This window comes from Symphodus melops (assembly GCF_947650265.1).
Source record: "Symphodus melops genome assembly, chromosome: 12".
NCBI classification, from domain to species: Eukaryota; Metazoa; Chordata; class Actinopteri; order Labriformes; family Labridae; genus Symphodus; species Symphodus melops.
Window position 1 is genome coordinate 4,089,477 of NC_136702.1, and position 129,137 is coordinate 4,218,613.

General features: G+C 40.4%; 1 protein-coding gene across 1 annotated transcript; it reads left to right on the plus strand.

Annotated features, from left to right (window-relative positions):
* The first annotated feature begins 45,385 nt into the window (after positions 1–45,385).
* klf7b (Kruppel like factor 7b) lies at positions 45,386–111,677 on the plus strand. The gene is made up of 4 exons (XM_079356738.1): positions 45,386–45,870; positions 85,639–86,284; positions 97,983–98,106; positions 104,296–111,677. Exons 1-4 carry the CDS (start codon positions 45,769–45,771, stop codon positions 104,345–104,347), a joined length of 924 nt encoding a protein of 307 aa, XP_079212864.1. The 5' UTR covers positions 45,386–45,768; the 3' UTR covers positions 104,348–111,677.
* The last annotated feature ends 17,460 nt before the right edge of the window (positions 111,678–129,137 follow it).

Consider the following 129,137-nt stretch of genomic DNA (forward strand, 5'->3'; position numbering starts at 1 on the left):
GCTAAAGTGTTCATGATTTGTATAATTAATGCATTGATTATGATTGTGATTAACTATTGTTGTTCATGAGAACCAGACTTTGTGTTAACTGACAAAGAAATTGAATTGGAGACAACAGAAAGTTGTCTTGTATTGTTGCTGCCACTCAGAGTTTCAACTGTGTGAATGTTGACTGCCAAACAGGAGAGCTCATGAAAAGGCACATTTTTTTTTCTTCTTCACAAAACGGTTGCAGAGTGACGTTTTTTTCTTCGACGCTTCCCCGCTGAAGAGCAATTTCATCTCCGATTAGTGTGGATAAACGTCCCAAACGCGAAAGATGTTATTTCAAATGTATTCACATTAGTGCGGACATGGCCTGAAAGACACTGAGTAGAGAGTAAATCAGACAGTGAAGTGCAGAAATCTCCCTGGAGACGGATCAAGAGAAAAAGAGACATTTTCTACTTATTCCCTCTCATCTGACCCTTTCTTCACCCCCCCTCCTCCTCCTCCTCCTCTTCATCTCCCCCCATCGCTTTCTTGCTGTGAGTGTCTGTCTGTCTGCCTCTCAGTGATCCACACACACAAATATTCAGTGTCCACACACAGCTCTGGCATGCAGTCACACGTAGCCTACAGCATGCTGGGTAAAATACATGACAGGCGCACACAATTTTGTACAGAACTGTTTGTGTTTGTCTGAATGCAGTTGTTGTGTTGCCAGCTGGTGTTGCTGGTTGCCAGGTTTCTGGCGGCGGGCCGGACTTGTTTACAGCTGCGACCCACTCCGGAGCTCCGCACCACATGCACCACCTCTGCTGGCCTTCATGGAGCTCAGTCAAAAGAATTACGAGTGTCATTGCAACAAATTACAGGGGGGTTATCAAAAACCACAAGAGTTGTCACATAAAGCCACATCCAGAGCCACATGATTTGTTTTTTTTTTTAGACATTTTCTTCCTTTCTTATGTTGTTTGATTTCTTTTGTTGACCGAGGCAGCATTAGGTCTCAAGCTGCCAGTGGTCAAAAGATCCACCTGATATCTGTTTGGGTCAGTGTACAGAAGCATGTCAGAGTGCAAGCTTTACAAGGCTCAACAAAATGTGTAAACATCTGCATCAAAAAAAATAAAAAAAATAAAAAGAGTTGATCAAACTCCAATGACTGGGTTTAGAAAGAAAAGAATGAATACACCCTTCGGCTTGAAAAACAAATCTACGGCTACCTCTATGGCTAGGTATAAATACGAAAAACTGCAGTTCCTGTAAATCGACACTACGCTGGCTCCATAAGCGAGAAAATCCACATCAGGCCCCGTACAGCTCTTTGGACCCCGTTGGCTATGAGCTATTGAACATGGGAATAATGACTAACTTGTCAATCACTCCGCAGTTAAAGTTCCAGCAAAGACTTAATTTTTTGGTGGGCTGCAAATGAGTGTTCATATCAAAAGTGAAGCGACACTCACCACTGAAAGAGTGTCTGTTCAGCTCTCTGGTGCTGCAGTGATGAGCGCCCCATGTATGGAGGCTGTAGTTCTCCAAGCGGGTAGCCCAGGTTCTGCACTGACCTGTGGCTCCTTTCCTGCACCTCCTTCTCCGTTCTCTCTCTCCACCAGATTTCCTACTCTGTCCCATAGACTGTCCTCCACTGTCCTATCTCTCCAGAAATGGGGAAAAAAAATAAAAAGAGTGTCTCAGTTTAAATGTTACAAAGAGGCTTCACTCTGGTTTATATCAGCACGATGAACCAGAATAGATTTGTGTTGTGATTGACACTCAATTAATATGTCTTTAGTTTGCAGGATTGACTGCATTTGATTCAAAATGCAGATTTGTAGAGATTTAAAATTACAAGCTTGGTCAGATGTGTCCCCAAGAACAGTAGTATAGAACTTTTAAAATGTGCTTGTTTGTTGAATCGACTTCAGATTGATCTTTTCTGAGGTGTAAAATATAGATCTAGTGAGACGGGTTTTTTAGGCAGTTCTTGTAATCAACATTAAATAAGCACACGATTCCCCTAGTTGTTCATTTAAAAACAGAAAAAAGATCTTTTGAGCTCTCTTTCAGCAGCAGCATGCTTTACAGAGAAAATCTTCACAAAGGAGGCTTCTTTGTAAAACCACAACCATGCAGTCAGTCAGTGTAGCGTCTCTGTTCCACCACAGTCCTGTAATGTGGTCTACATGAGCCCACTGAGGAGCTCTCTTCACCATCCTTTCTTCTTCTTCTTCTCCTCCTCCTCATTCTTTAATCCATTCACACCCCCGCCCACCTCCTCCTCCCCTCCCTACACTCTCCTTGGCCTTGATATCAAATAAAGATGAAGGTGTCGCTCTAATCGACATTGTAGCCAATGAATCATTTAACAGTGTTAGTCTAACATTCCAGATTCCAGGTCAGTGCGTCTCACTTCACATCCCCCTGCCAGCAGGGTTTAGCCTGCTCTGGCCTGCCTGCTGCAGACTGGCAGCGCCGTGTCTCTGCTGTTGTTGCCAACCAGCAAACGCTGTTTTCTGCCCCGATCGTCCCCCGGGCGCCCAGCTCTGATGTGCAGAAAAACGCTGAGCAGGAGGAATGTTTCAGATGAAAGCATTTATCCCTTAGCTTGGGTCAAATTAGTGCTGTTTTTTTCCACAAATCTGAGGCTGATTGATTTGGTTTCACACAAAGTTAGACTATTTTGTTCTGATTTCAGATTTTATTTAAGGACATTTTCAGCTGTGCTTAAGTCTTTGTATTACTTTACTCATGCAAATGTTTGCTCTTGGTTCAATAGCTAGATTAGAGTTCCTCTTTAAAACATGTTATTTCTGACGTTTCCTGCGGGGTCTGAAATTTATATTAAACATTTTAATCTTCATTTAAACTAAAAAAAAATGTTATCCCAAAAACTCATCAATACATTTTCAAACACGGTCGGCATAAGCTTGATTTACATGCATTCATTAATGGACACATTGAGGTTATCAGATACATCTAGTGTTGTTTGGCTAACCTGAAGACAACAAAGGGAAATGTTTGGTTAAAAAAAGAGGAACATTGTATGTGTCCTCAGTTTAGTTACGTTTTGTAATGTCATTCATATGAGCTCTGTTGTTTTGTTTTATAATGAGGAAGAGTTGACCTGCAGCGACAGGATCAGAGATTGACGTTTTATGAGGGTTCAGGACCTTTCTCATATTGCATAAGAGTGTGAAAGTTTTTGTGGATACACGAACAAGGTAAAAAGGTTTAAAGCCTGAGAGATTTGCACGTGATAAAGAATATTATAATTTCATTTATTGTTATCTACAGTATGTATTCATTTTATACTTGAATCTGTGTGTTTACTGTTTGGTTCTGTTACAGTCTCAGTCTGTGTGTGCGCGTATGTGTGTGTGTGTGTGTGTTTTCGTAAGTGCACTGCAGTGAAGCAGCCAGTAAAAGTAGGTCAGGAGAGAAGGGCTCCCTAGAAGACGACGTGAACTCGTCACCTTGAATTGCGTTGCAGGCTGCTGAGGGAAGAAAGAGGGAGAGACAGATGAGAGGAGGAGGGAGGACGGGAGGGGAGGTGAGGTCCAGAAAGGACAAGAAAAGAGAGAGAGCGAGGGAGAAACTGAGGACGAGAGTGAAGAGGAGCGAAGAGGACAATGAACGAGAAAAATGAATGGGAGGTGAGAAAAACAGTGAAAAAAAAAAAAACTACTAACGGTCACATGCACTTATGTCCCCAATACTCCTTAACATGTCTACTTTAACATATTATTACATACGGTTACTTTATTAAACACTTCTTAACTGTTTCTATAAGAACTTTGAAATCTGAAAAAATTCAATCATGAAGTCAAAAACGTGATTTGTGTCAGACTTTACACTACAAAAAAAAAACCAGGAGCAGATTTTTTATCAATATGAGATTGAAATCTATCATACCACCTTAAATGTTTCATTTACAATGTACAAATAAAACCAACAGTTCTTTACCCTTACATCGAGGTAGGCTCTGTAGAATATGACTCAGACCTAGTCCACACGTGGGAAGGTACCTTTGAAAACATTTAATCTTGGCCTTTCGTACACATGCAAACTGTTTTTTAGATGATTAAAAATGCACCTTTTGGAAAAATGTTGAGAAACTCTGTTTATCGTGTTTTCTTTTTATGGGGACCAAGGAAAGAAAGCTAAGCTCTTCATCTCTATGTATTACCTTTTTTTTTCACAACACTATTGCCTTTCTCTCATTCAATCCTTCCTTATCCTTCTTTCTAACGTTTCCTGTATGAGTGACATCTTTAAGACTTGATAAAGACCTGACGACAAAACGCTGGACACATCGACGATACCATAAGTGAGATGCCGATGGGAGTCATGTGATCTAAAACTCTAAAAAACTCACTGAGGGATTTGTTTGAACTTTTCACGGAGGGAATGTTCCGGGTAAACAGAGTCCCTCAGACTCTATGCATGGATGACTTGTTGTTGTTTTTCCCAGCAGAGAACACGGTAAGTCAATCAACATGAAGGTCACTCAGTAATGGACATGCTATGTTCAGAGAGAGAGAGAGAGTTTTTTTGTATGATTCAGCATGTAAACAACAGAGCCATGCCACCACTTCATTACTGTCTTTACTGAGTTACTTTAAAAACATAAACAACGTTAGCAGGAAACATTCAGACGAAAAGAAAAACACAAATTAACAGTTTATTTCCAACCACGGCAATTTCACACCTTTTAGAACAAAAAAAGATGTTCATATTAATTTACTCAGATAAAGGACACATGTACAAAGGCCCTCTAAAGTACCTATTATCCTCACTGTCACCATGTGTCAGACGATTGGTCGGCTCCCGTGGCAGGGACACCTGAGTGAGCTTCCGGGTGGGCGTGTCCTAAAACGCTCTCTTCGCTCTGATACGTCTGCTGAACCTGACTTCACTGCAGTACAGCAACACAAGTTTAAAATTGTGGTTCAGGATTCGGATGGTGTTGACCCAGGGTTGATGGTTAAATTCCTACCTTTTCATTACTGAATCAAAATGGCCTTGAGCAAAACACAGCTGCAAAGGTAAGGCCAGCATTGTTTGCCCTTGAGGCACAAAGTCAAACAAATTTGACAAATGACAACAATTTACAGCTCACACAATTTCAGGTGAACACAATGAAGCTCTAACCCTGTTAGTCCAAGCAGAGGAAACGTGATGCACCTAAATCAGCTGCAGATTGTTGCCTGTTACTATGGCGATTAGCTGCTGTTTGGATACAGCTGCTCATATGTGCATGAAAGCTGTCACAATTTTTAGTCCTTACTGAATTAAAAACACTTTGCATACAAGGACTGAGGAGGAGGGCTTCTTCCTTCTGGGTTTAGAAATCCTGGATTAGGGAGGCTAATGAAGAAAGGGCTAAACCCATTCAAATCCTTCAGTCGTGAAACATGATCAAGTCATATTTAGTGAAGTTAGAGAGAAAAGGGAAAAAAAAAGGGATAAAGGGAGAGAACGAGAGGGAGGGATGACTTATTTTTTCAAAAAAAAAAGGAAGGAGTGGTGAACAGTGAATTCTACTTTTGGTGTTGAAGGGTTTTTTTTTTTGTTTTGGTCAGACAAACACGTCACACACTCCTGTCACAAAGCATCTCAACTTCAAAACTTTACAAGTTGCAAACCTGAGCTACACGCCTTGAACTGTGGGAAATATAAAAGCACTGGGATGACTCATGAAGGAATTGTATCTGAATACTTTGCTTGTTCTGTTGAAGGTTTGGCAAGGCTGTTTTATCCATGTTTTCTGCAGTGAATGGCTTGATTAATAATTAACCCGATAGGTATGATTATGAGACATGCAGTTGTTGTAAATGGTCAGTGCTTTGTGTCTAATCCATGAAGAAATGATTCAATACTGTGATTAATCACAGTTATTACTAGCAGTTATAATCTTTTGACAGCCCTAATATTAAAAACTGCAGTTATAAAAGTGCAGTTTATACCCTTTAGTTATTGGTTACATAAAAGTGAATATGTGTTCAGGCATGAGAGCTGTCAACACTCACTGATCTGTAGTTCTGATTTGCGATGACATGTTGTGATGAAAACGTCGAAACCTCGAGATCCATTTCCACTTCAGAGAGGTTTCAACCGGCTAATGAAAACAAACTCTGATGCACATATTAAGAACTTGCAGCAGGTTTGTGATTAATGTCTGTATGCATAAGTAATAATGGTGTTTCATGTATCCGTGCTTGTTGTGTCTTTCACCGCTGAGATCACAAACAAAACACAAACAGAATAGCTCAGTAAATAAGAGTCACATGTACCCATGCATCCATCAGTGGAATCACAGAGATGAGCTCTCCTGCTGCTTTTGTCTCGCAGCCCTACATGCAATCACTGTGTTGTGGCACAGAGCAGAAAATGACAGTAATTCAGGTAATGAGAGTGAAATAGCGGTGATGGGAGGCAGAGGCTTCGCTGTTTGGAAACTCAGGCATGGAAAATAAGAGGAAGGCGAGAAAAGAAGAAGAAGAGGAAAGAAAAGAAAAGAGAAGATGTGTCCAGTGCTGTTGAGGAGTTGTCAAGCATGATCTGAAATGATTTTCTGTTTTCCTGACCAGGATGTTTCAAATGTGGCCGCTCTGAGCGGACATGAAAGATGGTGAAACTGCCGTCAGAAGCGCTTTTATCACATCATCTGACATGATCCGCTAACTCAAAGCCAGAGGAAAACCGACCAGGCAACTGAGAAGATCAAGCATGGAAACTTGGTCTGGAGGAAACGTCGTCTGTGAATCTTCACTTCCAATGTTTTCTAGCGAAGATGGATCCAGTGAGGAACCTGCATAATGACAGCCAATCTCATGTTGCTTCTCAAAATCCAAAGTGTGATTTGAATCTACAGATGAGAACACTCGAACAAGAAGCAGAGATTCAAATGTCTTACTGTCTGAAAAAAAAACACCTTAATGTCTATTAAAAATCTTTTTTTTTTCTTTTAAAGATACTGATTTCAGGATGGTTTCTAGAAAGGCTGGGCCACAATAAAGAAATGTAATGAAAAATATTTCTTGTAAATCGGATCCAAGGACTAATTGGAGCTTATATGGAGACTCCAATTGGGTTTCTATTCTCATTTTGGCTGCTTAAATCAAGAGTGTGCAATCACTTCCTGACAGCACTTAAGGGTGAGACGATGTGTCTGCATTTTCTCATGCTTTGGCACTGGAGAGCAACATCTGATTACTTGTAAACATATAATCAGTCAGTTTCATTGATGTGATTTGAGCCTGAAGCCTGAGTCACAAGGAACCTGAATGTGTCTTCCTTCAATCTGAGAACCCATCTGCTATCGTCTGATGACGTTATGGCCTCTGGGAGTGGGGGCCACATTTTCAGGGCTTCTGGTGCAGCCAGCAGTTCAGGACAAAGGACTTCTGGAAGTGACTTCCTTATTCATGAAATGCAAAAACAATATTGTCATCAGATCTTTGGGACCCAGGATTGCATAATGCTCAATCTGCCTCTTTTGCTCTCCACACAGTCTGTTTTCCTGCATACAATCAAAGCCAGCTGGTGGCAGGGGATCAGTGGAAGAGTCACCATCTTTTAACCTGAAGGTGGGAGTTCGAGCCCCTGCTCTTGAGGCCTAATATCCGATCTGTCCTTGGGAAAGACACTTAACGCCAAGTTGGTCCTGCTGCTGAATGTGTATGAATGGTTTGGTTAATACTGATGGACAGCTTCAACACTGTTGCAGCCTCTGCCATCAGGGTGTGAATGGGTTGGTGTGAACTGTGATGTAAAAACACTTCTAAGTAGTCTGAAGACTAGAAAAGTAGAATACAAGCTCTTGTCTGTTTACCATTTGAATAACGAGAGCAGTGATTCGCCTCGGGACCTTTCACCAACTTCTTCATGATATTTTTTATCAAATTCATTTAAAAAAGAAGTTGCAGTTCTGGGCTCAGATGATAGAAAAGATAAGAGCACAAAGAAATGTAACTAAATAAAGAACATCATAGAACAATGCCCTTGTGGACGTTTATACTTGGACTACAAACGGAAACCAGAAACCTTCCTACACCCATAAATTCCCTCTGCATTTTTATGCCTGGAAAAAGAATCAAAAACAACAAAAACTGGGAGTTCCACAAAAGGAGATTTAAGATATTTTTAAGTAACTCCAGTACTCAATGTGAAACTGACCTTTCTCTGTTATTGTTCATTTCCCCCCTAATATTAAAGGAAGGAAGAGAGAGCTGAACCTCAGGAGCAGATACTTTTTAGATAGCAAGAATACCAATGAAGGCAACTTTCTGCTTCTGTTTAAAACTCTGTTGTCCTCTAATGTGTCTTACAAAATGACTGCAGTCCTAAAAAACCTTGAAAGAAAATGTGTTGATGCTGTTTACTTGCCGAGAACATCCATGCATCCCGGTTCTTATTTGGATCAGAGACTTTCCCTCTGCTGACACGGTTTCAGCACTATTTTTTTTTGTTGTCGTCCTCCGATAAAGGAAGCACGGAGAGTCATGTGAATCAAGAGGACAGGTTCTGTTACTCCCCATTAACGATGCTGTGTATGTGTGAGCACTAATTAGCCTCCATTACCTTGGATAAGAGCTGCAGAGAGAGGAGAGCATCAAAATTTAATGAGCCTCTTGTAGCCGCTCTGAATATTTGCAGTGTTTTAAGTGCTGTATCTAACTCTTTCTCTCGCCCTCTCTCTTACTCACTCAGACTCTCCACTGGTGCATGCAGATAAATAGGCGAGATGGTCGATACAAGTGATATTAGGTCAAGGGAAAACATCATGTCCACTTAAGATGTGCTGTTTGTTTCTGGCTGAGGGCCACTTGTAAGATAGATTTACTTATATCAACACTGTCCATGAGTTTTGACGATGGTTGGCACACTCTGTCTGCATTGCCTTGCTCCCTTTGTGGGAATCTGTAAAGAGAAATGAACAATTCTGTGTATAAAAGTATGTCATCGAAGACAAAAAAAATCTTCTATTAACAATTCTTTTTATTCCCTGCTGCAGTGCGCTCATGGCCCTGAACTGTAATGGACTTTTATGAGCTTTTAAGTATGTACTCATTACTGTACAACAACACTGAAACAAAGATTTTTCTTTTTTTGTCTACTGAAATTCATTATGCAAGTTCCCAGCATCTCCTGCTCCATGTGGCACACTGTGAGAAAAGTCGGGTCTTTGGGTTAATCTTTGATCAGGTGAGAGACGTATGTGACACATGAAGTCTGTTAAAAAATAATTCAAGACCTTGTAGATCTAACCAATCAGCTATCATCTGACACATAGGCTTTGTTCAGACTGCTGCCCAAATACAATTTTCCCCCAAATAAGATCTGAATTTGATCTAACTGACTGAATTACAAAGTGACCAGATCTGATCTGCCCGTCCATATTGACATGGTCTGATCCACATTGATTCCAATAGTAACAGGTTACTCCCAGGAAATACAACAGCAAAATGGATGACAGAAAACAATCAGTCTGTCTATGGGTTGTTGTTTTGTTCCATATTTGTTTTTATTCTTGCTGTTTCTCTGTTTTCTTCCACTGACTGAAGTTAACTTCATGCTTGTCTGATCTACGTTGTTGTTGTTGTCGATGGTGTTCGATGTGAGCGACGCATAAGACACATTGAAGCGACCGAGACGTTCAGATTGAGTCGGATCTGTATAGAATCAGATTTGAATCACATTCGAAAACACCAACGCATGTGGTTTGAATCAGATTTGGAAACATCAGATCTCGTACGGCTTTTTGTGTTGAGACTGGCAAAAAAACCCAAATACAATCTGGACGTGCTAAAAATGTGGAGATTTGGAGGTGCAATGTGAACAAGGCTATAGACTCTGGGAGCGACACATTTTGAGGACTTCCAGTGTAGCCAGCAGTTAGTATGTAAGGACTCTCACTTAGAACATATCAAACTGTTTAAGAAGTTCAACAGCAGTGAAAAGTTTAAAGCAATATCTGGATATAATATGTTGGAATTACATCTTTAACTTTTTTTGCTGGATAATTATGAAGAGTACAATAGACCTTCAAACATGAAGAAGGATGATTTTTTTTGGATGGATGAAACACTGGTTAATGTAATTTGGACTTGAGTTAAATATTCACTGAATTAAAGGATGAAATGATATCGAGAGTCAATATCTCTGCTGATGGATTAAAGGTCAATGAAGTTTTCTTTTCTGATTAACTGTACCCTCCGCCGATTAGTTTTAGGGAAAGCATGATGGCAGAATTATTATTTTATTATATCCACATTGACTGATTACCTGCAAACAGCCAATAAAACAACTACCCCTCTTCCTTCATCCATCCCCAAACTCTGCTGGAACACCCCAAACTGTCAATCACAGCGTTGACATATAGTGACACTCACACCAGGGTCAACAATTAACGGAACAACTCTGAGTATGTCTTTGGACGACGGGAGGATGCCGGAGTACCTGGAGAGAACCCACACATGCACGGGGAGAACGTGCACACATAGAGAGACACTATGCAACAGGGATTCAAACCAGGAAACTTTAGGTTGTCTGTCATGATGTTTATGAAGATTTTTTTTCACATTATCCGATCATCGGAAGTTTGAAAAGATGCAGAATGAATCATCTCAGTCATGTTTTCTTAAATGAGTTGTTATTACACTTATGACACAGTACTGGCAACAACTCAAGCGGTTATCTAAAATTGCCTTTTAAAGGCTTTTTTTTGTTAATAATTGTGACATTTTCCAAAAGGAGGCCTCTGCTGTGGCAGAGTCTGCAGAGTTTGATGAGTATCTGATAAACCTTTATACAGACCCCCACACACTGTGGAGAGACAGAGCGTCTGCCTCCTGGGCCACTAATGGACACAGAGAGCAACAGAGATCAATACAAGCAGACACACACACAGCTCCCCATGAGAGAGAGAGAGGGAGAGAGAGGGAGAGAGAGAGAGGGAGAGAGAGAGAGAGAGAGAGAGGGGGGAGAGGAAGTGGTCTAACTGGAACAGATTAATGGACCTTGCTGGTCGCTATAGTTTGTGTTGCAAATTGCGTGCTAAATTACGGACGGAAATTAGGCGTGGGTGTGTGTCTACATATTTTCAATATCATTAATGTCATGTGTTTTTTTTCCCCCCCTTCCTTAATAGCGGAGAGAAAGAAATGGAGAGTTTATGTAGCTGCTGGTGATTCAGCGACAGACTGTGGTTCTATCTCACATGCTGTCTGTTTTTTTTTCACCGCTGATGGACGGGAGGGGGAAACACTCCGCTCTTATGCCAAAATCATGAGAGACATGCTGCTGAACTGAATGTGTATTTAAGCGCGTCGTCACATTTTAACCTAAAGTCCTCTGGCCTTGTGCTTGTTGCTCTCGCTGACAGGCGGAGGCAGCAGGGGAGAGAAGGAGTTGTCCATACGTGTCAGATAAAATCTTTGTAGCCAACTCTGAACAGACTGTAATCGGCTTGCAGTGCTGTTGAGAATGGCTCTCTAAAGGTTCGAGAGAGTGAACATAACAATGTCAAGAGGTAGGTCAAATAGCCCACAGGAAATCCCAGAGAGAGACATTAGAAAAAGTGTAGGACTTGGCAAAGAGGTAACAGAGTATACAGCACCGATAATGCAGGAACCAAAAATATTCTAAAATAGTAATAAATAATAAAAGTACATCAATGGGTGCAGAATTTTTCAACTTTTTTTCCCAATATCTCTGTCAAAGAAATGAAGACATTTAGTCAGTACTCATCCATTATTTACTGACAGTATTATTTTAAAAGTTGTATACCAGAGTTAGCGACATCCGTGACGAGAAATACTTTCCAAATTAAAACCCATCGTGTGCCTCCTTTGGTTTGTAGAAGCAACAAGTCTCTGTCTCACAGCAGTCGGTGAAGTCGTCACAAAATTGACACTTAAATTCACATTTTCCATTTATGTCAAGATAGTCAGCTCAACCACTTCACACTGAACATGTTAGTTTACTGTATAGATTGAATCACATGCAGCAGCCTTCAGATCAGGAGGCCGTGTCCAAAATGTGTTCAGACTGGTCGAGTCACTTGTCTCTCAACCGGAAGGTCGGGGGGGGGTTTGATCCCCAGTTGCTCCAACCAAACAGTATGTCGATGTGTCCGGCTGCTACATCAGCCATGTGCAACTCTGTTTGAATGGATTAGTTGATACTGATGGACACTTTACATGGCAGCCGTACAAGCTTTGCTCAATTTACTACTTTTACATCTCCCCATTTTACTTTATGTGTCCTTTGCAGGAACACTTATGTTGTACTTGCATTGCCTTGCACACCTATTAATTTTATGCATTTTATTGCCAACCTTTATGTGACAGAAACCTTGAATTGAATGATAGCTCCTTCACTTTCTCCAATGAGACTTCTGTTTGTGCCCTTTGTGAAACCAAACTCTTGGTTTTGGTGCCTAATCAAATTGTGACTGTTTCTTTGTTGTAATTAAACAGTGCACGCTGTCCTGCTGACCTGCTGACCTGCCTTAAAGTCCCTTTTTAAAAAAAAACATTGATCCATGATGGCCCCTCTAGATTTGAACTTTGAAGCTCTTTGTGTAACCTCATGTGAACTCTGAAAGGCCTTTGTGTGTCAGACAAATAAAACCTCCAGCTGGAAAACAGTACAGTAGTTTCAAAACCTGAAGGTCACAATATTTCATGTACCATGTACCAAGATTTTTTTGGGCCATTTTATTCATTGATAAGACAGTAGCGAGTGAATAGGACTGGATACTTATATCTAACCTGGGCAGCAAATGTCAGGTGTCAGACTCGAGCCTGAGATTGAAGCGAGGACTGTAGCCTCTGAACACGGAGCAGGAGGCACAGCTGAGACCAGGTTGAGTTAGCCTGGCTCAGCACAACGACTGGAAGCTAGGAAACTGTTTGCTTAGAAATTCTGAAAGTTCAACCTATAATTTTGAGCATTTAAACTTTATCTACAAGTGTCGTCGTTATGTAGTCTGACTGATTAAGGTGGCCATAAATGACTAGATCAAATTAATACTAATGTCAGGGGGACTGAAGCTCAATTCCTTTGGAACATTTTTTGGACGCATGTTTTAAATCTTTTAAAGAACTTGAAAAATCAAAGCTGGCACCACTCTTGCTGTATTGAGAATAAATATATTTTGGGTTTGCCTCTATGTAGATAGAAGAGTGGGAAATGAGGAGAGAGTGGAGAATAAAAGAGAGAAAGGAGCCTTAGGCCAAACTTTTCCCGAACAACCCGCTTGGAGGACCACAGCCTCTGCACGTGGGACGTGACCATAACCGCTAGGCCATTAGCGCCACTTACTGAAAATGATTTTACTGGCAAATTGTGGCCTGACGACTCCTCCTTTCATTCGGCGTGCAAAGTGAAGACGTTGTGCTCTTCTATAGAGCTGCAAAGGTCTCGTTTTGTTTCCAGTGAAACCTGCACAGCTCATGTCACACGTGTGCTTTCTGCTCATTTTGGACTTTACAGTCACGTTAACTTTACATCTCTGCTGAACTCTTTAGAGATCCAAAACTTGCTTTTCACTTCTACTTCATCAGTGTAAAAGAACAAGTCACAGATTGCCTTTTTAATAGCCTCCTAACTCCCTAATTTAACTTGTCTCCAACGTGGAGTCTGAAGCTTGTGGAGGCGTTGACATGTTCTGTTCAGCAGGAGTTTTTGACTGCTCCACTATTTTGTGCGGGGACATTAATTATCTTCATATGCCAGTGTCCCCTCCTGTTTGTCTTATCTATTTCTCTCTGAGAAATGGATAAAAGTCATTACACTGAATGATGAGTTTGTGTTCACCTAGTTTACACAGGAGTTCAATTACAGCGTATAGATCTACTTTCAGCTAATGTTTTCTGAAGACAAACAAACCTTCAACTTAATGAGCAGCTCGCTAGAACAAATTTGGACTAAATCGAATTAGACCTCATGCTGAGGCCGACCATGCTGAGGATTCTGCACACTTGGTCGTTTGTCAGTGCCATCGCAGTGATGATGTGATGATGTTAACGTGACTTAAAAAGCAAATCTGGCTGTGTATTGAGCTCAGGACCTTGTTATGAAATGTGTGATGTAATTACAAGTCATTCGAAGTCTCATAGCAGTTATTGTTAGTTATCATCAGGCACACAAAGCAGCAGCCACTTCACTGATGAACTGGAGGATGCTGCCATTTGTCACTGTCACACATTCTCACACACACACACACACACACACACACACACACACACACACACACACACACACACACACACCTACACACAAAGAAAAACATATAGTTATGAACAAAACATGCATACACACAACAACAACACAAAAAAGTAGTGTTGTAGCTAGTGTATTTTATAATAAGCAAGTCATTTTAAAACAATTATATTGTTATTATATTTTTAAAACAGTTTTAACAGCTACATGTTCCAAGTAGTTGCTTGTGTATTTATTTTTTTATTTTTTAAAAAGCCTGGAAATTTCCACAGTGATCTCCATCATTATGTAGGCTTTCCTTCAGACCCCCCGTGTATTCATTTTGTGTGTGTGTGTGTGTGTGTGTGTGTGTGTGTGTGTGTGTGTGTGGGTTGGGGGGTAAACTCACCTTCACCCATTTCCTTGACCCAATTTCAGTGCTGTGTCTTCGCTGCACCTTTTTAGGGCTGAAGGAGAAGGAATCCCATTTAAATCCCCCCAACATGTCTGACCTTCTCAGCTGCCCCTCCACACACGCACCTAACCCCCTGCCAATATACACACACACACACACACACACACACACACACACACACACACACACACACACACACACACACACACACACACACACACACGCTGCATGTTGTCCTCTTTCTGCCTGGCTTCACTACAGAATTTGGGCAGAACAGTTGAATTATTCAGTAACACTCCACCCACCCACCCAAACACACACAGACAGACACCCACACACGGTCTCTCTCCCCCCCCCCCCCATCCTTAGGTCATCTGCACGACTTGAGTAGATTAAAGTCGAGGTGGAAATTACAAATCACTTCACAGATTGAAAGATTTTAGTCTGATCATATCTTCACTTCCTTTGAAAATGTGCCGTTCTTTTTAACAAAGACCATTTTGTTCAGATCACACCAGCTGGCCTTTAGTTCAATGCGATTCTGGCGGGAAAGCCACATCATATGCACGACAATTTAAAGCAGCTTGTGCAGCCTTTGTATGAACTGCAGATTTGTTGTTGTTCTTTAGGGAACATTATGGCGAGAACGAACACCAGCTGCACATCATATTGTTGTGTTTGTGTCGCACATTCACTGTTAAAAATGTTTAAAAGGAAAGGTACAGCTATTTGTAATTTTTGTAGTTTGTAAAGGTTAAGGTCTATATGTTATAAGATAAGAAGCTTAAAAAGAAGATGCCAGTGGCGGACACTGAATACATGTTTTTGTCTGTGTGTGTGTGTGTGTGTGTGTGTGTGTGTGTGTGTGTGTGTGTGTGTGTGTGTGTGTGTGTGTGTGTGTGTGTGTGAGCCACTTTTAGAAAAAAGTGCAGTTTTTTTTTATAGCTAAATTTCGTATTGGATCAGTTCATCCACTATTCATAACCTTAAATTTGACCATATGAGAGACATTTGATAGACTCGTATCTGTACAGGAACAACACACATCTTGTGTCAGCCTTTTATTATGTGATGCAAAATTCTACCTTCTGTGTAGGCAGTTGCAAGAAAATACCCCAAGTTGCCACCACAGTTGCATTAGAAGCTGGCTGTCATTAACTTGAATGACTCCTCTTAATTTGTAGCCTAATTCAATTAGTGTGCTGTCATTTTCATCCTGATCTTGGTAATTCTCTCCTCCAATGTCCTCCAAAGAGACTGTGTCATATTTCAGCTGGAGTCTGCCGAAGGAAAACAACAGCATCAGTCATTTCAGTTAATGCCAACAAAGTGACAGAGGTGTCTAGCAGCTGTAAGAATTATACCCCATGTCTGTCTGAAGCGAAGGAGGACGTCAGGTGTGTTATAAAGAGTGTGCAGGACAGAAGGTACAGCTGATTTATCGGTCAAAAAACAACAGACTTTGAGATGGGAAAGCTTTTCCTCACCCTTTTTCTACTTTCAACAAACAAAACTGGCTCCCTTTTAACTCGAGCTCTTTGAACTTGAACCTTCAACTTAACTTGATCTTTGTAAGATAACAAAACTGATCATTTTAAGACTGGGATTTACAGTCTTCTGTAAGAGCATGAATGTTTTTTTTTTCAGTGCAGAGACAGAAAATGATCCAACGAGACTTCATAAGCTGTGTTCACATATGCAGTCTTAAAGATAACTGGACAATTTCAGAAGGACTGCCAGGGGGCCGTGGGGATCTCTTGAGGTTAGATGTAACGTGATAAAAGACGCGAAAGTAGTGTACGAAGCAACTGAGAATATTTGCCTTTATATCAGCTATGTGTAGAATTACTATCAACAAAAGAGCGGAGAGCAACATACTGAAGAACAGAAAATTTAATGCAACCGTTAAATTACTTGCATACACTCCACGCACCTTGCAGTACAGGATACTCCATTTCCTTGAAGTGAATTCTCCAGATTCTCCTGCTGCGTTCTTACTGTAGCGGAAAAAATGCTGAGAGTCTGACAAGGGAAACACAGGGTTAAGTCCAAGTGAAAGCGTTTTTTTTTTACCTTCATACATGCAACCCCTCCTGCAATCACAAGTTTTCTTCAAGTGTGAAAGCCCTACAAAAGATAAACAGAGCCATCATTTTTTTTTACTTTTAGTTGCCAATATGGATATTTTTTACGTGTGTGACAATAAATTAAAGGGATCAGCGCACTTTGCACCTAAATATACTTTCAGTGTTGTGCTGTCTTGTCATCTTTGTCCCTCGACATGCTTCTTCCCCCTGCAGCTCTCTCCGTCTCTGGGTTGTTATTTTGGTTTGGTTGCTCCCCTTAGGCCAGGCTTATCAGACAGACCCTGAAGTATTGACGCCGAAATACCCGTCTAGATTCTATGCACCGCTCAGCAGGTGGCTGCAGACACACAAACAGGCACACACACATACATACACAAACAGATTTTCCTGAGGGACAACAGCGGAGGAAAAGATGGGAAAAAAATAATACCACTTTTGCCTGGGCTCATATGGAATTAAAGAGGTTTCTGTCTTTTGTTTCAGATTCTTCTTTAACCTCCAGCCATCCTTCCAACAAGACAGATTTTGTAGCCTGTGGTTCATCACAGCAGGACACGCACACACACACACACACGCGCACACACACACACACACACACACACACACGCACACACGCACACTGATATCTAATAGATGAATCCTTGGCTACCAAACACTGCAGATGTCACCGCTGGGCTGATGAACACTCAATGTTCCAGCTTATAGCTGCTAACATTCAGGGCTGACATACAATCAAACGTACAACATAATAGCTTGAAAACAGCTAGATAACAGAGACGTGAAAGGTGGATTTGTAACTTTTTATTCTTAAAAATATTCAACTCGCATCCAAGGAGCTTCATCACTTCCATTGACTTGATGAAGTCCAAGACGTTCAATCGACGTCTTGAAAATAATTGTTGAAAAATTGAAACCAGCGCTGCCAGCACTGTACCTGTGAAGTTCCATGTGATGTACGCGTGTGATTTTTATCTGAGGAAGAGCACCAGATGGTCGTTTCGTGTCCCGATAGTGTCTACCTCAGAGTGTTCACACGTGATGATGAAATCCAAAAGACCTGTGGCGAGATATGAAAAATACAACATAACTACCTGTGGCATTTATTCAAATGAAGGGACAGATGGTGCAGAGCAGATAGAAGAGCGATGAGACGAGAAGGGAGAGGAGCGATAAGGAAAGTCCACGTGGACGGTGTTTGGTGTCCTAATCCCAGACCTTTTTGATGTTGGACGTGATTGATAGTTTTCATTTAAAACATACATAGAATTATGAATAATGAGAAACACAGACAGCATGATTGTTCATTTATTCTCAAGGTGATATAATTAGTTTTTTTTACATTTGATTTGTGGTGTTACATTTTTGCACGACAATTACCGACTTTGATAAAAGTATCCGGGCACTAAAACTTCAAATATGGTTGTGGTAGCTCTGAGCTCTCTTTTGGTCTGTCACACCACATTTTAACATATGACCCTGTCTGTGCTTGCAACCAATTATGTCGCCAACTTCTCTCCATGCATTCAAGCTAACGTTTAGTATGATTACTTCCACAAAAATACGTAGATATTTGTTAGTCCAGATTTGCACAACTATAGTATTCTTAGCCACACACTGTTTTAAGAGAGAGAGATAGAAGAAGAGGTCTTTCAGCAAGAGGAAGATGAGGAAGAGGAGAAAAAAAGAGAGCAACATCTTCAGCTTCAGTTCATGATGGAAAGGTAAAGGTTTTTTTTTATTTGTGTTCACGGTTTTGAACACAAATTTTAGTAGAATTTTAAGAGGAGTTTTTGTAATGTTTTTATTGTAGCACTTGCTTGAAATGAGATGTATGTTGTTTTGTATTTTGTGTATAGGTCACTTTTCTGTTTTTGTGTATTTGGAGTTTTGTCAAACAGGTCTCAAGTTTTATGAACGGTATTTATGCAACAGTGAAAAACTGTAAAGGCCTCTCGAACTGTAGGTTGAGAGTTCAGGAGGCATGAACAAATGTTTGAGACATGAAATATTGAATTCAACAGATGATACAGATACAAAAATGCAGTACTGTATGCAATGAATGAATAAATAAATACAAATGATTATGGATTTTTTTTTTACACTTTAAAGAACAACCAGGGCTCATGAGTTTTATATGAGAAACAGCAGCAATTTAACCATTTATGTGTTTTCATTTCTCATTTTTCAGTCCAACAAGGAATCGCATGCAAACAAGTCTGTTTCAGATGAGTGAAATGAGTATGCTGAATAAATCACAAATGCAGTGAATTACAGGTGCACATCTCTAATGAAGCTAATGCTAACATCAGTGATTAGCTCTCACTTCTTCTCAGCTCCTCCCACTGTCCCATTATGATACATTTTCAGTCAGACTGGGGAAAGAAATAGCATACCAATTTACACTCCAATTGCTGTGATTTACAACTGCACATTGCTAACGAAAATAGTGCTAGCATTAGCTAATAGTGCTCGCTTAGCCCTCGCTCGTCTCTAAATACGGCCTCTGTCAAATTATGGGCCTACTTGGCTCCTCAAATCAAAGATTTATACAGCAAAAAATACCAAACTCCACATCAATGGTTGTGTTGAGGGTGCCTTATGAACAGTCGTAGTGTTTAAATGAAGGGGTTCATGTGAAATATCCTACCAACTGTCAGGTGAACTGCTTTTAAATTTGGAAAATGTGTAAAAGATCTTCATGAATTGAACCTTTCACTTAAGCTTTTGTTTGTTTTGATTAGCTTATTTTTAGCCTCAAGAGGTCACTAGCTTTAGACTTTGGTCCGGTCTTTCATCTTAAACAGCGAATGTAATCTCCCAATCATTTTCACCATCCTCAAACTCCAGTAAAGCCTTTCTCTTTCCTCGTCTTTCCAACTTTACTTAACGCAGACAAACTTAAGGGACATGACGGAGCTTTCCACAAGTTTTTATTCCAAAATGAAGATCCAATGCCAGCACCTAACAAATTTGGAGAGGAGGTTTTGGAAAACGATGGGGACAGATGAGGGATGGGTGGATGGAAAGATAGATGGAAAGATGGAGGGATACACAGAGATGTAGTGGAGACAGGAGGTGAGGAGGCGGAAAGCAGTTTGAGAAGTTTCAGACTGCACAGCAGAGATTTTCAGAGGAGCAACAGTGCATGTGTGTTCACGTTGTGTCTATCCATGTGGAAAGCTGATAACTGGTGAGAATTTATGTGCGTAGGTGTGTGTGTGTGTTCATGTGTGTGTGAGTGTTTTTGGTGTGTGGGTGGATACAGAATGTGTGATAAGGTTTCTGGTTCACAGAAGTTTGGAGAAAATCACCAGAAGCACAAACGAGAAAACTGCAGTTTAGAGGATTTCAAGCTCAAATTTGGCTGTTTTTCACAAACTGCTCTCAGCCATGGTTTCTGCCTCACATGACCTTCATTGAGGAGGGAAGCAAAGTCTTCCAGTAACATGATGTCATCGCTGAATTAAACATGTCAGAGTAGAGCAGGACTTCTCTGTTGGAGGGATGATCTCATCGCTTCACAGGAAAAAACTCTTTTTCAGAGCATAAAATCATTTTTAAAGCCAGTGTCATCACACCATATCACATCAGATCTAAAAACGAACTGTGGCCTCATGTGAATGGAGGGGTTAGGCACATATACACAAACACCTGCACACACACACACACACACACACACAGGCATATAGAATGATTCAGAGGCCTTCATTAAATCTTAAAAAACAGGCTCAGATTGTGTCAGATTGTTTAATGTGCTCCTTTGCTGAAACAAATCCTTGAATATTGTTCTTCTGTTGGTGAAGATTCATAATCAGCGAGGCTAGCTGCATGAAAAAAAATAAATAATTTAAAGCCACCTTGCTCCAGATTTAAACTAATCAGACAAACCTTAAGCTGCATCAGTCACCTAAACTTACATCATAACAGCCTCACTCTCAAATGTTCAAGCACATCGGGTTGATCTCTTACAGAATGCATCAGAATATGACCTGAGGTAACCCCGCCAGATTTAGTGGAGTTGCAGTCACGAAGCAAAGTATGACAAACATGAAACGCCACTCAGGGGGCCAATCGGGGACGGAAGATGGGTTAAAATTACAACGTGGAGACATTTTTATGTAAGTGTTAAACTGTCTATTTGGTTTATTAAAGTTATTAAAGACGTTTCCCATGTTGACAAAAGACTCGTGTTGAACATCCATTTGTGTTGGGCTTGTAAAGAGATGGAGACAAACAAAGCAGCAACAACAACAACTAAAAGAACAGATTCATCGCTACAAAGCCAGTAATAATGTTCCGGGTGTGTAGTATTTAACTCTACTGTAGGGTTACCTCGAGTGTCATGAAAGGCGCACTAAAATCTGTTGTAATTATTTTTATTAGTATTAGAAGTAATAATAAAGTGTGATGTCATGGTCCCCCAGGTGTCTGAGCTTCTAGCAGCATAAGTTATTGCTTGTCCAAGCCTTAGCCAGTCCCATCTATCAGCTTTATCAAAGAGGAAAGAGTGAAATATAGTTTTAAAAGTACAGCATGTGTCTATTTCGCAGACCCTTACTTGTATGATTTCAAAGAGTGTGGTCTGTTAACTAAAGGCTCTACCTCCCATACTGCTTTCAACTGTAGGTTGACCGTAGGTTACCACACGCAGCCGTCAAATGCTTGACTGCTGCTTTTTTTTTGGAATTGTCTAAGCAGACAAAGTGTATTAATAATTGCTAATTGGAAACGTTTTCTGAAAACGCCTAAACCATATTTTCCACTTGCACTACAGCTTCCTGATGCTGCGTCAACTTTCCAACACTGTCTGAAAATATCATCAAGGAGCTCGGAGGAAATTTGGGGAATACGATCAGAGATTGTATGACATCTGAATTCTCATAATTTCACTTTGAAAAGGATTTTGTTATTTTGTTTGTTCAGTTACCACAGCAACACACACCATGCACACACAAACACACACACACACACACGCACGCACGCACGCACGCACGCACACACAAACATAATGAGCAGCCAGCTCAATCATTTCAGGTTGGCACAACAATAGCGCCATAAAATTACCCATGAGTGACACAAACTCGTGCTCAAAGCCAAACTTTGCAGGTGCAAACAAAAATTGAAATGAAAATACTACCTCATCAAAATAAACAAGGAAAGGAGAAAAAAAAAAGGATACTGAAAACATAGAAATAGCAGTGATCACACCAAAACACGAACATTCAAATGGGTTCAATCAACTTCACTGCTTATCATTTTAGTCGAGCAATCAAACTAATGAGAGCAAAGACGAGGAAGTGAACATGCAGTAATCACAGGAGAACGTCTCGACCTCCTGCTTACACACCAGGGGCACAGGAAGTGACACGTGAGAGCGGGTGCTGCTTAATTACTATTGACACCCCACTGACGTTCCACCTCAGCCGCTCCCTGTGCTAAAATAATTAATGCAGTCGTCGTCATCCCCGGTCCCTGTAGCCATGGCGATGAGAAGATTTTCCCCCGGGTCCCCCCCTGGTTGTCAAGCAGCAGTAAGCCAATGAGGAGAGTCACTGAGGAAGTGTGTGTGTGTGTGTCTGTACATTACAAAATCTTGACTTCAGGTTTAGAAGGCTGATGGAAATGGATGAAAATTTGGATATGGTGATAGTTTGTCCTGTCGTTAGGTTTTCATGTCTTTTTTAATTTTGTAATCATGGTGCTTTTGTTCAATGGAAACTTAAGCGCTCCTTTTCACCAGCTTTGTTTTCCTCAGGTTTTCATTTGCCTGATTCACTGTTTTTTGCCTGGGCTTTCCTCTGTATCTGAATTGTTATAGTAACACTCTGCAAAAGTGAATTAACCTGAAGCTCAAAGGTATGCATCACCACTGAAACACTGTTTCGGTCAGAACTGCATGGTGATGTAGAGAATCTTTATATTCATGATCTATACTTTTGCAGCTCTCTTTCTGCCTGTGATCTTTTTGCATCATTTCACGCCATGATTTTTGTCTTTGTCCTCCACAGGAACTTCTTAAACTCTCCACATGACTGTCTCCCTCTTCTGTCAGATCTTCTAACTTTGCCAGCGTTTATGGATGAGATTGCAATGGGAAAAGGGGGGCAAACAATTTGAGACAATGCACTTGAAAGGGATTATGGGATACTTGACATTATTGTGTGTGTATGTGTGGATCAGAAGGTGTCCTGGTGGTCCTCAGCTTTCTGTTGGACCCTCTAATCCTTTTAAATCAGCTTTGTTAATCCCACTTTCTCCTCACAGCTGCTGAGGCTTCATGCAGGCACACACAAGCTTTCTCACCACCGAGCGTGCAGGCAACATTTTCTGCCCGCTCCAAAGGAACACAGGCAGTTTTAAAATATGCTGGTTTGCTGGCTTCCTGAGATGGAAACAGATTAGGAGAGTGATATCAGGTTCCTCTCTGTATTTCCAGACAGGAACATTAAGTCCATTAACAATGATAACCCAAAGATCGATAAGGGAAACATATATGGATATGATGAACATGAGGGCCATAGATAAGCTTAGTCCTTTAAAGTTAGAAATGAAATTGCATTTAAGTTTGCTTCGTTTTTTCCGCTAAACTGTAAGATAATGTATGTCACCGTCTACATATAATTAGAAGACTTGAGGTTGTCTTTTCACCCCTGTTAAGATCATTTAAGTGATAGAAAGAATGGAAGGTAAAAAAAAATGTTGTTTGCCACTGAAATGGTTATCTCAGCAAAGGTTACATACCGGAAACTTAATGAACCCTATATCTGTCACACATCCTTGGTTTATCACCAGCTGAACAAAGGCTGCTAACCGAAAGCATTGGAGAGGAAATATTTGACTTTACTTAAACATTTTACACTTTATCTGTTCAATGTTGGAAGTTATCTCTATGTTTTATAGAAATCCCCCGCATCTTCCCCTTGATGCCAACGTGAAAATTGCAATGACATCAGTGTAACCTGCAAAAATCAATCAATCTTTACCAACATTGCTATCCACAACGCACAAATATATTACATTTTTTTACAATACAAAATCTGAGAAAACATGCTTTTTTTTTTCTCGAAAAAAAAAACAAAAACTAAATGAACATTTATGTGTCAATTGTTGTGACCTAGAAGAGAGAAGTAACCTTGAAAAGATGGCTGTTTACAGGATGTGCAGCAATGAGGTAACATTAACGGGGGAGGAGGCAAAATTCCTGTTTCATTTAAACCAGAATTAACATGGCTTTTTTTTTGCAAATCAGTTTTCTTGCTGTTGGTCTTTTCTGCTTTTTTAGGTCATACTGAGGCATTATAATTAAATGTGACTGTTTCATAATCAGTTAAAAACTCCTCACTATCGGTTTCGCTTGAGCGTGTACTTAAATATGCATGGCTTGTTCTGATCATTTAACTCGTTTAAAATGCTGTTGAACCAGGTTGTTTTGTGAGTGAGTATAATAAGAATCTTCAGCTTTAAAAACAAACAAACACTGAGCTAAACTGACGGAGAGGTAACAGAAGCAGAGAGAAAAAGGAAGGAGAAGATACAAAAGCAGAACAGCCTCCACCCCCTCCCCAGAGCTGCCACTGGGATTTCTTTTTTGTTTTGCAACTTTGCCCTTTTTCTCCTTCACCTAATCTCTCTCAAATATTCTCTCAACTCTCTCTCTCCCACCCTCCCACCCCCACTCCCCTTCCCAAAGATCTGTTTATGGAAGCAGAGCCTTTGAACCCCAGCAGTCTTTATAGTTCAGAGGCTGCAACGTGGCAGCTGCTAATGTCAATGCTAATGATGCTTCCCAAACCTGGTGGATGCTCAAAACACCTCCACACTGCCAGCTCCCACAGGCCAAGGTGCCAGTCCTAAATGCGTATTTTGGAGGAGTCAGCTGGGGTGAGGGTTTAGGGGAGCATTGCCTCAAAAAAGGAGTGTTCTTTTTTTCTGTATTCAAAGAAAAAAAACATAAATAAGACAAACAGCTCAGAGTTGCTGAGCTATTCGAGTTGCCACAGACAAAAGTAGAGAGGCTGCATTCTTTAGCTAGCATGTCAACGCTACATTAGCATCACAGCTGGAGGCCCCAGGGACTCAAACACTGGGAAGCCCCTTTTTTTCCCCTGCTTAAGAAATCCTGAAGAGTGACACATAGCTGCAGGGAGAGAGGCAGATCATAATAAGGAAAACATTTCTATTCAGAACGTCTGCAGCTGTGTCCTCTGTTAGGCTCCGCCCTCCTGCGAAGGATGCAGCCCGTCCTTAAGAGGGCTTGAAGGTCAGCATGTTAATTCTACATCGCCTCCAAAATTAAACAGCCTACAGAGGATTGATCATCTTTGTTACTTCATGCTTCAGGCCTTCTGGACATAATCAGAGGCACAGGCACTGCAAGATGGGGCACAGAGCACAGATCAGAGGCAGCAGGTTCATGTCAACAATGTGCTCCTGCAGCTGGAAAGCCTCCTTTGTTTACCATGTGCCTATTCACAGCTAGAAACCAACTGTGACAGATGACTGACATGGTTTAGTTCTCTGGAAAGGTCACATTCAGTGTCCATTCAAACGTTTAACTACAAATAAGAGATAATGTTAAGATGACTTAACTTTAAAAACAGCATGGAGTAATGTGTTGTTAGCCACAATGTTTAAAGTGGATCTGCTATGATAGTCTTGTCTCTGCATAGAAAACTATGGCTTTTTCTAGAAAAGACATTCTGGTTATGTCAATGGTTGGATGCTGCTGTCACTACCCATCTATATTATTTGTTGTTAGGTCAGGTGAACCAGTTTATAAGTCTGGGTTGATGCAGAATTTCTTACTCACCAGTGTCATGAAAAGGATGCAGGCCTTAACCACTTACAGTATAGTCAGCATCGTCTTCCTGGTTCTGCATCTTCCACAACTTGTGCATGGATACGAGCTTGGCCTTGGTTCCAAGGTCTTTGGCCTTGGTTTCAAGGTCATTTCTGTAAACATGCGATCACAAAAAAATAAACTAAATTCTGGAGGAGAATCTATCACCAACTTGACAAAATAAATAAATACATAAATCTTTACCTTGAGGTTATATCATTCAAATGGAGGGACGCCAAACTTTCAGGGTTTTTAAAAGTTAGTCATAAAGACTTCCTTTTCCAGGCATTGTCATTGTTTACAGTCTGTGGTATTGGATTTAAGAGACTCGGTCTTTAAACTCATTGTTAGCTATTCAGTGCTTCCATGTAGATATCAGTTTATACACATTAAGTTGAGCTTGATGGGTGGTTTGCACATGGACTTTTTTCCTTCAAAAAGCCAATTTCCACTGAAGTGCTCCTGGCACAGTAATCATCATAACAGCAACAGAATTCAGAACAGCTTTTAGATTCTGCATTTTTTATGCAGAATGTGTAAAAAAAAAAAAAAGATCACAAAATATCACTCTAGAGCTATAAGGAGCATCATAGTTTTTCTTGTCTTACCTCCAGCTTCCCCATGGCATGCTCATACTAGATCAGACCCGCCATGATAGTTGGCAAATAATAAACAGAACAACCTGTAACTTATTAATTGAAATCTTTGGTCACAAATCGTCATTTTCCGGACTGAAAATATCTGGGGAAAAAAATTCTAAAGGCTTAGATATATGAAAATTTGGACCTAAATTATGAATGTGTTGGAAAGGCAAACAGTTAAAGTTAAATCAACCAAAGTGGCACACGTCTAAAACAACAAAAATGCAGCCGATATAGAACTCTGAAGGTTAGCAAGAAGGTTAATCCAGTGGATCAAAGGCAATATTTATTTTAATATTTAAGAGGACATTTAAATAATATTGTAGCACCACTATGTAACCCATTTAAAACTCTTGACATTGCTGAGTGGCCAAAGTGGGCCTTACACTCTCTTCACTTTCACAATCAGTTTCTTCTTACATTAATGAACAAGTTCAGAAAAAGCTCTTAACCATGTCTCTTTTTCACTGACTGCTCCGTTGAGGTTTAATGAATCCCTCTTTCCAGATGACTCCCCATGCTCTATGTTCGACATACATCTTAAATGTCAATGAATGTTTCCATTCCAACATTTTCTTTTTGCTTAAATGCTACAGTGAAGTTCATGTCTTGTTGTGCGTATTTAAACTCAACCACCCTGTGTGAGTTTTCTGATTCTTATTTATCTCCAGTCAATTTATTCAGGGATTTAACCTAGTTTTCGATTCCCCTGTTAGCTCTGCTGTTCTTCACAATTAGCGTCCAACACTAACTGGCTGTTAGTTAGCAATTAGTGTCCTCTCCCACAATGAAACACTTCTGTAATAACTGCAGGTCTCTTCGCTCTCTCCCATCTGAAAAATACATAAACACATCAAAGCAATTCAATTAGATGCCCACAAAACACAAAACAGATATTATTATATTAAGCAAATGAGGACACATTGAACAACTGAGCCTCGATGGGTTAATTAGCAACAATCTCAATGTGCACAAAGATCTGCCAGAAGAGGGTGCTATTATGAATTGTAAGTTCAGTTAATATGCGTGACTATTAAATATTTGAATCATGACATGTTCGCTGTCAGTCTATTTTCTGTCCTTATGATACCACCGATTAGATAGATATTACCAAACCATCACTTTCTCTTAGCATGCATTATACAGACAAACATTGCTCCTTATAGCTCAACCAGTGGCTTAACCAGACAGCACCAAACACTGACATACCAACACAACACTGTTCAAGCTATGTTACTTTGGACTTGGGCCAAATTAGTATGTTTTCACATATTGGCTTCAGAGTGTCAGGTCATATTTCTAGATATCCAGTCAGTGCTCATATACATTTTGGGCTGCACTCACCCAGGTTTACAGGGGAAGAGAGTGTGCCAAAGGAAAATGTATGGGAACAACTCTGTGGAAGGAATATGTAACACTTTAAAAGTCACAGTTAAAACATTTATTTAGATGTTGGCTTGGAAATAATGAGGGAAAATCTCTTATTACTACAGTCTATTATTCCAAAACACCAAAAATCCCAATAATATCCCAATGGACTGGAAGCCAATTTGGCAGAAAAATGATCATCCCACAAAACAAAACGCAATATCCCAAACCCCAGAGGTTTGAAAATGTCCTGTCGGATTTGTTAGGCATCTTTGAAAACTACCCTCATTGAATGTCCTTGAAAATAAAAGTACAGGTGTCAAAGAGAGAAGCATGTCTGGAAATTGACCCCCAATTCAGCACCATGGACAGGGCCATCTAAACTAATGCAGCTTACAATACAGTATATAAAGTTCTTGTTCAGACAGTTGTGGTTTGTGATTGGTGGGTTTTGTTTTCGGGGTAATGGGCAGAGCAGGGATTTATTGGGAATATTGGGATTTGAGAATAATGGACAGAAACAATGGTGTTGCACCATTGATGAAGACATGGTAAAACCAAGGGCGAAATTCAGGACTTGGACTTTCAGACAGGCCATGATGACTGAAGGAGGGATTATAGTTTCCAAATAAGGATTTGATTCCAAGTTAATTTTTTTTCTAAATAAGGAACTGATTTTTTTTCCCTTCTTCAGACAGACACTCCCATTTGAAAGATTCCATTAAATGTCAAAAATACTCTTTCATAAATGCACTACTCAATCAACCCATAGGCCATGTTGTTTCCAGGCGACTTCATGTGGCACCACTCACTCAACAGGCCCGTTCAAAGAATAAAATGAACATGGAAAACGGAGTTATGGTTAATAAAGAGGTTTTAAAGGTTGGGTAACTAAAAGGGAAAATGTCAACACATTCAGAGCCTGGAGGCAGAAAACCCAAAATCAAGAGCCACCATCTTTTTATCCTCCAGTGCAAAAACTCAAACACTGAGGCAGTTAGCAGTTGCATAGCAATTAGAGCTTGGATAAATCAATACCTCCCAGGATGTGACTCAGTGAAAGGGCTTCCTTTCACACATGAAATGAAGTATTAAGGTTGGTTGAAAAAAATAAATAAATTAAGGGGAGATGGGGAAGAGTGCCTTTGTTTTGATCAGGCTCTTCAGGCAATCCAAGGCCAATGATGAGTGACAACACACCAGGCAGGGTCCTGGTTTATGTAGCGAGTGCTTTTATAAATATATACAGGTATCCTCTGTTTGAAGCGCCACACCTCTGAGCAATAATTATGTGTTGCTTTAAAAGACCATAACAACAGAAATTCACAGACCTTAAAGTTTTCTCAGTTGCTAAACCTAATTTTTACCACCAAAATAATTAGATGATTGATCATTTTATCACAGAGAAAATGTCCTGATGCACTGTGTGATTTTCCTCTGCTATCCTGCTTTGCTGCTTTAACACTGTAAATTTCTCCACTTGCGAGATGAATAAAGGATTATCTTATCTTATCATAATGTATGAAGTCTTGTGTCGAGTCTGAAATTTGCAGTCATTAGACCTTCACTTAAAATATTTTGTTGGCATCCTTTAAAAGGAAGATTTGAGTCTGACCAAAAAAAAAAGAAGTGCACAAAACATTGTGTTAGTGGTTAATCGTATCAAACAAGCATTCTCTGCTATTCTTCTTTTATTTTAATATAACTTTTTATCTGCATAAAGATGAAAAAGGCTGTAACTTCAGAGTTTGGTTGTTTGAAAAAGTTGCCTTATAGTGGCATTAGAGAAGTCATTCTGGTGGTTTTTGCTCTACGACAGATGAGGGAAGGATGTAAGGGCTTGCTCAGCATTTACAAACACTATTCATAAACAGGTGAGCCGAAGAGCAAAGGTCTGAAAATAATGATCACCGTCTCAATATAGGCCACATTAGCATCACATTAACCTTTGCGTGTGTGTGTGTGTGTGTGTGTGTGTGTGTGTGTGTGTGTGTGTGTGTGTGTGTGTGTGTGTGTGTGTGTGTGTGTGTGTGTGTGTGTGTGTGTGTGTGTGTGTGTGTGTGTGTGAGCCACGGTCAGAGGAGAAAAGGGTCAAATTCTCTCTCTCTGTACTCTCTCTCTCTTCAATCACATTTAAGCGTCAACACTCCCTCTCCTCCCCTCCTTCTTTTCCATCATGCTTTTAACATTTATTCATCTCCTCACTTAGAATACAACCAACAAAAACAATGTGACATTTTCTCTATTTTTTAATAGATGCACATAAACTCCTGCTCATTTTTTTTTTAAACTTTTCCTTCACTTCACTATTCTGTATTTTGCTGTTGTATGTGGGAGTCAACAAAACAGCAGAGTTGGTATGTGTGTTTGTGGTGACGGTCTTTTTACTCTTTTATAGTTTATGTTTATGTAAAACAGCCTGAGCTGCATGTGGTTGAATCCTCTAATGTTTTATAAGAGAAAATATTAATCAAATATCAAGAATGAACAGAAAACCACCATAGGAATGTTTTGGTTACAGATACCTTTTTACCTTCCCAACCTTTCGTTCCAGTTTGAAAACTGGATCGGGCATAAAGTCAAGGTAAACATGTTTTATGTTGATTTACTCTTTTTTTAGTTTTCCATTTGGAGTGTGGAGTTCTGTCAGCTCGAGGTAAAAGCCCACAGTAAGACATCAGGTTTTACGAACATGAGCTTTTGGGAAAAAATGCTGCTGTTTTGCTATTACTACTGAAAAAGGGACAGTTCAGGGATGTGTGTTTAAGAAACAACATTCTTGAAGGACATTATGACAGTAAAACTCTTGAAATCTTTTTTTTTTTTAAACCACCCTGAAAAAAGTTGTGACTCAATTTTTTAAGGAGGGCTGCATCTGTGGTTGTTTTTCTATTACACACAGCAACAATTGAACATTTCTTTAAAGGTTAAAAATGAAAGCATTATGAAAGGAAAATGAACTTCCATTCACTGTTAGACTATGAATAGACTATGAAACTGTTCACAGCAGTTTAAAAGCATCTCCTTTCCAAATCTCATATTCCAGCCAAAAAAAAGTGAAATATCACAACCCTAAAGATGTCCCTCTTCTACGTCTGTCTTTCCTCTTGAATTATCCAGAGAACGATTAAATTGCTCCTCTCTCCATCAAACTCAGCCTGTAGTCCCACCCCAGTCTCACACATGTCCACACATTCACAGACACACTCATCAGGGATGTCAGTGTGTCTCTAATGGTGTGATGAACTATCCTTGTGTGTCTGACAGCTTCCTCCCTGTCAGTAAATATGGGATTTATGTAGTCTGTTGCAGGCTGGGGGCACTGCGGTACACTATAGATATTTATGTGAGTGTATTACTCTGGCTGGTTGTAATGTGGACTGACTGGATAACAACAAAAAGTACAGAGAGACAGAGTTTGACAGTTAAAGTATTAAAAGGCATATGACGGTAAATTGGGGGAAAGAGTAGTAGTTACATATCTGGCTCATTAGTTTGTTTGTCGACAGAGGACCAGAAATCGTTTAGCCTAGCTTAGCATAAAGAGCAAAGAAGAAGATTTACTTTATTGATCCCCGAAGGGAAGTTAGGTGTTTACAGCCCCCGGCAGGCGCACCTGAGCTGGTTGGAGGGGGGGTTAAGTGTCTTGCCCAAGGACACATGTTGCTCGTCAGAGCTGGGGATCGAACCCTCGACCTCGAACCAATGTTAATTTGTCAATCATTTATGGAATTAGTCTTTAAGTCTAAGGACTTAATTCGTGTTAGTTGAAGTTACATTTTAGTCCTTTTTAAAATATTTTTCTAGTTTTAGTCAACAACAACTCAAAACATGTAGTGCAGATTTAGTCGATACAAATTAAATGTTGCTTTGTCATTATTTTAAGTCAGAGGTATCACAAATTGGTATCAAGATTTTATCAGCTATTGCTTTAAACTCATTAAAAACCTTAAACACCTAACAGCAAACATAAACATATACACCAATGCAGCTATAAAATTATTATAATTGTAAACACACGTGGAACAAATCACTGCACTGTCAATACTTAAAGTACTTAAAATCATACTGATAACAACAATATGTACGTTTAGTACCTCTGGCATACAGTTGAGCAAAGAGGAGCTCCAGATTTAACCGTTCAAACTGCTTTTAATGCATCTTTATAAAAGCCTTTACCTTATAAGATTACTCATATGATGAGACCATATACATAACTCACTCCCTGATGAGACAGGCTGTCATTAGCTCTTTAATGCTTGTTATCGTGTTGGCTTATGCTCTCTATCGCTCTGCTGCAAACACACACACACACACACACACACACACAAACCTGCTCTCTGCCTGGCAGCGCTCACAACTCGCCTCTCTCATGCTTATATTTTGATGGATGGATTAGACAGTCGGACCGCCATTTTTTTATACAAAATTGGAAACATTCATTGGAACTTGGGGAAAAGGTTGACATTCAAACTGTAATGAGTTGTTCGAATTCAAATGACTCAGTCTATCATCGTATCAGGCCATCTGAGGTAGTTAGCAGTCTGATCAGATCGAACGTTCTCTCAGCAAAACTTGACCATCGCATCTACTCTCGACCTCAGTAAATGAAGACAATAACCCACAATTTCCACATAGTCTGTAAACGCTATTTTCCAACAGTGCTGCGTACTATGGCGCCGTGTGTCCGTCTTTGGAGTGTGCCAGCTCTGATCCAATAGGCATTTACGTAGCCCACCATAACCAAGAAACGAACTGAGTGAAGCAGGGCGTGCCCTGTTGAATGGAGCGAAATTAGCTCTGGAAAGGTCCTCTCAATGGTTTTGAATCTAACCTTTGCCCTTTGCTGCATGTCATCCCCCCACTATCTCCTCCCAACATTTCTTGTCTCTCTTCAGCTCTTCTATCTCACAAAGGCAAAAAGGCCAAAAAGAAATTGTCAATGACCTGCTCAGAAAAGCTTTTCAATAATTGCAAAGCTCCACTGCAGTGAGGTCCAGTCATCCCAATGTCATTTTAAAGCTCCATCCAGTAGAATTCAAAGTGTGTATGTGTGTGTGTGTGTGTCTTCCCTCTTCTCTCCTCCCTCCCAGTTTTAAGCCCAGTACTGAGCCACTAATGGAGGACAAGCCTGTTAGAGCAACACGCCACGCTTTGCTAGAAGCCCACCAGGGACACACACACACACACACACACACACACACACACACACACACACACACACACACACACACACAAGACGGGGAAACTCACACACCAGCGCCAGACAGACAGAAATACTCAAACACATTCTTGCAAAAAGATAACACACAGAAATGCTCTAAAATGGGAACACACACGCACACAGCTGAATACACGGGGTAACAACAAGCATTCAGTTCAATAATAGGAGACTCACAAACACCAAACACACATCCCAGTGGAGTGCGACGCCATAGCAACAGCCTGCAAACAGCTAATCTATTCAGTGATGCAGCAGTCATCTCTCAGCGGGAGCACAGACTCCAATTATACCTTCATTTGTTTGTCAGTTTGTTTTTGAAGTCAACATGAAAACCAGCAGAATGACAGAGCTTCAGTTAGAAGTTTAGAACAGCTTCCCACCGCAGAAACACCTCTCAGACACAACCACACAGCATGGTTTTATTTCTTGGAGCAAAACGCCGCAGGCCCGAGGGGAAGTGTAAATACAGGTCCCAGTAAGTGTCAGAATATTCTCAAGAAACAAAGAAGTGTTGAAAAGTAAAGCCAATTTGGAAAACTGCCGTTCCTTCAATGTCCAGTTGAGACTGACTGCAAAAGCCAGCGAATGCCCTTAAAGTCGTCTGGTATCGTTTCCTCTTTGAAAGCAGAAATAAACATGTTACAATTACAAAAACAGTTTTCAGAAAATAATGTTTCAGAGTTGGAAGATGCACATAAACTCCTGCTCAAGTTGGAAACACATCTATGAAAGTCTGTGAGTAATTACACTCGCTGACTAAACGTCATAGGAGACAAAGGGGTGCAAAAAAAACAAAAAAAAAACTTGCCCTAAAGCCTCATTGATATAGAATACAATCACAGTGAAATGTAACATTGTAGAGTGGATTGTATGGCTACAAGGTACATCGGAGATAAATAAAAAACACCATCATCTACAGTCGATACTTTATTAAAAAAGTCCCCAAATGAACTCACTTTAGCTGCAGCTTTGGCACATTTTTTTTCTTTTTTAATTCAATAACAGCTTTCATATAGTCACTTCCATTAGTGTTTTTCTGTTATTTCCTGTCATATTTTAGTTGGTTAGTTATGTCGGACATGGGTCACAGTAGAAGTCACATTGTGAGAGATTAGTCCAAAATTTCTGCCAATTCAGCCAAAACTCCAAATCAGCCATCTGTGAACTTGTCTCACAGTGCGATCAGAGACCACTGTTGTTGGGTTGTTAACCAAATCTCACCACCTGTCCCTCTATAACTTTACTGGGATATTCAAAATTACACTTTCTCTCTTCCCAAACTTGAAAGCAATTATTTGAGTTTTTTTATTTTTACTGGAGCCTGTTATTTTGGCAGAAACTGAACGGACTAAGTTTGGTTTGAACTCTACATTCTTCGACCCCCTAACCGACGGCCTGGATGACGATCAATCTGGCTGCTGTTTGAATCGATGGTTTAAAAACTTTGGTCAGTTGGTTTTTTTTTCACTTTTGAGCAACTTAGCAATTCTGTCGCTGTCAATCTTACACTGATATGTTGTATAAAATCTGTTCCTGATATTATACAAATCATTTTTTACACAATATCTATGTTTTGTTGTGACTGCACAAACAAGCTAAGTCTGCAAGGACTGGGGTTGGGAACCGGAGGGTCGCCGGTTCAAGTCCAGTTAAGAAGATGATTGGGTAGCTGGATAAATGCCAGATCACTTCCTGAGCACTGCCGAAGTGCTCTTGAGCAAGGCACTGAACCCTCCCCCAATTAGCTAAGAAGCCTTCACACTCTGACTCTTCTGTAGTTTAAATGCCAACATTAGGGATGATAAATTACGACACATGTTCTTTTTTGTGCAGAGTTTGGATGTAATACAGTTTTAAGATAAAGAAGTTCTTCCACATCTGCCCACTATAATTAAGAACAATCATTACAAGATATTGTTGGATAGTTTGGATAGTCTGCTTTCTGTGTGGAACTTAATGACGGCTTCATGGAGGGAAATGTTGGCTGTCATTCAAGAGAGAAACTAAAAAAGCACTTCTCTCCATTTTGCCCCAAAGCTTTGCCAAAGTTTTATTCTGCATGTCGCACTATTTTGGACTCCAGGGTGACGCCAAACTTTCCTGCATCTCTCTGATTTTGGATCTATCTGGTGACAGAGACAGAGGAGCGAGCAGAGAGGAGGGAGAAGGGAGCAGGATGAGAGGAAGTGGGGAGTGTTTCAGAGACACAGCAGTGTGTTAACGGGAGCCAAGCATGGCAAATTGGACTGAATTTTCCGCCTGTGCGATTTCAATACACAAACGCAAGCGTACATAACCATGCTTAATAAGTGTCGGGCTAATGCATTGTATAATCTCCTCTAAATTAATATGTTAGACACAATTGCCTGGTAATTAATTCTTGTCACAGCATATCCAAATTAACAGATTTATTCGCTTCTGTCAATCATAAAACCCCGGAGCCCGAGGCGGATTATTGCCCGGCGTGAGGATGATGGTGTGGTTATGTGCCCGGGTTTATGTCCGCCATGTATAAACATCCATTACCCGGGTCTTTAAAGAGCCAATGACGAGGGCCGGTCATCAAACGAAGGTCACCGTGATGAAGGGAAACGCAGCAGCCTTTTGTTTTACGGCTTCATAAAGAACATAACGTCTCCATGGGCTCCTCAAGCCCCCGACATCCACCCACCGCTCACTTTCATGGCTTTTCCTTTCCCACACTCGCTCCCTCATTGTTTATCAGGATTCCCTTTTAGTGAAACTGCAGCTACATTTCTACAATCCATACAAAGAATAGCCTGAAGGCTCTCAGTATTTTTTTCTTGTAATTTAAGTCTAAAATGACTCGTACCCTGCAGCAGCAGCAGCAGCAGCAGGAACTGCAAACAAATGAATGATGACTGGGGATGAATGGAGCTTACACATCCAATGAGTTTGTTGGATTTTTTAAGCTTACAAACCCTGCTAGCTTCTGAATATAAAATCTTCACATTACATTTGTTTTTGTGTAATTTCTTCATGGTCCATTTTATTGAAAGATTCCTATATGGACTTTGTTGGATGGCACTAAATTTGGTGTTGGAAGCTTTCTGGTCTCTGTTTGGAGTCACAGTGGTTTCTTAACACTTCATAACAATTTGTTCGGAAATCTAAGTAGGCCGAATGCATCATCCTTAACGCAGTATGAACCCCATCATGAGTGGTGGAGACCTGTGCATCGGTTATGAAAAAGTTTAAATTATGACAAGAATGATCTGGCCTAAGTAATCCACTTTATTGTTCTCCAAAAGATCCTGTTATTCAGCTCACTCCGTTCCCTTTTTTCATGAAATAAAAAACTAGATCTGATCAACCTGGTCCAGAAACAGACTTTTAAGGGTGACCAACTTTGAATTACCAGTTGCCTAAAGGGGACTTGACAACACACACTTTGTCCACAGGGGGCGCCAAAAACCCAGACAAGCTCAAAGATCCTCATGTTTCTCTAAATCAAATATGTCATGTTTGATATTATTGCAAGATACATTTTATTTTTTTATCAACAACCTTTTACAAATGTTATATTTGTTGACCAATTTACCAGTTTTCTTGAATTTAGTTCCTGGAATCCAGTTTTCTGCTAGGATCAGGATAATTCAGATTTTTTTAGGATTTTAGTCTTCATAATCCCATTGAAGAGTTCTGAACAATACAAACTGGAGATTTAATCCAGATAAAAAAACAGGACATGATCTTATCCTTGCTTCTATCCCATAGCTTTGACCCTGCTGGATTTCTTGTGAACAAATTAGCTCTTAAAACCAATTTGCTTAAGCTCTATAAACAGAGATCTTTATCCAAGTGAAGTTAACAATTTGTTCTGAGACGTCTTATCCTAACTCCAACTCCATTCTGGTTTCTCAATTTGCCACTCAAACTGTAAACAAAGGCAATGGAAAAGGGAGTCTTGGCTGGAAGTCTGTTTTTCACTAACTGCTGGCTACACCGAAGACACTGAACAGTTTCCAAAGGCTTTTTCGTCATCAGCTTAAAGCCGAGATCGTCCTTCTAAATCATTCTGCTTATACATCAGATACTTCGGACTTCTTACTGCAGAATCCTTAACCTGCCTTTTCTTCAGCCATCAGCAACGTGTGTCAAAGATACAGGAATAGTCAGCAGTTACAAACAAGAAAACGGATTTGTCTCCTTCATGCCTGAGCAAATTCACATATTTTCATTTTTATTTCTCTGATTTATTGGACTAAACCACTGATCCATACACTGTCGTGCTGTGAGGATTTCTCACATAGAAACTGATACGATCATACACAACAAACATACACACAGACAGAGCCAAATGGTATTAGACTTCTCAACTATTTGCTCATGCCTGAGGTTAGTTTAAGCACACACACACACACTCACACACACACACACACACACACACACACACACACACACACACACACAAAGGCCTGTAGGCGTGTAGTTTTTCTTTATTAAAAACCAGAAAGCGCAATTAGCTGCAGAATCTGCTTAACCCTGTATGGCTCCCTCAGCTCAAGGATATATTGCTTCTTCTTGTTCATTATTAAAAATATCACAGACATGAGAGGAGGAGGGAGCAGACAGGAAATATCACAGCTTCATATTTAGAGAGCGGAGGTGAGGAAAAGTGGTGCGTTTAACGGCAGGAAGGCAGGTGTTTGCATCTTTGTCTTTACTGTGTAAGAGTGTTTAAGATGTTCTTAGTGTTGTGGATGAAGTGTTAATTATCACTGACCAAGTCTGTATTTTAGTCAGACTAAAAAAGAAATATATCTATAAATTGCCTTTTAACAGGCAGAAACCTCGAGCAGAACCCGACTCATGTTGAACAGCCATCTGATGCCACTGTGTTGGGCTCCTAAAGTGGGACAGAGAAGCAGACAGAAGGGAGAGAGACAAAAACGCAACAACAACGACGAAGAAGAAGTTGATTTATGGCTGTCATTATGGTAAAAGGTATCTGTAAGTATAGACGGATCAATCTATTATTTACATTTTCCACTACTAAATAAAATATGGAGAACTGATAATATTTAATACTGTAAGATGGAGACAAGATTTTATTTTACAGATCTTTATTTTTCTCAGGTTGAGATGATTCACGTTATTTGATTCAATGCAAACTTCATTTATATTTACATGTTATACTTTGCATACAATTTTAAGAGTAAATGTTTGATGCACTTTGTCTTTAAGGTTGCTCATGGTTACGCTAAACCAAGGGATATTGCTTCAAGAAAAGTGATGTATCACTGCAAGTGTGCAGCAATAGTGGTCCCCGATGCTTTTTCTTACCCACCCCTGAAGGTAACCAAGGCTTAAACTAGTGATCAACATTACCCCAAGAAGTGCTGTTTCAACATTTAATGCATAAATAGTTTGAAAAGTCTGGAAAGGATGTCACCAGCTTAACATCTAAGCACTCATCTTTGGGTACTTTAGCTTCAATTTTGTACAACTGAAGGGGATGGAGACACATTGTCCAGATAGTCAGAACACAAAGAGAAGGTTTATTCTATCTATTTTAACAGGCTATCCTTCTGTTGTTTTTAGTTGATATGCTAAGTTGCTCCTGTGTTACTCGGAGGCCTCTGATCCAGCATGTTTCTCGTGGTTCACAGCTCCTGGTTTCACCTCTGGTTCTCTGCACATGTCCGGTTCAGTGATCCAGCTGTGACTTTCACAGCAGAGCATGGTGTCGCTGTCGCCTCCTTCTGTCACAGCCACATGTGCATTGTCTCTGTGTGTTGTCAACCTTTACTCAGGATATGTGCACGTCTGCAGATAGGAGGACTATGGTTTTGTAACATTGAGGTTTAAATAATCTGCAGGTCCGTTTCCTGCACTGTTAGTCAAATAAAGCTTGAAGATGTCTTTCATTCTCACTTCCTGATTGCAAATGCCTCTGATCTTTTCTGGCAGCCTCTCCCATATTCTAAACAAAACCCAAACCCCTCCAACTGTTAGTTTTCTCCAAATAGAAATACATATTAAAATAGAGTGTAAATGAAACACTCACAAAGCCTGAGGCTCTGCAGCAAGAGAGGCTGAGGAAAGCTCGCAGAAGTGGAGCGATGCATCTTGAAGATTCAAAAAAACGGATAGTTTCTGCACCTGCAAAAGCTGCAGTGATCAGGAACAAGGATAAGATGTTTATGAACACACAGTGTCCTTGTTTGTTTCCATGTAACCGAGATGAAGTAGTCCCTCAAAGCTAGGATAAGGATTTCAGACATCGTGAAAGATAACAATCACATTTAAACATGAACAGTATTCTCATAAATCTTTGTCAGAAATCAGGGCAGGTTTCAGTATGTATGGGACTCACAGCATGTGTTTCTCTATCTGTCCTTTTGATCTTCATGTATATCGATGTTTATTTTACATTTGTTAGGTCTTATCATTTTGTGTTGACTATAAGGCTGATAGAGCATGTAAAAGTTTTAACCAGCTGTTGGTGTTGTTTTGAAATTGCACAGAAGAGAAAACTTTGCACAGCATTTAGTTTTTCATCTGACTTTATATCAAACCTTTAAAATCTAATTTTCAACAGCCTATCACTGTAGCATTTATGGTTTGAGTCATAACAGTCGGCAGATTTAATTATTTTGATTTTTTTCAATTGATCATTTAAACATACCCCAAAACTTAATAAATGAATTGCCTGATTTTATTTGATCCTGTCTTTATTTGGGACAGGCCGCAACACACAAAGGAAACAGCTAAGATGTGTCCTGCACACTGGCATTATTCTTTCTTTTCTCAGCAGATGGTAAAGTTCATTTTTATTATTTGTTTTCTCCAGGATCAACTCCAACACCACTGAGACTCAAGCTTCTGCTTCCTCTTCTGATTTCAACTTTCTGATAAAACTTAACCAAACGTTCGCACAATGCTTAATGTCACATCCAGCCCAGCATGTTAAAAAGATGTTTACAACGCCTCAAAAACATTTTCACAGATAACTTGAAGACATTGAACGTTAACGTTTAGACTGTGATTCACCGTGATGCTATAACCATCCTAGCTTGTTAATTTTTTCAGAAGTCGTGGATTGACCGTTAAATTGATTTCCTCCCTTTTCTACTTTCAATGTTGCAATCAGGGTTAGTGCTCTTTGGGACTGGGACTGGGCGGAGTCAGACAGATGTCAAAAAAAGTGTGAAAAGCCATGCACATATAGTTTCTAGGGATCAACAGAAAAGTTTGTTTTAGTTGGCATTATATTAACATTTATTCTCACTCATGTTTTTGCTTAATGACACTTAATTTGAATATGATGCTTTTTTTTTTTTTACTATTCACAGCATAATTCCTGCAGGCTTTAAGTTTCACTCTTGACTAGATGATGGAAGAAAAGTGATAAAATCCTTTCTTCCTCTCCTCCTCTCCATCCAATTCTTCCTGGTGCCAGAACAACACAACACAATAATAAGATTACAACATGAGTGTGTGTGGAGCTGGGTGGTGAAGCCTGCCTTTAAAAGGTTGTGTAGACACACACACACACACACACACACTCCCACACTCCCACACATGCATTTCAACACACAGAGAGCTTTTATGTTGGTCTGTGGTTTTAGCCAGAAAGTGAAAACATGGAATTACACTGATGATCCATTTAACTGTGAAATTCTTTTTTTCTCCTTCACTCGTTTCTCCCCTTTTCTTCTTCTTCTTCTCTCTTAATCCTCTTTGTGTCTTTTTAATAATTTCTCTCATTTTCTCTTTCACTCTAAAATCGTTTGCAACAACAAGAGGAGACTAAAAAAAAGAAACAGTGGAAGCTATCAGAATAAAGAATAAAGAGGAAAATTACTTTTAATAGAAAAGTATGGAGGGAAAAAAAGAGACAAAAGCAGTTGTGAGAGGAAGACGAAAACTACCCATTAGAGAAGGCAAGGAGCAAACTGATAGGATGGAGGCTGAGAGAGGATGTGTAGGAGAAGCTGTACTAAGAGGCACATTTGTAGGAGAAAAGGAGGACAAGGAGGACTCTCTTGTAGGCGAGGGGAGGATTTGAAGTAGGCAGTAATTTTTTAGAGGAGTGGTAGAAGGAGGAGAATTCAGGAATTATTTTAGTTGTTAGGGAGGAGGTGGAAAAGTCGCATTAGCATATTGCTGGTTAAGAAGGAGAGGAGTACTTTTAATTGTAGGAGGAGAACTAGAAGAGGAGAAGGAGGAGTAGTTGAAGAGGGAGCAGGAGGAGGAGCTGGACTAGGCTTATAGTAGTAGAAGTTAAGAGGAAGAGAATGAGGAGTAGTAGGAGTTGGAGTAATATAATGGATAGTTAGACTACAGACAACAATAAAGGCAGAGAGGACTACAAGAGGAGGAAGAGAAAAAGAAAGGAGGGGGAGGAGAAGTAGGATGAGTAAGAAGGCAGTTTCATCTTGATTTAACAGCCAGCTGTTAGGTCGGTATATACAAGTGGAGGTGTAATGTTTGGAGTATTAGTGGAAATAGGTATTGGTAGTTGTAGTGTTCAGTGCTGGTTCTGACTGACTGACCTGTTTTTTTATTTGTTCAAGATGTTAATGATTGTAGATTCAGTATTGAATCTCACTCAGATGCTGCATGTGGATCTGATAAGGGCCTCTTATAGGCTGTCAGTAGTAGTATTGATCCATTTTTCTCCACCCCCACCACACACACACACACACACACACACACACAGACTTGCAGCATCTCCTTCCTGCCTCCCTCCTCCTTCCTCTTCTCCTTCCTTCCTCTGATCCTCGAGTGGCAGACTGAGCTGTAAAAATCAATGTGGAAAATGTCCTGAAACAGGCAATCTAGAAGCCATCTGGCCCTGCACGTCCTCAGAGGCCTGCAGCGTGTCTCCCGGGGGACGAGAGACACTGAGGAGAAGCAGAGAGAGAGAGAGAGAGGCCCAGGCACGCAACAACACAAAGAAAGCGTTAACTCCATATGAGTAAATTCACGGTACATATCATGTGGCTGTTACATAATGCCGGGACAAGACTACAAGATTTTTTAAAATGTGAGAGACAACAAATGATGACATAAAAAATCATAGATTAAAGTGTGTGGAGAGCACAAAGATGTGACGATAACAGCACACACTAACGGATTCTATTTTCACTGTCAGTCATGGCAAACAACTCAATGATTTTTGACAGACTACTTTTAACTGAATATTAAGGCAGAAAAAAAGATAGGCTGTACATGTCACACTGTTCTTCAGTCAACTGGCTTCCCAATTGGCTGTAGTTTTGTTCCAGGGGATAATCCAAGGTGTGTGTGTGTGTGTGTGTGTGTGTTCTGCTATACCCTCGGGTCTCAACCCACACAGGAGATCAGACCGTATATATTTAAGTTGTCCTTTGGACCAGATCAGAAAACTGAACGGAAAACCAGGCAAGAACATCTTTGGAACACCTTTTTATAATCAAGATTTTGCTCAGGATTGTCAGAATGGGAGAATTGGGACCAAAATCAGCCCAGTTATCTTGTAGCATCTTCCCCACTTAAGAGACAGATAAATAGAGGCTGATACAGACTACTTTTGTAATACAAAGAAATATTATCCAACCCTCTGAAGTAAAAAATAATGCCAGACAAGGTAACTTGTTTACCAGTTGCTTAAATTCTAGTCGAAGGCTTTGCCTACTTCATTGTTGCTATGGTTACTCATGTAGTGACAGGTGAATTAAATCAAAAGCCTGGAGTGAATGGGCACCCTTCAGCCAATCAAACTCAAGTATTAACCCTGATCATTGTGAATATACAGCATAGTGTATAGACATGGTGTAGGATGTTATGTGTTCTCATCTCAACTTTGATCAAACTGGCAGTGTTGGAGCACTTTAAACGCGTCTCAGATTAAGTTTTGACCTTTAGGAAAACCTCCTCCAGCAGTAGCCGAGCTCTCTGTTACTTACATACTTAAACAAAGTGCCAGGATACATCACCCTGAAGGTTTTTAGTCAAAATTAGACTGGTGTTGTCTGAGACGTCGCATTTGAGTTTCAAATTTTGACCTTTAATTGTTGCATCCTCATTAATCCAATTAATGTGGTTTGTAGAGAGAGAGAGCTGGATGTGTGATGGGGTTAGTGTCAGTCAGGCTAACGGTGTCAGAGGTTGAGGTAAGTTGGAGGTGTGATTATAACATGGATGCATTTTCAAGATCTGGATCCAGGCGCTTCTTGGTTTTGCTTTGTTTGCTTGATGGACATTCACGGTTTTATAAAGCCCAACGTCCCTGCAGCAAGTGTTTTCCCCTCATAGACCCCGCGAAAAGAGTCATTTGTAAGTGCTGACAGTAAACTTAAACCTGCAGACAAGATGTCTCTCAATAGCCCGATTAGACTACTATGGACTACGCCTCTGCAATACTCAGAGGCGTAGTGGGAGGATGAAGTGATACCCTCCTCCATACAGGTAGTATCAGAGGTGTTACAGGGCTGAGAAGGTATCAGCAGAACTGGGGGAGCCATCTGTGTGTGTGTATGTGTAGCTCCTGCTGTGCCGTGCTAACACGACGAAATGCAGTGTGAATTCACAGACTGGGGCAAGAATATTACGCTGTCGGAGAATCAATGTGAATGTAGAAAGATGAGCTTCGTCACAGCAGAAAAAAACAGTCTGAAAAGGGCCATAGGTCATACATGAAACAGCTGTAATTACAGCTGTTCATTAATCTGCACTGTCCCTAATGAATAAATCAATTAACTGTTTTGTCAATTTTGTCAAGAGGAAAAAATATCACTTTTCATATTCAACAGGCCTTGGAAATGAACCCAGAAGCTTGAATTTCTTTAAGGGTAAAGAATGGGAGCCCAAGAAGGATGTGAAGAAGGTGAAGACTTGTCTTTGACAGATGAGCTGCAGACTTGCTCATCGTGTAGTTCCCATCACTGATTCAAAAATCATCGTCAGTTACTTGAGAGTTTGTTTAAGGTAAGATAATAAGGTAATCTAAAAGAGTTATAGACCTTTTTAAACTAATATATTTAGTCCTAAAAATCCCCAAACTCTTCATTTTGTTTGATATGAAAGCCTATTGTATTACAACTTCATCATAACCAAATGTATATGTCAAAATAAGTGTAATCACGTTGGAGACTTTCTGCACGTAGATAAGTATTGTTAAAACAACCTAAATAAGCAGTTAAGCACATAATAACGCTGAGGTTCAGGTTTGACTTAATGCACAAAGGAGGAATTCATGTTTCAATAGCTTCTGATGTCACTTCATCTGTAATGTTGGATTATCATAAACGTCAGAGCAGTGACACGTATCGGGTAAGACAGTCAAGCATTTGGAGCATCGTCACCCAGATGTGTCTGTAACAGCACTGGCAGGAAACCTGTCCTGTTTGAACATAAACTGCAGCCACTCAACAACTGAAGGTCGGAGCTTCAGTTGTATTTAGGAGGGTAGAGGCATTAATACCGTAGGAGCTTTTCTGACATACTGACACAATTTTCCAGGATTTATGACAAAAGAGCCAACAGTTCAACAGTTACATATGTTGTAAAGAAAAAGCAAAAATGCTACCTTCTGCATGTGTCCTTGCTGCGCCTCAGATGTGTGTTTAACTGTCAAATTGAGTATATAAAAACTACATATCTACTTGTGCATTCAACTGCAATACATTTCCTCATATTCAAAAAATGTACAGGTCCCTGTTAAAAACATTTTTGTAATTTCTCATTTCCAAATTTGGATTTTCTTATCTTGCATGATTACGTCGCAGTGACAAATAAAACTTTGAGTAAATGATTAAAGAAGTTCTCTCTGATCGTTGCTCTGTTAGAAAGAACATCATTGCATTCATGTGTGTGCCAACAAAGATTTTTTTGATGAATCTGATTTCATATTTAAGTATTTCAGCAGGTTTCTGGGCTCATTTTGCAGAAGTAACATCAACATTTATAAACAGTAAGAGTTGTTGTCAGATTAAGGACACTTGGAAGTCCATGCCTGCCTGGTGTGTTTTTATTTAACGTTTTGCAACAAAAAAATGCTAATGCAATTGGATTTACTCCAGAAATGAACAAAAGGGGGATAAACTGTTGAAAAGTGAACAGGTGGGAGGATCGTGCTGAGCTCTGCTCTCCTCTCCCTCCCTGCTCTCTGCAGATTCACCACATGGAAACCACATGGCGGAGTCTCTGCGGTGAAGCTGTAAAACCTCGGAAAAACAACAGGCATCTTATCTCCAACACCACTGCTGTTTCTTCTGATTTGCAGTTGATTCTTTCTCAACATTTATTCAAATATTTCATCTTTTTTTGCGGCTGTTTCTTCACGTCAGCAGAAGAAGACGCGTTCGGTTTTGTCTCCTCTCCGCTTGTGCAGCTTGTAATGACTGAGAGAGGAATGCTGCTGCTTTTATATAGGCCTCTAAAAATAACTCACCCCTCACTGCCATCTACAGACGGACTGACAGCCTTCTGCAGCCAATAGCATCTCGGCATTCTCAAAAGCTCCGCCCCCTCCTCCAGTCTCAGCGCCTCCTTAATTGGACGCCAGTGACATCATCAACCCTATTTACCTTATTAGGTCACGCATGAAAGTGACTGACAGCTGGCTCCTCCCCTCGCTCCCTCCCCTCGCGCGCCGGTCGCCTGGATTGCAGCGGGGTCCAGTCTGCTGCTGCAAGCGGAGCAAACCTGGCAACCTGGCAGCATTTACGGGAGACCGATTGGCAATCTGGCAATGCGGAAATAGATCTGGCACCCCCGATCCAGGACTGAGTAGAGAGGCGTGACACAGCGAGCACAGAAGAGAGGGGATTGCATTGACAAAGATATAATAATCAACTCTTTTCCTCCTGTTTTTCCTTTTTTTAAATTAAAGTGCTCAGGTGCGCTCCATCTGCACCGGCTGGGATTTTCCAGCGTTTGTTTCTTTTAATTTGACAAGTCTGAGAAGAGGGAAAAAAGGAGAAGTGCGTTTTTTATTGCGCGGATTCCGGACTTCTTTACTGACTTTTCCTTTTTTTGCATCAAGCATGGATCTGTTGGCGAATTACAGTATTTTCCAGGAACTTCAACTCGTTCATGACACTGGTTATTTCTCTGCGATGCCTTCCCTGGAGGAGAACTGGCAGCAGGTTAGAGATGCGTTTTATTATCTTTTCCGGGAAAGTAAAGGGGGTTTAGAAACTGGGACGAAATGTCACATGTGCGCTGGTTGGTGTTTTCTGAGTGTGTTTTTACTGTTTTGCATCAGTCGAGCGCTCCAGAGCGGCTGCAGAAGCTCCGTGTAGTTGCGTCTTTTTTTTTTTTTTTCCTCGCTCACATGGAGCACGGCGAGGTCCGCTGACAGGAGAAAACATACACACACACACACACACACACACACGCGCGCGCGTAGAGGGGGAGTGGGTGAGAAGGGGGCGGAAAGGGGGGGGGGGGGGGATAGGCTACAGTCAGAGGTTTACGCACCGATGGATGGACTGCGTTTAAAAAAGCGTAAAATCCACGCACCTCCTCACTTTACGCGTAAAATCCCTTAACTGTGGACTGCCTGAAACATTCAGGGTTAATTCAACCTCTGCAGATATGATCGAGCAGGAGCACGTTGTCTTGTGTCACGATCTTGTTCATACTGTTTTAAAAAAGACTTTACACGCCACGTCAAACAGAGGATCCAGGTTAAAATGCTGATTTTTTTTTTTCTTAAAAAGTGTCGATTTTGTCCTCACATTCCCCTCTTATCATTGGTAATTATAAATAATATTGGCTCTAACCATAAATTATAGTTGCATGCTCAATCAGAAAATGCCTTTTTTCTTGTAGAAAATGTTTCAGGATCCAGTGAGGAGGAACATGAACTGTTATTGCCCCTTTAAGTCAATTACCTGCTGCATTTTGACCATAATGGGAACATAACAAGTTTAAGGGGATTTCTTCCTAAAAAGAAAAAAGTTTCCTTAGCATTCTTACAATGTCTGGAGTCTTTGTCTCCTTTTATATTTGTTTGACTTATTGCTGTATTTCATACTGTGAGTGAGAGCAGATTAAAGCTGAAAGTGTAGTGATTTTGTTGTGCAGTCTGAGCTGATGCTGAAGGAGAGAGGGCTGTTTTCAGAGTGACAGATCTGATCGATTGACCACTCTGTCAGCCTGATATGTTTGGATTATCACACACACGCGCACACACACGCACGCTCTCAGACACAGATGCCACAGAAGATGGACACATGCCTAACAGCTAGTGACTTGTTCTTAAATAATATATCCGCATCTGCCACTGTTTGTTTGCAGATAATCCTGCTGAATAATACATTTTCAGCCACTATAGAATATTTACCAGAGTCTGTGTGTGGGTTATTACTTTATTAATATGTAAAGAGAACAGCAGAGTTATGGGTGTTATCTGTATTCCACATGCGAATAAATCATCAGTGTGGTTGGGAGGAGAATCATGGAAAATGTCTCTTTTCGCAAATCTGGAAAGGCATCGTAGACACTCAAATATTCTCTACACCATTTGACTATTATAAGCAGAAAAAGAAAATCAATATTAGAGATGATACAAATCTTTTCCCTGAAGTTTACTCCTTTGAACTGGAGAAGTGAAATCTGTTAATGGTGGCCATCTTCAGCCCCCGTTTGAGAGTTTGCTCTGCCAACTCTTTAAACCAAAGTTGCCCATTAGGTCCCTGTATGGTAAAAAAAACATCTACTCCCATCATGCTATTTGGTAAGTCCAAGGGGTGTATTTAAAATCGGTGGACCACGTGTACCTTTTATACAAATAATCTTGAATGAAGCCCAACCGTCATCCCTCCTCTCTGTCTTACTGACACAAATTCTTACTGCCTCACTCTATTTTTAGTCCAAACAGCTCGGAGTTTCGTCCCCTGTAACCTATTTTTTCTGTCTGTAAGCATGTTGTTAATTGATTGAGAGGTTTTATGGAGTTTCGGGTTTTGATGTCATGTCTCATTTTATGGAGAATGGCTGGAAAAGCTGTTTAAATTGTTGCCTAGAGACAGAAAAGCAGTCCTTGGAAAAAGCAATTCTACTCAGTTTATCCACACTTACATTTGCAGAAAAAACGATTTTACATATTTCAGCCTCGTACAAACACTGAGTTTGAAATTTAACAGCAATACCTGAAGGAGGCAAAAGTTTTGGTATGGTTAAACCAGAAGTGAATGCAGCACCTGTTTTTTTGTTTGTTTAAACTGGCACAGATTGTTGATTTGGATCCCCATTGGCAACAAATAGTGACAACTGAGGTAATGGAGAAAATTGTTCTCTTTGTGAAGTATTAATCGATATTTAATTGTCTGCATGTCAAATACAGACTGGTCTGAGATTCATTTAGCCTAGCTTGGCACAAAAAATAAAACAGAGTAAACTATTTGGCAAACAGTTTTTAAAAAGGGACAATACAACAACATTAAGACTTTCTTATGTCCACACAAACTGTAAAGCTCCTTCATTATTGACTGGTGGTGAAAAACCCAAATGGAATTATTAATACCGCTGAACCCTTAGCCCCTTTTAGCTTGTTGTTTTTGGTTATAAAGGAGCAGTAATTACATCTTTTGGTTTCAGTGTTGCATTTTACTCTACTTGTGGGAGACCTCAACAGAAAAGTTCGACAGTATATTTGGGATGGTAAGTATCGGCTTAGACAGATTCAGACAGATTGAAAAACGTTTTTGCATTTGTGTTAGAAGGTTAATTTAATGAGCAAATAGTTAAACTAAAAGTAAACAGCCCTCACGATGTTGTGCTCAGTAGCTAGCTAAAGATGCAACAAGTTAAGAAACAATTCAAGCTCATGGTGGACTAATTTCCCCCTGTTTCTTAAGCTAGTAATTCGTCTCTAATGGAAGTTTGTGTTTAATTAACTAACTTTAATTAGCTAACAACATCTTGGACCTGAAATGAAGCTGATATGTGACTCTACTGCCTTTAGTTTGAGTCCCATATGGGGAGTTGTTTTTATTTTCTCCAAAGATAGATATTAGGATGCAGGCGCAGAGTGGACAGTTCTGTTTTATTGGTGTATGGAAGAACACAGACAGAAACATGTATTATCAACAGTGGGGACACACTATCAGGGAGAACACACATTAGCTTACATGCTTGGCCTATAATATGTTGCTGGATGTTTAGGCTTAGATGGAAACCATGTATGTCGGCATGAATTTGAAGTTGCATGTCTTTCTGCTTACATTGTAATTCCTCTGCCCTAAAGACCAGCGACACAGTAAAATCTATGATTTACATGGTTTAATGGGCAAAGAGCTAACAGAAAACAAATCCCCAAGTGCGGTGGATATTTTTTCTGCTAGCTAGCTAGCAAAAGATCCAGAAAGTCATGCAGTTTTTTTTAAGTTGTCCAGGGATTGTGCTAGGCTATAGGATCTAGCCTGAACTGACCAAACAGGAAGCTAGAATGAACTGAGAAAATAAGCTGATATACGTTTTCTCATTTATGCAAATGCTTTGAGGGTCTATTCCGTCATGTATTTAGCTTAGAAAATGCATCCATTTCATTAATACAAAATACTGTCTCCATAACAGAGAAAAAAGACAAGTTTTCTCAAATTGACCTGCACTCAAAAAAACGAGACGAAGACACACACACACACACACACACACACACACACACACACACACACACACACACACACACACACACACACACACACACACACACACACACACACACACAGTGCGAACAGACGCACCCACATATTTTCCACTCTTGTTCCCTCTGTCTCCCTCCATCCCCTCATTCACTACATCACACACACACACACACACACACACACACACACACACACACACACACACACACACACACACACACTGACACACACACACACCACACACACATGCTCGGCTGGCATGCACTAATGGAAAGCTATGGTCTGGCAGGACTCATCCCGCCACTTTCGACAGTAATTGGCCGTTTGCTGTCAGACTGACCGAGCAACACACACACACACAAACACACACACACAAATACACACACACACGCATACACACAAACAAACAAACAACAAGATTTGTGTGTGTCATTTATCTTCCATGTCTGTCGCTATCATGCTCCTGGTCTTTGTTTCCTCTTACAGGCTTCTTTTATCAGCTGCTTTGCATCATGGCTAAACATGTGGAAAACACACACACACACACACACACACACACACACACACACACACACACACACACACACACATACATACACACACACACACTCTCTCTCTCTCTCTCCTCTCTCTCTCTCTCTCTCTCTCTCTCTCTCTCTCTCTCTCTCTCTGCTGTCTATCAGCCTTGTTGCCTCTGACAGCACTAGCCCATGTTCTGCATATAATTGCTGCATCTTTGTAGGTTGGGAATGATGTGACGGGCTTTAGGGATTTGTGTGTGTTTGTGTGAAGTGTCCAAGGATAAAATGGCGAACCCAGGCTTCCCAATTAGACATAATCCATTTATTTCAAAGCGGAGCCACGCCAAAGTCCGTTGAGTTAGTGTGGAAAATAGATAGAATGAAAGCTAAGGCTATGTGGAGGTGAAAACTGATGCAGAGGTTCAGGTGTTTACTGGGTTGTTGTTGCCTAAAGATCTCTGTTTAAATATTCAAATGCTGCATGCAGGTATCCAGCCTATAGCAGTGCTTTACACAGTCTGATTCTCTCACCATCTCTCTCTCATCTTGTCTCTTAATTTGTGTGCTCGGTGTGTCTGTAGATCTTCTCAAGCTGATTGATTTATTTGCTGCGGGGGTCGTTACAGCACGAAGCCTCCAACCAGCTCCGTGTTACTGATACACACAGTCTCCATTATGCCCTGCAAGCCTGCAGCCTGCATCTCTCAGGAGTGCATTCTGTCAGTGTTGTACATACAGCATTTTATGAACCCAGTACTCATTGTAGCTCTCAGCATAGTATGTCCAGTCCCTAGCTCTGCATTACAAAAAGGTAGCTCATTTCACTAATACATTTTTTTTAGTAATTATAATCCGATTGGAGAGGTGTACAACACTGCCTTACAAGTTAAATCCAGACAAAAAGAATGTCCTTAATGTACCTAAATTTGACAAAACATTGCATTAGTTTAAGTCAGGGAGTTTCATTGTCATTTTAATTTATTATATGTGAAATCTTTATTTACTTTTCTAACGACTAACAGGATACATATCGCCATATTGTTGTTGCAAAGCCAAGAGTATCATCATATATTTCTGAAAATGCTTTTTTCAAAATACACCACCAAAATCAATTGAGCTCACACCTTGTATGGAAATCGCTCTCTGGACATACTGTTTTTTGGAATCTGTACTGTAGAAGTTTAGATTTTTTTTGAATTTGTGTTAAGTTGAGGCCTCTCCAAAAATGACCCAAGATCTTTATCAAAACAATCACGACAAACCGAGCTTTGCAGCTTCTTACGTGCGTGTGTCCATTGTTTTCATTTCCCCTCGTGTCTTGCTAACCTGTTAACCTACTGAAGGACCTCCGCAAGAGCTGTGCTTTCTCTATGTCAGACCCTCTCTCTCTCTCTCTTACTTTCTCTCTCTTCTCCCTGTGGCTTCAGGCTGGCCCTGGGAAGTTTGACAAGATAATGAATTGCCATGCATGCTGCAGTTTTTCACATTTCACAGCCCAGTAACTCTGTATGTAGGGACCGGGGGAGGATGGATGAAGGGGATGAGGGGTGATGGTTAGAGAAAGTGGAGGATGAGAAGCAAACAAAACACCAGCAGAGGTAAGAGGAATAAATGCAGGTGGAAGTTAGTCAGGGAAGAGGACACCCCCCCCCCCCACCCCCACACACACACACACTATTAAAACCCTGTCTTCATTGTGTCTCTTTTGCCATTCTTCCTGTGTTACCACAGACTTGCACACACACACACACACACACACACACACACACACACACACACACACATGCAGTTATGTAATTGTCTGTGGTGCGCAGCTGCTTCCTCATAGCAGACAAAAAAAAGACAAGTGAGAAAAAACAATGGAAAAAACGGAGAGAAGAGACAACAGGAAGGTGGAAGAGCAACAGAGGAAGACATAAAACAGAGAGATGAAGACAGGAAGAAACAGAGAAAGGCCTCATTGAAGTATCAGGGAATATGCTTATAAGGGCAAATTAAATGGAATGTATCCTGTAACTCCTGGGACTCATTGTGCTGGTTTAAAAACTGAATTATAACATTGGTACAACATAATTCTAGTGCTGGAATGATCCAGAAGTTTTCTTGAGTTTGCTAATCTGTCTGCAATTTTTAAACAGTTAGGGAAAAAACCTGAGACCCACTGGCTATTTTCCAATTGGCTGTTATTTCATTTGAACATAACCCAGCAGAACCATCTGTCTTAATGTGTCAGCTAAGATTGACTGGCAACCTGTGCAGGGTGACCTCCCTCCACCAATTGCATGCTGGGAATGATTACATCCCACTGTGACTCTTGACAAGCTTTATGAGAAGTGGATGGATCAAAGTATGATTTATAAGCACCTAGTTATGAAGCATTTTGATGTCACCCTATTATTGGTCATAATTTATTTAACCTTTATTTATCCTATTGAGGTTAAAAACATCTTTTCAAGGGAGTCCTGAAGGTGTGAAATGGACATTTGCATTCATGACTTCAGAAAAATGGCAGAAAAACAAAAGAAGCTATAAAAAAAGTCAGATGTTTAAAAACAGAAGCCTTCAGTGACAGACCTGTGTCTTCACTTTTTACAGTGTGGAAACTGGTGCCAATATTTTCCTCCTTATGAGCCGCTCTAATCACTGCATTCATTCACTTTCTTTTTTATCGTTCTCCCAAACACACACACAGTTATTGTTCTTTCCTCATAATTTGAAATCACTCAAGTCGAACACACACACACACACACACACACACATACACTCCCGCCCTAGAGCCCATAATTCAGTAAGTGAATAAGGCGTTCAGTCTACGGTGGCAGAGATTAGATAAGAAAGTGAGCAGTCAGGCTGCTGCGGCAGGAAAGCAGAACAAATGAACTGCACTGGTGATGGAGAGGGAGCTTTTACTGTGAAAACCATCGGCCTGATCTTTCAAGATGAGTGCTTCTCTATGGAGGGCAGCTCTCCAGCACTATTCACCACAGAGGCTGATTACTACAGTTTACAAGATTTACCCATTCATCTCTCCATGCCTGCAGAACACTGTGGATATCAGCTATTGTGAAGTGAATCATCCTACTGCGTGCGTCATGAATGGCTTATATATGTATTGATTTTCCCGTATTTATTATAGTGCAACATTGGAGGAAATGTGCTTGTTTGCTATGTGATCTGCTGTCAGATGAGAACATGTACATCAGTGTCTTCTCTTTAGTTAGCAGAAGTGTTTGGACTAGCTTAGCGAGAGAGTAAAGACACGGCTTTAAGGAAAGTGACGCTTCTACTAACTGTACAGCTTGAATCTACATCTCCTCTGTTTCGAGGATGCCAAAGTATATGAGAAGAAGGTGCCTGGTTGTAAGTCAAAGCTTGATCCTTTGTTACGTATTCTCTTTGCACTTAGTCTATAAGATAGTTTAAGAGCTCTGAGATGGAACTTCTGGGTATCATCTGCATAAAACGTTAATTTAGCTACTAGATCTATTGGTCGTAATCATTGCATCATCAATAAAAGTTTCAATAGAAACATTGTAATCAGTGTATCAGAAGAAAGGAAGTAAATCTTTGTTAAAACTATTTCAACTTGGCGGGGAACTAAAGAATTGCATTGATTACATGAGTGGCAAAGTTGACAGTTTTCTTGGTAGATTAATTAATTATCTCTTCTTAAATGTTTTTTGACACATTAAAGTATGCTCCTGACTCACCACAAGCTGCTCTTATACGATAACAAAAATGTAACAGTAAAAGAAAGGAAAGTCCAAAATGTTAATCAGTTTTTGTTTTTGCTTTTCATTTTATGTTGCATTTCCTGAGGTCAGTTTTTAAACAGTTAAAAGTACAAATACATTCAATAATTGTAATTCCATTTCAAGTCCTTTTTTTTTAATTTTAACTAAACCAAGAACATTTTAAATTCACTGAAGATTGTCCGTAACATCTGTGGATTAGGTATTACATTTTAACTTTGAAAATGACCCAAACATGTAGTTCTGCATGTTTCATAAAGCTGTATCTCCAAATTATGGATCCATTGTATAATGAACCTCTCAGGAGGTATTGTACTGATCTAATTTCTGTTATAAAACTGGATTTTTTTTTTGGCTCAAACACAAATACCCTCTTGGTGATCGCAGGCAGATTTGTGTTGACACACACACACACACACACACACAGGTGTGTTGTGTTTTGTGTGTCTGTGTCTCTACATCCTGCTGAGCCAGTGTTTGCAGACTGATTGGCTCAGGGATAAAGCCTTATGACCTGGAATTCATCCAACCCTCTCTCTCTCTCTCTCTCTCTCTCTCTCTCTCTCTCTCTCTCTCTCATTTCATGTCTGTCCGTCTTTTCTTCTCCCTCCCTCCCCCCCTCCCTCCCTGTCAGCCCCCCCCTTCCCCAAACATCCTTTTGTTTATGTACATTTTGATTTTGCACGCCTTAAAAACTTTGAATGAATAGAAAAAAGCCTAAATATAGCTGATTTTTTCTTTCTTGTGGTCTGAGTCGGCAGAGAGAAGAAGAAATAAAGGCTGATTGAACACATTTTCCAAATAAACAATGACTGTGTAGGACTTACTTCCTCTTCTTTTCTGTCTTCCTTTTCTTCTCAAAGTTTGTAAAGGAGTGTAAAGGAGACACACTTGTAATTAAAACAACGTAAAAAGCAGCCGTTGCACTTATTATAATGTACAAAAGGGGTTACTGCTGCTCTTTTTAAAGTGGTTTTAGTTAGAATCTAACCATCGCTCCGTTTAATTAACAAACACATTCAAATTTCACTCTGCTGAATTATTTTGCCCGTTTGTTTTAATATCAGCACATCTGGACGGAAACACGCCCTCTTCCTGCCTCTTTAGTTCTCAGCTCCTGTGAAAACCAACATCCACCAGAGTACACACACACACACGCACACACACACACACACACACACGCACACACACACACACACACACACACACACACACACAGGCAGTACATGTGACTCCTGTGTGTGTGTGTGTGTGCGTGTGTGTGTTTGGATAATGACATCATTCATAGTGTGCAGAGGATGTTGACAGTGGCAGAGGAAGCGAGTGTCTCTGTGTGTGCTACCCTGACCAGGCTTACAGTTGGCAGTGAACCTCCCAGCATACACACAAACAAACACACTTGCTGCTGGTTTTCATAAAGGGCTGGTAGACTTCAGTAGGAAATTAGATCCTGGTCCCTTTTAAAGCGATAGTCTTTAAAGCGAGTCATAGAATTTGTTGTAGACCAACGCTACAAACAGATGAAAACATTGCTCCATGTACTTTGTTAAGAAGAAACTATAGACTCCAGCAATAGTAATGTGAATTTGTAGTGTTTCCCTCATCATTATATAATCCCAGGAAGTCAAACCATGAACAGTTTTAATCGTGATTATTCACAAAATAATTATTTCACAATTTGAAATTTAAAATAGCTGGGCTGTACTTCACTTTACTTGCTGTTTGAATTAAACCGTGCTTTTATTTTGAAATGAAGTAAGGACTTTCTCGTGGATCAAAGGTTAGGACAATAACTAAGCAAGGAAAAAGGAACTTCTACGGATCAAAAACTAAATGAAAAGCTGAACCATTTAGTAAATCTGGATGACTGAAAGTGTGAAACCCTTGTGCATGCTGGAGGATGTAAATATCATGAGATTTCCAGTTTGCAAAGCCACAAGCGGTGCCCACATGTGCCAGTATTTGCCACTGTAATCCTTAGAATTGAAAACAATACAAACATATTCAATTCAATTGTAATGTTTTTTTATGCTAAATTATGTCTCATTATTGTTTAAATTCATGTGGACTTTGCTCTATTTGATTAACATATCGATAAAGATGATCGTAAACATAAGAGAAAAACTAATTCTGATGTTTGTTCTGATATTGAGTAAAACCTGCAGGGGATTATTATTCCTAGTGTAAACTGATGGCACAGTTATTATCTTGTCATCAGAGCAAAGAGCTTAAATGTCAATATGCAATAATGTTGAACTGTTGCCTCAGAGCTTTAATGAAGTGTGTCTGCATGAAACCAGCACTTGTGCAAGACTTTCATTAGGGATGTCAAATCGTCTCAGGGCATTTGAGCTTAATATACTGTGTGTGTCTGTGTGTGTGTGTGTCTGTGTGTGTGTGTGTGTGTGTGTGTGTGTCTGTGTGTGTGTCTGTGTGTGTGTGTGTGTGCATGTTTGTCTGTGTGTGTAAAATGTCAGTGTTGAGATACAACAAAAGACAGAGTTGCAAAGATGGAGCGTGCTAGCGTTCCGGTGCGCCTTTCTGCCTGAATGCATAGTGTGTGTGTGTGTGTGTGTGTGCGTGTGTGTGTGTGTGTGTCTGCAGATTGGGACACAGTAAATGGGTCAGATGCAGCGGAGGAGGATGACCTTGGGAATTTGTCCTGTTTTTCTTCCCGAGTTGCTGCAGACACAGTTCTTTGTCTCGGAGATGGAGAGAGATAGAAACACAGTGACAGCAGAAACAAGAGTCTGCTTCAACTGTTCTATTGTCTTAAGTTGGAAGCACTCAATTGAGGATTTAAATATGATGTTGCCCCTCAGATCATCCTGTCCACGTGTTTAATTTTTGAGCTGTGTTTTGTTTCTCTTGTGCGTGATACCCAGTCCTCCCAAAGATGTCACTCACGGGTCAACAGGTGCTCAAATATGCTCTGAGGCAAAGAAGAAGACCCTCCATCTATTGTAAACAGACGTTATTAGGGCTAAATTATAAACATTTTACAAAAATTCCTCATTAAAAACATTATTCTAACGAGGGAGTCGCACTGATATTTAAACTATAAATGTGACCTGGCTGAGTGGACTCTAAAGCTCCACCCTGCAAACATCAGAACAACTCCATTCAGTCACATGGCCTTCGGCTGTGATTGGAGCATAATCATCATAGTTCACTAGTTCATAGTTTTCTTTCCAAATCTTTCTCACTCATTTATTTTGAGTATAATGCAAAGTCTGTACAGTATGTGTAATGTGCATTATTATCTTCACTCTTCAGTCCCGAGACAAATTCCCTATGGAGACATAGAAGTTTACCGTATTGTATCGTCATGTGTTGTATAAGAGGTAATGCACAGTACACTGGGTTGTCCAGGTTCCATCTCATTTGATCACATCTCCTTTGGCCAGCTGTCTTTGATGTCACTGCATTAGTATGTTCGAAATGTTGAACATCAGCCGCACACTGGTTTTGCCTTCAAACCATAACTCCTCACCATCTCGGTTTCAAAGCAAACTGTGAGTGCATGAGATGTAACTTCTTCGGCTCTGCTTCATTAGCTGCTCATCCCACGTTTGCTTTTATGTTTCCTGACGCTGTGGTTGGCTGAATCCACCTGATCTGATCTGTGGATATCAAACAGAGGTGAAAACAGCTGCAGGGCCACGAAATGTTTAATGTCTGACTCACTAACTGAATCCACATTATGTCATTACCTCTGATGTGTTTCCTGCTGCGGTCTGACTCAAAGTTTTTACAGGAGAGGAAAGTTTGAAACTCAAATAAACCCGATTGGATCATTAATATTTACGCATGAAGTTAAAAAAGGAACTACGCATTTCCAAAAAACACATTAACAAGGAAGCGTTTTTCTTTTCCAATCCTTTATCCTGACCTTTTTGTTCCCTTGTATCCACTATGATATGAATCATATGAATCTACAAAATAAAAGAACTTGATATTAATCTTCAGGTTTTCTCTCATCAGGTTGCAATCTTTCACGAGATGTCATTTTTGGCAAGTGTTGGCATTTTATGCAAGTATGTCTAAATGATTCTGCCAGTGTGTTGCTGCTGCATGTGGACAAATGGTTGGTGGTGTCTGGCCCAGCAGAGCCATCCATGGCTGCTGTATGTGTGATATGTGGGTCGTCTTCTATTTTCATCCACGATGTTGCCCAGCAATACCTGAGGGAATAGACAAGTGCTGCAGTGTGTGTGTGTGTGTGTGTGTGTGTGTGTGTGTGTGTGTGTGTGTGTGTGTGTGTGTGTATACTTGTGCTTGCAGACCACAACAACATCGTAGAAAATATGAACAGAGAAGAAGGCAGGGAATTAGGAGGTGTGTCCACATTAAATGAAGGTTGATTGAAAGTGGTGTTTATGTGTCAAAGTGGGTGGTGAATTTTGTTTTAAGTGTATCGAATCAAACGGTCTCCTTCTGTTATTTTTGTTTCAATATAAGTGTACAGAAAATAATCTGACCTTCAGTCAATCAGACAACTCCTGTTTACATCTGTTTCATATTTAATGCAGCAGCAGAACATCGCTTGGATTTTGTTGTCGAGGCTGCGACCTCATCGCTCCTCACAGTTTTAGTTTACAAGCAGGAATTTGAGGAGTGAGAATCAGACGATGTCTTAACTGTCTGAGCCTCCAGGTGGATGCTGGGGGGGCGAAAGCAGGTCCGAGACGGCAGTGAAATCTGTCAGCCTGCCCTCCTGCAGACTGAAGGGAGGTGTCGTGGGGCTGATTGTGGATGATGTTGCATGTCAAGTGAGAAATCAGTGCAGCTCAGGTTGTCTTGCCTAAACAAGCTTTTTTCATTGAATCGATAATCAATACAGTAAGTAGTCGTTGGAACTGTCATAAGAACCATCCAGTTAGTTTTACTGGTTTGTAGCTGGTCCACATTACAACATGAGACCAGGGAGTCCTCAGAGAGTTCAGCTGTGTGCTCAGGGCAAAGGCAACGAGACGCATTTTCAGATTTATGCACATTAGTGTGGACATGACCTCCGCTTCTAGCCGGATGAAAAGCAAACTTCACTTTGATGCCAATTGTAGACACGAGCTGTGTGTGTGTGTGTCTGTGTGAGCATGTTTGTGTGTGTGTGTGTGTGTGTGTCTGGGGAAGAGGGCGGGAGCCATCTGAATTATTTAGGGATGAACTGCAGGACATAGCAAAGTGGAGAATTGGAGGGTGTTTCTCTTTTCCCCCCAAGACAACTTCCAAATGCAGAGAGGCTGTCATCATCAGGCCAGTGTGGAAAGCACACACTCACACACACACACACACACACACCAAAACACACACAGAGGCAGGCATGAGTCATGTGTCCACCCGCTCTGCTTTCCAGCAAGGCCATGAGATCAGTGGCTTCCTCAAAACAAAAACAGAGCTGTGGAGGTAAAGGGGAGCGGGAGAGATAGAGAGCTGGTGTTTAAAAAAAAAGGTGTGATGACAGTAGAAACATCCCTCGAGTCATGCACACACACACACACACACACACACACACACACAGTCTTGCACATCCATCCTTGTGTGCGCTCTCCATTGACTGCAACAAACACAAAAATTAATTTAAACCAACAGTGATTCCAACTTTTATCATTTTCGATACGCTGTCGTTGAAGTTTCCTTCAACTTTTTGGTTTCAGAGGACATTTGTGCGAGAACAGGGATTTTCCTTTTTATTTATTTTTCTTCATTTTAGCAACCTCTTTAAGAGTTACCCTGAATAAGTGATTATGTCAGGAGATTTTGGAGGGGATTGTAAGAAAGTTCTCTCCTCCAAACGGGAAAAAATGTTTTGTGCGATCTGATCTTCATGCGATGCATTCTTTGATGAGATGCGTGAACGCCACAGACATCTTGGGATCTGTTTGTTCAGATTACATTGACAACACTGAAGGTTTTCTACTTCGCTGTCTTCACGTGCGTCACTTACTCAGAGGCAACATGTTAAAGCATAAAACAAGACGACACCAATTTGCAAGATGGATTCCTGTTGATGGGTTCACATGTCATACCAGATGTCCAAATAAATAGTCTCCAGATTTTATACTCTCATTCAGAGTGGGAAATAAAGGTTACCTTTATGTATCCATTACAGCCTGAACAAATCCCCAAACTTCACTGAATAATACAAAATCATACAAGCAGGCAAAGTGGCTGCAACTCAAACCACCCATAATACTTAAAACGATGAATGTTTCCATTAAGACCGTCTTCAGTTTCCTCCGTTCAGTCCCAGCACCGGGGACTGACAGCTTTTCTGTATGTGTGACAAAGCATTTTAGGGATCAAATGAACACAAACAAATGTGTAGTTTCTTAATATGTTCGGGACTTGTGAGCTTCTTGAAGTCTTAAAAAAAATATTTCATCGTGATTGAGACGTTCTTGTAGCTCTGTGGTGTTTTTGAGTCTTTAAAGTCTTTGAATTTTAAAGTGTAGGCAGATCAGTTCAGCTCATTTGGGTCCTGAACAAAACAAATAAGATCACACACACACACACACACACACACACACACACACACACACACACACACACACACACACACACACACACACACACACACACAGAGTTTCTGAAACTGTCTTATATTGTGATACTGATTACATGTTACTGTGCTGTGAATATAATGAGACTATTAATAATCCTGATATGATTTGTCTCTCTTTGATAAATTTTCATCGCTCTATTAGAGACGATGCCATGAATTAATTTAAACGATGGAACATAAAGGGAGGGATCAGCTGCTGCTGTGTCTTAATGGATTGACCCTTTCTGTATATGAGGGTGTGTGTGTGTGTGTGTGTGGTGGGGGGGAGGCTGATGTGAGGGATGAGGTCATTGTGTAGTGTGAGCATGCGTGACTCTTTGTGTGTGTGTGAAACAAAGACATTTTGGAGTGTGTCTTTGTGTGTGAGTGTGTGTATAAGTGATGACTTCATTCGTTATGCATTTATTTATGATCAGTGTTATGCCTCAGGCAGAGTGTGTGTGTGTGTGTGACAGAGAGAGAGAGTGTGTGTGTGTGTGTGTGTGTGTGTGTGTGTGTGTGTTTCTCACCTTAAAAGGAAAAGACAGATGAGAGAGTTTCATGCTTTGCTTTATGGCAGTGATTTTAGACGGTAAAGTCAGTGTGTGTTAGTGTACGTATGTTTGGGTTGTGTTTTTAGTCAGCGATAGTAAAGGGAAAAGTCAAACATTTAAAAGAGCTTAGGAGTAACTTCAGAATGGGATCATTTGCTGACAGATGACACTGTGTCCACATGTGGTTAGTCGAGACATCACAAATCTGGTGCTCTTAAACGATTTCTCTGCTGGTTAGATTCTCCGCTTTACCATGTTGTGAATCCTCATGTTCGTGACATGACACATGTGACGTGAATGAGGATAGGGTGATGTTAATTGGCTAAAGAAGCAGTTGACAGCAGGGTGATGAGAGGGAGAAGAAGAAGAAGAAGAAGAAGAAGACCATGCTTGGGATAATGGCAAACAGCTGTGGAAAGAAGTCAAGAGACGAAGCATGTTAAGAGGGGAAGACTAAGAGTAAAGTCTGTTTTTCTCTGTTGTTGGGCATCCAGCAGCAGCATGTGTGGAGCAGGTGATGTTGTGTGCTGAACCTCTGGTCTGAGTCAGGACACAGATGTGCCTCGCTGAGCATAAATCAGGGATAGCTTTGCATAAACTTTGCACAAGTTGAAATAAGACTTAAGTGTTTTGAGATGTCATTTCTTTCATGAGGTGACGCATCGCTCTGAGATCATCAGCGTGGCTCCTGATGGAAAAAAAAGTTCTGAGTTTGAAATTGGATCCAGCTGAGCTGTAAAGTCAGTCTACTTGGCTCAAGTGTTGATTTAAAGCTTCTCTTTGGTGTTAGCTGTCCACTAAATAGCCTCTTCACCAGCCGGTCAGGGCTGCTGTTTTCTCTGTGATACACATCATCAGATCCTCTCACACGCTCTCCATGTAAGCCTTGATTTATTTTTTAAGGGAATGAAGCATCATCAAGAAATCCCTGCAAAAAAAAAAAAAAAAAAAGACTTTTTGGCCCTCTTTGCTTTCTAATGGAGCTTTGCTTTGGATGTTTGAGAGGTGCCGCACTGTTTACTGCTCTCAGGTAAAAGGGTCTCAGGATCATCAAAAGTGTCAACCAGCTGGTGGTCATACATGACGACATTCTGTCTTTAACAATAGCTTGCTTGGTGAGTATAATGTTTCATCCTGCTTCTCAATAGGCATCTGCTGAGACATGAATATGAATGCTGGATATATGTTATGTTCTATCTCAATGATGCTGTTTATAAATGCATCAGTGTCTCGGTTATGATTGAAGTTTTGAAGTGTTGTGCATGTAAATATATCATCCTTGTTTCCGATATCTGGAGAAGCCGTGAACATTTTCCTTTTTTTTACGTGACACGCTTCTAACCAAACAGAAACAAGAACAAATACAGCAAGTAAACACATTTGACTGATTTATGAATATAGTTGTAGATACAGAGAAAAGTGAGAGAATTGGTGAGAAATGAAGACATGAATGATAAGAAAGCTGGATGACTATGGGGATATGAATCACCAGGTGTCTTGTGTTTCATATTCGCGTCTTGTTTTAACCAAGATAGGACGACAAACTGGGATTCTAATGAGAATAAAGAAAGCACTCGTTTCTCCATAGTCAGATATCTGTATGTATCAGGTGATGTGATCTTTAACTTTTGATTTTATATGTTGTGAAAGAGACTGCATGCACCAGTGAGCACGCACACACACACACACACACACACACACACACACACACACTGTGGTGGAGTTGTTGATGTGACTCCACACAGGGGAAAGGTGACTATATTCTTCTTCTACTCTATTATAGCTGGGTGACTGCCTCCTACTCTGTCATTTTCTCTCTGAGTGTGTGTGTGTGTGTGTGTGTGTGTGTGTGTGTGTTTTTTTGTTTTTCTTTTGTTCTCCTCCCATCTCTCATCGTGTCTTTGTCTCTCTGCTGTTCTCTTGCTTTTCTTTGGCCCCCTCATTGCTGGGACCAACGGAGATTAGCTTGGCACGTATGTTTCACAAACACACACAGCACACTCACACGCACAAAGGTCCGTGCACACACAGTTTTACTCACACTCACACACACACACACACACACACACACACACACACACAATCCAGCATCTTATAACAAGCTGTTAACCCCCGTTTATAAGTGTGGCCTCTGAATCAGCTCGGTGAAAGGGAGTGTAATCCCTGCCGGACGATTTAATGGTAATCTCCATATCCTGATTAGATTACACACACACACACACACACACACACTTAGACACACACACATACACACTGCAACACTTACAAAGGACTAAATAGAAACCAGATTTGTACCTAAATGAGACATATTGTCCTGATTTTACCCAACTGTTCTGTGTTTCTCTGGTTTGGTCTCCGTTTTATCTCTCGCAGTGTTTCTGGGTTGCTCTGAGTTTTAACAGAATTTTATTGATCTTTGTGATCACACACATCAACAAACATCTGCAAAGATTCCCACTGATGAGGCCTTTTTATAGCACTTTTTGCTTTTATGTTTGTCTCACTGTCAGTAAAGTGACAAGAAACATGCAGAGAGTCTTTGTGGTCGGCGGACGTGTTGAGAGCAGTAGTCCTTTTTTTCTATTTAATGTGTTTTTGAGATTTATTTTTAACAACTAAATATTCACCAACTGCTAAACTATTTTTAGCTTGACACATTTTAGATGGACTCTCTGAACTTGGACTTCAAGCTGAATTCAAGTTTGAACAGAAGATTATTTTGTAGCTTTTTCCATGTAGGCTGCATTCAAACTCTCAATGTTATGAGTCATATTTATGGTTTAGATATGAAGGGATCGAAACTATTAATAGTTTTAACCATGATTAATTGCTTTATTCACATAATTAATCCCGATTAGTCACATTTGTAATTGTATGTTTTAAATATTATTGTTCCGCATTTAAATAGAAACATTTTATTTTGAAATAAAGTAAGAAATGTTTCAAAGGTTACAACCTTTACTTAACCACAGAAAAAGGAGCTTGTTACAGATCAAAAACTGAATGAAAACTGCTCAAAGGAAAGGTAAAAATGACTCGTCAGCTAAGCTGTAGGGGTTTTTTAAAAGTGAGATGAGACATTCAGAGACGCAGAGTCTTTGTTTTACGTCACTATGACTACAGGGAGACACTGTAGGCTCCTCTACTGTGCGCCTAAAGGGACAAAATAACATGGGAATAATTGTAGTTAAAAAAAAAAGAATACATTCATTTCATACCTAACAGAAGTCTAAACCTCTTACACAGAAAACTAGAGTTCATGTCTCGTGGGAGACAAACGTGAAGTTGAGTAATTTTAAATGATGGAACATTGGCAGACATAATGACTGTATGTGTCATGTCCAGACCTACAGTCAGAGCTCCAAAAAAGACTTTATTGTCATTGTGACATTTTGACCTAATATGGTCCAGCAACTTTCCGCCTGTCACAGAGAACATTTGGATTTTTTTGAAACGTTGTTTCTGGTTTGATTTTTTTATCAAGACATTTGCAGAAATATTTAGCAAAGCTGCTACAAGAGAAGTTGAAAAACAGGAGTCTCACTTCCACAGCATTAAACTTGCTGAGAGTGCTCCATCGCCAACATCCAGATTTTTCATTGTCAGGTCAAGTCTGTCGTCGAAGGTTAACAGATGTGTTTTTTATTATTTTAATGAATTTATCTGCTCTGTTTATTAAATTTAATTCACTCCATCTGTTCTCCATTAAAATGCACAACCACAAAAGTGAGTAACATTTTTGTGTTATGACCTCCACCATGCACAACTGACTCTACTGAGGAGCAAAGATACTTTTGTTTGCACACTTGCCAGCTGCTCATACACACACACGCATGCACGCACACGCACACGCACACGCACACACACACACAGCCATCATTAAATGAATGTATTCTTCAGACTGCAGACTGTCAGCAATACACCAGGAAAACATCAGGGGGTAAAAGTCAGCATGTGTGCTGTAGCACGCAGTCTGTCCTTACACACACACACACACAAACACACACACACACACACACACACACACACACACACACACACACACACACACACACACACACACATAGAGCACCACTCTGCTGACATCATATATAAACACTGTCATCATGCCGAACATCATTTAACAGCTTGTGGTGTCTGTTTGTGTTCAGACTGATGTGCTGGTGATAAAATCCAGCGTGTTGTTCGGAGAAGAAGCCATTTAAACTAAACGATCGTCCCCAACAATAACCTCATTTAACTGCATGAGGAATGGCCGATGAGCGACAGTTCGCCCAATAACTGCTGGGAGAGTTAATGAGCTCTGCCAGCAGTGGATGAATACAGGAAGTTGGAGCTACAACTAGAGGAAGGCTTACAAATGTTTCTGCTTTATCTACTCAATAATAAAGTATATATATATATATAAACTACAGATTGAAACCCGTTTTTGTAATCGTGCTTTGTTGCATTAGTGAGAAACAGACAATGCTTTCCTAAAGATTTTGGCAGCAACATTTTGAAATCTGGAAGCTGCAGCTAATGTTCATGGCTATTAGGATAATTCCCTGATGATTGGATGACCGACTAACTTATGCCGTCATGGAAACTAAATCATCTGACTTGCAAGATGTTTTATGTACAGTTTTAAAAAAGTGAACATACAGTAGCATTATGTAGAAGAGTCAATCTTAGCCCAGATGTTGGAGTAGAATTATCTGTATATACTGTGAAGTCAAAGTCCTACAGACCGTCCCTCTGAATCCTGCAGGTTCTTGCTCAAACAGTCCCTCTGAAGGGTAGAGATTCAGTGGGCACCAGTGACATAAATAGCTTATGTTCCCGAAACCCAGCATGCACAAAGTCAGCAGCTCCGGGAGCAGCAGCGTGGGTCAGTCAGAGAATTACGGTAACAATGTTAGCCTTCGTTATATACAGCGGTGGTTCTGCCCTCTGACAGACTCTGCAGGCCTCAGGTGCTAAAGCCTGATCCTCTCACTTCTTCTCTCTGACACCGACACGACAGAAAAAAATGTCCGTGAACTCGGTCAGACCCCCCTCCAGGACCCTCCACAGGGGGGGGGGGGCTATAAAGGCCATGCTCAACACAGCTTGACTGACCTTAAACAGGCTTGTACTCCGTCACACACACGCAGAGTCTCACACACGCACACAGAGTTATAGATGGGTTGTCATATTGTCACACGCTGTAGAAAATGCAGCAGGAATATCAGCATTTTGCAAAGCAGGATTCAAAGCGCTGCTACCTGCTGACAGCTGCTAATACTGAAGTCAAACTCACCTCACTTCACAAAGCGCCAGTATAAAAGTAATCACATGTGAATTTGCATACTTATCATGATTGGACCAGCTGCCGCACACACGCCGCGGTATGTCTTTCATATACCTAAATAAAGCCAGAAGCCCCCTGCGGATTTGGATGTAGGATATAAAATATGTGTGAGAGTGTGAAGAGTGTGTGTTTGTGTGCGCGTGCTGTCTCCTCTATGGCTAGTTGGCAGGAATTCAGTCTGTTATCTCAGCATTTACATTATGTTCTACTTCAGTGGGTTCAGTGGGTTCAGTGCAGTGTGTTAAGTAAGGCTGTTGGATACAGGAATTAACTCTCTGAGACGCTATATTATCTCTATGTTAATGTTGGAAATGTGTTTATTGGATGTGCATACAGAATGTACTTTCATAATGAGAATTTCCTTTGAAAATGTCATTACTGCATGCATATATATTTGCAGGTTATAAGAGGCGACTTTCCTTATCGCAGCAGCAGCTTTAATGTTTTTAAAGTTAACTTTTTTTTATGAGCAGAGATTTTCACAAAGCACATTTATGAGCAATTCAGTGATGCAGCTTTAATGAAGTACAATATGAAATCCTGAAATGATCCTACAGATTTCTCTGTGGTTTACTTCAACTATATTCTAGTTTTTGTTTGTTGTATACCGGTGATATTAAAACATGAGGGTTAAATCTTGAAGATTGTTGTTAAAATTAGAGCCTGACTGATTAATCCACCAGCAAATGATAGCACATCAAGTGGCTGTCGGTATTGACTAATTTTATCGCAGATATGTGCCGATGTTCCTAAATTTATTGACCATCAGACTGTGCTGTGATCAGTCTCCATCGTGTTAAGCGGTGATCCACGTACATGCTCCGCTACTTTCCAGTTGAGTGAGCATCTTGTCTTCATTACACTGTCTATCTTTTCCACAAGTGTTTGGTAACTGCAAATAATGTGTCTATCTTTATCTTTATCTACCAATCTCTAAAGGTTGAAGACAGATCTAAGAAAGATATCGGCTGATATATAATTTGGGATTTTTCCGCTTCCAAAGATCAATGTCGGTATCATCCCCAAAACTCCCACAGCAATCGGGCCCTATACTTTTGATATTGATTCTTATAAAGGCACCCGTTTGATTTCTGTGTTTTTGTCAGTTTTTTAAATGACAAAAGTGTTTGGGTGACTTTAAAAGTAGACGTTTAAAACTGTTGGATAATTTGCACCTAAGGTCAATAAGTAGTATGCACTCTTGTAATACATAGATCAGTGCAAAAAACAGACTACTACAAAAAAGAGAGGCCTGGTTTGTGATTTTTCTTTGCCTGACAAATATTCAGCATCTAGACATTTCCCGCAGCGATATTGTTGAACCTGTAAGCGAACGGCCAAACAGCCCGGCTTGATCGAGACCAAAGCAGAGCCAGAGGGCAGATTTCAGACCTGGTCCCAGAGAGTCTGGGCTCGGACAGACAGTGGAGGGGACAAATGAGACAATGTCAATATTGAAACAGGCTAATGGGCTAATGAATGTGGAGAGTTCTGCCTAATGTTCCCCACAGAGCTCCTAGCAAAACCATTAAAGCACTTTTATATGACGAGACAGGCACAATGCAGTAACTCGATTTATGGGGTACTTTCATGGTCAATTAGGAAGGGAGAGCGAGGAGAGAGAGAGGCCTGATAGGAGAGGTTAGAGAGTGTGTGTGGCGTGTATGTGTGTGATATGAGCTTATTAGCTTTAGACAGGGTTACGCCTGCTTTTGTCAATATTGTCCCGAGCCACCCTACTTTTGATTGTGTCATTTAGACCAGTATGTAGACAGAATGAACAACTGCTCGATCAATGTTCAGTCAGTCAAACCTCGTCAGATCCGTGTTGCTTGAAGTGGACATGTGTGCGAACGGACATTTTGATTAGAAGACTAATATCACTTTAAAGAGTCGCCTGAGAATTACCACCACCTCATATTTCAGACGGAATAATAAAGTTTGATATCATTTTTATGAAAGGGTTTTTTTCCCCTGCAGATCCATCCTATCACTGTCTTTATCACCTTTTATTCTGTCCCAATGTCTTCAAATATTTCCAAATGATTTTGCCCTTGAAGCTTTTAGTGTCGGATCTCAAGATCAGATTTTCACACGTTCGCTTCCATCTTAACACAAGTTTTAGTTCCGCTTTAGCCTTCAAGTCTTTTGGATCCTGAGTCTTGCATATTGTGGGTGTTTTTGTTATGTTACATCGAGTTGCACTGAGCTGTCATGTCCTTTTGCACACTCGCCCTATACAAATTCCCCCCGGCTCTGGGTACATCCAAGGTTGGCCATCGCCCTTCTTGAAATCTGTTTGGCCGCCCCAGTGGCCAACCCAAAATGCTTAACAATGATTGGCTATTTGTCTTGTCAGAATCAGGGCATATGTAAAAAATGTCAACCATCTGGGTTGTGTCAGAGGCTGTTTGTGGTTCTCTTAACATTTCAATGTAGGACTTTTTTTCTTTTCTTTTTTTTTAAATACTTTATTAGTCCCTGAGGGAAATTCGGGTTTACACTCAGCCCGTATCACACACAAACAGGATGCATTGGTGGAGAAATGTCAGAGTGCGGCTGCTTTGCTCTACCAGAGCAGTGTTGGGGTTTGGTGCTTTGCTTGAGGGCACCTCGGCAGAGCTGAAAAAGTACCCTGGCGTTGCAGAGGGCAACAGAGTGTTGCTGTTGCATTTTGATCTGCGTAAATTCTTCCAGCCAATCGTCCGTCATGTGTGTTAACTCTCGCATTTGACTCGTGAGTCGCCATGTCCAGTTTTAAGAGTCTCGTTGGTTAACAGAATGTGTTTGTGTGTTTGGTGCAATTATCGTTATTTTGTTGATCTCCACACACAATGGTTACAAAACGATTTGATGTAAGATTACTTGTTGTCATCATGTGTGGAGTCTGTTACATTTTTAAGATTTTAAAACCTTTTTCGTACAGGCCAGGCTTTAGATGTCTACCCCCCCCCTTGAAGGTCAGTGCCATTAAACTGAAGACGGGGTTCAGACTTTAACGTGACAGATAAAATGAAATGCCAAGACTCCCCAAAGAAAACACTTCAAAGAATCCCTTTTACCCTCAATTGTGACATTTGTGAATGAATTGTACAAACTCTTGTCTTTTGAGATTTGGGTCTGGACTGTTTTATTACATACAGAGATCAAATATTGAAATCATTCAAGCTTCTTCTCTTCAGTCTATACAGCCATACATTTCTGTTACATGATACCTGATCTGTTTACTGTTGCAGATGGAACTAACCAGAAGAAGCTCCCAATGATAACTTCAGTGAAAGAATGCTGTATTCATTACATCTGCACTCACAACAACTCAGAGTCAACCTGAAGTCATACCAGCTTTGTTTTTTCACATTCAGAAACACTCCACCTCCCCGCTCTCTCTCTGTAGCATTGCTGTAGTTTCCCCCAGAGAGTTGTCAGAGAGGCAGCATCAGCCGAGGGTATTTTTAGTTTTAAAAAAAACGTCTCCGGTAGTGAAGTTTCTCTCCTCTCTTTCAGGGAAAAAAACAGGTTTCAATGAAATGCTTCCGAGCTTTGAGCAGAAAGTCAGTGTGTATCCCTGACTCAGTGAGCCACATGGTGTTAATCATGACGTCAAATCATTTAATGCCAGCCAGTTAGCATCATTTGAGCTTGTACCCTTAATAGCAGCATCCTTTTTACAGTTAAAGCAGCATGGTTTTGGTTCATGAGCCGAGGCTGTGCAGCGATGTCGAGGTTGTTGATTCTGCTGGCAACATTTTCACTTATCCTGATGTCATTTGATTCATTATTAATGAGGAAAAAATATTGTTAAATGGATCTTTAACTAAACAAGTCTTGCAGCAGACGCACATTTGTCAAATCTTTTTATTTTCAATTCTTAAAACAAGTCTCATCTGAAAGCAAGTTTCTATGATCCATAAATAATGAAACATTAAGTATTTACGATACCAAACTGCAAGTTGTTAAAGCTGAAAATAAGAGCAGACGTCCCCAAAGAGGCGAAGTCTTAACACGCAAATTCTCCTACTGGCGTGTTGGTGATGTGAAACTGACAATGCTTAACTTGTTTACAAGATGATATTCTGTGTTCAGACTTTGTTGTTGATTTGTTTGCTTTATGTGTGCAGAGTTTTTCATATGTGTTGCCGATATTAGACGTGAACCAGATGTGATTCAACATCAACAACTGTCAGCTGTTATTTATTACAGACCATGGCACATTTTAAACCAAAGTCTCAGGTAAAAACAGGGTCTCATAAAACAGAGTCACTGTTCCCCGCTGAATGATGTAACGGATCGTGTTGACTCCACTTGAAACATTTATTGGCTCTTAGATTGAGTTCGGAAAAAGGAGTTCTGTCTACTCCTGTTCATAGAACTATAAGAACTAAAGTGATAAGAAGAACAAGAACGGTTATTTGACGGGTGGCAGTAGCTCAGTCTGGAGGGACTTGGGTTGGGAACCAGAGGGTCAACGGTTGAAGAAAATTACGGAAGTCGTTCTGGTTTCTGGAGAGGTGCCAGGGCACCAGGAAATTACTCTGATTGGCTGTTCAGCTAATCGAATCAGTGCACAAGGAGAAAAATGGAAGTGACGAAAGCAAGTAAATGAGTTCAACCTTTTATCAGACATTACTCTTGATTAGAAGTATGAACACGTGGTGAGCGACAGCAGTGTGAAAATCGTCTTCTTGTATCATATAAACGATTTATTTATCCCGTTCTTCTTGGTCCTCGTCCTCTTCCGGTTTGCCCTTTTTGGAATGGCGATTGAAGTCTACCACCGCCTGCTGACATGGAGGGTTATTTCTTCTCACACATGTGCAGATCGACGTGGTGGTTGGCCGTCTGCTTGGTGTGTCAGGGTCATATAAAGAGACAGTTGCCTACAAGCTTTGTTTTGGTCTGAGAAATACGCAGCATCTACTGGACATGACTTGCATATTATACTTTGAAGGTTCCTGGAAGATTTTAAAAACTGCAACTACGTCTACATTTGCATGTGTGGACATAGTTGCTACTTTAACAACAACTTTACCTGCTGGTGTGTCAGGTGAGCATGTTGCATGTCCCACAGAGACAGAAAGTTTTTCTCTTTCTGGGAAATCCACAATCTGCAAAATATGAACGAGTGAGTCGGTGAATTACAAATTGATCCGAATGTCACTGTGTCATGTATGTCGATGTGATTTTTTTTGTCCTCTACCTGCTCTCCTGCAAAGCTTTTTTGATCAGAGCACTTTGCAGAAGTGTCTTTACCTCTCACATTTACTCCTCTTTAAGTTTCAGAGTCAAGGGTTTTTGTAAAGTCAAGAGTTTTGCGTTCACTGCTGGTCTGTGGCTCTCACACTGTGGTGTGAATTAAAGTGAACAAAGGCACTCAGAGTGAAAAACCCTCAGAGCTTCAAGTATTCAGCTTCACTTAGGCCGGTGCAAACTGTATTTACATGAGTGTGAAAACATAGATGAGATTTATTACCGCTCTATTCTGAGATAACAGTAATATTGAAATATTGAGCTCTTCAGGGTAATGCAATAAATAACAGAGCCTTTTTTGCTGAAGAAACAATAACCACAATATCAACGCAGCAAGTTATCAATGTCAAACTAAAGACAGGAGGTATTCATATCAAGATAGTCGAGCCAAATATTAGATTTTGATGAAAAGAAAATGAATCCTTACTCAAAGAAAACAATGAGAAACACTTACTATTTACTGTTTCTCTTTATAGTGCTTTTTTTAATATACAATCACAGTAAGACTTCAAGATGTAATCACACACACATTTGCTTTTTTTTTATCTAGATGACTTCTATTTAAATGATTTAAATAATCAAATAAAAGACAGATTTTAATCACAACAGTCAGTCAGGAGCATTACCTGCAGGCACTGATTCAACAGGCCTCCAAAACAACCACCATTTAACTTTCGTTTAGATTGTAATCATCAGTTTCTCTTCAGCATTAAGAGAAGATACGCTGCCAGACAAGGTGCAGAAAAACACTTGGAGAAGATATTTAGGGATTACAAATTCTCTGCAGTAGACTCTCCAAATAAGTGCAACATTTCTGAATGAATGCTGCTGGGTTTTTGTTGTTGTTGTTGTTGTAAAATCGTATCCCAGCAGACTGTGTCTCGCTTGACAATAATGACACAAGAGTGTCTAAAACACTGTCAGTTAGTAATAAAAGATAAGCCCTATTTGTGCACAGGAGGACTTAAAGGGTATCATGTCTATGTATGAGCGTGTGTGTATATAATCTCTGTATATGGACAATTAGCTCAGCTTTATTCAGCTCTGGACAAATGGTGAAAGACCGTCCGACAAGCATGATAAATGATCTACAGAGAAGGAGAGGGAGAGAGAGAGAGAGAGAGAGAGAGGGAGGGAGAGAGGGAGATGAAAGAACGAGAACGATATAGAGAGACACTGCAGGCAGAGATAGAGACGGACAAAGAGAGAGAGACAGACAGACAGAGAGGGAGAGAGACAGGGAGAGATAGAGACATACATGAAGAGAGAGAGAGAGAGAGAGAGACAGAGAGAGTGAAAGTAGCTCCATTAACAGAAAGCACAACAGACAGAGGAACAGATGATTGTTCCACAGATTTCAATCCCGAAATCTCAGCCAATTACTGAAATAGCCAGGACACACACACAAACACACACACACACACACACACACACACACACACACACACACACACACGCACACACAAACACAGCTAGAGGGACAAAGAGAGCAGCCATAAGCCTGGTTAAGTAGTATTAAATTATTCCTCAAATTAAAAGGCCGTACCTGCCCTGTCCTCACAGAGCTCAGTGTATGTGTGTTTGTGTGAGTGATTAAGCTGTTAATTAAATTTATGTCCTTGTATTTAATAACCGTGGACAGTGAAAATGAAGTGCGTGTGCATGAGTGTGTGTTTGAGAGAGAGAGAGAGAGAGAGAGAGAGAGAGAGAGAGCGTTCTGGATAATGTCTCTGATGTGACCGTTTCATGTGAGAGGGAGAAAGAAAGAGCAGAAGAAAACAGACAAAACTCTTTTTCCAGAAGGTTCTTGTTCACTTGCCTCACATAAGATCACTTTCTCCACACTGACATCAGAGCCCGAGGATCATTAATAACGATAAATAACATTGATAACTACTAAGTGTATTTTTTATATAACCATCAAATATGGTGTCAAATATGACATCTGGACCCACTGCACCGTCCTCAGTCTGAGGAAATGTTAGTTCTTTGTAATAGAATAAATGTGCTTTAAGTGATTTGTTTGTCTCAGTACTTGTTTTTAGATCCTTCCTGAGAGAAAGAGTCCACTGAAATATTTTTTCTTGAGGTCCTTCTCTGAGAACTGCAAACTGTGGTGAGGATGAAGTGTAAGCGTTTCCTTCTAACGAGCATGATGGTATATAATGCTTGGATAGGGACGATTGTTGAAATGCATTGTGGGATACAATAAATAGGTTATGATAATACGACATACAAATTTGGACGGCACGACGACAGAGCACTACACACTGTATGTGTGTGATTTGAGACAGAGCCGGGTTGTTTTTAAACTTCAGGGAATCAGAAAGCTGCTGTTTTTTGTTTTGTTTTTGTAGAAAGCTGGAAAGGCTGTTTATGTTGTTGTTTTTTTTCTTTTACTTCTTTCAATTTCTTTTAACTTCAAATTGATCGGGGCGAGGGGGTGGGGGGGGCGCAGGTATGAGGGGAGAAGAGAATAGAAGTAAAGCAAAATAAGGAGAGCGAGAGGGAAAGAAGCAAACAAAGGTAGAAGAGCTGAGAGAAAAAGAGGGGTAGAAGGCGACCTTTGCTTTGTGAATGGGGAAGGAGGAAGTGAAATGTGAGCGATGGAAAGAAAGAGGAGGAGGGGTGGTGCTTATAAAGGTGAGAGTGAGACGGAGGGAGACGTACTCACAGGCTTGAAAAGACTGAGAGAATAGAGAAGATGGAGAGAGAGAGAGAGAGAGAGAGCCGTCACACAGCAGGAGAGTCTGAGTGCTCTGCTCCATCAGAGACTGTTGATTAAAATTTCATTGGCTGAGGCTGGAGGTCGGGGGTGATGCTCTGTGTGTGTGTGTGTGTGTGTGTGTGTGTGTGTGTGTGTGTGTGTGTGTGTGTGTGTGTGTGTGTGTGTGTGTGTGTGTGTGTGTGTGTGTGTGTGTGTGTGTGTGTGTGTGTGTGTGTGTGTGTGTGTGTTCGTGCATGCGTGTGTACAATAAAAGCTCACAGCCTCCTTTCTCTTGGTGCACTCACTCACTCCTGTTCTCTCTCTCTCTCTCTCTCATTGGCTAATTATCTCTCTTTGTCTCTCGTCCTCCTGAGTTCACTGCTCGTTAATATTTCTCTGAACTATTAAACCGGTCGCTCTTTTTGTCTCACCATCAGTTCAGCATAGGTGTGTAAGAGCCTCATTTAAAGAGGGTTTTCAGACTGTTGTAAAATAATGACTTATTAACATTCACATCAAATTAGTCAATAGTCAAGTCGGTGTCCTGTTTGTTTTACATTCAATATAAAAGACCTGAGGTGTATCATTCATAATGATAGAGAAAATAAATATACTACCAGTATGTGGAAAGAGAAAGAACACAACTCAAGCAACCAGACTCATTTCCATATTGGTCAATATCTGGACTTGAACCAGTGACCCTCTGGTTCCAAACTCAAGACCCTACACACAGCCTGTTTTAGTTTGTTTATCCAGTAAAACAAAACATGTTTCAGATCGAAATTTAAAACAATTTACTGTTTTTGTTGTTGTTGTTTGTTTCATTCAAATCAGCTATTCATGATTATATCACCATCCTAAAATAGAGAAATCAATCAAGTAAAACTCAGCACATACTGATCAGACAAAGAAGCTGGTCAGAGACGTTCCTTGGGGCTTTGGTCTCTTGTATTTGTCACTTTAAAAAGGGAAAAAAAAGGTTAATTAATTAATCGAAATAAATCCCTGATATATTCAGTGTTGATGTAATTCGCTTTAGGCCCAGACTGAGCCTTGTTATTTCCAGATTTATCGTCTCTCAGATGAAAGTCTGAGTGATTCCAGCGATGTTGCCTCCTTTCTCTGCCAGGTCTCATCTCCATTAACCTCTCTTATTAAAGCCCCCCCACCCCCTTTTCAAATCAGAGCCCACAGGACTCGACTCTGTTTGTGCTGCTGCTTTTTCAATTACAGCGGAGTGAGAGGCTACCTGAGCACGCCGACAGCAGACGCACCAGGTGTTCACACAAACAGTGTGGGCTCAGTCGCTTTGGAAACATTGTGTCTTGTCAGCGTCTTTATCACTGCTGCTGAGAGTGTCATACAGAACAGATTGATTGTGTGTGTGTGTACACAGTGAGGAAAGCCAGGACCACATTCTGACCTCCTACTATTCACTTGTGTGTCTGATGATGTTATGAGAGAGTGAGGCTTTTATATTTGGGTTGATTACAAAAGTCTGCATTAATTGTGAGAAAATGTATGATGCCCATCTTTCTTTGACAACATTATATTGCACAAGATGTTTTGCTGGAATTGGAATTGAGTCTGAAACTACATTTGGCAACATGGCTGACAGAATATTCAATCATTTCTTTAATATCCTGAATAAGATGAATTGGGCACTTGCTTGGACAAAGCAGATGTCTATCGAGGCCCGAAATCCAACCTACTGCTTGTTTGTTAGCTGGATCAGCCCATGCACCTCCCTTCCACCAATTTGTATAAAAATGGAGCCTCCTAAAGGAATGACATGACCCCATTAATTTGATGTTAGGCTTTAAAACCTGTGACCAAAATGAAAATGTATTCCAATCTACTCAACGGAGAGTAGTTAGGAAGCGTATCCAGGTTTTGTTTTTTTTTTTCTTTTATATCATTGACAAGCTTCTTTCCAAAGCTTCTGCAGCTAAAGAGATTTTCTTTGCACACGAGTAGTTTTGGAGTCAGACTCACTGTAAAGATGAAACACTGATGCATCAAAGCTCAGTTGCGTTGGTACGATGAACTGTGAATCCACTGGTCCGCAAACTGTGCATCCGATGAAATAAGCTGTTGTAGTGCGTCTAAACAGTGGGTTAGAAATGAGACAACTTTACCAGGCTGAGGAAAGAATATCATTCAAGTATCAACAGCTTTAGTTTTACATTTCAGCTGCCTGCTATTCATCTGTAGAAAAGACAACATTTTAGTTTAATTCAGACCTGCTTAAGGATCCCAGATGTTCTAAAGTGTTTTAATTCCAGTACGGCTTGGGAGATAAAAACTCTAGTTGTGGCATGTCAGAGACAGAAGCACAGAATGCAGTGAAACCGCTATCATACTGTGCTTCTGACTGTGATAGAGAGAGGTTTGACTGGTACTTGAAGCTGTTTCATTGGCAGTATTGGAAGCAGAGGAAGGTCGAAATGGTCACAATCCAGCAGAATGATGTTGGCTCATTATTGAAGCTGGCTCTGGATCCGGTGCTGTGCAGGCATGAGGAAACTGGTATCTCCAAAATGGCAGCTATCCATAAGAGAGAAAAGGGTTCAGGCTGAACGAGAGGAGAGAATAATATGTACTTTATGCTGCTGTGCAAAAACACTTGGCTGAACATATTTTGACATCTTTTCATTGATATGCCTGTACACACTTAGTTTGGACTGTTTCTTTTAATTGTTGGGTTAACAGCGAGATATTTTATTTTAGACTTTGCTATTTGCCGAATACATGCCATCAGAATGTAACCACAAAGAAAGAAACAATCGTTTTCCCATTTTGTGTGAAGGCCTTGACAGACATTTGATATCAACACCTTTGGGATGAACTTAAACACCAACTGTAAATCATATCTTATCACACCACATGAGTGTTTGACCACATGAAGGCTTGTGTGACTGAACAGAAACAATCCCTGAGTCCCTGCAGCCAGGGTCCAGAAGCATGAATCCAGAAGAGTGAGGGCTGATTTGACAAATGTTTTATGTCAATGATGAAATAGTTAGGTTTCAGGTTTGAGATATGGGACGCTCCTGTTTAAATTAGATTGTCATCTATTTGGAAATTACAGATATATTTTCTATTAACTGTATTAATAAGTATTAACTGACCGGACGTGCAGCTGTAAAACATAATAACAGCATTTTTAGCTCAGCACCTTCACATGATGTCTTAGGAAAATGGACACCATTTGAATGTTATAAATGTGCCTAATTAAGAGAATTCAATCTCCTAAGTTGGAGTTTAATATGATTGGGTGAATTTGACACCATGTGAGGAAGGAGAAAATTATGTTATTACCTCTCAGTGTTCTGTAGACAAGTATTAATGTATCCTGTTTGGTGCAGTTTGGATCAGATTGCAGGATATGCAAGTCTAAGTCTATTCGACTCCCTGCTGAAGCTGCTGTAGTAACTCTTAACAGCTCCGGCAACTTCACACACAAACCACACTTTGTTCTCTAACAAAACACCAAATGCTCTCTGCAGCGCTGATTCTTGCTCAGACATAAAGGAGGCAGCTCGCTTCCAACGGCCCCAGTTTAATGTTGTTCACACTGAGGAGCATGAGACATTACATATTCACACACATCAGTTAAAAGTCATTATGCTCTTCTCTCTCTCTCTCACACAAACATACACACATCCGCCGTGTACACAGCCGCATCAGCAAATTAGCTGAATAAAGAGCCTCTTTTTGCCTTTTGCTTTTGAGTGGCTAATTAGCCATCAGAGCCTGCTGTGTGGAGAGAGGGAGATCCATCAAGAGGTAGAGCTTCAAAGAGCAGTTTATAGAAGCCAAAGCACTTTAATTAGGACCTATTTGTACGAGAAAGTGGAGAGAAAAACATAATTTGAAGCCAAAAGCTGTAGACTGTGGGGGGAAATAAACACACTCTAATGTGCACAAAGATAAAGAGAGACAGGAACAAACTGAAAGGATTAGACTGAAGGAGAGGAAACTGACTCCATATACTGGAACATCAGTTTTCTGTGGTGTCATAGTCAGTGCTGAATAAAAATTATGACACGTCTGTAGTTGCTGGTTAAAAAAATACATCACCCTGTTTTAGTTATGTTTTAGGACTTTTACTTTGGGCTGTAGGGGTACAAAATGAATCAACCAGTCCAAACTTAACACTAAAACATTTATTAATAAATTATTCCATGACTCCAAACTCTGTTTTGTCGCTACAAAACTTAACGTAACCACTTTGTACGTCCACCATACTGGTTTTTGATCAATGATTCAGATGTGTGTCCAATAAAGATTAAAGGAAGTCTGGGTCCCAGTAAAACCTTAGGGTCCGTCTATAATGTTGAAATCGTCATTCCTTAAGAACCTGAACTCTACTACACCTTTATTACAAATCAACCAGACATGCCAAGACCCGAGTATAGAACAAGTCAGAATTGTCTATCTAAATTAGAAAACTACCTCACCTCCTTAATATATATCGGTGTATGTCCACTGGATTTCATTGAACTACGTTTAAAGGGGCTGTGAGGTGGTCGGTCGTTTCTCAGCTGGAAGGTTGGGGGTTCGATCCTCAGCTCCTGCAGCAACATGTCCGATGTGTCCTTGGGCAAGACACTTAGCCCTGACTTGCTCCCACTGTTTCAGCGCTGGCGTATGCATGTGAATGTCAAATGGCTTGACAGATGGATTAACCATCCTCTTTTCGTCACACCATTTTTTACTCAATGCCTTGACTAACTTGACCTTTTTCTTTGCTTTTGGCCGTTATAATGGAGACTAAAACTGTCAAACAATACATTTAAACAGAAGTCGTTCTCAGCTGCTTGCACAATTGACCTATGGTTGTATTTGGTGAAACCGGATAGACTTAAATGTGGATGGATTGATTTCACTGCTGTAGCCAAGTTCAACTGGGGATTTGTTAAAAATCCTGTTCCTGGTTGTAAATGTTCCCGTGCCTGCTGGTGTCAGCATGGATCTCAGGTTTTGTGCACAAAAAAAGGAGACAAGCTCCGGGAGGCTTTGTTGAATCCATCAAACATGTCTGCAGTGCTGGAGATGGTCAGGCGTGGGGATGTACGGTTATCACTGTTCAGCTCGTCGAGCAGTCTGTGTGCACCTGACATTTACATCACATGATTCCCAACATGAATCCCCTGCTGGCTGAGCTGCTGCTGCTTTATCTGTCTAACGACACACACGTCTTAATCTCAAAAGTGGGATAGAAAAAAAAAAAAAAAATCTCTCTCATCTCATGTAGAAAGTCTTGAATAATCATGAGCAATGAATTACTTTAGATCACGGTAGGCACGGCAAGCTGATAGTGCTGTGAGTGAGACAACTCAGCTTAGAATATACTGTATATATAAATCATTACTGTCTCCATAAACATGTTTTGTCCATAATCAAACCAATAAAAAGAATAAGATGAGTCTGTGCATAAGCAGCAACCACCTGTCTTAAAAGATGGAACCAATGCACAAGTAACAATAAGTGGTTGCAAAAGCTAAGAATCACCAGCAGACCCCATATAAAAACGCCTTTCTATAGCAGACAAATGTTTACAACCTGGTCCAAAAAAAGTATTTATTTATTAAAACTATTTTGAAGTTGCTTTTTAAAATGAAATACATAATCCATTTTGATTATATTAAGGCTATGAGTTGTTCATATATTTGCATAATCAAGGGGGTAAATGAGCTGACTGAGAGGAGAACATGTTGTAATGTAACAAGCTGCAGTCTAGACGTTACCTTTCAAGGTTGATTGATGAACATTGGTTGATAACAGGAGGATAAAAGAATGCTTCCACTCTGCCTCTTTGACTGTATTTACACTGATTGAAAGTTACGTTGAATTCCAACGACCATTGTTGAGCTTCAAAAACGCTTCTTCAGAAACCAATCGGCCCTTTTTTACACTGCCCATTCAAGGTGTGATTTTTACACCCCTGTGAATTCTCTCCCTCGATATGATTGTCACCGAGGCGTAATGGACGGACAAAGTAATCCCATCTCTGTGCCACAACTGGAGCGAGTAACAAAGGCTTTACAGGGAGAGATGGGATTGGTAGAGAAGATCACTATGGGTGTGTGTGTGTGTGTGTGTTTGTGTGTGTCTGAAGCTCCTGCTGTAAAGCAATACCATAACGCAAAGTGAATTTGCAGATTTGGACACCAATGTCATTGCTGTGGAATTCATCTGAATACACAAAGACGTAATGGTGGAAGAGCTTCATTACGCGGCTGTTTTGGAATCATCAAAGGGCGACTGAGACCTCAGCAATGTTTGATAGACTTTATGGTTTTATTTTATGAGGGCAAAGCTGTTCCTTGTGTTTTTCATAGCTCTGAATTTAACAAAAATCAACTTTGAAAAGTGCCTCTTCTGATTTTTATAGAAAAATATACTACCAGTTTGTCTAGGAAATACTTGAATGGGCTGAGTCAATTCCCTCAATGATTGTTTCTACATTTTGTAAATTCTGAATGCTTTTCCAAAGAGAGCTCTTGATGTTCCTCATGTAGTTCAGTCGGTGGTTTATGTGGCAATAACCACATGTGAAGTAGATCATTATAGGAAGTGTCACTTCACTGAATCACGTAAATTGCTTAATTTCACTGTTGTCCTAATGGAAATGTGGGTAATGGTGGCATAACTGTGTGTGCATACAAACACAGACGGAGCATCTCCTGCTGAAACCACTTCAGTGTGTTTGCTGAGCTCCGTCCTCGATGATCTTTTGTCTGTCAAAAGCTCTTAGCGCTTCCATCCAGAGCCCTCTGCTCCGTGCATTCATTATTAATGGACCTCAGCAGGCCGAGAACACACACACAGACACACACTCGCACAAACACATACACACACACACACACGTCACACACAAAGAGAAACAGGACCTGCACATCACTGGAAGCTTTTTTAGACCAGATATTAAATCAAACGCTCTAAAAATAGAGGGGAAACCATTATGGGCAGAACAGAGGGGAGGCAGGAGGACAAGATGGACGTTTTAGATAGTTTTTTTGTGAAGTATTTACATGATATGTGTCTACCAACTGATGTCCAGCATTTGTAGTTGGTTTGACAACCCCTAAACGAACAGTAAGAGCATTCAAAGTAAAGCCGTATATGCCGATGTTGAACACAGCAAACAATCATAACCCTGATGACCTTTTTTGACCTTGACCTTCAATACAGAAACAAAATTAATGCAAGCAGCGTTGAACATCTTGCAAAAAAACACCACAGCCATGAAAAATGTGTGAGAGAGTGCAGTGTATGGAAATGCAGAAAGTTTGTTTGCCACTATATGACAGGTCAGAGTTATTATTGCCAGTGTTTATTGACTTCCTCAGGCCTTAGTACCGATTCAGTGCAAGAACCCTGTTGGAATGCAAATGTATTATTATGTCTCCTGGGACTTAAATCGCATTTTTGAAGGCTTGAACACGCCACGAGAACTCACCAAAGATGCCATGTGAGTTAGTTCTGGGGGAAAAACGTGATATCTCTATGGTTTGGTGTTTAACGTTTAAGAAATAGCTATTCTAATATTAATGTCTCTTTGTGGGGAGGGAGAGTTAGCAAAGAATTATAAATCAGAGTGAATGAGTTTTTGTCTGTATAATTAAAAAAAAATTGTTATCTATCTTACACAATCTCAAAGCAAACTGATATAAACTGATTTTGTTCATAAATGCTTCAGAGCATCCCCTGCTACCCTCAGCCCCTCATTAACTGCCAGAATCAGACTATCAAGCTCTGTGATTGGTTAATCTCTTTCTGCAGCAGACTCTTGGACTCTGTTTGACCCCTGTCCTGAAGCAGTTGTGTTCCCTCCGTCTCGTAGCGTGGACTTTTTTTTTTTTGTCAGCCCAGCAGATTTTTTTTCTTTCCAGTTCAGTGCTTCATTGTTTGAGACAACCGAAGGGATTTGTGTCCATCAGGGATTCAAGTGTTGAAACGCTCCAAGAGTCGATAGAATAACATGATTTTATAGGAAAAATTAGAAGGAGTGTGACCGGCTACCCTTGTTTGTGTCAGTGTGTGTTTGTGTGTGTGTGTGTGTGTGTGTGTGTGTGTGTGTGTGTGTGTGTGTGTGTGTGCTTCGATATGACCTTTCTCCATATGGTGTGGGACTGAGCAGAGGGACAGGAGGTGAGCCCTGCACATGCTATCAGTCTGAGTTGTTAGCCAGCAGCCACACTTACACACACACACACACACGCACACACACGCACACAAACACACACACTCACATGCACGCACAGTCACAGTCACTCACACACACACACATGCACATGCACACACACGCTGCGGGCCCAACATGTCATTGTTACCTGATATTCATGGTGTGTAGGAGAAACAGACCAAGGAGAAGGTCATACGTGTGATGTCAGAGGCGGTGTGTTCGCTGCCAGCCGTGGGTTTGATAGCCGCTCAGCCTCGGGCTCTCTCTACCCTCTGTCCCCCCTCGCCCACCACCCACAATCCTCAGCATCAGTCCAGCCCCCGCCAGGAGACACACAGACCTTTCTATTTTGGATTTCTAGTCCAAGTGGAAACAATGCTTCAGTATGCTGCCAGAAATCACAAACAGAGACTACTTACTGTATCAAAGAGAGCTGATATTCATGGTGCTGTGATTATGAATAATGTATATAAGATATGCAGCACGGTGGCAGAATTGTAATTTTAAGGGAGTCCTGAAACCGCCTAAATCCTTCAGGAGGAAAACCTCATTTCTGGTGACATTAATGAAACAGAAAAACTGCATTAATTATATCAGTCCTCTGTATAACCTTTACATCCTTGTGCTTGTTTGAATCTGAAGCTATATGAATTAAAATGCAAATCTGCAATTAAAAAAGACTCCATAGACAACAAGGTGCATTTAAAGAACAACACAACAAGTCAGTTTGTGTTATTGTGGTTTTAATCATGATTTCAATTATCTGAGATGAATTTACAAACACCAGCTTATCTGATAATTAATGTGACTAATAAATGTAACAAATCACGAGATTAATGTCAATACATGACGAGATTATCTTCCGCCACAGGAAAACAGAGAAGATATCTGTCTCTACCACGTCAAGACTGTTATACTTTGGTGTAGATTTTTCCACATCATCCACAGGCTTCCTTCAGTGAACAGCATCATCATTAGACATCAACTTTGGTTCCTTGACATAAAATGTTTCAACTTGAGGATGTATGGACTAGTGGGAACCAATATTTAAAGATTAAAAAAAAAAAAAAAAGCCCTCAAAATATCATCATTGGTGATTATGAATCATTTAATGTGACCTGGTAACATGTGTTGGTTTTAAATAATGATTGATATAAAGGCTCTCACTCGTTAAAGATCCATTTCAAATATTGTATTTGTATTTCAGAAATTCCAGTATTCGTTTTTTTGGTCTAATTTAACTTTAAAGTCTCTTTGGCAATGCTTAAATTAATATTGTACATGTAGTAACCATTTAAAGGAATATCAATCCTTATAGATCCCAGCAACAATCTGGACTAAAGGCTAACGGGACGGTTGTTGTCACAGCGCTCATATCAGCCGCGCAGAAGACGCTGTAACTTGTCGACAACACTGCTTTTGTGTGTGCTTGAGTTTCCTTTTCAAGTTTCCCTATAAAGCAGTGTAACCCCCGAAGAAATAACTTTGATTTATGTTCATATGCAAATGAGCATCCTTAGGAAAAAAGACATTATTTTAAACAGAAGAAGAAAGGGTGAGAATAAGAGCGAGAGTGTATTGGGGGGGGGGGGGGGGGGCGGCTTCAGCTTATCATCACTCAACAGATGTTCAGACTAAATGTGTTGGTTTGTCTGTCTCGTCACTGAGGCTAAGCAGAGCAAAGCTCTAGCGCTGGCCTGTCTGAATGAACCAAGTCAACCAGCTGCAGCGAAGAAAAACATTTCTATAGTGGATGTCATTTGCTCCGATGGCAGAGGTGGAAAGAGAGCCAGGGGATCAGGATGAGAACCATCAGCTGCCAGAGGTCTTTGGCCTTTTTTTCTGAGTAGATGCAGTACAGGCTGTGCGCTGCAGGACAGAGCTGGAGCCAGGTAGATTGTAAAGTGAAGCTGTGGTCCTTCCCCCTCTCCAAATACAAAAACAAACATCACAGAAACAAAATCACAGCCGACCAGTATAGGTTTGAAGGACTAGTTTTTCAATCTGTAACTCTTCAAAGCAACAACAGCTACTTTTGTCTTGTTTTCCCTGTTGGACAAGGAACAGAAATTCAATGAAACAAGTGTTTCAGGTGTTTGAGATCAAAGCAGGAGCCAGATCGAATAAACGGTGCCATGTCGACCTCAGAAGTGCAGTTTGTAGTTCAAGCAAGAGGATTCAGGCATCACAAGAAACATAAAGTGGAGGTATAGCCTTTGAGGAAAGAGAAGTAGGTTATTGACCTTAAGGATTCTGGTTAAATCCCTTGAGGTAATGTGACCAATGCCCTTGACAAACAGAGTCGAGCAATCCAAAAACTGTGGTGATTGGGATCTACTATGTTCCTGAAAGCAGATGTCTAAGTAATGTCTGCATAAAGGTTGAATAAACACTTCCAGAAATACCCGTTTTTCTCCCCTATTTCTCTCCTTATCTCCTTTCCTTTACCTTTTTTTCTTTGCTCGACTATCCCTTCATCGTCTTGCACTCCTTCCTTCCTCTACCGTGTGATATGACTTCCATGGCTGGTTGATTTGGGTGAGCAGAGGGAAACAGGCAAGGCTTCCACAGTTCAGGGCTCCAGAGAGCTCGTCCAGGCAGCAGCAATCAATCACAGACTAAATCCTTCTTCTCTCAGGACTTCCGTGTGCCAGGTGACATGGTCAACAGCTGCAGAGAAATATAAAGCCTGCCGTGGGTATCTGGACTTAAATACACAGTTACGGAGAGTATGTAAAAGTAGAGAGATCAGGGTAAAACACTGAATAGCCTAACAATAAAAGAACTGCAAGAGCATTGACTTTCCTTTCTTGAACAGACAATTGCACTTTTTTTCTCCATCAGCTGACAGTCAACCCTTTCCACTTGAAGAAATGGCGGATAACTGTGCTTACAAGCTGTTCAACTTTGATATTGGGGATTATTTTTCTTGTTCCAATTCCGACAAATTGGTTTCTTTTAACCATAGCCGTGATCATTCTCTCTCCAAAAAGATTCCCTGTTGCGTTTTTACCTGTATATGGCCAGCTAAGGAGCTTGTTGAGTAGTTGCTTCTTCTGTGTTATGTCGCTCCAATCCACAAGTAACAGCTGCTGCTGGCAAAGATACATAGAAGTGCAACAACAAAGAAATGAAAGAGGACTGCTTGAAAGTAGTGAGAGAAGATGAAGGGTTCGTGGCATTATTGGTTTTTTGGTACACACTCTACCAGGGATGATGGGCTCATGTGTATCACATAAACAAAAAATCAGCACTGAATGTGGGAATTGTTTTGAAATCTTTGATTGAGCCTTTTAAACCTTATGGTGACAAAACATCTGTCTGTGTGGAAACTGTTACTGGAGTATTTTTACAATAAATTCAACATGTATTTGTCTCTGACTCTTGGTTCTATTTGCTTCTGTTTCTTGCAGACATGCCTAGAGTTGGAGCGCTATCTACAAACGGAGCCCAAGCGACTCTCCGAACTCTTTGACGAGGAGCTCGACTGTCTCTTAACGCCAGCTTTCATGCAGGGCGGTGACAGTGACGAGGACCTGATGGATCCTCTCCTCCCCAGCCTCCCTGATCAACCCAGCCCGCCTCCGCTACTGGTGACTCTTCCCAAAGTTCAGGCAAAAGTTCTCCATGTACCCAACTCCAGCAAGTCCGAAGCAGGGACTGAAACCCTAACAACAAAAGACCATGTCCTCGCAGGAGTTAGCGCTGCACAGCTGAGTGCAGCTGTCACATCCCTAACGCCACCATCGTCACCAGAGCTTGGCCGTCACCTCATTAAACCAACACAAACACTGACGGCAACGGCAGACGGTACTCTCACACTCAAACTTGTGGCAAAGAAGGTTGGATTAGGAGCGGCTAAATTGGTGGCAGCACGAGCATTACCGTCGCCGCCAAGCCGAGGAGGAGCCCTCAGCGATGGCGAGCATGGTGGCGGAGGAAGCCTTGGAGGAGACGTACCAGAGAACAAAAAGAGAGTCCACCGGTGTCAGTTCAACGGCTGTAGGAAGGTTTACACCAAGAGCTCTCATCTGAAGGCACATCAGAGGACTCACACAGGTAAGACATTCATTATATAATGACAGTTGCTTACACTACAATCAGTGATTACAAATGAATAGTTGTAATCATTAAATGAATGCCATGTTAAAGCAAACACAAACACGAAAGCAGTCCAACCTTTAAATGTAACTATTTGTGTAACGATCATTTGTAAAACATGACAAGCCAACATTTTTTTTTAATAGCCATAGTTTTCCCAGCAGCTGAAGAAAATACCAACATGGCAACCAAGCACTTTAATGGCCAAATATTGCGCCAATCTTGGTTGTTCAGTTGAGTCACGTAACCTTAATCCAACTGATTGTGTTACGTTGCCAAAGACCAGACTGCTGCAAATGAGCAGCCTTGGAATTAAAGCAACGCTGGCTGCAATGCAGGCCTGGCAGAGCATCAACGGGGAAGATACCAATTGTCTGAAGATGTCTGTGAGATCTGGCATCAAGTATTTAAAATTAGGACCGCGTTCAAGTTTATACAGCTTGTCCTGTCGCTTTCTGTCCACTAGAGTTAGATGGAAAAAACCCAATTGTTAACACATTTAAATTATAGCTGATCTATTTGAAGTTCGATATGATTGGGGTTTGAGCCAACTAGTTAATAATGTCAATGTCATCCCTGTTTTTCCAAAATGTATGCACTTCAGTTTTGTTCTTAAATCTAAGCACAAAATGTGTAAATGTAGATTAAAAAAAAAACCTTTAAGGTTCGGTTGACTTGGTTGAGTTTAAGGGGACATTTGCATAGACAACATCTGAACTTCATTTTTTAACGCATTAGGACCTTTCCCCTCCCTCTCCTGCTTCTCCGTTGATCCTCCAGCTTTTATTAATTTCCTTGTGAGCCTTGATTCCAGCTCAGTGCCAAAAAACCTTGCCTCAGTAATTGCCTGATGATTGATAGAGTGGTAGTAAATGACATTGCGAAGTCAGCCATGTCCAACCGCCTCTGACACGCAGCTTTGCCTGCTAACTACAGCTGCCCTCTCACTGACCCTCCGACAGAACACACACCAGGCTAATGTGTCCAGGGGCTATTTGCTGTGAGCTTTCCAAAGTGTCACTGTGTAGAGACTGAGGTTGATGAAGAAGACACAGAAGTGAAAATTGATTCGACTGATGTAGATTATGATGAAGTCATGATTCTCTGATGGCTTCACTTAAAAGGGCAATAGCTTAAGATTTATTGCTCATAACACATTCTTGCTTGAAAGGAAAATACACACTTTAGGAAGAGCTGCTGTCCGGTATTCTGTGATCTTGTTTCTTCATAGTGAAACCAAAGATTGCATTTACTGCAAAGTAAAATCACATTATATAGCTAAGAGAAACTGAAAATGACTTTTAGTCTGAACATATATTAGGCAATCATTCACACTGGAGGTTGTTTAGGTTCACGGTTGTCGCCTTTTAAAAATGACAGAAACCTGTTTGCCACAGATTGTGGTGTCCGGTATTAACTGAGGCTGAATCCATCACTAATCTACAGCGTGAGGCCCATGCAGAGTTGTTCCACCTGAAGCTAGCATTATTCATCTTTAGCTTCAGCCACAGCATCATTTGCAGTATCTGTAGTGGTTCATGGCCTCCAGTTGTCATCATCTAGCGTTAGCAGTTTCCTTGACGTTCACTTGGATTACACGACATAGCCTACAGATCTTCTTCTGTGTTAATGCTGGCAACCTTGGCATCATTAATCCGGCGTGTTACAGGCTTATATGATCCCAGGGACCATACCATGGCTTTAAGTACAGCATTACATCCCAGGGCAGCATCTAGCATCGCCTGAGGTCCTGCAGCTTTATTATAGTTGCTAGCTTTCTGTTAGCCTGGCCGCTAGCTGCAGTATCTTTAATCTTCTTGTGATTCGACAGTCGAGTCATGCCAACCAACGATGATCTTTTAGAGGCTGGATCATTCACTGAGAAAAGAAAGACACCCTGAAGCGATGCAGCCTCTTTAGTGTGTGTGTATGTGTGCATGTGAATGTGTGTGTTATAAATGTGGGGGCGGCGTATTCCCTCCCTATGTGTTCACTACAAGCGCAGCACTGTGGTTTAATTAGCTTAATCCTCTTTTTGGGTTATTATGACCATAAATCATTGAACATACATGTAGGGAGGGATTAACGTAGCAGAGACTGCAGGGAGGAGCAACTGCAGAAAGCCTGCACAACATCAATGCACTTACTGTCACAGAGAGCACACCAGAGGCCATTAGAAACATCATTACGGTGAGGTCTGTCAGGAGGATACAGTGCATGTGCTGCAATTCCACATAATGTTGGTAATAATATTCCTCTGTTTGGATCCAAATCTACTTCCCTGAGCTGCAGCTATAATGTGAATTCAGGTTTTATATCCTGATACTATATGAGAATTCTCAATTAGGGATGAGCTGCTCCATTATTAAATGCACAAATTAATTCAGTAAATCTTTAAAGTATCCTGTAAGAGATGTTCTGAGTCAGAGCCAGGGTTTTGTGGTGTACTGGTTGTCCCTCTCTTGGATCTGGTTGGATCTCTAGAAACAGTAGATGGCTTATAATTGTATCATCCGTGTTATTGAAGCATGCAGTCCAAAAACAATTCACTTAACAACATACTTGGCATCCAAGATAGCAGAATAGACGAGCAGTTTTGGACGGAGTGTCTTTCAAATGTCCTAGCTGTACTTAATGAAATTTTTTGACGGGAGCATTTACTCAGAGTGTGGGCGTCTTTTCCTACAACTGCAAAACATACCGAATGAGCACACTGCAGCAATCATGAACACACATTCTGGATAGTAGACCCAGTGCTGTCAGATGACTATACGCCTTTACCATAGAAATAAAACTGACAAATTAAGCCGAAAAGAAAGACTGGAGAAAGGGAAAACTGCGTGTTTAATTCTCTTTGACAGCTCTGTCATTCCTCTAGTCTACAAGGGTTTAAGTTTAATGGTAGCTCTCATGTCCTTATTTACATGTGAAGAAGTAACCTATTGTTGTATGCTACAGGTTAAGTGGCTCAGTGCAATCCCAGATATTCACCTTAAGAATCCCAATTAAGTGTACATCTGTCAAGACGTGTACATTACCAAAAAAGAAACTCCCTTAAATGAAACAATACTAGCAGATCATATTTACACGACTCTACACCAAACACTTAGAAAGATTAGATTCCTCATAAGCTTGCAGACCAAATGTTTGATTTCCAATGGAATAACCTTCACAAAAACCTGAGTTGGCTAAATATCCGAATGGAAGCCATCCTCTGATTTCAGATTTTCGTGGTGAGACATTTCTTAAGGCCATCAGTCTGTCAACATGTTTAAGCAGCATTTGAAATGTCTGACAGTTCAATGTTGTTTGACATTTAAATGCTCCCTCTGACATTTAAGGTTTGAAAACTGATTTTCTTACCTTTTGAAAGTCATGACTGATGTATACAGTGATCCTTTTCATTCTATCCTTCTTTGAAGAGTCGCTAGATCCTTAGCTTTTCTGACATTTTCTTTACCTCTTATGCTCCAAATCAGAATCAGTTTTTATTAGGTACATTAACACATCCAAGGAATGTGTCTTAGTTAACAGTTAACATGGGAAATAAAGCCAAACCCAGTACACTTTATGTTTCAAAATACACTGCATTCTTTTAAAAAAGCCATTGTCTTCCATTTGTCACTGGATGGTTAAAAAATAAATCAACGCATCACTAAATCTTATGAGTTTATACAGTAATTCATTAATAATGGTGTTGTCCAATGGTCCGATAGAGTTTTCACAGCATTAAAAGTTTGCATCAATGCATGTGTGAGCAGTTCCTTTATTTGTATAAACAATAATATAATATTAATGTATTATGAATGTAACAGCCATGCATTCTCCCTCCTTACCATCCTGAGGGGGAGAATCCATTAAATCATTTGCATGAGGAAACCTCCAAACGATAACTTGAATTTCCCTCGGGGTCAATAAAGTATCTATCTATCTCTATCTATCTATCTATCTATCTTGGGAATTATTCATAATCTTTAGAAACTTGAAAGAAATTCAAATGTATACAAAACAATTTCAAAATATATACATGTGATGTTATGGCTATAATACAATAGAAATCATTATGTGCAGCTCATGAGGTTTAAAACGTGTAAAAAACCTCTGGCATGGATACTCCAACTTCAGTTTGACTTCTTAGAGACCGCAACCTTCACTCCAACCCTCAGCACGCACCACCATAACTTCATGTGGATTTAGGAAACCCCCTGCTGTAACCTCAGACCTCCACACACATACTCCATACTCCATTCTCCTCTATACACCCGAATCCAATCTCCAACCAGCTCTCTCTCTCTTTCTCTCTTCTTGCTCATTCAGTTTGGGTTGCCAAGCAACTGCATCACACTCTTCCATAATTGGTTGGTGGCTGCTTGATTGTCCATGCCTGTTAATCTCTCACCCTCTCTCTCTCTCTCACTCACTCTCTCTCTCTCTCTCTCTCTCTCTCTCTCTCTCTCTCTCTCTCTCTCTCTCTCTCTCTCTCTCTCTCTCTCTCTCTCTCTCTCTCTCTCTCTCTCTCTCTCTCTCTCTTCTTTCAGTTGCTAGGTGACTTTATCACGCATCCTTGCCTTGCTGTGCTATAATTGGCTGGCGTCATGGTTGCTGTGGCGTCAGGCCCGAGCTGGCCTTGCTTCATTCCTCCGACAGTGTGTGTGAGTGTGTGTTATAGCATCTATACTGTATGTGTGTGTGTGTGTGTGTGTGTGTGTGTATATGTGTTTGAGGGGGGTCCTATTGAAGAAAGAGTGGGTGCTCTGGCCAATTACAGAAGACGGGTGTGAAACGGCCGCCTGTCTGGCACCTGCGGCCCCCTCTCATACCCCATATCACACAAACTTACACAGACACACACACACACACACACACACACACACACACACACACACACACACACACACACACACACACACACACACACACAAGGACAGCAACATGCAGGTTGAGTGTAGCATTTCTCCAACAGGATAAGCTGCCAAGTGGTTTGCTATTGTATGTAGAAAATATTGGTCCTGTATTCACTCCTGAGAGAGGCAGACTCTAAAGAGTGAGGAGGAGGATTTACACTTCCAGACATCACTGCTGAAGATTCAACACGGAGGATGTTTTTTTTTTGTAACAGCAATAGAAAAAAGGTGTTGAAGAATGAAGCCCTCGGAATATGTTGAGAATTTTCTTTACCTAGAAAGTTCAGTTAACATTTGGATCTTTATATTCTTTTTAAACAAATTTGATTGCCAAGTAGTTATTGACAAATGTCCTTCGCAATGTGAAGTTTTCCCTTTCAGAAAGGGGTGGGGGGCAGGATGTAAAAAAAAAAAAAAAAAAAGGTGCTGCGGTTGTAATGTTTAAGAGATGCTACGTCTTATTGGCTGTATCCAGTATCAATCGAAGAATAAAGAAGAACATGCTGGAGAGCTGAAATGAGTATAAAGACGCTACATGCATGATTACATGCATGACAATCACGCCAGTCACTCGCTGGTCTCGTGATATCCCGCTGGCCCACGATCTATTATCCTAACTTAAACCATGCTGTGTTCACATGTAGGTCACCCTGACTTTTACTACGAAATGTTACAAAGCTGCTGACAGGAAAAAGACAAATGTTTGACCTTCATGTTTGCACACCCTGAAAATGTAAGGACATTTTAAGGTTCTGTGATGTTTTACCAGTATAATGTGCTCTGTGGTAGGTGACACATGCACAGCGTCCATTCAACACTTTGATTGGCCTGCAGCAGAAGGAGACCGAGAGGGGCTTTCCATTTTCATTTAGAAATATCGACGGTCAGAACATAATCGCTTCAGACATGATTGCAGGTGTCCTAACACAGACTTACAAACAGGATTATATGTGTAATATGGAGTTTGAACTACCTCAGATGGTTCTCCTAAATGTGAATAAACACATAAATCTTCCTGAACAAAACATGCTGACTATTGGCTTAGAAACAGCCAATATCATTTTTATCCATCTTCTCTTGCTTTTTGGTCATCACCCAAACCTGGAGGCCATTTTATGACTGTATTATTATGACACAAAGATTTCATAACTGCAGCTGATGCCTCAAATTGCCAATCTAGCTCACAGGCCTTTGCACAGGCCATTATACTTTTATAGCTCTTAAAACTTTCCGATCACTGAAAGAGTATCTCATCAGTTTTGCATTGTGCCTTCCAACATTGTCGGACTCGTGATGGAAAGTTTTTTTGTTTTTTTTAATTCATTATAGATATTAAGGCAATAAAACCCACAGCAGCCACTTTTTATTGATCTTCTCTCATAACCTGGATTCTACATTACCTAAAATGCAACTCAAGCACCAAGAGCTGACAGAGTTTTAGGTTTTTTTAGTGGTGTTTAAAGTAGCCTCAAGCTGTTAGCCTAAAGGGAGAGATGGAACTTTTAGTCTTCAGCTTCGACTGATGTTGAGACTAAAACTTTTCTTCTCATGAGCCGTTATACTCCCCGAGACTTGTACACAAACTCTGATGTTTGATGATGATTAAAGTTGGTAGAGTTTTATTTCTACCACTTGGAGCATGTTTTTATTGATGGGAAAATAAGTGATTGTTGTGGTTTTCTTTCATCCCACCGTGTAGTTGCTCAAGTGTCTACAGTAGCAGCATTTTTGCTAAACCTTTTCCTTGAAAAAATTCCCTTGAGCATGATTCAACTTTTATTAAAGAGTGATAAGAGTAACCCTTCATGTAAAAAAAAAACCAACTACATCATATACACAACAGTGAAACAGAAGATGCATGAACTCTGATTTAGACCATTAACTAATCCAAAACAGCAGATGAGCAGAGGGAGGCCGACCTCCAAAAAAAAAACGCACAATAGTGAGGCAGCAACAAAAGCCAGATCCCTGTGGTGCAAATCAGCAAACGACTGCAAGAGATTTGACTGAAGAATTTGAATATGCAAATCCAGCTGAGCTCATGATGTGGAATTCATTTAGTCTGAGAACAAGTACGTCACCTTGCAGTCACGTTGTGTTTGTGGATGAAAGACGACTCTGATCAAAGGGGATGCAGGACGTGGGGGGAAGTAAAGTGGAAGAGGCCAGCGTTCACTTTTGGATGTTCCTGTAGGACATCATCTTTTACCTGTTGTTGCATCACCTTCTCTGCACCTCACATATTTATCCAGGAGAAGGGCTAGTTTTTCCTGCTTTTGTTATTTTTGTCATGGCGATTCAAGACAGAGCGTTAAAGCAAGTGAAGTTCGAAAATGCAATTTGACATCATGTATTGGAAATCTGCGGAAAAACAGCATCAAATATATTGGAGGCAAAAGAAAATATAAAAAGGAAGTCTGTTGTTTTACGTCTGACATCTGTCCTTTGTTCAGGTAGAGAACGCAGCAGGACATCATCTGTTTCTCTGGGTAACCATTTCAATTCACTGCCTTTCCTTAGAATTCCTTTTTGAATCAACTATAGAAATGGATGTTGTCTAAGTGATGTCGCCCTTTGATTTCTGAAGAGGCATTATGAGGCCAAATGATGGTGGGAACCATATTGGAAATGCTCTAAACCTAACTTTCGATCAGTCTAGTGGCAGACAAAGAGTCTGATCTGAAGCAGATATTTAGCCGTCTGACATGTGGGTACATGTTGCCCATCTTTCAGTCAATCTCAGCCATGCCCCTAACTCTTAGCCCCAAGGCCTTTTTATGCGACTTTCAGACCAAAACAAATGCTTTGGAGACACTTCCTTCATCTCTTCTCTTCCTTCATTCTCCCCTCCTGCTTACACATTTCACCCGCCCCTCCAGCCTCGTTTCACAGGCTAGTGTCTCTGAGATTCTAACAAGACTCTGTGATCAATTTAAAGTGCAAAATGCACCTCACATTTGATACGTTATCGTCATGTCACTTTAGACCAAAGAAAATCTTACTCTAGTTTGTACGTTTTTTTCGCGGCCTCCTTCATTGTTTTGGAGGTTGCTGCATCTTTATTTATTTTTGTATTTTTTTATAAAAAGTTTTGGATTTTACAATGATTTCAAATGTGATGCTTCGACACAACAAACTATTTTAAGCAGATTTTTCATTTGAGTTTTGTAAGAGCAGTTTATGTAACTTCCAATCAAACTCAAGATTTTCCCAACTTTCCTGGCTCTGTTTCAGACACATAATTATCTTTTTTTAGTTTTGCCAACAATTCTGAATCAGTGGGTTGTTTTAGTTATGCACGCCTATAAGATAAACTGTAAGGGCAGGATGTGGGTAGCACCACGGAGGTCTGGAACCTCTCAGTTAGGGACTTTTTGTTTTTTTGGTTATATTGTGTTTGTTGAATGTGCATATTCAACATCCAAAAAAAACCGAAGCTCATGTAAACACATCCTTCGCTACTGTGAGAAACTTCTCCACCCAATGTAAAACACTTAAGATCAAATTTGTTCCATTTAGTTTTGGACTGGTGTTTGTGTTTGTCTCCTTAAGAAGATTGGTGTGTGCTGTGCTATGATGGCAGTGCAGGGGCTGCTGGGACATCTGGCTAACTGACTGTAAGCTGCTGTATTGCTCCCCATTAGGAGTCATTAAGACCCCAATTATAGTTACCACCCCCTGGTTCACACACACTACCCCACACACCAGGGGGTCGCAGTTTGGTTCATCACTTTTTATAAACAGTGAGTGCAGTCCAGAAAGGCCTGTGTGCTTATTTGTATTACAACTGTAACTGTTTGAAAATTAGATTTCAATAACAGCTCATGTTGAGCAGACTCCACCTTAATCAATGAGTCTTTGACAAGGCTGAGGGAAACCTCAGAAACAGTCCACTTTTGCTGCAAAGGAATGCCACAGCGTCCATCAAGACAAATCATAATGTGCACGATAACTGTACCTACTGTCAAAACTGATCTACCAGAGTAAGTTCAGTTGAGCAGTTTTATTCTGATTATCAAAAAGTTGACAGCTACTGCATGCTCCTTGAGCAACTATTTTCAAACATATTATCTTAACTAGCCATGTCTCTAACATCCAGTGATGGAAATGTAGGGGAACGTACCAAAACACCTTTATGGTACATAAAGTCAAAGCAAAACGGGACATCAGCAACTACGATATTTTATCCTTGTACTTCTGGGATTAGCATGTATCGCTGTTATAGAGTATTTCTGAGCTTGAGGAAACAGCCGAATAAAATCCAAAACGGTTGGAAGCCGAGGCTGCTGATGCTTGCACCAGTGCTTCTTGGTACATGTCGGCAGTGCTGGTAAAGCGTTGTAGCAGGAGGACTTAGTGTTCTGTCAATAAAGCACACAAAGAGGAATTTATTGCTTTAATTAACTTTATTTACTGTCAATACGTATTGGATACCACCTAAATCTAGACAAAGATTCCCTTAAACTGTCAAACAAAGGATACAGTAATGGTGCAGCTGTAAAAAATCGTGGTAGTAAAATTTTAACTAACCAGGCATTGTTTTTGGTGTCTAAACTCGGCAAATTGGACCCCCTGGACTGAGTTTTATTGTCTTTCTTCCCAACCCAGACTGTGAGTTATAGTGAAAATGAAATGAACCGTAGAAACTATATGCTCAAACAGGCTCATAACAGTAAAGGAATTGGATTTCCTGTAAAAGACTTTGTGCAGAAGCAGCAGGGAGGGGAATTCAGTGGAAAATGACAAGTTTAGTCTGTCGAGAAAAAAAAACAACCCAGAACAAAGACATAGAACTGCAGCTGTGCATGAGCACAACATGTTTCTCTCAGCTTGATAAATAGCTCAGAGATGGGGATAAGTGCTTTGTTAATGTGTTAAAGATCCAATTTAGGCGTCATGTCATGGCAGATGAAATAGCCTTGTGCAGACTCAGGCTAATAAATGAATATGGGTGTCCTTTCTTTGAGGTGTTTATGGGCGTATGCTTCAATTATCTGTTGACCACTCACATCAACAGACAAGAGCAGACTTGTGCTAGCCGATGGTTTGTGTTGTTGCTTAATTGCACCAAAGTCTTGGTAGAAAGCCATGTGTTGTTTAGACTGCTGATGGAGTGAAATAGTTACTGAAATTAACCCTGAAATTGAGACCTTGTGACCATTCAAAGTTTGATCCACAAAAAAAACATGAGTACTTATTCAAGCAGCCAAAGTGGGCCCCGACAGTACATCATTAATCTCCCATTCTACCTGTAGACATTGCAAACCCAATAGTTTTCTAAATAAAGCTGATTCTGCAGTTTTTCAAAGCCGTACTCAATGTCTTCTGTCTCTGGCTTCCTGCCTGTGACCTACAAATCAATCTCAGTGTGCCATCTTGAAGGATGTCCTGAGTACAAGTGGCTCAAGTAAAGAGGACAAGGTGAGAGGCTGTTTCCCCAGAGGAGCAACGAGCACAGATTCACAGTTGTTTCTGTTGTAGATGTCTTTTTGTCCCCTGGGGTAAACTAGAGGTTACATAACGTATTCATGATGTTCTGTAAGTAACTTTGAATTGTGATGATACTGCTGTTTTTTGCAACAAGATGATAAAATATAGAGGTATTTAGGTGCTTTAAAACAACAGGTGAACTTCTCAGCATTTCTCCTACTTGTTAGCGTTGCCAATGCGACAGCAGGAAATATTCAGGAAAACTCCTCTTCTTCTCTGCTCACCAGTATGTTCGTTTCCATTCGTTAGTTCTTGATTCTGTTGCGCTTGTCATCTTGGATTTTTTAAGCGTCTTCTTTGCTTCACATACGTTTCCATCCCAGTCCAACCTGTAAATGTAACACTGTGAACGACCTGTGTTAAAGAGCAACTCAGGAAGATTTCAGGGCAGGCTGCCTTGACTTTTTTTTTCTTTTTCTTTTTTTCAATTTACAAATTTTCGAGTCGTAGCTACATGTGTGAAAACAGCTAAGCAGAAAAGGCAAGAAAGACGTGAAGAATAAAGCCTTTTGTTTCAGGATATCAGGAAAATGCTTGCTGGAGAGGTAGGAAAAGTTCTTCGCATGAAAGAAAACATAGCAGTGTGGATGTAGCTTCAGACATCATCAAATCCCATCTGAAGACAGTCTGCTCCGACACACTACCCACTCACACACACCCCAAGCCAAAATACACACATCTACACACACACACACACAGCTGGAAGGCTTTCTATCATGGAGAGATAACTACAGGCTGAGAACAATAGAGCATCTCTTCTCCCATCTGGTGAAGTGGGGGATGAAACTTCATTTACATTTCAGATCCCACCACCTCAGGGTGTGTGTGTGCGTGTGTGTCTGTGTCTGTGTGCGTGCGTGTGTGTGGGTTGGTGATAGAGGGAACAAAACGAGATTCATTTCAGGGTGAATTTGGGATTATGAATTAACACGCCGCAGTGCTGAAAGACTTCATTTACAGCTAATTGAGTGTATTGGCTCATTGAAATGGCTGTTGTGTTAAAACTGGTCTGCATGCCTGGGCCCCTGGGCTGTGTGTGTCCGTGTGTGTGTGTGCGTGTCCGTGTGTGTGTTTGGGTTTAGAGAAAGCCAGGGGTGGTAACCTGTACATTAGTGAGCAGCTGTAGTTTAGACGTGTGAAATTAGATGTAGAAATTATAATAAAATGTGACACCTCCTCCTGTTTCCCCCTCTCTCTCTCTCTCTCTCTCTCTCTCTCTCTCTCTCTCTCTCTTGCTCTCTCTCTCTCTTTCTCTCTGGCAGGTGAGAAGCCCTATAAGTGCTCATGGGAGGGCTGCGAATGGCGTTTTGCCCGTAGTGATGAGTTGACACGACACTACCGCAAACACACCGGAGCGAAGCCATTCAAGTGCAACCACTGCGACAGGTAAACACAAACACACACACACACACACACACACACAGCATCTGCTCAATCTAAAAACAATGACAAACAATCACTTTGTTTACATTTTGAGGACGTCGATGCCTTTCGGCTCTCAAGGACGAGTGTTTAACCTGTCTTAGTCAACAAGTCGAACTCCAAAAATATGTTGGTCAACAGAGAAACAGAACGAGTGCGGGGTCAAAGAGTGCAGCACATTTCTGTCAACATTCAGGAGCATTCAATGTTTGTCATTGTTCAATTTCTAATTTCGTTAGTAACTCTTGTTTCATTCTATCAAAAGTTACATATTCTGCAATGAAAGAGGAATAGTCAAGTGTTTTGATACAGAAGTGCATTATTGAAATATTAAGAGAATCCTGTTGTGATATTTCTCAGTCAAAATCTTTCAAATCCTCTTTGACAAAGTTGGTTATTAGTTATCTTCTGTTTACAGACTTAATGTTGAGCTAAGCTAAATACCTCTTAAAGCTACCTCTGAGTGGAAACCACAGAAAATGAAAAATTCTCACTCACAAGTCGCCAAGCTTCGAAGCTTGGTCAGTAACTGAATTTATCAAATGTAAACCTGCACGAACACTCATGATACATTTTCTGGTTTGTTACTTTGAACGGCTGTAGAAGTCCGGAGATGTTGTATGGAGAGCACAAAAAGGACTTTAGTTGCAGGCAATGGAGGAGTTTGAATATGGTTACTCCTTTATATACAGTATTTATTTTTTTTACCAAGGCTTGAAGCAACACAGCAGGTGCCTCTTGTATACTGTATACTGTTACACAGACTGTACCTATATAAACATGTACGAGGTCTCAGTGATGTCTTAAACTGGTTTGTAAAGCAGCCCATCGTTGGAAGTCGCAATATTGCAAACGCTATCTTGATCTAATTTGTGATCAATCGAGTCACCGGTAACGACGTGGAGTTAAGGCCACGCCCCTTGTTACCTACTTGTGCATAACTTTTAGCCTTTATATAATCAAAACCAATATGCATCTAATTGAGCATGTGTATACATTGTATTAATCTACACCACATTTGACACCTCTTTTCATACATAAAGGGACATAAACACGTAGGAGTCAAAATGCTGTAAATGAGTCAGTTTCACGTTCATATTTTTGCTTTGACTTGACTTGTGCAGAAATAAAAGATTAAAGTGTAGCTTATGGTGTCAATTCTTTAATATGAACTGTTGTGACTAAAATGAAATTTGGGTCATAACTTTTATTTATTTTTTAACATGGCCACAGGGACACGTGATATCAGTAATTGGTCCAAAAAGGTTGTGGTTGTGTGTGTGTGTGTGTGTGTGTGTGTGTGTGTGTGTGTGTGTGTGTGTGTGTGTGTGTGTGTGTGTGTGTGTGTGTGTGTGTGTGTGTGTGTGTGTGTGTGTGTGTCTGTCTGTGTGTCTGTGTGTGTGTGTGTGTGTGTGTGTGTGTGTGTGTGTATGCTTACTCATGCCCCTAAGTTGGCAGTTAAATGGATTCTGGCTATTGGCAGACTGGTCACGACTAATTGAGTGGCACCAGATGCCAGCTCCACTTTAACATACACTCTCTCTGTATGTGTCTGTATGTGTGTGTGTGTCTGCACTACCTTTCTGTTGAACTGCACACACACACACACAAACACACATGCAAGCACACTTTCGCCCTAGAGACAGTGTAATTGGCTGTTGTGGATTCCCTCTAGTTGGGGTTTTAGACATAAAACCCTCCAGAAACCTGCTGGAAGCTTCTAATCCTGGCTGAGAGCGGGGACTATATTAGCTCCTTTTTTGGCACACACTCACGCGGCACAGACACAATAAGAACACACATGTGTACAGAGCACAAAGAGATTTAAATGCAAAGTCATATTGCCACACATGAGCATTTAAATGTGCAGACGTAACAAACTTGGTTACACAATGACAGCGACATAAGCTGTTTGAGACTCTGACTGATTCAAAGTCTGCAGAGTGTTGCAGGTATTGTGTGTACTGCAGCTCTTTGTCTGCCTGTAAACTGTTGAATAACTGACATGTTAAATAACTGACATCTGAACTCAAATCTACTTTGATTCCAAAAGGAGACCAAAGAGCACTCTAAAATGACCTTCGACCAGGCGAAACTAACATCCGATCACAAAGCATTTGTTTTAAATATTGTGCAGATTTCTTCTTAATTACAAAAAGTTTCGTAGAATGTGCGTCGGTGCCAGCCTACGTTGGCCATCTTTGCAAAGAAACAAAGCTGACGCTGATGAGAACTGCTGTATTTCAAGTGAGTTGCAAAGTTGAGTTCCAGTTTATCAATCGTAGCTTTACCTTCGATTTCAACAGTGACAAAGAGTTTATCAGGATTGCTTATTCGGCTTACAACTCAATTGTCTATGGAATGGTGGTGTAAGGTGCGATACAGTTCAACACAGTATGATACCATATGAGACGACACTAAAGTGTAAACTATGTAGTCCATGGTACAGTATCATAGTGTCAGTAGTGTACCGTACTCTACTGTAAGAAACCACACCATATCAAACTACGGTACAAAACTGTAATAAAGTTCAACTTTAACACCTGCTTCTGCATCTTGCCACATAACCATGGCAACCAGACGCAAGACAAAGAGAGAAACTGGAGATGAAACAGGAGCTTCTTATGTGAATGGTGAAGCTATTCATTAGCACAGGCAGATCAATCAAGAAAAGTCATATTCCTCACTATATTTTACATAACAATTTCTGTGTTTAACCTGCTCTCTCTGGGTAGCCGTAGTCTGAGATTTGCAGTCTGATACAATTTGAGGCTGTTTGCAGAACTCAAAATGGAGAAGTCTCAAGTGATGCCCTGATATTGCAGGTTGTAACCGATCCCAGTCAGAGAGTGCCTTCATTTTCAGATTGCTCAAATAACAAGTTTGGCGGAAATCTGCTTTAACACAACCAGGATTTCTTACAGTGACACACACACACACACACACACACACACACACACACACACACACACATCTGTGAGGGGTGGAGCCCCTAAATATTACCATGAGAATGGCAGAAAGTGGCAGCCACTGAGAAGTTAACATTAGATAGAATGTTCAATCTGACACAATTTCTCCTGGGAAACACAACACACACACACACACACACACACACACACACACACACACACACACACACAGTCTGTCATTAATCCTGCCTAATCAAGCGAGGACCCCCTGATGTTTCCATGGAGCTGGAAGAAGGAGGAGTGATGAGGAAAAGGACAAAAAGAAGTGAGGAGGAGGAGGAGTAGAGAGAGAGAGAGAGAGTTTAGAGGAGGAGAAGAGGAGGATGGGATGGACGGAGGAGCAGGGGGGCGGGTACCAGCTGGTCTGGCTGCTCCACACCCCAACAGTGACACAGTAACTGGCATGGCCATCTGTCCGGTCACACACACACACACACACACACACACACACATACATTGGTGGAGGTGTACAGTAGGTAGCACATGGCCAGCGGAGGATTGAGGGCAAACACTGGAACAGAGACAACAGAGAGCAAAGTTCAATTGTTCACATTAATGCTGTGAAGTCTAAAAACTTGCTCAAATTTAGACGCACACCAAAGTCAGCTCTGTCAACACTGTTTTCCTCATTATCTACAAACTCAAATTATACAGCTGGATAGATGTGCTGTATTTTATTTATTTGTTCTTGCTGGCAGAAGTTTTAAGGTTTAACAAGTTTTCTATAATATTAATTATACAAAAAGAGCACATCGAGACCATACTTAAGAGACCAAGATATTTCTATATTTTATGAGTGAGCAATGGGAACATTAACAAGAAAAGCTCCCTTTGAACAGGCAGGATCCATGAGCACAGCCAGACTCATTGTTATAAAGCCGTCTGCTGTGACTGGATGGACCCAGAAAGTGGCATAGAGAAAGATGCAATAAAATTGCAGTGGTCAACTATTCGGGAATGTGAATCGGGTAATGTGTATGTTATTCCAATCATGATCAGATTGATATGTTATTGTTTATGCACCTCTGTTTTAATTTAAACCATCATTCGGAGGTGAAGTTGGAATAGCTAATATTTAATAAGTGTGTCAGATAATGTGCGATGAGATGACTGTCAAGTGGCAGTGCTGTGTCCAGGGGCTTGCACAAGTCAGGACGCCAGACACACAAGTAGGAAGTAGAATTGAACACATTATATAACTGTACCATTTGCATGTAGAATATATCCGCACAAAGAACAGGAGCTAAGTTTGTAATTCTTTAAATGTACAGTAGGCTGGTCAAGGTTCAGCTTGAATTCCTGATCAAGTTGATCATTTTCTTCTAGTTGCAAAGTAATTCTCACGGCTTAATGTGAAGTTGTCTCTATTACTGTAACTGTGGATGATTATTTCTGCACATCTGAAGACCGACATCAAGACAATAAATCACAGTAGAAGCACCTGAGAGATATTTCTGCAGTGTGACAAACTTTCTATTGTGCGTTTTCTGTTCACGTTCACATTCAACAACAGCCTGCCTAAATACACTAACCATCACACATACACATCTGATAAGCTTGACTAATTAATAATGAATAAAGCCTCTGGCAAAGTGAATTTTTAATTTACCATTTTATTCTCACCCACGTTTTGCTTTTCCCTCTCATTTAGTCATATCATTTGTGATGCATTTTATTGTGAATGTTCAGCTTTAATGTCTTCACTATGCTTTAGTGAAATTAAAATCATACTGACATTATGATTCCCTGTGTATTCCACATGAGCAGCACCTGGTTTTATGTCTCTCTCACACCAGGTGCAGTCAATGCAGAGTTAAATGGCCCGGCATCCGAGAGCACTGCCAGCCTGTCTGCATTAGTGTCTATGTTCATGATGCATATCTAATTAGTTTCTACAATAGTGTTGTACCCGGAGCTCAAGGACTGACTGCAGAGCGGTGGAGGTCTGGCTGTGATTTATGGTCGTGTTGGCGTTGTGTTTAGGAAATCACACAGCCTGAATACAAAGACTTTTATACTTTCATCTGGGTTTCACTGATGTGACACAATGAAGTAGGACCACTGATATCCCCTCTACTTTAAAATGAAGTTGTTGAAAATATCTGAAGTTTTAAATGTGTGGATACTACTAAGAGATTAGCACAGCCTTTTTTCGGTCTCTGTTGTGCTTAAGTTCATAATAATAACCCTAAAGAACTTTAAGCTGATACTTACTTGTATTGACTGTATTAGGCAATATTTACGAAAAATGTCCCTTTTTTACCGTGAACAATACATACTGTACATTCATTTTAAAAATCAGCATAACTTTGAAATAAGTACTGTTTGTCATCAATTGGATGCCTGAAAGCAATCTTTGAGCGGGTGTTTAGTAGCTTCATCAAATCTTTTAGTGCGCCAACCGCGCAGACTGCCTGTTGCCATTGTTTGTTTCTGACTTCTTGGTGCTTAGCATCATTTTTTTTAAGCTGTGCCCTCTCTGTCCAAGCCTTTTGGAGCAAGTTTTTTGGACAGTTTTTGGACAGCTCTACACCACGTTATGATTTATTACAAGCAATGGCAACAACCAAATTTCCCTCTGGGATTAATGAAGTATTTCTGATGCTGATTTAAGATTCTGATTAGCTACTTAGCTTATTTGGCTAACTGATTAACTATAAGAAGAAGACACCGTAGATAGTTCAAGGGGGACTTGAGAACATCAGGTTGTCATTGAAATGACACAGATTCAGGGAGTATTTAAGTGTTCCTACAGTAGCAGTGGGACACTGTCCTTCAAACAAACAGAGGCAATGGAAGTGTGGAGCATTTCCAGGAAATGCACAATGCCAGCGGGAAATACAAGAGGTCTGAGATTATGGAGTGCTCCCAAGACATACACAGAGCCAGTGGGTGTTTCAGGGGGCCTGGAAGCCTTGGCACATGTATGACTAATACACAGAGCCATTGTCTGTGATTAGCCGGATACTCTAACATACAGCACATTATTCCATTAGAAACTGTGAGCTCATTCGTCATTATTTGTTAATCCGATGTTGTATTTATCTTTTCACCTTTCCTTTTTTCAGTATAAATGAAATATCAACCCTACATTGTCTATCTCTCATTTCTTCACACATGTTTTCTGTGATTTCAGGATGTTTTATGAATATTTATGACACATTTTCCCTGTTTCTCTCTGCAGGTGTTTCTCCCGGTCAGACCACCTGGCCCTGCACATGAAGAGGCACATCTGAATCCAGAGGGAGAAGGAGTGGGAGAGGAGGAAGATGAAGATGAAGAGGAGGAGGAGGAGGAGGAGGAGAGAAAGGAGGAGAGAGGGCAGTCAAGCTACCAACCACCCGCCTCGTTCACCCCGTCCTTAAACCAGTAGGCAGCCATGACACCTGCAGGGCAGCCAATCCATCTGAGAGGGCCGTAAAAATCGAACAGACTCACTGCAGACAGGAGTCGGAGGAAAACGAGGAGTAGCTAGATTGTTGATTTTCTTTAAAATTACACACTTGCAGTAGTAAACACTCAACACAGCCGTCTTTGAATGCATCATCCCGGTGAACCCCGGCTTGCTCTCATGCAGCTCTGGGGGCTTGGACACTGCCAAACCAACATACTTAACTTGCTTGATGAAACATTTTGCCGTCGTTTCTTCTTTTTTTTTTTCTGTAGTCAGTGTGAATCACTTTGGGTGAGGAGATATTTCAGTGGGGAAACTTCAATATCCACATAGTCAGTTTGTTAGTGCTTAACCGGTTTTAAAATCAAATACTCAACTTTTTTCATTGTTTTTTTCCTCATACATGGGACTTAATAAACCATCATCTGCTGCAGTCAGCTTCAGTTATTCACGTGAAGAAAACAACAATGCCAAATCTGCAGGAGAGAGACTGTACAGACCGACTTCTAGCAGAGCTGACTATCGTTACCCGTTTTGGACACTTGGTGTTTCAGTGCACCTATGGGACCTCGGTTCAGTCAGCGGGCGCTCCTGCAGCTCTCAGGCTCTCCTCCAGTTAGTGTTTGCATCTCTCACCTTCACTGAGACGCCTGCCGCCTCCGCAGGCCATCTGACAGAAATGCGCAGCGACACTTTCTTCCCTTTTTTTCTACTTTGAGGACAATAATTCTTCTTATCGTTGTTGATACAAAGAATGACACTTTGTTCTTTTCTCTCGCTTGGAGAAAATGTCTTAAAACTCAAAACTGAATTGTGTTTTTGATTGAGGGGGGGGGACTAAAAAAAAAAAAAATCTAAGATGACTTCAACAGAATGTGTGGGATGAGGAGGAGGACGTTGTTGGTCTTTTAATCCCCATGTGCACCAGCTGTACTTCTGCAGTCTGTAAGCAACCAGCGGATGAACAAGAAGAAGAAAAGACAGAATCACACCGACTCTCAAAAAAGGGATTTGTCAATTTTTTTTGTTCAAGAAAAAATAAAAGCAAGGAGCAGAGAGGTCTTCATTTTTTTTGTGCTGCTCCTTCTACCCTGCGATTCACACCACATGGAAAACAGAACCCTTGTACGACCCTCCGTGGTTTCGCACTCTGTCGGAGTCAAGCAGAGGACTTGCTTAAAGAACTCGAAACCTTTTTTTTGTTCTTTGTTTCTTTTTGTTGACTCTATGAACTCATCCTGGAGCGCTCTCACAGACTCTGAAATCTCCTCCCCCTGGCATCACTGCAGGGCAAGAGCAGAGGTTGATGAGCCGCCGTTTGGTTATTCACGTGGGATTTAAGACGCCAACGGACCTTTTGTGCGCCGTGCCCAAAAACAGGCACGGTCACACGCACGGCCTGGTCAAACTTGCCTGTTTCGTATCCATTGACTGCACTGACTTTTTTTTCTCCAATGTTATCTGTGCTTTTTTTTCTACAGCGAAAAAAGGAACACAAAGACAAAAAAATTATAAAAAGACTTGAAAAAAATCCAACACAAAAACAATCCTGTTTGCTCTACACATTGTATACAGAACAAGCACACATACTCCGTCAACAAACACACACACACACACACGCATACACACACATACACACACATGCACACTTACACTGCAGTTTTTTCTTTTGCTTACAGCTCCTCTCGAGATAAGACTAATAAGATTTAGGAAATAATTATTGAACTAATGAACAGAGTTGGAAAACAAAACACTGCATGGCAGGCTTTAGTGCAAATACACACACCAGCTCATGTACGCACACACACGCACACGCACACTCTTCCTGGATTTATATGTTCTGCTCCCAGATCTTTTTTCACAGTAGGAATTTAGCAACTGTTGTTTAGTAGAGGAGTATCTTAGCTCTCGGCTGGAGGTAACAAACGATTCCAAATCCTTTGAAGTGAGAAATCAGCTTGTTCTCAGTTCCAACAATCACCCCCATATCCTTCACTACAGTTTCTGCCTCTCATTTAATCAGCGTTTTTACTTCAGAGACTCTTAGCTGCAATCGAGGGTATAAGCCACTTTCATCAGATTTTCTGAAGTAAATAAAAATAAATAAACTCCGACAGGCCCTTTATCAAAACTTCATACAATTGCTGAAAACATATCGATAATCTGAAAAGACGCTTTCTTCCTGTCGTTAATCTACTTCTCATACTAGATAGTAGCATCATCTCATCTGGTTCTATGAAAACATTGTGAATCCGCTTTTCAATTTAAAAAAAAAAACTCTTGGAGAAAAAAAAAAGAGACAAAACTGATTTAGACATCTGGAGGTTTTTGCACAAATTGTCAGTGGGATCACAACCTCGGAAAGCTTTCCCATGTTTGATGTCAGGAGAACAGCAATCAGCAAAAGTTTAAGACCAACTTTTTATGTGAACATAAAATTCATAGAAACTGATTTTGAACCACAAGTACTGCTCGGTTGAGTTTTGAGTTTCCATATGCATTCCAAAACTCATAACCAACTTTTATTTACCCAGATCAACAGACCAACAATTGGCAGTAGTTATGCACAAGAAAAATGAAGTAATGTACCAACAAAGGCAAGGAAGAAGGAGAGTGCTGAATAAACGTGAATTTAACAGGAAGGACATCAAATAAACGTTTTCATTGAATGTAATAATTCAAACCATTGTTTTTGTCAGAAATCTTTCTAAGTTAACTTGGTGTAGTTTACAAAAAAAATTGTAAAGTACCTTTAAAATCAGCTCCAACTGAGACATTTGGATTTGTTGAATTGCGACTTGCACAAAACTCTTTCCAAATTGAAAATATTTCCCTTGAAAACCAAGGTCAAATATTCATGATTGTTTTATAATTTATCTTTGCACTTTGGTCTTCAATTCAATTCGAAAAACTTTATTTGTCCTTGGGGGGCAATTCAAAAGTCTTATCGTCTGATTACTAAGGAATCACTTGAGGCAACTTTCCATGACAGTCAACACATTAAAAGAATCATCACCCTAACTTTATATCCAGGTCATCACATACCCTGGAATCTCTGATGTTAAAAATATCTCATGAGAGGCGAAAACTGGGGAGAGCAAATATTCACACTTGCTTCTTTTGCTTAATGGTTGCAGAAAAACTAAAATCGCCTTGTGATCAGGGCATTACTGATACCGCCAACACCAACACTTACACCGCTGCTCCATCCGCCCACCACCACCTTTATGCCCTGTAGCGCACGCTAACAGTCTAATACTCACATCTGACTGGTACGACTGGGTAAGGGTTCATGGTTCCTGAAGCTGGCGGGGGTTTTCATATCCCAGAATGCCCAGTCATCGTGCCAGTTGGCCTTGCCAGCCTTCATTAGGTGAAACAGTGAAAACATTCCCCTTCAAGGGGGTTTTATGGTGCAGCTTCGAACAATCGATACCAAAAACCTCCAGCGTGGAACTGCCCTTCAGCCACGGGCAAAGTCTCCCGGGTCAGGAGAGATCAGCGGGAGACCGCCTCCATATGAGGCCTCTATATCCAGCGGCAGCTTTCTCTACTAACTCTCTCTTTCTGCTAAATACAGCGTAAAGCAACCCACGTTCGGGATGAATCCAGTGTTTCATTTTTGAGTTCACTTCATTGTTCGGTTTCTGTAACAAAAGCTGTACTGATGGTTGTTTTCTTCAGCTTGGATGATGCAAAGTCATGCCAAAATGTTGAGACATGCAATGGGATGTAGAAGGAACCCCCCCTATACAGGACGTACAATCATAGAGGGACGGGGATCGTAGCACTTTTGTGAAGCTTTTGATGGCATGAATGTGTATATGTGTATACGTATGTGTGTGTGTGTGTGTGTGTGTGTGTGTGTGTGTGTGTGTGTGTGTGTGTGTGTGTGTGTGTGTGTGTGTGTGTGTGTGTGTGTGTGTGTGTGTGTGTGTGTGTGTGTGTGGGTGTGTGTGTGTGTGGGTGTGTGTGTGTCCACATTAGGCAAACTGTGAGGGAAGCAGTGATTCAGCAAGGTGGTTGATAACAGATTTTTAACTGCTGAACATGTGTGCAACCTTGTGGGAGAAATTTTGGTTTTTACTTCTGTGGATGAAAATGCTCTTAATCCAAGCGATGGCTGACAATGTGTTTATTAGTTTTTTTTGGTTGAACCCTTCATTCATTCATTCATACATTCACTCACTCATCCAAATGCTCAGAATTTATCAGTATTTGGGCTCTCGATTATCTGTGTGTAAATCATATCCAAAAAATGCCATATTCAGCACAAACATTATAGTTAAAAAAATGTAACTTAGCAAAAGGAAGTAAGACACATAATCAGCTCATTTGCATTTTGTCCCCAAATTCACACAAAACTGACGCAATCCGTGTTTTTTTGGAGTTGAGTGCAATCCTTTGCCTGCATTCTGACAAAAAATGGAAATTGATTTTAAAGGTTGATCTGCTCCTTTGGAAAACCATGGCAAATAATAAGCCTTTTGTACTGTCTTAAAAGAATGCGTAGCTTACAGTACATTTCTGTGTTTTAACAAATAAAATATTGGACAATGTGCCCAAAACTATAAATTCAGAAGATAAATCAGTCGTGCTGGCTAGCATTTTATAAATTCAACATATAGCTCTTCTTCCCCTCTTTAATTAAAATCCATCTTGACGTCCAACAGATCTCAAAGTCACTTCAAATACCATAGCACATTTAGTCTTCTTGACGCTCCGCCTGAAGAAGCAGGTTTTGTCACAGTGTTGCTCCAGGTCACATGTCGTCTCTCAGGCTCCTCCAGGCCAGCTCGCTGCCGTCCCACAGCGCTGATTAGCATTAGCACTCCCGGGTCCTCTTCTCCTGTTGCAGTACAGCTAATGAGATGGCTCTGGTTCACAGCGAAACTGAGTGGTCTGGAACAAACAAAAAAAAAAAAAACAGGGACCTTGAGATGGACAGATTCCAGCGATTAGTACCCAGTGGACAGATTTAATGTAGACATAGGAGATCCTGTTAGCATACAGAAATGCAAGGAGATAGTGGGGAATATACAAATAAATACTAAATGAAAAATAATTAAAGAAAACATTTTCCCACATGAATATATAAATTGTTACATCAGCCTTTCCACTTTATCTCATTGATTAAAGGTAAACTAAATTGCTATTTATCCGTTAAGTCTCAAACATCTCTCATCCTACAACGATAAAATACCATTTTTGTTTCGCTCCATCCTCACCCCTTCTCTTCCTTTCTGTCCACAGCAGTTGTCCATGCACTATCAGCTGCAGGAATGCACACTTTACACATTTTGCCCAAAGATTTGCATATTTGCAAGTAAACTGCTGTGAATGTAGTAGATTTAGTGACGAGCTGAGAGGCAGAGATGCAGAAAACGAGTCTTGGATGGGAGGTAAAATGGAGAAGGGTTCGTTTTTTCTCACCTGATCGTCCCATTAAATCTTAATTACCAGCGTGCTCCAACTCTTCATGCTCCATAACATTTTCAGTCTCTTGTCTACTGCTAGCTGGAGCCGAATTTACTGTTCACACATGTAAAATAATGTTCACGTGGTCTTAGGTGTCTAGTGTTGTTGTGCTAGCAGGCTTAGAAGGAAGTTTAGATTACATCAGCTGCTTAGCACACTGCCAATAGCACCAGTGAATTTCATATCAAAGTCAGAGTTGGTCTGGAGTCTTTGGAAATTGTTTACATTGTAGACCAATTTTAATTCACCAATGTTTTTAGTTTACCTTTCCAATGTCTCAAATGGGCAGAGTTCAGAAGAAATCCGAAAGGGAAAATTCTGTCCTTGAGAACTTACTGAAGGCAGGTTAATTGCCATGCTTCAGTTGTAAAAGACAGATAAAGTCTACACACTTCCAATAGGTTTGTCCAATAGAAAATGTAGTTTTTCTAACCAATAGGCTGAGTTATGAAATTGCAAGCTGGATCATGGGCTCATTGTACCAAATTACATCCATTTGAACTTAACATACATTCATCTTGACGTGTGTCACTCATTGGAGAACTTGTCAACACATCTGCAATTGACATTGTTTGGACTAATAAATAGACTAAGAGTAGACCAAAAGGGTTCTGAGTAAGAAGTAGAGCAAAGTCCAACACAAACCAACAAACCTAGAGTGAAAAAAGCCATTAAACATTGTCCTTGACTCCAGGCAGTTCTTTTAACATTGTCCTTTCAGGAACCAGGCTCCGGTATCCACAGTTTTTAACATAATACTCAGAAGAAGGATTGTCAATTTAGGCAGCTTTTGTAAATAGTGTGAGATCTTTCATACAGATCTGTATTTGGCAACAGCACTGTCTCAGACATTTCAGCATATCTATAGATCGGCTTTAGTTCTCGCAAACATTGTGCTATTTAATCATATTTAGCTATCACACTCTCCATGTGCACGCACTGCTAGCATAGTCTGTTGGAGCACTCTGTCAAATATCCACTTAACATGTGTCACTGATCCAGGATGCACTTTGCCACTAAGAACCATTTTGCTGCACGTCCACATACAGACTAAAACCTCTGGTGAAATGCCTTTTACATCACCGTTATTCTGGGGTATAGGTTGTACTTTCAAACATTCAGTCATACTTGGACTTGGTTAAATTTTCTTGGCATCAGTGGCATCCTGAAGTGACTGTTTCTACTGTGTTTGTCCTTGCTTGAAGTGTCAGTATATAAGAGATTCACAGATCTTTGCCCCTGTCCTTGTGTCTTTACATTTCACCTCACTCCGACCAATCGCTCCCCACCCAAACGTCGACCAAACACGCCCAGTCTTCACATGTCCAGCTGATCTAGGAGCTGTTCTCAAGCGCTATGCAGCTTTTGAGCTCCAAGCAGTTCTTTAAAAAGACTGCAATCACTTTTCCACTTTTCTATCCAAATGTCCTCAGTGGAACCGTTAAATTTCAGACAACTCATCCGTATAGGTGCATCTCTGTCAGTTCATCTGCACAAACACCCTGTTTCTTGAGGGATTTGTGTGTTTAACGTCAAGTTCAAGAACTTCTTAAAGACAGTGGTTCCCCCCCCCCCCCCCCCATGTGAAGAACAAAGCGCTCCCAAATACGTTCTATTTGTATGAAGTACAAGCTTTGTCAAATAGTACAACTTTATTGCTTATAATTTTTTGTACATTTTTGGTAAGACAATGCTTTCACAATAAGCAAAAAAAAAACTAAAAAAACAACTCTATTAGTCATTGGTTGTAAATGGGATTTTTTTCAATTGATAACATTTCAAGTTGGTTGTTTTTCCCAAACTTAGGTTTTCATACTTTTGCCCATCATTCCAAAAAATGATGGCTACTTCTTCACGGTAAATGGTTCAAGTGCCACTAAATTGGACCCATCTCAAAAACGAATCTAATCAGTAACGTGTTATCGTAACCAACAGGGGTTATAGTGAAAATGAGACTGAAGCTGAAATGAAAAACTGAGCATCCCCTTAATTAGTAAGCATTAGCACCCATACAACACAAATCTGATGAACAGACAGACGTGACTTGGGTGCCAATGTTCATGCCACATGATTAAAGAAGTGGCAAGTCCTATATTCAATATCAATAAATTCAAAAAACTTTATACGTCCCCAGGGGGCAATTCAAAATGTTGTCTTAAGAGAAAGCACCTTTATATCATCCAGTCTGTATACACAGCTAACTTTAACCAAACCGACTCTATATTTCCTGGGGTGAGTTGACATGTAGAGAAAACAGAAGGCAGCAGATGTGTTTTTTTCCATCACAAAATCCCTCTCACCTGTCTCTCTGGGGCTCTGTTACTCTGATACCTTTCATTTCAACCTTCAATCCATAAACCTTCACTCCACACCCACCTTCCTCTCTGACATCACCTTCACATCTGTTGGGTTTTTTTACGTTTGACTTTCCTTTCTGTTGTTTTACTTTGACAATTTTTGCTGTACAAAGTGTTTAAAATATTATTTGTATTATATGATGTTAGTATGGTAATGTTCTTTATTAAGGAAGAAGAAAATTTATTTTTGTTACTGGTCTGTTTCATAATTCTTTTCTAAATTGGTATTGTAAGATATCTATGCAAGAACTGTTAAGTGGAGCATTTTTATTTAAGAATGTAATATGTGTAATAAATGGTAGAATCTGTTCACGGCTCGTTGATAATTTGTTCCATAAAATGTATCTTAGATTAAACCATATCAAAACTTCTCTGTCTTAGTTCATAACACATTTTTAAATACTTTAAACCAGTTTGTGGGTTTCTTTCTCAGATGCAATAACGGACATACTTGATGCAGAATCCTCCCTGACTGCTCATTCAGATGTTTGACTTTGAATTGAAAACAGGTCAGATTTCCTTATACAAGCTAAATGAATGGAAATAAACAAACTCTGGCTTTATTTGTTTAGTGATAGCAATGTTTGCCTTGCAGCAATTGTCTAAATGTGCTCTAATATATGGTTTACAAGAAATATAGAACCAATGTAAATGTTCGAATGTTGACATTTTCACATGGCTTTGTCTTCTGGGTGTACAGGAAAAGAAAACAGATGGTAAATTATGGTGAATGAAGCCTCAGTGACGTCCCTGATTGGTTACTAAAGGGGGGATTTGGATGTTGCCTCAACCTAACTTTTATTCAAATTAACAACAACAGGCAAAAAGCTTGGGCTGAGAAGGGCCTTAAACATCCTTACAAATAGTTAAATTTTTTCTAACCTTTTCTTTAGAACTCTTGAGTCCCACAACCAGTTGAATCTTAATGCATAGCATTATAGCTTTAAGCAGAGTAACATTAGCACACATCCCCTAAAATGATATTTTTTATAATATTTTTTAGTATTGCTTATTCCCCCCTAGATTACACATCCCGTCCCCAGTACTTTACTATGTCTTCTGTTCTTATTGTGTTTTCAGCAGTCACTGTTTGTTGCATAAAAAGAAATTAACCATCCTCAAAGAGAATAAGACAAGTTGTGGAGAGAAATGACAGCGGACTAAGGAAAAAAAGCAATGAACGTTCGAAATGCCACCAAATGACAAAGACTGCAAATTTATTGTTGTTTCATCACACCATTTATCTTCAGTGGGCTTTGGAAGAACCAGTTATAAGGAATATTGCACATGAACAACATGCATTTTTCCTTCCAGGGTGTAGTCTCTGAACTGTCACGCGTTTCATTCCCTTGGAGTTTGTATGCCTTTGCTTTACAGGCATTAAGTTATGAGTATAACCTTCTTGTGAATGAAATCACTCCTGTCTGGACACCCAGACGACTTTAATTATGAGTACCATGGTGGCACGTTATTCTTCCTTAATGGCCATTTAAGGCAGATGGACATGTCCTGTCCAGCCGCTGGCAAGAGCACAGACGTACGGAGAGCTAGTATGGCATTACTACAACAGAAAGGCTCATATTCTCAATAAAGCTGCTAATTTAGGTCTTTATTACAGATTAAAACAATCTCATGAATTTCTATGGCTCTCCCCTGCCTGTAAATGGCTGCTTATAGTGTCCTGGTCTTTAATTAGAGCTGACTTGTCACTGACTGAGCTGATGTACAAACCAGTGACATGCACACTAAATTAGGTAATCAAATAATTAATGGCTGATTGGGGATCAATTAAGCAGAAGCAAGGGAGCTCGTATACAGCATATCTGCTCTGTGAGTGTGTCCTCCACATAGAAATGGCTAATTAACTAATTAAAAAGGACCAAACTGATTGTATTTCTCTGGAAGGACCGAATTTATATCTATTCATTCAGTTTAAATCATCTTAAATGGTCACTCTGCTTTTCTGTAAATACAGACTTTGCATTTCCACATGCTTTTCTTTTCTTTGCTTTCAGAGAGCTTAAGAAGCTGGATGAAGACATTTCAGCAAAGCCAACACAGAGGATTATTATCATTTCTCAGCAGTGGGCTGTGTTGGCTGAAAAACAGGGACTCACAATGATGATTAGTGTGAGCATTTTGAAGTTTTGCAAGCTTATTCAGTTTTTTGTCAGGGTTAGAAAAGCAAGAGGAGTGAGCTGTTTATAATCTTATTCTGCAGCATTAGTCTGTGTGGTGTCGGTAAGTGTTTACAGAAACAGCAAGCATCAGCTTTCCCTAAGACCAGAAATAAACAGGAATGTGTTGAATTGCCTCATAGCATATTCTGTATATCTCCCAGAAGAACCATGTCAGCTCATTTGTGTGACTGTTAAACTGCACTGTCCACCACCAGCACCCACCAAACAATGCTGCTTTGTAATAAAAGAGAAATAAAGTGCGACTGAAAAAACAGCTCTAAAGACATCCATGTCAACTTGAAAATAACATAAAAACAATATGTCCTATCAATTTAAAGTAATAGCTATGAATAGCGTTGTTTACGGTCGCTGGTCTTTGTGCCTTGAACATTAAACTTTCTATGCTGCAGTCTAATGCTAACTTAGCATACAAGTCAACCATTATCTCAACTTTGAAGGAATGAGCTCAAAATAGAAACCTGGCAACCTCATAACTGCTACACTTGAGGATTTCAAACAACTTTTAAGTCAAAAGTATAATTTATTACCCTTTCCTCTGCCTATAACACCCCAATAAGTCTTTGCTTGCATTCATTTATTCCTGGATCTACCTTTTCATTTGAATGAAATTCTGTTGGTCTGTTAGCTATAGGCTAGTTAGTGCCTTCCCTAAAATTTAGCAAGTGTATCTTATCTTGCCTTTATTTTTGTATTCTGTAAAGTTTCAGCAGATGAATTATACCGTTAGGTAACTTACCCGGTGTTACTGGGTAGCTAATTAAGCTAGCTAAAGCCACTAGTTTGCCTTTTGGCTCGGTCATCTAAACCTGCTTAACTTTATTTTTATCTTATCTCTCAAGTGAATTTAATGCTAACTTTGGAACTAGAAGCGAGCTTTTCCTGAAATACCTAAGCTAGGCTAAGCTAGGTGACTAAGAGTGTGCCATCCGAAAGATAAAGCAAAATGGCTAACTAGTTGTGCTTAAGGTGAGCAAAATGGTAGATTAGAAATGCTGGTTGTATTTGTCATCGCTCTAGCCTGCCACTTGAATGAATACAAATGATGGGTATACTGACAATTCTAAAGTCAAACATAATAAAGAGATAAAGGAAACAAGCCAAGTTGATGATCATCATGGATGGAAAACTTGTTTTTACTGTTTTTTTACAGTGAGACATTCGTTGGCAGCTTCAGAGTAGAATAACATTAATCTTTAATAAATGTCTTGTGACCAGATGCTCTGCAGCCAGAATCTTATTAATCCTTTATTAATATTTTCCATCAACCCAAGGGAGATTTGTGAGTGGATTTACTTGTGATGTGTTTGATATGAAGGAACACATGAGCACCGACTTTGCTGCTCTCGGACAGGTGGATGTTTCTCTGCTGTTGGTTTCCTGGTGTTCTGGGTCGTTTCAGGCTGCCAAATTCAATACAGCTTCTGCCAGCTTCAGGGGTTGGGAACCATAATTAGTTTTGACTCTGTCGTCCTGAGTTTAAACACCAGCTTCAAGATGCAGTCAGTGGAGAAAGCATTTGCCTGCTTCTCTCCTGAGTGCAGGTTTTTCTTTCTAAAACAGTTCAACAAAAAAAAGTATTTTTACACTTACGGAGTTACTACCAGTGGCTTAGTCGGCAGAGGTCTAAGGGAGTCTGGACTCCCAAAGGTCAGGGTCAGAAGAGTGGAGTGGTCTGTGTAAGTTCCCTTTGTACATGTTCAGAAAGATGAACTCATTACAGAGAGTGTCTGCGGAGGTCCTCAGACAATCAGGTCTTTAGCTTATCTGCTGCTTACAGCCACTCAGGAGGTCAAACACACATTAGCTCACTATCCGGTTAATCTCTGTCTCCCCGTCAGTTACTGCTTCCTGTCTGCTTCACTTCAATAACTCTCTTTTTCTCTTGCACACATACATAAGTCTACCTGTTGTGCATCCTAAATTAACCAGGTGATTGCCAGCACAAAAACAGATTCCTAAATGTCATGTGAACAAAAATGTATAGCTTCATTTTAAAAACATTTTCCGTGGATTTAAGCAGGAAAGATTAGAATTCAGATCTGAAATAGTACATCCCTTAAATGACTTTAAATGAAAGTAAAAGTTTAAAAGGGTTTCCACACCTAATGAAGCCATCCAAAAACTAAAACGCAGACACATTCACAGCCTGTGGGCTCTTGTCAAATATATCACTGCGGCAGAGCTTGACATCAATAACCCTTTTCATCAGCCACACTTGGTCAAAAAATAATGATGAAGTAATACTTTAAGGCAGTCATTGCAATGGTTTAGGATTTAGTAGCAATTTCCAGAAATGTTCATGTTGTCTTAAATGTAGCAAGCAAAGGAAGATGTCCTCTATTCTTCCTTTAACTTCTCTCTGACTGACTTTACATGGCATTGGGGGGGGGACTTTACATTGAAAGGATCTGTTCCATCTCGTCTAAACGTCGTCATGGAGACAATTTGTGAGCACTCCTTACAGTTCAGTCTGAATATCTTCAGAGTGAAAGTTTGTGAGCTTAGAGTACATTATCATCTTATTTCCGATACATCAATTGCTTCAATATCGGACCTGATACTTGTATTAGATCGGATCGGTCCCATCTCTAATTGTAGAGTGTTTAAAATGAACAGAGGTATAGTAACATATTGTGAGTGGTCAATATCAAATCCATTAAATTATAACCCCTGATTCTACAGTATATCGTAAATTCCTAATGAACAGTCAATAAAGTGATTGGCCTATACATTCATCAATGAGGTGTAGTCACAGGGAAATAGTGCTGCCAATTTTCTTTGGAGAAATGCATCTATTCACGAAAAAAAAAAAAAAAGTAAAAGCCTCTCTGCTTGATGAAGTAGAGCTGGGGTGTAATCAGGTAACATTCCAGCTTGTTCTGAAATATTTATCTGGTATATCATCCTCTTTGTGCAGACGATGAGCGCTACATGTACCTCTTATCACACAGAGTCAAATATCGAGCCGTGATGTTTCTTCCCGTGTCTCAGTCAGAGCCTCTGCCATTCGGTTGACTTTATCACCGGCAGTACTGTAAAGCTTTAAATTATTCAGTGCATGCACAGATCCAGAGAAAGAGAGAGAAGTTGGAGGGGGGTTGGGGGGGGAGACATTATCTCTGACAGCAGCCTCTATTTCTCTCCTCTTCCATCTCAGTGCACATCAGATCAGACAGTGTTTACCAGAATAAACCTGGTCCTCCTTCCTCCTCACTGCTTTCCTGTGGATTGTCCCTCATGCTGGTGTTTGCTTTGCACTTACATTTCTGGACTGAAGTGCTAAGTTTGCTCTGCAGCTGTGGATTAGGTAACACTTTAGTTTTATGTACCTTGCATACTCATACATAAATGTAGGTAAACGCGAAGTTTATAATATTTCCACAAATTTAGCACAGATGCAGTGCAATTCATCCACAAAACCCACAGGAAAATCCATCCCTCTATGAAACGTATCTTTGGTCCCCTCTCACTTTATAGCAGCAGAAAGTAAAGGTATATTCTAGGTAATGATCGTTGGGTTCTTAAGTATTCAGCTACACACATGTATCAGTCTCAGTAAACGAAGCCTTTTAACACGCTATCATCTCTATTCAAAAATAGCTCCAGTGGGACCTTCATAATCATAATGTAACAATGACACAACCAGAGACTGATGTGTCACTGGAGTCTCACTGACGGCCTTACTCATCTAAAATATGGTAAACAGCGGTAGAGTACTTATTATGTTTTCAACGTCTGATTCACTGAATCATTTTAAGCTCGCAATTTTGAGATCACAAGTCTCCAAACTGTCACCACAGAATCTGAAAACACCACTTTGACTTCCATGAATAAACTGTGTGTGGTCCTTTCTCTTTTCCAGGAAGCCATTTAAACAGATTCCATTTGATCTGACAAGTGTTGTTATGTATTTACAGTCCCACTGTGATTTGTGTTGCTTTGTGCTTACTGTATAAGAAGCTGAGAAAGGCCAAGCTTGTCAAAAAATGGATTCAGTTATTGCCACATCACAAGGTCATTTGTTATCTTAAGTTAACAAAAAGAACAGTAACCTATGACAGGATTAAAAGTCAGGCCATTGTTTAATTTGTACTTAAAATGAATTTAATTTGAACCTTTCTTACAAATGTAAGGAATGCAAATCTAAAGTTTCAAACATAAAGAATGAATCATTGCTGGCTTCTTCTTTAGCAAAGGACCAAGGTCAAATCAGGTTAATGCTCTTGTGTTTCTTTGTTTCTCTCTTTAGTGTTTCCTGTTTTAAATTGTAGTTCTGGTCTTCAGTCTTGTCTGGTTTCCTGCCTCTCTGTGTTTCCCTCCTGTCTTGATTGACCCTGATTGTCCTCACCTGTCTGATTAGTCTCACCTGTGTCTAATTACCCCATGTCTATTTAGTCCCTGTGTTTTATTACCTTCTTGTCAGTTCATTGTCCTTTGTTTTCTTAAACCTGCTGTTGTTTGCCTCGTGTGCCTGGTTGTCGGATTCCTTTTCCCTGCTCTCTGGATGTACCGTGTTTTGCTCCATGTGGTTTTTTTTGGATGTTTTTGGATTAATTATTTAAGTTTTTTTGTTTTGCCTTTTGTTTAATAAATATTTAGTTTTCTGCACTTGGGTTCTCCTCCTTGTTTTTCTATCCGTCGAACACCACGTGACAGTAAGTTTGCATGTTTCACTTTCCTTTACAACCTTAACACAGGAACCCTTTCATGAAACCCTCCTCTCTGATGGGCTGTTGAAGATGGGGAGGCTCTGTAGATAATAGAGTTATAAGATGCTGACAAAGAGGTCTCAGCTCTGGGTGTTCCTGAGATATGTCTGTATGGTGACCTCTGTTTCCCTCCTAAAGGATTCTACTGTTGAAGTGCTGCTACATCCACAGAACTTATTAGGAAAAGTGCTGTTATGTAATCCAGGGGAACGGTGGCCAAACCAACAAAATCAGACTGACATTGTAAAGGAAAGCATCAATTTTCCTTTAATCAGAGAGCTATCGACTGTCCTCTGAAGTAAGTTTGTGATAGAGTTCCTCTTTTCTTTGATAACAGAGCTGAAGGAGCAGCACCGATTTAAAGCTAAAAGCATTCAGCTCTTTGTATCTCTGTAATCATCCAACATGAAACAATATAAAAAGAGCAAACTACATACACAGCTAATCAAGGGCTACTGGCAGATATGACAGAAGAAGTGAATGTTTACTGGAAAACAAAGAGACCCTGACCATGTCCAGAGACAAAAAAAAACTAGACAAATACCCACAAAACACTTTGAGAAATACTTTATTTTATATTTGAGCCTGCAAAATAGCCTTTTTTCCATAATCTCTGAGCAGATAAGACCTGTGAGTTCACCATGTCCATGATGTTTGATTGAATTGCCCCCTAAGGCATTTTTAATATAGAGGCGAAACAGCAAGTATCCTTTGGGTGGCATCATTCATAAGATTGAGCTGAAAATTATGAGCTTCATAATAAATGATGCAGATCATGGTCATCTAAAACTATACTGTCATAGATTGTTGAGGTATTTTTTTTCATAAGCAGGTACAAAAAAGGAATGAGATTGAATATGCAGATTTTTATATAAAAACATTGAATTTATTTGGAAAAAAGAAAGGATATGTGAAGTTTGTTAAAGTGGAGTGATATATTAAAGATGACCAAGGTGTGAAAAGCAGGGACATGAGTAGGCGTGTTTGATCTTTTGTGTGTAACCTTCGTTATTCTCTGTGTTTTAAAAGACAGAGGGAGTTTACTACGCTTCTGTGTTGTGCACCTGGTGCATCCTGCATAGCCCATTGTGTAAGAGGAAAAGGAAGAGGAAGCCTGACCTGATATGCACACACATATACACACACATAACCATTCACACGCATACACAATCAGTCCCTGAGTCAAGGTCTCAGGTCATCGTCTGTGGATGTGCTCTGATAGAACTGGAACAAAGAGTAAAACAACAACACTGTGCCACACAGAGCACAGTGAGTGTAAGACTTCTGTGAGTTGTTCATGCATGTGGTCAGTGTGCTCCATGTGTAAGTGTGAACATATATGAAGTGTTAAATGTATCTGAATATTTAAAGTAGACGCAGAAAACCTTTTTTTATTTTAAATTATTTACGTTTAACTTCTTGAACTTGTAGGTCTCGTCTCTTCTGCCCTCTCCTCGTTCTCTATCTCACTAAATCTCAAATTTTCTGTAAAAATTTGGACAACCACCAAAATCATTTTATCATCAACTTTTACATACGCTGTAATAACGTTTTGCACCTTAGTAACCTAAGGGTCATTTGTGACCAATCTTCTTCTTTCCAATGACGAAAAAAGACACCAATGTTTATTCATGGCTGTCCTTCATACCAGAAAATTGTCTTTTATGGGACATGGGAGGGGAAAAAAGTTTGTGCGATCCCTTGAGTCATAGAAACTTTTACACGAGGACAACAGCACAAACTTGTGTACATACCTTCCAGTGTGTATGGGAAACATTCTCGAGTGTTTAGAGCACATCAGAAAGTTTCTGCAATGCAAAAAAAACGTTATTTTAAGGACTCGGTACTAACCGGCTACACAGGAAGCCTCCCTGAGGTTATCATGTCTTCGGATGATAGCTGATTAGTTATGTTTTTTAGCTTCTGGTGACTATAAACTAAGGCTCTACAACACTGACTTTGGTGGCTTCACTGATCTAAAGTACTTGGATAGAAATTAAAGCTTTAGAAATCTGAGAGGAATTTGAACTTGAAGATGATTAACTCAAGTTCTGAGCTTCTCAAAAGCTAAATAATCAGAATACCAGAGAAGCTTCGACCACGCTTAACACTGCTACTTGTTGCATCGCTATTGCTCAACACTGGTCCTGCAGTCTGGCTTTAAACTGAAGGGGAAACATTTTGATATTTTAAGGCCTTGCAACTTAACTCCCAACTGGCTCATTGCCCTAAAGACCAAAACACAGATCAGAAAACTATCACTCTACAATTAGTCATTAGATTCAGTGATTGTGTCAAAAAGCATCAGTTAATGAAGCGTTGGTGTAGAACAAAATCTCAAGTTGCCATGTGTGATGTTGGTGCATGTGTGTGGGCTGTCAGCCGTCCTTGGTGTGTCCAGCGGTGACAGCAGAAGCTTTGGTCCTGTCACTGCTCATCGCTGCTTCCCATCCACAGCACTCACAACGTGTCAGTGTTTCTGCTCCACATGGGGGCTCGAGTGGGGCATCATTACCATCTGGTTATAAGGCTATACCCATGTCAAATATAGGCCAGTGAACACACACGCATGCACACACACTTACACAGTGATCATCCACAGTGTGCTGTTAGCACTTGGAGAGCAACAGGGGGAAGGAGGCGACGTGGACATGAGGCGAACCGCTGTGACAGTCCGTCCAATTTGACCGCCAGCGCTCTGGTGGCAGTTGGCCTGGTTCCTTCTCATTGCTCTGTGACATTCCCTCAATCAGCACTGTACCACACACACACGCATGCACACACGCACACAGACACACACACATGCTCACACATGCAGAGCGATATCCTCCAGCAGCCCTCATTGTCTCACTAGACGATCCATATGAGTCATTCTTCCCCTGACTACTGCTTCCCGTAAAAATGCACTCTCTCTCACACACACACACACTCTAATTTGTCCCTTTTCATTCAGCAACAATAAGGATCAACTCGTGTCGCCTGCTGGGAGAAAAAAAAGGTCAGCCATTCAGGAAAAAGGGATTTCCCTTTCGTTTTTGAGAGTAAAACTTTTTATAGATGAGGGAGAGTCCGACATTGTTGTTCAATGATTTCATTTCCAGTTTGACTCAAATTCAGGTGGAATTTATCACTGTGTCCTTGTGTTTGTTTTTTTGTTTGGCTTGTTTGTTTGTTTGGCCACGATGGGGCTAAAGCTGAAGTGGTGATTTTGTCACACATCATGCATTCACAGAGAAACTTGAAGGTTGATTTGTTTTCAATATTCAACCTCTTTTAACTCCATTTTTAGTCACTAACAAATCATGAGTAGAAGAATCTTGCTTTTCATCTTCTAAGTGCTCGACCGGGTTCCCATAGCTTGTTGCTTACTTGGTCTATTTCTTGTTTTGCGCTCAGCAGAAAGTATACATGGGTTATAGAGTTTATATTCCCATTCAAGAACAGGTAGATTCTAGAAACCACATAGTATGAAATTGTTTTTATTTGAGTTTTAAAGAAGAATTTCGAGAATAAGTCCGTCAACATTTCTCTTTATCCAAATAGATTGAGACATTAAAACTCAGTTTGTCCATCAGTCGCCAGGTCTAGCAAGAGTATATTCTCAGTTAGAGCTCAACAAACCTAATGAGTTGGAACAAATGTTTTGTATGAAAAGCCATGTTTCGAAGTAATAGTGATATCTAATATTGATAATCTCATCAAAGCTTACATCAGACAAACCATGTAGCAGTCAGACAGCAGAGACAGCAGCAGATTCAAGGAACCACACACATGGATCACAAACACTCAGGCACAGGGTGACTTTTGATTAATATTCAAATCCATCCATCTCTGGGTTGGATATGTTTGTTGTGGCTCCAAACATGGGGGCTATAGGGCTAAATAACCTATTATTATCCATGCTTCAATTAATGACTCTCATTTGACCAAATCAACAAAGGACCTTCAACAAGGTCTCTGGCAGTGGAACATATAGTAAACCAAAAAGCAACGCACTGGGCTAAAAGAGGCCAGAAATCTCTAATTGTTTGAGGTATTTTCAATGCACTCATTGAGTTCTTCTACATATATTTTTAATGTATAAACCTAGCTGCTATGCTGTCTGTGCTATTGACTGCCTGAATGTTTTTATTCTGTTTTATGTATCTGAAGAGCCTAAGGCAAATGTTCACCTCTAGTGGACAATAAAGATTTATTCTATTTTATTAATGAGTGTTCAGCTAGGCTTAAGTTAAGCGTCCTGAATGGATTTGAGCGTAGGTTAATTCCAGTATTGTGACAACCCTAATAGTTTATTTTTTATTTTGTGAGTCCAAGTTAGGCTGAAGAATAAAAAATCATCTCATTATTCAGCAGGAATAACTGAATTTGAAAAGGAGCCAGGTGATCTACACAGTCATGATCCGGGGCGTTAAATTGTTTTTGCATAACCGGTAGAAAACAGGTGAATCTACAGCACTAATCCCCGGTGAGTTTCACCTTGCCCAGCAGTCTTCGGAGAGCTGTTGGTCTCATTAATCTCTTGTTTTCTCTGCTCTGCCTGCCTTCTTCTCTCTCTTTTTTTTTTTGCCTCCCTCATCCCTCGCTCCTCCTCTCTCCTTTCCAGACAATGATCCAATTAGCTGTGAGCTGTCGTGGCACCAGTTGCCTACAGATGACAGATGCCTGAGTGTGTGTATGAATGTGTGTGTAATTGTGTAACTGCCTCAGTAATTACCAGTCTGATACTCCTGCAGCTCAGTAACCTTGCTCTGAGTTCTGACTCCGTGACTCACACTGCTGCTGTGTTTAAAGGGTACATAGAGACGGGAATGAGTTCTTTATCCTGAATCAGATACACCACTGCAGAAGTCAGGGATGAGCTCACACTCTGGTTCATAGTTCAACAACCACAATGAAGTCAAAGGTATACAATTATGTGAATACAAGTATGTGAACACTATTTTAAAGCAGGGTGTATGTGTAAAAAAATAAAAAAAAAACTATGGTAGCGAATGATAGCAATTAGTTAGGGGTTTCTTAAAGCTCTTCATCAGTCAAAGCAGACGCAAACATAATCAAGAGGTTGGATCCTGGGCCGGTTTGCATTTGAAAAAAAAAAAGAAAAGAAAAATATAAAGTAGATCAAATAATTTATATCTTGGAACCCATTGGCTATCGTCTGTCAACACTATAACCTCTGAGGGTTGAGTTTAAGTCTCAGTGTGTCCTTGTATTTTCATTTTTTGTCGGGGTGGGGGATATTTACTTTTTTATTGGATAGAAAAGCTGCAGAGAGAAAGGTAATGTTGGAAGGAGCGATAGGGGATGACACGCAGGAAATGGCCAAAGTCAAATTAAAACACACAACATACTAAGCTATCCAGCAATGTGGTTGTTTTTATGGTTTCTTTCTGTTCTTTTTTTCCTGTGAGTTGTATTTGGTTACAGTCCAACAAGCAACTTCAGGGGTGAAGATGGAGTTGAAGTTGAGAGACATCTTCGTGGAATAGATTTTTAGGTTCACTTGATTGCAGGTTTCTGTTTAAAGAAAAATAACACACATCTGAATTATAGTTAGAAAATAGTAAATGGGAAAATATACTCATACTACAAAAACACTCTTCTGATACTTCCATAATTTTCCTATACAGTTTCTACATTTCTATGATGAATCTGAGAATAGAGATTTTATATTTTCAGAAATGGATCCAGTCTTTTAAAATCTCTTATTGTTATTATACCAAAAAGATGTATTGACAGCATGGGTTCTATGACCTCATATTTTGGTGTTTTGGGGGGGGGGGGTTTGGCGCCCTCCTTTCGATAAAGTCTTGTACGTCATATTTCTTTGCTCATATTGTCTTTTAACAATTCAGCCTTCCCTTTTTATTGTTTGATTTTACCAGATTGGGCAACCTTGGCTCTACTGTGCAGTCAACCCCACACAGACATGACCTTTAAGTACTGTTAGTTTGCAGCAGGAAATGTATTCTGACAGAAGTTTGGTATAGCCTGAATAATGAGTTTTATTAAAAGAAAGCATGAACACATTTTAATAGATGTGCAAATAAATAAATAAAAGCAGACAAACACAATGTATTTGTATTCTCTTGTGAGTTTTGCTTTTGGCAACTAAAGCGTGATTCATGTTTTCTTGATTAGGTCTGTGCACCCAAAGCAATTAAGACTTTATTTTACAGAAACATTTTCTCGACAATTATAATTTTTCTTTAAAATGGTTTTAGCAAAAAAAATACTTGCAGTTGGTGCAGCAGACCCAGGCATGCTCGCGGTCTAACTGCAAATGATGCAACACTTGCAAGATGTGGCAATCTAAAAGTTTCCAGCTTGGCCTATACACCTGTGTTGGTTTAGGGTACTCTCTAGTGTATTTACTTGCTGTTGAACACGTTTTTTGAGAAAGGCATCTTGCCCATCCCCCCCCCCCCCCCCGCCATTCACACTTTCTGCTTTGTTCTTTGCGGACATTAGCCGTGTCTCATTTCGGGAGTAACGTCCTTGAAAGACCCAACCTTCATAGTCTGTAGACCCCTCAAGCAAAACTGAAATGAGACGGCTTGGTTTACAGAGGATTCTTCGCTTCTGTCACAAGCTGTCCCTTTCCCTTCGTTACTGTCACCTCGCAACCTCAACAGATGCACAGGAAATAGCAAACATAACCATAACAAGTTTGAATTTCCCTCTGGATCAATAAAGTATTTATCTAACTTAATATCTTTTTAAAGAGAAGAAGTATGAGGGCACCTTATATTTTGTATACGTTAGCATCAGTGAGTATTGTAAGGAGTTAAAGCCAGTTACTTGACCTGGAAGATTTGCTTTTTTTTTCATCTAACCTTTATTTATCCCTGAAAAGTCCAATTGATGTTAAAAACCGATTCTTCAAGTTACTCTCACAACAGACAGACAGCAATTGACTTCACTCTTCTACCTCACCCTCAGCTAAATAAACTAGTTTTAAGTTGATGAATGATATTTATCCACATTTTGCATTTCTGAGACTCTCCAGACTTTCAAAACTCGGTCCTCAACAGGATTTCAGCTGACGGCCCTCCGGCTTCAAATGCACGTCACTACAGAGTGAGCTACTGCCACCCATTTATCCTCTGTGTGTTTGTCACTTCAAGCGATCTCTCAAAAGTAGTAGGAATATCTCTGTGAAGGTTCTCAGTCATCCAGGTCATGATCAAGAGCATCTTTTATCTCCTCTCTTTCTCCATTTGTCTGAACGGTGACATAACACCATGAATTGACAAGACTTGTAATACAAAGCAACAACTACATCTATATGATTATATATCTATATATGTTTTTTAAGTTTTCTGCTCTTAAATGCTGCACTGTGCACTCCATATTTTGTATTTGTTCATTTGAAACAGCATTAGCGATTGAGATTTGGTGTCACAATTGTGATAGTGTGTGTAATTTGACCCTGAGTGCATTGATCTCAAGGATTTCAGCCTCAAAATGTCTTTTTTAAAGCTCTGTTCTTTCCACAGTGAAAAGCAAGGCCAAGCATTTCAATGTATTCTCTGTGCAAAGCTTTTCTGAAAAGCTTGTGGGAGGAATCTGCTGGCAGAGTGTGGATTGAAGGCCATACTGAAGAGGGGGAAAAATGTTTATTCTGTACTTTGTGTGGCCATAGAGACAGATTAACTCTATTTTTGTGTTTGAAGGTGCATTTCTGCTGTTTTGTCAATTAGACTCCTTTTTTCTCCCCTTTTCTATCCTTTTGTTCCTCCTTTCTCTCCATCCTCTTTCATGGAGGTCCTCGGGTCAGAGGGAGCAGCAGCTGCTTGAGGCTCTTTAGGATCCTGAGGGGGTTTGACCTCTGACCTTTCATGTTGCAGCACCGTGCCATCCATTCATACTCAATTTAACACAGCAATATGAGTGAAAACAGAGCAGACAGGATCAATGAGGGAGCATGCCTGGAATTCAGCAGCAGAGCTTCATGTTGTTACAGAGAGGAGGGGGCAGGTTGTCGGGGGCTTTTATAGTCCCGGAACAATATCATGTTTGGGGATGAAGGCTCCCAGTGTCAATGGATATTATTCCATGTTTTATTCAGTGTTTTTATAAAGTCATGTGTATCACAGAGATCAAGCATCACCATGCAAAACGCAAGACGACAAAACTGAAGAAAAGTGTTTAGTCTGGAATCATTTGAAATGGGCATCATGGTGCAGCATCAAGTAGATCAAACAATTGTTGATTTATTGATCATTTGGAATCTTTTGAAGCAAAATGGCAAAAATGAATTTTACTACTGGGTCAGTAGAAGCCCAGTCTGTAGGGTTGAGGGTTGAGAACTGGAGGGTTAGCGATCACCAAAATGTGGAAATTGATCTGGTCACTTGATGTAAGTTCACTTCCTGAGCCTCCTCGGGGTGCCCCTGAGCAAGGCACCAAACCCAACCAAACTTGGACATTTCTACATTAGTGCATGTCCATAAGATGTGTTTGTGTATTTGTGTCTTTCTGATCTATGTATTTAACATCTACAATAGCCCAATAACTTAACGTTTATGTCATGCACTTCTTTTATGTTATATCAGAAAAAAGGCAGATGGTGAAGACATTTGCGTAAACATCTTTGCGTGCAGGTTCAGTTTGTGTTCAGATGTCTTTGTTTATAGCTCATTGTACACTTAAGTTTACTGCACGCGTAGGGACAAACTACAATAAAGCAAACTTGCAGAGACTACAAGAAGCTTAAAGTGATGCTTAGAGAATACTAAAGAGACCTTCTTCAGTGCAAGGTGAGAGTAGGACCAGTGTGAGGTTTGTAGCCGCACAGGTTAATAGTCTCCAAACTATCTTGGGAAATCTTCTATTTCATTTTCTTTGTCAACTTAATGCCTCCCAGAATGAAATGAACCGACCCTGTCCATCATCAGATACTGTTCATGACCAGTTACTGTTATGAAGACTGGTGCCTCTTTTTAGATTTAAGTTGTTTGTATTTGTTATATACTGTTCAACTCTTAAAATTGCTTTTGTAGATTTCTATGAATTAAGCAGTCTTTGTAAGCACCATTAAGCCCAAGCAGCAGTCAAAATATCCTGGTCTCATCTGCAATTGCCTGTGGCATGCGTTCTAGTGTTAGCGGGCTAATATTAGCACACTTTGGTTAGCTTGTAGTTTCACATAAATAAATTGACACGGAATGACCGTGATCTAAAAACACTCGCATAACATAAGCAGCAAGTAAGTTCTTCTTCTTTTATCTAGTCACTGACTTAAACAGTTTTTATACACAAGGAGAGGAATCGGCCATCCTGTCTATTTAAACATGATATAAACACGACTCTGACAACATCACAGTCAGCAGGTCTTGTGCTTCTCACTCAATGTAGACAGCCATGACTCAAAGACACGTATAGAGGATGTACTGGATATCTGTTGTGTTTATGTGTAAAATATTGCATAAGTGTCTTTCGAACAATATGAATCTTGTAGGACATGTGCATGTGGCCCTAGTACTTATTTGTTGTTCTGAGATGTTCCACTGGACAAAATGACCCCCAAAGTCAGTAAGGTAATTTTTCCAGAGATCCTTAAAGTAGTCTCTAGACATTCGAGTCTGGGCTAAAGTGATGGACTGACTGACCTGTACTTTGCGGCATCACTCAGAAGCCACTGCAATGCCTATTTAAGCTTATTAGTATCATTTGGTTTTCTATTGTTAGCATGGTATCATATGAAAGTGGCTAACAATGTCGCAATTCCATCCCCAGCTTCCCCGGATCCAATATCAGGTGTGAAAATTATTCTCACCACAATCCTGTGTCAATCATTTTCAGCCTTTTTGACTTGTGACCCTTCAAAGTCAATAAATGCTAACTCACAACCACCACCAGGATTAATCTGATCTGAGCGC

Coding starts and splice junctions, on each gene's coding strand:
- klf7b (XM_079356738.1), top strand. CDS start 45,769: ATGGATCTGTTGGCGAATTACAGTATTTTCCAGGAACTTCAACTCGTT. Junction 86,285..97,982: donor ACATCAGAGGACTCACACAG/GTAAGACATTCA, acceptor TCTCTCTGGCAG/GTGAGAAGCCCTATAAGTGC. Junction 98,107..104,295: donor AAGTGCAACCACTGCGACAG/GTAAACACAAAC, acceptor TTCTCTCTGCAG/GTGTTTCTCCCGGTCAGACC.